The 114,342-nt window shown below is 41.6% G+C and overlaps 1 protein-coding gene across 2 annotated transcripts; it reads left to right on the top strand.

Annotated features, from left to right (window-relative positions):
- The first annotated feature begins 41,960 nt into the window (after window positions 1-41,960).
- On the top strand, window positions 41,961-110,368 carry cblb (Cbl proto-oncogene B, E3 ubiquitin protein ligase). Of its 2 annotated transcripts, XM_034117266.1 has the most exons (19): window positions 41,961-42,148; window positions 42,792-42,969; window positions 43,650-43,900; window positions 59,880-60,026; window positions 73,565-73,721; window positions 76,006-76,127; window positions 78,938-79,075; window positions 91,395-91,482; window positions 91,887-92,018; window positions 93,997-94,197; window positions 94,986-95,177; window positions 95,678-96,022; window positions 96,916-97,007; window positions 106,774-106,887; window positions 106,981-107,045; window positions 107,772-107,885; window positions 108,634-108,819; window positions 108,986-109,102; window positions 109,713-110,368. In XM_034117266.1, the coding sequence occupies exons 2-19, from the start codon at window positions 42,802-42,804 to the stop codon at window positions 109,964-109,966; spliced, it is 2,883 nt and encodes a 960-aa protein (XP_033973157.1). In that variant the 5' UTR covers window positions 41,961-42,148; window positions 42,792-42,801; the 3' UTR covers window positions 109,967-110,368. The 2 variants fall into 2 exon arrangements, with proteins under 2 accessions (XP_033973157.1, XP_033973158.1); XM_034117267.1 differs by lacking the exon at window positions 108,986-109,102.
- Window positions 110,369-114,342: the final 3,974 nt, after the last annotated feature.

Below are 114,342 nucleotides of genomic sequence, written 5' to 3'. Positions count from 1 at the left end.
AAAAACTACATTTTAACAGATTTTGACTTTCACTTTATTGCTACATTTGTATTAATTTGAAGATTTAATTGTTAAATATGAGAATTTCATGTTATAAAAACTGTGTAAAACCATAGAGTTAAAAAAAACTTGACTGTTAGCATGTTGGGTGCGAATTCCTACCAGAGCACAATTCAGATATAAAATGATACTATAACCCACCAGTAACAGCCTGTGGGTTATATAGGAGACATTTGGCTATGCCATGATACATCTATAAACTAGCTCATAGCTGTCAGCATTCACTGCAGGCAAACCTAATGTGACCATTCACTTATGATTTCTAAGTAGAAGAAGAAGAAGATATCATGTATTCATCACTCAGAGGGAAATGTCTTCCCCCACTCTGTTGTGTTTAAACACATTACACACACAGGGAGGATATACTGTACATGCACAAACACACAGAGCATATACATGCACAAACACAACCACATGCGGATAGGAGAGGGGATCGCAGGGAGGCTGCCAGATAGCCGGCGCCAGGGAGCAGTTTTGGTGTTCAGTGCGTTCACAGCCCAAGTAACATTGACCTGCTGATCTCTTTCAACACAAGAAAAAGCTGTGCCAATTTCTGACATCATTTAGCTTTTCAGATGATCAGAGACGCGAAGCTACCGCAAAGTCACTTGTGCAGCTAACGGTGATTGGCAGACAGTATGCAAAAAACATATTGAGTTTCACTGTAAGCGAAAAATGAAAGGATCTAGAAGTTAAATAACATTAGCATCTTCCCCTAGGCCTTATCACACTAGCATAAGCCCATAACATTGAACATGCTAGCAAGCACTTACAGCCAGCCTACTCTGAATATCAAAACCTTGTTAGCAGTTAGTGCTACCACTATGCTAAATTGGTATTAGCATTGCGATTACAGTAAAGCAACTCTACTAACAAACAACCAACTGTTGTGCGTTCACAACCCAAGTAACATTGACCTGCTGATCTGTTTCAACACAAGAAAAAGCTGTGTACATTTCTGACATTATTTAGCTTTTCAGATCATCAGAGACGTGAAGCTACCGCAAAGTGCCTTGTGCAGCTAACACAGAGTGCATTCTCGTAGCGATTGCTACAACTGCACCATGTTTGTTGGGAAAGTAGCTTTTAGAAATGTATCAATGTTCTAAAATGTGTGACTCAATATTTAAAACACAGAGTGATTGGCGCACAGTATGCAAAAAACATATTGAGTTTCACTCTAAGTGAAAAATGAAAGGATCTAGAAGTTAAATAACATTAGCATCTTCCCCTAGGCCTTATCACACTAGCATGTACAATTTAGCCCATAACATTGAACATGCACTAACACAGGGTTGCCAACTTTGGGTACCTGGCTGGAGTGAGATTTTGATATCATGGGTTTAATTCGGTTTAATTACACATATGCGCACAAAATGACTGCTATCGTGTCAGCAGCGGGACCTTAGCATATAGGATATATATACAATATATACAAATACACAATAATGGACACAGACTACAGTATAAAGGGCACACAGTTTCATTCACTAATGAAAGTCAAACATGTTTGTTTCCACTGTTTTATTGTGTGCCTGTCGCGATAAGCAATTAATTGACTTATCGTACGATAAATAAAAATGAACTCGATAACTTTTCTGACCTCGATAAATTGCCATTTACATGAGGATGTGACTAGCAGTTTGAAAGGATGTACTTGAATTATTATTATATATTATCATTATGTCAGTGGTCTAAAATGGTCATACAACGGTGCCGACAATATTATCGTTTATCGCAATAATTTCCGGGAAAATGTATCCAACAAAATTAATTATCGTGAGAGGCCTATACATGAAACACACACACACAAACAAATCTACAGACTTACTCCAAACTGCCAAATATATTAATTAACACACTCTCACTCTCATACACTCTTTGACTCTATTTTGGCCTAGTAGAACAATAAGCAGCAGACTTTTACTTTTTTATCATTTCTACTGGATCTTAGATCTGCGTATGCGCAATACGGGTCGGCAGTTGCGGCTCCAGAGTATTTTTGTTGGGTAATCTATGGTAGGGCTAACCCATACAGTGGTGGGGCTCAAGTCAATATTTGCAATGTAATTACATACACGCTCCCCCCGACAGTGAAACGCCACGCGTGAGGTTTAGATTATTTCCCTGTCTCAATCCAAATTGAACTGTATGAAATAAAAAGGCACATTTGTCTTGTAGTAAATAAAAAGGGCGACCTGGAGCCAATCCTGCAATTTCCCCACAGGTGAAAGAGTTGACGTGCTGAAAACCCAACCCCTGCAGGGGGGTCTGGGAGGATTCTCCCCCAGGAGATTTTTTGAAATACTAACATAAAATACACATTCTGGTACTCTCTTGAGAAGAAAAAGAAATACATTTATTACTACACGACATATTTAAAAAAATTAATGCTATTTTAGTTTTGTGTTACTTTGTTCTGAAAGCTGAACCTGCTGCAGCAGTGCTGCTCCTCACAGAGAGAAGAGGGAAGAGGCTGTGTGAATTACTTTACATTGTGGATAAGGGTGGATAGCCCCCATTGTTCTGTGTGTCAAAATGAAAGACAGCCCACACACCTATCAATCATCAAACCGTGGGGTCTTATTTCATTACGTGTTGATTTCTATCAACACGTAATGTTGTATCGATGTATATAGAGATGTACTACCGCAAAAGTATTCTCCGTCGGGACTTCCTGCAACAACACCACGCCGTTATCGTGATTCTGATTGGCCAGAAGACATGATCAAAGATGTTCTATTGAGAAGACGATCACTACGTGACAAAAGTTTTCAAAACCGTTTCTAGTCTTCGGTATTCTTGTTTTTGGCGTGAGAATAGTTTGGGCAGCGTGAGAGCGTGAGATTGAGAGTGAAAGCGTGTGTCACACGCCAGATGCGTGAGAGTTGGCAACCCTGCACTAACAGCCAGACTCTGAATATCAAAACCGTGTTAGCAGTTAGTGCTACCACTATGCTAAATTGGTATTAGCATTGCAATTACAGTAAAACGAACAATGTTGTCCTTTTAGACGTCTAATAATATCCAACTATTCAATGCATCACATTGAAAGAATAGGCCTTCACCAAAGCATGTTGACAAAGCTAGTAACTACAGCGAAATACATTTACAATCCAAGTCAATTAACTTAAATATGTATTGTGATAATGTCCCACACAGCTAGTTGGTTACAACAATCTACAGTGATGTCACAGGGATTTCAGGCAGCAGGTAGTTGAAGGTTAAGTACCTAAATTCACTTGTTAATCCATTTGCTATGGCTACAACTGCCTCGTGGAACAACAAAGATTTATTTTCTGTTTGTTTAATATAGGAATGCATCTTTGTCTATCACACTTTGCTTCTGTAGATCTCCCATCTGACTTTATTGTGAGCTTGTGTTTTCAAAAAGTAAATTCAGCATATTTTATGAGACTGAACAGTCTCATGGGGTATTGGACTCTCTTAAAACCCAGGTAGGTGCAGAATAGGTTTCTCAAAAATAAAGCAATCAGGAAGGCAGTACTATGCATGATGACTAAAAATGATATGTACACATTGATTAACACCTACTCAACTTGTACTTGGGACAGGACTGCAAAGTACAGATGGGATATTCCTGATCATAATCAAACTTATATAAATGTGCACCAACATTAGTTATCAGTGTTCTCTATTCTCAATTTAAAAGAATAAACTGACAATAAAGAAGTCTTATAACATATTTTGCTTGTGTCTTTGGAAGGCCTTCAGTGTTTGTTTGATTATTTATCAACTAGTTACATTGTCATTTTGTAAATTAAGAAAATAAAATCCAAAGAATTAAACAATTATAATTGCAATGTAAATAGTTTGCACCCCATTTTTTTTACTTTTAAATTAATCTTTATGGTGTGGTGTTACCAATTCTTAAAATAATACAAGGATTGGATGTTCATCAAAGGATTTTCAGGGCAATCGATTTGCAGCCAATTAGAGACGAGACTTCTGCTGCACGCACCCATCATGCACTGAGGCAGACAGAGCGCATGCACAACAGAGACCACTCAGTTAGCACGCAGGAGGTGAAGAGCACTGCACATGGCGCGACCAGAGGAGAGGAATCAGCACTTTCAGAGGTAACGGTAAAAACTATTTATCAACGGATTCAAAACACTCAAGACTTAAAACATTGCAAACGTCAAAGTCCTAGCTATGGTATACATTTTGTTTAACGACCGAAAACAAAGTAATGTTAGCTAACGTTACCATAGCTAGGTAGCAGCTAGCTAGCTATGGTAGCAGCTAGCTACAATGCTTTGAAATTGAGCTGTTCTATGCCGTCATTATGCAGGGTGTTAATTTTAAATTTTTTAATGGTGCTCGAGTGGCTGAGCTGATGTGCAGTGAATGTTTCAGAGTTACTTTTTCGCAATATTATTTAATAAATAGTTTAGCTAGCTAACTAGCATACATTGTCACTAACTCCTAATGTTAGCTCAATCCTTAGTTTTATAATCGATTTTTTTGTGGGCATAATGTTACACACAATGCACAATATCCATATCTTTTAAATCCTATGTTAAGGCTATAATCAGAGGTGGGAGAAGTTCTCTGATCTTGTACTTGAATAAGAGTAGAAGTACTCAGGTTTTATACTTGAAGTGGCAGAGTTCCCGGAATATTTTTTTGCCGGTCAACATGTCCGTTAAAGTTTAAATCTTTCGGACAAAATGAGAAAAGTGCCGGTCAAAGGTCTTCTTATTTATTGAGCTTTTAAACAAATTGATATGATTCGATATTAAACAAACTAATTCTAGTAGATTAACTACATTATTCAAAAGTGTACAGTAACTTATAACACGGGAATAATAAACGGAGCGCTCTCTCTCCCTCTCCTGACAGCCCGTCAGTATCATGCAGCTCGCGGATCCAGTAATGAGTGACCCGACAGTAAAACTAAACATATCTATAACTAGTTTAGGTAGTTTGAGAGGTAATTAAAATAGCTACGTGATATTCTAACCTGAAGTGTGTGTTTTTGTTCCGCTCACCGCTGCAGATGATCATGCAGAGCTGGGTGTCGACTCGTCAGCAGCAGCTGATCTCTTGCTCCGGTCAGATTAGACTTCACTCGCGTTTATGTCCATATCGATCAGATCTAGCTGGTTCTAGCTAATGATATGACTACCTGCTTATTAAAAGACACCTAAACAATAAGCGTCGCTATGCAACCGGGTGAGGCCGCAAAGTATAGCGCAGCATTATGCATTTGTTTACATGCCCACCGGAACACCGAGGCATTACCAACAGGTCAACGCACAATCAACCCATACAGGACACTCTTTCTCCACATTAAATGTTAGACATTAGAATTGACTATTCTTGTCTGTCACATACTATTCTTGTCTGTCACATAAGTGGCGCAACTGATGCGGTATTGCGCTAAAGGGAAATTATTTTGACCGGAGAGATTTAGATTTGCCGGTCTTCAGCATATTTTACCGGTCATAGTCCGGTAATTACCAGCTAACGGGAACTCTGAGTGGTATTACTGTACTTAAAGCTGCTGCTGTGTTATTTAAGTTATTTTTGCTTAAGCATGTGCAAACTTGTGTCTCTTTTTTTCCCTCAGCTGTTACTGTAGCTGCAGTACCAGTAATTGCAACCTACCAAGAATAAACAGCAGCCAGAGATCCTCAAGTAAGATTTCTTGCCATATTACAAGTGTTATCAATTCTCAATGTCCTATATGGTATTGCTATGCAAACAGTGAAAGGATATGGAAATCATCAAGAGGTGGCTAAAATATGTTTTTCTGCTGACCCTGTCCAGAGCAGTACATTGCTTTGCTTCCAGGTGGTTGCTCCTGTCTGCATCTCCAAGCTCGGGGCATACCGGCCATCAGTGGCGGACTGGCCATCGGGACGTTCGGGACGAATCCCGATGGGCCGGTCGGGCCACTCGGCCCACTTCGGTACCGGCAGGGGCGGACTGACCATCTGTAGAATCACTGAACGGCCGGGTCGGTTTGCTTTTTAAACGGCATCATTGAAGTTGCGCTGACAGGCGACAGAGGTCCACCGTTTCCCAGTCCGCCCCTGCCAGCCATCATCTACTCTAGGTAATACACTGACTATGCATAAGTATCTTTATAAAACCCCACTTTAAACACCCAAACTATCCCTTTATGATGTGACACTTTCTACACTGTTAACATTAGGAAACACTTAAGAAAGAAAAGAAAGCTGCAGGAGCTGATCATTCCTAAAATACAATTGGCCATGTGATCACCAGTAAAAAAACAAAACAATCTGCACTAAATATTTTTTGGATTTATAAATGTTTTGTGACTTTTTCCTGTTGTGTACCTTAAAGCTCCCATGTCATGCTTTTCCGGTTATTACCCGTCCCCTTGTGTGTTATGAAGGTTTTTATGCATGTAAACGGTGTGCAGAGTCAAAACCCTCAAAGTACACCCTGTAGCGAGTAAAACTCTAACACAGAAAATACCTCCCCAAAACGCCTCGTTGGAGATACGTCACTGCCCATTTGAGTCTTCCATTTCGTTCCGGGTACGGCCTGATGTCATGCGGTACCCGGAACGAAATGGACCAATCCCGAAGAGCTATGGCCACACCCAGCGGCGCTGGCCGCACCCTCTGCCAGCCTAACATTTACTGTTGGAAGCTCTGGTTCAGTTCACAATCGATCCAGTCATGCCACTGCCAAGGACCTGTTTCCTGAAATGTGAGGAGAAATCTGAGCTGTTTGTCCTACCGACGGAAGAACCACGACGAAGTCAGTGGTTGAAATTTCTTTTTAATACTGTTCCTCCAGAGGTTCGAAGAACCGGCATTTCACAGACGAAAGCTTCCAAAACATTGCCCAGTTTGAAGCCGGATATGCACAGCTTGTTTGGACCGTTTGGAGCAGGGGAAGATTCGGGTACACAACCTGTAAGTTTGCATTGTTATTTGTGTATTTATCAAACAAGGTATCTACCACGACTGTTTAAATGTGTAAACATGTTTCGGACTGCTAAGCCACTGCTAACTGTGCTAACTAAGTTGCTAGCGTTTCCATATATCAACTCCAATATTAGCAGATCGCCTTACATACATGTTCCTCATAGCTGGATAATGTCTGCATTCACACACGAAATAGTCATAGACCGTATACTCCTGGTGATTTACCATTCGGTCAGTCGCGAAACGTAATTACATTATAGCTGGCGTAGCGTGTATGCTCCCGATCTAACCGACGGAGCTAGACCTTAGTTTGGTCGGAAAAACATTTTTGTTATGCTACGTTGCTAGCGTTTAAATATATCAACTACAATGTCAGCAGATGGCCTTACATGTTTGTCATGGCACGAGAATGTCTGCAGTCACACACACGGAATACTCATACAGTATACTCCGGGTGATTTACCGTACATTGTGACAGTACATGTACATACTGCATGTATAGCTAACGAGGCTAGCTGTATGCTAGCGCAAAACAATGTATTCATGCAAGTTACAATGTATGACCAAACGTAGCAGAATACCCGTATAATATTGCAATTATAAACACGTTATTGCTAGCCTAATATGAACCACTAGCTTTTGTTCATAGTAGTTTTATTACACTCCATTATAGTTGCCGTTCCTCCAAGCTAACGTTCATATCGTGTTAGCTACCAAGGTAAACAAAGCTAGGTTAGGTCTCTTTGCCCGCTCACAGACCCCCAACGGACGGCCTAGAGACCTCCAAGAGGTGTCCCTGAAATGGGGACTCTGTTTATTTCACACTTCCAGCAGAGACAACGGGGAAATCCCCTCTCTTTGCCCGCTCACAGACCCCCAAAGGACGGTACATTACAGTTGGCTTTCCTCCGACGCTGATAGCATGTATAGCTAACGAGGCTAGCTATACATGCTAGCGGGAAACATTGTATGACCGAATGTAGCAGACTACCCGTAGAATAATGCAATTATAAACACGTTATTGCTAGCCTAATATGAACCACTAGCTTTTGTTCATAGTAGTTTTATTACACTACATTATAGTTGCCGTTCCTCCAAGCTAACGTTCATATCGTGTTAGCTACCAAGGTAAACAAAGCTAGGTTAGCATATTAGCAGGCAAGCTGTTCATTAGATAGATCCACACTCCTACCACAACTACTACTAACGAATCTAAAACAACTAAGTTTCTCTAATATTTTGTGATTTGCATTTTATTTCGTCCAGCCAGATCCTGCCGGACAATACATGACTGGACGACCACACTGAGGCATCGTCTCAAAAAGCCCCGGCTGCTATAAGCAAGATGCCGACAACGGGGAGTAATTGACGATATACCGTGTATATATGTATATTTACGTTCATTTTGTACATTTCTAAAAATAAAGTTTAATGGAAATACTTAGTAGGCCTATCCTTTCTTCCCTGAATTATTTGCTCCTATAACATATCATTAATATATAGCAAACCATGATTTGATTTCTCATCAAACAGTAGTAGTTAATAACGGGTAAAAATAACTTACTCTTTGTTATGACCGGCTCGTAGGCCACAACGGAAAGACAAGGAGACATACACGAGTTTACAAAACCACGGCACATTTATTGTGGTAAATAAAGAGATAGGTGGTCAGGGGAGAGGATTGCTGAGCTGCTTGGAGGGAGAGAGGGGCTGCCGTTTGACTCCGGGCAGCTGGCTAGCACCTCGGCTCCGGCCAGGTGTCCGTGATCACGCTGATTAGCCTCTTCAGCTCCACCCCATCGTAAGACAAAGGCCCTGGGGCCGTCACACTCTTCTATAACAACAGTTGTAGCTACAGTTCGGTTAGTTGGCGTATAAAATATACGGCTGTACCGACGCCATGATAAGACTGATGTTCGGCAGAGTGGCCGAGCTGACCAATCGGAGCACACTAGGCTCACAGGGAGGGGGGGGCAAGAGCTCCAACGAGTCGTTTAGTGGAGAGAGTGAATACTGCTGAATACACATGCTTGACAGAGATGCTGTATGCGAAACCAATGTGAGTTTGGAAAATTGCACAGTATAAATCTATTTTAGTATACCTCAACAATGTAATTATGATCAGTGGAAATGGCCATGACATGGGCCCTTTAAGGGAGTTCTCCCCTGACAGCTGGACAGTACATGATAGCAGAGGACCAGACCATCGTCAGTGGCAGTGTCCTGAATGTTGTCGACGCCCTGATACTGATGTTTGCAGCATATTACTGCCTCAATATCAGTTATCGCTCAGAACTGGGAGCTACCCTGGAGTTCTTGCAGAGGTAAGACTTGAATTGTAATTATTAAGTAATTCCATCTTAAACCACAGAGTAGAGGATTGTGCACATTTCTGAGACACGATAAGTGCTCCTGACAATACAAGATAATCGAGATAAAAAGATTATTGTGCTGCATTCTGTTTCGCATTATGCTCTCGTTTTGTCTTGGGTTGTAAATTCAGCGTACCCCTTTCCTTTGCAGTGGTGTGCTTTGGCTCCTCCCTAAAAGCCCAAACTCACTCTTAGCCAATCGGTGGTATGTTTACTTCAGCTCAATGAAAATGACGGAAAGAGGGCCCTTTGTCGACAACAAAAGAAAACCTGGTATTATTGCAGTGAACAAACACATTAAAACTTCTTTCGGTTAACTACGATGCTTTTACACCGCTCACTCTGCTGCTGACACGCACCTCATCTGCCCCAGTTACACACAAACCTCTCAAGATGGGACTCGTAGCTACCCACATTCAAATGATCTTCAAGTGACTGCTTGCTCCTGTTTACAGACCTGCTGCGATACTGTCCAGTGTGATAGTGATGCCAAGTGACGACTTTATATGAGAAAAAATATTCAAACCAATGCTTTAAATGTACAGATATGATCATAACAGTTAATGAAAAGTACATTTAAGAGTAGCATTGCCCTTTGACTTCAAGCTGTATAACTGTAAAGACAATTAATGGCTGTATCATCCACAGAATGTGTAATTAAACACTAAATGTAAGTGTACTTCTGTCTTAACAGGTGCCTATTCAAGATCAATCCGGACAATGGGACTAGAGTGGAGAGGAAGGAATACAAACAAAAACAGCACTCGATAAAGATAAAGGTACATTCATTCATTACAAATGTCGCTGACTTTGAATGGAGAGAGTTGAAACACACACAGTCATGTACACACGCACGCACATAACTGGTAGATTTCTTTAGTGTTTATAATTGTTATCTTTTGAACAAAATGTTGGCTATTGTTAAATGTTGAAATGTTTCATTGCCGGTCTATTCTGCTTTATTATTACTTAAAATATATTTTATTTATTGTTTTTATTTTTGTGATGTATATTATTTTCAATAATATATTGTATATATATATTTGTGATTTTTTTTCTACAAAACATCGGACAGTTAATGTAAACTTGGGCTTTTGCGAAGTAAAATGACATGTTTACTTTGTGTTTTACATGTAAATGGTCTTAGATTTCATGAAGTTTGCTGACGACACGACCGTCATCGGCCTGATCACCGACGGCGACGAGACGGCGTACAGAGAGGAGGTCGAAAACCTGACATCTTGGTGCCAGGATAACAACCTCCATCTCAACGTCAGCAAAACAAAGGAGCTGATTGTGGACTACAGGAAGCAGCAGAGAGAGGGACACGCCCCCATCGCCATCAATGGAACTACGGTGGAGAGAGTCAGCAGCTACAGGTTCCTCGGGGTCCACATCACTGAGGACCTGACATGGACTCATCACTGAGGACCTGACATGGACTCATCACTGAGGACCTGACATGGACTCATCTCTGAGGACCTGACATGGACTCATCACTGAGGACCTGACTCATCACTAAGGACCTGACATGGACTCATCACTGAGGACCTGACTCATCACTGAGGACCTGACATGGACTCATCACACTAACACCATCACCAAAACAGCGGCTCTTTAAAAACAAAATTGTATTAGTCAAGTTATTGAACATGTTAGAAACAAAACAAACAATAATATTTATAACAAAGATGGGCAAAATAAAAAAACGTTCAAGGTATAAAAAAAAATGTATTCTCAAAGTTTCTATCATGTTCAAAAGGGGCAAGAAGAAGCTTAAAAACGTTTCTGGTCCTACCCTGGGGAGAGTGAGGCGAGAACGTCTGTCAGTCATCCTAGTAGCACCAGATCGCGTCGGGGCGCCGTGGTACTCAGAGATGACACAGACGAAGGTGGGCCAGCCCTGGGCGGTTCCCCAGTTCTGGGGGGCGATGTCTCAAGAGGCAGGTGCAATCGGGGCATTACCCACTCTGGGCCGTCCTCTTCAGGCTTGGCTCCTGAGAGGGACAGGCTGAGACAGGGTGGATTGTCTGACAGTGTTATTCAGTCTATCCAGGCAGCTAGAGCAGAAACCACCACAGCCTGTTACAGGCCAAAGTGGCTGAGATTCCAGCATTGGTGTGAGGAGCGGAGAATAGAGCCCCTATCTTGTGAGTTGGGCTCTATTTTATCCTACTTACAGTTACTGGTGGAGAGCCATCTCGTCCTGCCATGAGGGATTTGACGGCAGGTCAGCCTTTTCTCAGCCACTGATGTCGCAGTTTTTACAGGGGGTCAGGAGGCTGCGCCCTGTAGTGCACGCCTCCGCCCCACAGTGGGACCTGCCCCTGGTGCTCGAGGCTCTGGTCACAGATCCATTTGAGCCTCTGGAGCTCTCCTCCCTGAAAGCACTATCGTGGAAGACAGCATTGCTACTTGCCTTAACATCAGCCAAGAGAGTGTCCGACCGCTCTGTCGGTGCACCCGAGTTGCTTGTTGATTCGGGGTGACCGGAGCGGGGCGACACTCAGACCGAACCCCTCCTTTGTGCCCAAGAGCCTAAGGAGTGCGTTCAGGTCGAGGGCTAGTTTTGTTTCATAAAGATAAAGCAACACTTTCTCAGCATCAAGCAAAACTGGGCAGGACTTTCAGGGGTGCATCCCCATTGGCTACTCAGTTTTTGAGTGACAGCCCAGTCCTCCAGCGATTGTACAGTGCAGGCAGCTGCGGTGCGGTAGCTGAGCATGGATAGAACACCCCCAGAAGAACCAGCATTTCAATTATTATAATACTACAAGTGAAAATATATGTAAGTATTGATCATTTGTGTTGTTTGTGCTGTACTATACGGTCTGTTTCTTTATTGTGTTAAGTGAGAAGTAAAGAAAAGCTGTGCTATGAAAGTTAGCTTTTGCTACCTTTAGATCCATAACAATGCAAGCTAAGTAGCCTAACAGCAGGGACAGTTAGCTACATAGCTAGCAGTGAGTGAGCGTTCAGACACCGGCGCACACACTAAAACGGACTTGTGTGTCTGACTCTACCAACAGGCTTTCATGATTCTGTTTAGATATGCAAGTATAAGCCATGATAGCTTATTTTATTAACACGCTAATTTGATATGAAAATCAATGGAGGCTGAGTTAACTTTGTAGGAAAACCTACCGTCCCTGATGCCCCTGAGCTGTGTTTTATTTGTTGACTTCATATATTTCATTTCCTAAAACATTTATTTTCCTCTCATATTAACAGTGGATCATTGAGACAGCGTGGTGTCCAGAGGTCTTATCCCGTTTTCCCACTTCCTCTGAGGGGACAGCACGGAGGGGGGGCATGAAGAAAGACCTCCACCAGCTTCATCCACGCTGGGCGTAGCTGTTATCACTGGCTCAGTGTCATTTCATTTGACCAAATGTGTTACATATACATTTTATAGATTTTATTATTATCCACCTTTTTGTTTTATGTCCTTTTATTTAAAACATTCTTTGAGACTTCATCTTCTGGTTCAAATTTCAATAAATGTAATTTGTATAATCACTCTTTAGTCTTTATTCTACATGAAAATGTTAGATTCCATTCAAATCTGTTGATTATGCAGATCTTCCTCAGGCTAGGAATAGTATGTCGAATTTTTAATGCTAAATGTATATCATTTTCTCACAGGATATAGAATGAGACAACACAGTTTTTATCCATTGTGTATGAATGCTTCAGCTCTTCAGAACAACATAGTAAGATGTGAGCATGTTCCTAATTGTGTTGGTATGCAGCCTAGGTCTGGTCTGTTTAATAAAGCAAATCTGCCACTTTTATATTGTAGAATTTGTTAAATTAAAGCAGTCTTTAATTGTTTGTCCTAAACATAGCAATATATGCTTTTGAAATGTAACACATCTATGTATTTTCAAGCTAAAGGTGATACACAATATAAACTGTAAACTGTTATCTTTTCAATCACCTATAGCTTGAAAATACATAGATGTGTTTTTTTTATCTATAAAATAAATGAATAGACAGACAGTCACTTTATCAATCCCAAATTGGGAAACTATTTAACAGCAGCAGTGTGTTCAGGTATTCAAATATTTAAAGTTGGAATAAAGTATAAACTACACAACACAAGTATAATGCACAGCATAAGAGAAGTCCGATATGTTCATGAAAACTCCCCAGGAGGCACCAACACTAACGTGGCCGAGTGGACTCCGGAGTTTGCTGCATGAGTTGCACTGTATGATCTGTGGTGTAGTGGGCTGTCAATGTCCCACTGTCTGGCTACCTGCATAAAGTCAAGTGCTCGGCGCAGTTGTCGGCGAAATGTCATTGAAACAGCTCCTTATATCCGTTAGCGCAGCTAGCTAGCACCAGATGCTAACAACAACAACAACAACAACAACACGTAAGGTGTGCCTCGCTCGCGCGAGTCGCGCCACACATACACACACCCTCCCGGTCCTCCCGATGGCCAGTCCGGGCCTCCCGGTGAGCGTGGAAGTGTGGTCTGCCACAAGCGGGCGGTAGGAGCGGGGCTGACAGCATCAGCTTGTAGATGGTATTTTACACTCGATGCGCTCTGAAACTACGGCGGCCGAGGACAAAAAATACACATGCGTTAATCGCGTTAAAATAATTAGTGGCGTTAATTTTTTTTTGCATTAACGCGTTATTAACGCGTTATTAACGCGTTATTAACGCGTTAACTTGACAGCCCTAATATATATATATATGAATATATATATGCGTGCATATATGCACGCATATATGAATATATATATGCGTGCATATATGCATATATATATGCGTGCATATATGTGTGTGTCTATATATATTTATAAACTATATTATTTTCCATCATTCAATGGACAATTTGTACTTTTTTTATATGTAGGCTACCATCAAACATATGTTCATATATAAAGTGGGTAACTATACAAAACGAAGTGAGATAACTGTTTATGAATATCTGTTCAATTTTATGTAAACTCATGAAAGATAAATGAGTGTTTCAATAAAACTATTACATATAAATGTATAGTGCAGTTTTTGTTTTCATTGCAATATATATTTTTTATATGTATCAATATATAGCCATACATGGTCCATGCATATAATGCAATATATTTAAAAATATAAGGACTACTTTCCCATATATGGAAATGTATGATCCAATATATTGTATTATATTTACCAATATATTACAATATATTTTTGTTTCATAAGGGTATGTCTAAAATGGACAACATTGTTAGGAGATTTAAACTATACAGCGATTCTGCACTGCGGTCAGCTCAGCCGTCTCTCAAGTTTGTTATAATTTGTTCTGCCATTAGTTCTTCGTGAGATCGATCCTGTTGGACTCAGTAGGCTAGTAGTGAAACTACTCCCACAAGTACTATGAAGTACTTACTGTGTACCTTTTGAGTAATCCTCTGTCAATGTCCCCTCCTGAGAACAAGAATGCATGTTTCTCTGCTATTTTGAATCAGCGTTAAAACACCTTTCTTCATGAGACTGAGTTTGTTGGACAGAGTATTTTAAGAGGATATGGTAGACATGATATCAGCAATACTTCCAGTCAGAAGTCCGGCAGCAGCATTTTTACCCCTTGGAAAGTCTTGCCCGCTATTTAAATTGACTTTGATTGAAGTTAATAACAATATTGATATTATATAGATATATAGATATAGCATATTTGATGCAGTCTTTCTGAACACTTTTAAAATAAAATACTGCAAATTAAGAATATTTGTAATGTGTCTGCACAGATAGTGCCTTAACTTGAATTTGAAAACACGTGGCAGCTTTATTAATACAGCAGATGAAAAGATTTGTGGAAGGATACATTCTTCATGGGCTTCAATGGCTCTCTAGATAAAGGGCGTTTTATGGTTGCTTGTATTATCCTCAGATAGTGGTTTGTTTAAATAACTAGTGACATTTTAATAAATATTGCAAAAAAGGGCTCCAAAAAAGGCATATATAGCCAGTGTGTATTTTTTCAAGCACCACAAGATTCATAGTTTATAAAGTACAATTCTGGGCCATTGATTGTGTCATTTCTCCAAACTCATACAGTAAAAATGGCTGTTTTTGAAGCCTTAAAATGGTGCAGGAAAAGGACTTTACATTGTATTATACTTAAAGACAGGACTATTCAGTTAAGAGAAGAGAAAAAAATGAAAGAAAACTGTTATAATGGGTGATGTAACATTACTGACAGACATAATATGAGGTCCTTGGCACACATTTTGTGATCATGGGGCATCACCCTTACAGCATCAGGACAATATCATATGGAGTCAGACACTGGAAGTGTGCTGGAGGCGTTGACTGGGACTGATGGAAGGATGAGGCTGATGAGACTGAAGAATCTGCGAGGAACGAATTAGCGGCTGAGAAATAGTTATATATTAAAAGACAGCAGCATCATAAGAGGGCAACCAGAGTGTGTTACTTTGCTGAAGGATATTACTACTAACAATACATTGAAGTACTTTTACTGTGTACTTTTTGAGAAATCCTCTGTCAAAGTCCCCTGCTGAGAACAAAATTAAGTCACTTCTGCTAAGTTTGATGAGGGAATTATTTTTTGTTGCCATTAGTTCTTCGTGAGATTGATCCTGTTGGACTCAGTACTACTGAAACTACCCCCACAAGTAGCTACTATGAAGTACTTACTGTGTACTTTTCCAGTAATCCTTTGTCAATGTCCCCTCCTGAGAACAAGAATGCATGTTTTTCTTTTAATAAGCGTTAAAAAACATTTCTTCCTGAGACTGATATTGTTCGACAGAGTATTTTAAGAGGATGGTAGACATGATATCAGCAATACTTCCAGTCAGTACTCCGGCAGCAGCATTTTTACACCTTGGAACTTCTTTAGAGACTGGCCTGGATAGGCTACTATGGAGGGGACTCTGACAGAGGATTACTCACAAAGTACACAGTAAAAGTACTTCATTTCATTTCTGGTAGTGTAGCACCCATAAGGTTGAGGTTCTCTACCTGCACATGCATGTTTATACCACAAGGGGGCAGATCACCTGATGGTTCATCATTGTTTTATGCTGGAGATGAACAGAAGAAGTGTGTCTGTGTGTTGTGCTTTGAGATCGTTTGAGATGCTGACATCTTGCACATGTGCCTTGTGGAAGTTAATAAATGAACGTTTTCTACACCTATAATACCCTTGCGGTCTGAGTGGTGTAACAGTAGCAGTCAAATTAGTACAGAGTCCAACAGTGTCAGTTTTATTAAGAACTTGTGGACAAAAATATTTGTATCACTCATTGAATATAGCAGGGAAAAAAATGAAGAGCAGCTGATTTGAAAAATCAAACTCGAGAGACGGCTGAGGTGACCATGGTGCCAGAAAGCCACAAGTGGGACAGAGCTCTGTCCCACTTGTGGCACAAACATACTCTAGAGTTTTTTACCAAAAGTTCTTAATAAAACTGACACTGTTGGACTCGGTACTAGTTTGACTGCTACCAGAAATGAAATGAAGTACTTTTACTGTGTACTTTTTGAGTAATCCTCTGTCAGAGTCCCCTCCATAGTAGCCTACATAATGTATGTTTATCTGCTATCTTTGATGAGTGATAAAAAGACAATTTTACCATTATTTCTTAATGAAATTGATACTGTTTGACTTTGTTAGCCTACTACTACAATACATTGAAGTAATTTGACTCTTTAGTTTTTGAGAAATCCTCTGTCAAAGTCCCCTGCTGAGAACAAAATCAAGCCACTTCTGCTCTAGGGTATGTTTGTGTGGGACAATGTGGCCCGTGGGACATGTAAATGCAATGTCGACGCGTGAACTGTCAACGGGGGGTGGAGAGACACTATGGACGCTCGTGAACTGTCAGCGGGGGGGGGGGGGGGGGGGGTACACTGTGAACCTCTGTCGCTGAACTTACATGATGCCGTTTAAAACCATAGACTGTATATATAAAGTTTAAAACATATAATAATAAAGGGCGGTGCCGGCCGTCAGCGAACCGAGCCGGCCTTTCTCCGCATCTGATTCATGTCTTAGAAAAGCGTTTTAGCCAATCAAAATGAAATATGCGGAACATCATCTCAATTTGCGGGACGCACCAAAAGTCGTGAAAATGCTGTGCAATACCGCACAAAGCGGGACATCTGGTCACCCAGACGGCTGAGTTGACCGCAGTGCAGAATCGCTGTATAGTTGAAATCTCCTAACAATGTTGTCCATTTTAGAAATAGGCCTATTATATTTACAGCCCTTTATAACATTTATTTTCTGGGCTCAAAGTGTGTCTTGGCCGTTTTCATTGTGATCGCTAAATTCCCCTTGTTTATAATAATCACAGTTCCTTCAACAGGATACTGTAGTGATAAAGTGTGATTTTAGCATAGCCTACGAGTGCTTTTGTTTTGAAATCACTTCCGTGAGTTTCGTCTGCGCTCTTATTTTGTAAGGTAACTTCCGGTAGCAGAATATGAAAAAACGGGGTTTTTTTTTGTTTCTGTTTTCTAGTGATTTTATTTTTTGTTTTGAGAAGTAGAAAATGAAAATCATCCCGTTTTTTAAGTTTAGTAAATCCCTTTTTGACCGTGATAAAGAAAAACGCCTTGTATTTCAATTTTGGTTTTTCAATTTGAAAACGAAAATCAAATATCCAGTCGTTTTTTGTTTTTGAATTTCCATTTGTGAAAAGAAAATCCAATGACCAAAACATACACTGACCCTCGAGTCATCACTCTTCGAGTCTGAGTCCAAGTCCGAGTCCAAGTCTGAGTCACCTAGGGAGAGTCGTAGTCGAGTCCGAGTCCAAGTCCGAGTCACCGAAGGAGTGTCCGAGTCGAGTCCGAGTCATCATTACCTGTGTTCAAGTCCGAGTCCAAGTCCGAGTCACCCAAGGAGTGTCCGAGTCGAGTCCGAGTCATCATTACCTGTGTTCGAGTCCGAGTCCAAGTCCGAGTCACCCAAGAAGAGTCCAAGTCAAGTCCGAGTCACAAGTCTTCATGTATTAATCTTCGTGGATATATGTGTTGAAATGTAGCTGCTCCTCTACATTGCTTTTATCCTGTCATGTTATACTAATCTGTCTATTGAACTGCGGTGAAGCCAGTTTGGCTACAATTCTTGTAATAGGTGCTATACAAATATAAAGCTTATTACTAATATTAATATTATTATTATTATTATTATTTGTATTATTCTAAATGACCTTTAATATGTCTAACTATATTTCAAATGAGTTACCTTTTAGAGAAGTGATTATATTTGTATGCCAATTCGTTTTGCACTTTTATTTTGATAGTAATAAGATCTGGACTCTTATTTTGAAGGAACTTTTACCGGAAGTCAATGGTCAACGGAGCAGTGTAAACACACATGTATAATGACGGATAGATGACGAATAAATTAACATATACTAAATAGTTGCATTCGGTTTTTAGCACCTGGCTGATAAGGGCACAAGCTCTTACGTTGCTAATGATTGTATACAAGCAAGGGTGTGCAATAAACAGATACCATCAGTTGGAGTCTGACCATCATTCAGTCGGGGACGCTACAATTATTATAGTGAATGTTTAAATTCTATCACTAAAGATTAAGCCCCAGAAAGCACATGGCTACTTAGCATGCAAAATGACGTCATTCTGCATGTTAAGTAGCCATGTGCTTTCGTGTTATCGGCTGAATCTTTATTTATTGATTAGATCACGTCACTCTGATGTTAGTGTTCAAGACAGCCTATATGTCTGAACTCGATTCTTAGAGTAATGTGTTACGGAGCCTTCTCTTCAATATTGTTTCCACATAACGAGCATTTTGCGCTGCTCTTTTCCAATGTGGAAGCAGAATGTGTGAAAGCATACAGCACCATGCGGGGTGTGTCTCTAGACATCTCTATACTGGAATAGTACGTGAACTCGCCTCGCAGGTGCACACACCAGGATAGAGGACATCAGACTCCAGAGAAAACTTGCTCGAGTCCAAGTCGGAGCGTCAATGTACAAGTCGAGTCCAAGTCATCGTGCTCGAGAATTCACGAGTCCAAGTCCTAGTCGCGTCAATCAGTGCGCGAGTCCGAGTCGAGTCACGAGTCCCGAAAATCGGCACTCGAGTCCGAGTCCAGGACTCGAGTACTCCATCTCTGCCCTACACACACACACATGGTGCTGCCCTCACACACACACACACACACGCTTAAAATCAAGTTGCATAAATACTTGAGCTACGTTTTTATTGTAATTACTGTGAAATGTATTATGTTTTCGTCATTATTACAACAAATACACACTTGCAACTGATAACACTGGCAATGATTTTATATTTATTAGACTATTCAAATAAAATCATGCTTCAAAAAAGTGGGGGCTCCAAATAAGTGGGGGGACGGCGATCCCCCCGCGTCCAACGACCATTACACCACTGCTAACGAGACAAGGAAGTGGACATGCGCCTCGCTTTTTTCATGTCTTGGTAAACAGCCTCAGGGTCTAAGCGTACATTCACTGCATGGACACTCCATCAAATGCTAAACTGAATCTCTTACCATCTATTTAAACAAATAAATACACTGATGATGCACTCTCTAAGTTTCCATGATATCTGTTATAATTTGGTAATCACCATATTTAAAGTAGGCCTAGCTTATTATGTCCATCATCTTGGTAAAATAAAAATCTACAGCATGAATACTTTTTAAAAAGTATTAATTTAGTGGGAATGCTGACACAGCATTCCAACTATCTGTTATGCTACGCACAAAATTCTTTATTATTCCGCCAGGTTATTTTGTGCCACTTCTCCTCCCACATTGAACATCGCAGAAACTCCGTTCAAACATCAAAACGTTCAGCTCGGTCGGGAATCGATGGCTATTACTTTTATCATTCATAACTTTCATAATTCCAGAGATACATCCCATAATACATCACATTTTTAACATGGAAGTCAATGGAGAAACTCTTCAGACTTCAACAATCTTCATGCAACTTCAACTGCTAACTGCTCCTTCTTCAACTGCTAACTGCTCCTTCATACTTTCACTCAGAAACCTCATTCCAACTTTAAAATGTCACACATCTCTCTGACATTATTCGTGTAACACAACTTTTAAATCTGATTCTTACTTTTAGAGATATTAAACATTGTTCAGACCTTGGTAAAGAGGCCTTCTTCAGATTTTAGAGTGCGTGATGTCACAGCTAGAGTGGAGGACAGATTTAATTTCGCCTTCATATTTTCTTTTAAACCTGCCATAATTCCCAAACCCTACATTCCTGAGACATACTTTTTCATGACAAACGTAGGAAAACATCTCGTAGCTTGAAAGATAAAAAACAATTAAGCAAAATAATTAAACAAAATGCCTCTTGAGGGCATGAAGTGACAAAAACTTTCAACATGTCTCCATTAAACCCCATTGTAAGTTCAGCCTCACCTTTCCCCACCACAGCAGCCGCACACCTTTAGTTAATCTGCCAAAAAGCCGAAAGTACACAAAAAGTACACTTCAGATGCTCAAGTTGAAGCTTGATAATGTGGCAGGACAAGTGAATATACAGCTCTGAAAAGCTGTTATGATGTTTTTTCTTTTTCCTTTTTACCTTGACTCATATTTATGCAGTAGATAACAGCCAGAAGGACATTCCAACATTTCACTGGCCATGCACATGTTGTGTTCAAAATTCCAGGAAAGACAAACGACTTCTAAGTTCAACTATTTATTAAAAGACAGCAAAAGATATATATTCACTTGGTCAAGGACTCCGTCACGTCATAGAAATTACAGGCAGCAAAGCTGTAATCGGAGGTGTGTGGTGCAGTGGGTTGTGCGTTGGATCAGGGGGTAACCGGTTCAAACCCCACTGCAGTCAGCATGTCGTTGTGTCCCTGAGACACTTCACCCCAAATTTGCTCCTGTGGGGATTGTCCACAGTATTGAGTATGTAAGTCGCTTTGGATAAAAGCGTCTAACAAGTAACATGTAAGGTAATCTGTAACCACTATTTCCAGAAAGAGCCCCGAACCTCATGCGTGCATACATTTTTATTACACAGGGCGTTGCCCGTACATTTATGATTGGTCAAGACTAGCTGAAGAGATACCGTGGTTTAGACTTGGTTCTCTTTGGTAGGTGCACAGACTTTGAAAAAAGTCTCTTGGCAACACGATCCTCCAATCAGCATTCGGCCAGCCTGTGAAAGTCCCTCCCTACTCTGTCGCCATTTTACGTAATTTGTTTTTGCTGAAGCTTTCTGCAGATATAGTGGAATCTTGGTTATACTGATCCCTGGCTATGTGTGGGAGCGGAGCTCACCCAAAGCTCAAGGTCAGAGTCTGAATAACTCAGTCTTCTTACTGCGTCTACACCTGGCTTTGCTAGATTAGTATTGCAAGCTGAAAACTTTCTTCTGACTATTCCCTTCGTTGGTATCTAACCCATCAGAACCTGGGATTAGTGATTGTGTCTATTTATTTTATAGTCATAGCAATCTCATGAGCACAATAAGCATATAATGTAATAATAAGAATCCCTCTTGTAATGTTATATAAAAATTGACTCCACACACAACAACTAACAGCATCAGACTTGTATAATTGCAGTGCCCAAAATTAAGATGAAAATGTTTGTCTTCTTGAAGAATGCTACAAAAATGCAATATATTCCATAACATAATGCTAAACCATGCCTCGAGATTCGTCCCAGTGTTGGATAGAGCTCAGGACGAGTTTGAAGCTAGTTTGGAAAGTTTAGAAACATATCTGGTGGATTAGAGTAAAATTGTCACGATCTGTCTGTGTTGTGTTTTGTCTTGTCTTGATCTGTCTTTGGTTTCCTGTTTTATTTTGAAAAGTGTTCAGCCCCCCGTCTTGCCTGTTGCTTTCTGTCTCTGTGTTCCCTCCTGCCTGATTACCCGATTGTGTTCACCTTGTGCCCCTGTGTTTTCTCCTCCCTCCTCACCTGTGTCTTGTTTGTGTGATTAGTCTTGTGTGCATTTAAGTTCTGTTTTTTCTGTCTGTCATTGTTAGATCCTTGTTTGTCTTGACTGTGTTCACAGGGAAGAGTTCTGTTTGTTTCGATTTAAACCTTGAAATAAAGGTATTTCCTGTGAAATCTGCATTTGGGTCCTGTCTGCTTCGCTCTACCCTGACAAAAATAAGTGAATTTACCAATACATTAGCTGCAAGTAGCCTAGCTTTGAAGTCTCTGGCAAACCGTCAACAGTCGTGTTGTATTGTGGGTTCTGCTGGCTAATACTATGAAAGCATAGAATAAAGTTGACAATATCTCTTGTTCAACTGCATTTGATAATTTTTTCAAAAGGTTTTTTCAAGCTGAAGTGTTATAGGAGTGCATTGCTAAATCTCTAACGTTTTGTGGTTCAAGCTCTTTTGCTAATTAAGCCTGATGTGGGCCAGCTGTGCAACCTCTGTTTTCTCACATGTTTTTAGTATTTATATGGATACAATTCGAAAATAATTGAAAAGTAAATCATTGTTCACCTGCCCCTTTCCTATTGTGAGATAACTACATGTCTTATGTTGTGTTCAAAATTCCAGGAAAGACAGACGACTTCTAAGTTTAACTATTTATTATGAGAGAGCAAAATATATATATCACTTAGCCAAGGACTCCGTCAAGTCATAGACGGAGACAGGCGTTGCCCGTACATTTATGATTGGTCAAGACCAGCTGAAGAGATACCATGGTTTAGACTTGGTTCTCTTTGGTAGGTTCGCAGACTTAGAAAAAAGTCTCTTGACAACACGATCCTCCAATCAGCATCCCTCCCTACTCTGGCGCCATCAAACGTAATTTGTTTTTTCTGAAGCTTTCTGCAGATATAGTGGAATCTTCATAATGCTGCTTCCTAGCTGTGTGTGGGAGCGAAGCTATCGGCCAATAGATGAACTGCAGTTCATCTATTGGCCGATAGGCGATGACTGCAGAAAGGAGCAATTTCCATAGACCCCCATGTTAAAATGCCCAACTTTACAGCAGAAATAAACATGTTTTGAAGTAAAAAGATATGATTCTACACTGTATTGAAGTAAACATGTATTATTTTGAATTGTATTTTAGTGAACATGTATTGTTTGAACTGTTTTAAGTAATCACAACTGTTTTAGGTAATCACAACGGTTTTGGGTAATCACATATATAGAAATGATATTCTCACTTTCAACTCACTGACCCAGAGATCCTGTTTCACACACACACCGCTCCTTTTCACCCCTACACACAGATGTTCTTTTTAAGGTCGTTAAAGACATCATTATATTTGTGCACAAAGGTTTAATTGTATGAGAAAGAATAATTTATGTGAAAAACTCCCATGGCAAAGTAAGGGAGTGAATACCGGGGCAGAGATAAAGATTGACTTTTAACCTTGTGAAACTTTAGAATCTCACGTTCTGGTCAGAACTCTGATTCGCTGTATTGAACCCGACCAGGAGTGAATCCAACCAGTAAAAACACTTGGGGGATGTGAGCAGCTCATACAGCTCCTCCTCACGGACTCTCTCATTCGCTTTGGAGTAAAAGGGGAAGGGAAAAGTCAACACATCTCCGCCCCAAAATATGATTATGAATACTGTTGTTTTTTAGTGTAAAATGCTTCTGGTTTGTTGAAAGCTGGTGCTAGAAGACGGTAAACCGCATCACAAACCTGGAGTCCATACTTCTCGTTTTCTGAAAGCTGGTCTGTCTACCTGTAAAACCGCATCACAAGCCTGAATTCCGGAGTACTCTGTATAACTTGTATATGTGTTTGGTTTCCTACCAGTAAACTCAGATAATTGTTATAACTTTTGATTCCGGTGTTTTCAATTCCTTTCTTTATTTAATAGAGATTTCAGCCTCATCCAATGAACGGCGCGTAGCAGAGGGGGTGGCTATCAGCAGTGCTTATCTCTAGAAAGGGACACCGACAGCCAGGGGACGGAATCCAGTCCAGGGGGAGGACACAGAGATACTGTTGACAACTACACCAAGGCGCCATATCCAAAAGGTGAGCAGACACCTGTTTTGACTATCAAAAATCTGTGATTGATTATACAAAAAAATGTAGAGTTGTCAGCAGCGTTCTCAGTGTTCTTAGTCACGGTGGGAAATACAATACATATTCTAGTTGGGGATATTGGGGAAGTGCTTAGAGTCGGGTATTCAGTCCTGGACCTAGAGCAAAAATAGTGTTTGAGAGAGGCGGGTAGGTCAGTCCAGGCCCTTCACTCACTAAGTACGAAGACTGCAAGGCTGTAAAAGATGTATAGGTTAAATTCCCCGTAAGTCAAAATAACATTGATTAATACGGTTGCTTTGCAGTGCTTCAATTAAAGGCTGCAAAGGTGTAAAAAACAGATGGGTTAAATTCCCCGCAGATCATGATAAGATTGATTAATGCGGTTACCTTTCGTGGTGCTTTAAATGTATAAAATTGCTGTAATTGTTATATGGTGGGTGATAGAGGAGGAGAGAGACGCGACCTCCAACTAATTATTTGGAACGACCGAATCTCATCACAACTCTTGCTGTGGGGTTAATCAGGCTCATTAAACGTGACGATAAAGAGATTTTGTTGACTGAGTTTCGACTCCTTGCCTGAAGCCGCAATCACCGTGAGGAGGTTGTAGAAGCTTGCTTCAGGAAGTCACGCTATCTGTTGAAATATACATCGCACAATAAAAAGGTGCCTGACTGTATGAGATCAAATGTGTGTGAATATAGTACGAAGTAATAGTCTGGAAGGCTGAATGTGACGATAAAGGATTTTTGTGGTTTGGGATTAAACTCCATGTAAGCGTCGCATCTCTAAAGAGGGGTGTCGAAGCGCGCTTAAAAACCGCAATTATCTGTTGTAATACACATCGTACAAAAAGCCGGACAGACTGTATAAGGGAATAAACTCTGTGTGATTTTTTAAGTCAAATCTGTTTAATAATTGAGAGAAAAATCCAGTAAAAAGAACTGTGGGTAAAGAATTGCAGAAGACATAGTGAGCGGGGACCACTTCATTCATGGTCAGCTGCTGCCCTCTGGTGGCGAACAGGAAGTGTTACAATATTCTAAAAAAACACACAGGACATTCAGATTAAAAACAATAATTGCCCAGTATATTAATAAATACAAACGAACACGTATCAACATAAGTCAGATAATATAAACGAGGTCAATCATGGAAGAAGGCTGACATTTAATGCCTGATATATAAGTAATAATAATATATAATATATAGCTGATATTAAATAACTGATGTATAAGGCTCGATATTTCTGAAAATAAGAACACCGTTAACGGCATTCTATTTCAGAAAAAGGGGGGATAGGATATACATCAGACAATATGTATGTGAGATTATTACGTTTTTAAGAGAAATGTATCAATTTAAAATACTAGCTTTGGCTATTTTTTGTTTTGTTTTGTTTTGTTTGTTGCTTTTAAGAGAAATTGATACATTTAAAATAATCTAGCTTTGTTTATTTTTTTGTTTTGTTTGTTTGTTGTTTTTTTGTTTTATTTTTGTTCTATTTTTTTATTTTTTATTTTATTTTTTGTTTATTGTTTTCTGCATAGTCTCTTGTCCACACTCCAGTCTAGTTGGTGCCGCCAATAAACACTAAAGAAGTAGAAGAGATGAGTTCAAAACCATATTTCCAGCAACTTAAGGGCTTGGTATGAGACTTCTCCACACAGGTTGCTGACGCCAAAGGGAGACCCGAGAATCACGAGGCCAACACAGCAGAGTTCATCTGGTTGAAGGCCATCAGGCCTAAGTGGCTCAACCCCAGGTTTTCCGGCCCCTACAGAGTGACCCAAAGACCTCCCATGCCGTCCGCCTAGATGGAAAGGGAGACAACTGGTACCACTGGAGCCAGTGTGCGGTCGGGAAAAACACCTGCGAGGACCCTAGACGACATCAGGACAGATCTGGCCCTCGTCAAGGCAGTCGACCCAGGAGGCGCCATCAGCGGACCGGAGGAGGAGGATCAGGACATCTCTCCAGCAGTCGACCCGGAAGCCGCCATCAGCGGGCCGGAGGAGGAGGATCGGGACATCTCTCCAGCATCAACCCGGAGGCCGCCATCAGCGGGCCGGGGGAGGACAATCCGGACACATCTCTCTAGAAGGCAGCTCAGAAGCGGCCGTCAGCGGGCTGGGGGGACGAAGACACCAGCAAACCAAGACGGCACAGAGAACTCCATTTCCCGCTGAAACAGGTTGATATAGCCGGTGTGGAACTTTGTCTGAAGAATCCATTTTTTGGAGGAACTTTCAACTTTATTTTTATATCCCATAATTTAAGGGATTTGTATTTTTTATTCTACAGAACTATGTGTTACCAAAAGAGGGAAAAGTTTAATAATGTCTTTTCTAATTTCTGTGGCTACTTTTATTGCCATTTTAGTGACATGTGGTTGTTGTTGTGTGCCTTGTATCCGCTCATTGTGTGTTAGACTCATCAGTTCCACCATTGAGGGAAAAGTGCCCCTTCCCCTTCTTACCAGATGCCCTTGTTGGCCTATGCGTCGGAGGGGGAAGAGTACGATGACTCAGCTGACAAGGACGAACTTTTTTAGACATATTTTATTTCTCCCTCCACTGTCATAAAAAGTTGTTGTTGTGGACTGTTCCTAAAGGTTTAAAGTGCTCTAAATCCCAGCTTCTGATGGATTTATATAAATGTTGGGACAGACACAGTAGAAAAAAAATGACAGTGGTAATGTTTCAAATGCTATATGTTGATCTCGTGAGGTGAGATCAAAAGAGGGATTGAAGTAAAAAGATATGATTCTACACTGTATTGAAGTAAACATGTATTATTTTGAATTGTATTTTAGTGAACATGTATTGTTTGAACTGTTTTAAGTAATCACAACTGTTTTAGGTAATCACAACGGTTTTGGGTAATCACATATATAGAAATGATATTCTTACTTTCAACTCACTGACCCAGAGATCCTGTTTCACACACACACCGCTCCTTTTCACCCCTACACACAGATGTTCTTTTTAAGGTCGTTAAAGACATCATTATATTTGTGCACAAAGGTTTAATTGTATGAGAAAGAATAATTTATGTGAAAAACTCCCATGGCAAAGTAAGGGAGTGAATACCGGGGCAGAGATAAAGATTGACTTTTGACCTTGTGAAACTTTAGAATCTCACGTTCTGGTCAGAACTCTGATTCGCTGTATTGAACCCGACCAGGAGTGAATCCAACCAGTAAAAACACTTGGGGGATGTGAGCAGCTCATACAGCTCCTCCTCACGGACTCTCTCATTCGCTTTGGAGTAAAAGGGGAAGGGAAAAGTCAACACATCTCCGCCCCAAAATATGATTATGAATACTGTTGTTTTTTAGTGTAAAATGCTTCTGGTTTGTTGAAAGCTGGTGCTAGAAGACGGTAAACCGCATCACAAACCTGGAGTCCATACTTCTCGTTTTCTGAAAGCTGGTCTGTCTACCTGTAAAACCGCATCACAAGCCTGAATTCCGGAGTACTCTGTATAACTTGTATATGTGTTTGGTTTCCTACCAGTAAACTCAGATAATTGTTATAACTTTTGATTCCGGTGTTTTCAATTCCTTTCTTTATTTAATAGAGATTTCAGCCTCATCCAACGAACGGCGCGTAGCAGAGGGGGTGGCTATCAGCCACCACAATAGGTGTTCTGCTCCAACAGTTTCTACCCGTGGAAGCAATACAAATTATTCTGGATATAGTTAGATTCCACCTTCATGATTATGGATTGGTGAGTGAATTGTTTTATAACGCGACCCTTTTATTTATATTAGGTCTTAAAGTCTTTGCATAAATTTGTCTCATAAATATTTGTGTGAACATAATAATAATTTGTGTGTAAATATGTGATTTGTAAATGTAAAACACCATCCACAAATGCATTTAAAAGATTTGCAAACTCACAAATAAATTTGCAAATGTAAAACTGCAAATACGCTAAACATTTTCACAAATAAAAAAAAGATCTGTGAATACTATAATTAATTTACAAATAAACAAAAGGAATTTGTGAATATCTCTTTAACATTGACAACTTTCGATCAGGCATTTGTGAATCCATTTTGTATTTGTCAACCAAAAATGCGCTTGTGGATCTCAAATCTCTGCTTGTGGATCATCTTTTTACACACACAGAGTTTTGAGACAAACTGTCCGCCGGTCTCGACCGAAATCTGCTCGTGTCACACGGTTATTTTTGGAAACCACGTGATGGCCTGCTGATGACGACATTTCCGCATTTCAAGGTTTCAAAGTAAGAGCATGATGGCTTCCCTCTGGAATCGATGCTCGCAGCGCCATGTCGAAGTGCGCATATTCTACGTATTTATTCAGATCTTTTCGATTATAAGGACAAATATCATGCAGATAACCACCGAATCGCTGGAACTGTAGCTTTCCAGCGGTAAGGCCGCTCAAAGCAGCTTGACTTTGTGTTACACTGTGTGGGATTTGGTTGTATCGTATGTCGGTCAAGTAAATCTCGGCCGGGGTAGCTGCAGCTATGTTGGTGTGAAATGACAAATGGACACTCAAGAAATCACTAAGGACCTACCGACCAAGAAAAATACATAAACCACGTGTCTCCCATCAGTTAACGTATGTGAGGAAACAAGAGAAAGACTGAGAAAATGGCAAAAAAAAAACACAACAGTTACGGACGCGCTAGAGATTATCTTCGCTAGCACTCGTGAAAATGGAGCATCAGAACCAGAAGGCTTCGAATCTTCTTCTGAAGAAGAAGAATACAGGGACAACAAGGATCCATTTGGACATGGGTAAGTGTAAATATTACAGTAATAGTGTACTTTCACTTTGTGTGGAATACCGCTAAATGAACAATAGGTTTATTGAACTTTTTCTTGGGACAAAATAGACTCTCAAATAGTTAACTTTTACTCTGTGTAAACGTTTTTTATGTGTAAAAGTTGTTTTGATGTGTAAAAGTGAGGTTACATGTGTAGATGAAAAAATAATCGTTTATTCGTCCCACAACGGAGACATTTACAGTGGCTATAGACATGTATTTTACTGTTTTGTACAGAGGGGACTTTGTTATAGATCTATTTATATGTGTGTCTGTGATTTTATACTGAATGTATAGTAACTGGAAATACCTGTGTGTGTGTGTGTGTGTGCGAGAGAGAGAGACTCCTGCCCCACCTCCCAAACTTTATTTTTAGTTGTGCTTTGTTATTTGTGCTTAAGCAACATGCCACTTGAACTTTATTTCAATGAACTTAGTAGTAATTATTGTCCTACATTTTAATTTGTTTTACAGAGAGGTTTCACATCTGCCTGGCGGCAGACACAGGCGGCCCACAGGCGGCGTATATCCAGGAGCCAGAACCTCCAGCTGTGCCTGCCACCAGGTCAAGATACACCTCGGCACAAAGGCCTCCACCACAGCCACCACCATCAACCCAGCCAGCAAGGAGGTCTCGTAGAGCACACATAACTCCCACACAGCCACCAGCATCAACCCGGGACAATCAAACGTACCTCCCTCCAACACAGCCACCAGCAGCCCTGCACCATCACCATCACCTGCACAGCAGCCATCCCCACTGTCTTGGAAGACGGACAAAGACCCTGCCACTGCTCCCCCTGTCTTTACATTTATAATGAGTAGTTGGTAGAAAAAGTTCTGATATTGTAAATAGTAAGATTTTCCAGTTTCTTATATTTTTATAAATAGTTGGTTGAAAAAAAATATTCATAATAAATTGTTGGTTGAAAAAGAGTTCTAATGCTGAATTTGTATTTGTACACATCACACAACCTTGGTATGTCCCAGCTGTGGGGAAAGTAGATAAACAACTATTTTACTCAAAATTCGAATTTAAACATTTTCATTTTAGACATGAATTTCAAATGTATATACAGTGTTAGTCATATATTACACTACTTTTGTGAACCTAAGACTTTGGTAAACCAAATCTAAAACACCAGAAAAATTGATGACATGAGTAAGTCTGTGTTTTCACAAGAGTTTTGAAGATTTCAAAAAAATCGGATGTCAAATGTTCAGCTTTAGAGCTAATTATCTCATCACACAGTGCTCTAAGGTGAGTGACTTTATACCAAGAACAGACTGTCCTGAACATTTTGATATGTAACACATGTATAATAAGTACATTTAAAAGGTGATTTAAGGACACATCTTTGTAACTTTGACCCGCTTGAATGAATACATACAAAGTATGAAGAAAGAGTTATCTCTGGGGCTGCTTCGCGCCAGATGTAGCCCCCCGGGACCCGAAAGTGGCGTAGCCTAAGTAGCCTACTTCAACAACATCAATGCATACGAATGTGCTCGAAATAGGCTGTATTGAACAAATAAACACAAACTATCACTATAACATGATGGTGATAAAGAATGCACCTAACGTATAGTAATACAAAAACGGCACATTAAACAAACCATCATGCTCTTACTTTGAAACCTTGAAATCCGGAAATGTCATCATCAGCAGGCCATCACGTGGTTTCCGAAAATAACCGAGTGACACGAGCAGATTTCGGTCGAGACCGGCAGGAAAGTTTGTCTCAAAACTCTGTGTGTGTAAAAAGACGATCCACAAGCAGAGATTTGAGATCCACAAGCAGAGATTTGAGATCCACAAGCGCATTTTTGGTTGACAAATACAAAATGGATTCACAAATGCCTGCTCGAAAGTTGTCAATGTTAAAGAGATATTCACAAATTCCTTTTGTTTATTTGTAAATTAATTATAGTATTCACAGATCTTTTTTTAATTTGTGAAAATATTTAGCGTATTTGCAGATCCGTTTTACATTTGCAAATTTATTTGTGAGTTTGCAAATCTTTTAAATGCATTTGTGGATGGTGTTTTACATTTACAAATCACATATTTACACACAAATAATTTTTATGTTCACACAAAAATTTACGAGACAAATCTATGCCCATAGGGCATCACTTTGATGGACAGGTACGTGGCTCACTGTCAGCTAACAGCAACTTGTCCACTCTGCTAGGCTACAACGTTAGCTAGTTGTAGTTACTGTACTTGACCCTTTAGCCGTGTTCGTGGTGATTGTGCCTTTTAGGGAATGTTGTTACAAATACCAGACAATTAAAATGTCGTGCTGTGCGGTTGAATGTACTAACAGAGCTTCCAAGAAGTCTACTCTCAGCTTTTTTCGGTGAGTAAAATGATAATATTATACATGTTAACCCCGTTAGCAGGTGTTTGTGTGCTTGTTAGCTTAGCTTGTTATATAGCTTATTAGCCAGCTAAGGAAGTAACCCTTTATACATATATATATATACAGTTTAGTTTATGATTCAGCCTTGGGTAAGACTTTTATAGTCTATGGCTATGACGCCCATAATGCTAAACGGGAGTGTTGGGGATAGGGTGGCCATCCGTCCGGTTTTAGGTCGGACAGTCCGGTTTTCAATGTTTGTGCCCGTCTGCAGGCGCAGCCTTGAGCCGGACGCTCATTTGTCCTCCTTTTGAGGTCATCCCTATTTTATACTTTTAGGGTATAAAAAATAGACAATTATACAAAGAAATACAAAAAATAAGTTATGTGTAAGTATATATCCCCGTAAGACTTGTGGTCTTACAAATTATTGGCTGAATGCGATGTCAAATAAATATCTTGTATTTCATTGGTTAATAAACGTAAACAATTAGCCATGTGCTTCTTGAGGTCACGTTCACGGCAGGGCACTGTGACACAGAGTGACGTTAGCGCTAGCTGACTAGCTCATGAGCCAACTCCACCTAGTTAGCGGTAGGGTTAAACCGCAGAAATGCCGAAACGAAAGACTTCATTTAAAGGAGACATGTCATGCTTTTCCGGTTATTACCCGTCCCCTTGTGTGTTATGAAGGTTTTTATGCATGTAAACGGTGTGCAGAGTCACAAACCCTCAAAGTAGACCCTGTAGCGAGTAAAACTCTAACACAGAAAATACCTCCCCAAAACGCCTCGTTGGAGATATGTCATTGTCCATTTGATTCTTCCGGGTACAGCATAATGTCAACCCGTACCCGGAACGAAATGGACCAATCCGTGGAGCCGTTACATTACGTCCGCGGAGCCGTTACGTTAAGCCCCCGCTGATTGGTCCAAATTGACCAATCCACGGACTTCCTCACACACACACACAGTGCAGGCAGCTCTGCTGATTTCTCCTCCCTGCAGGCTGATAACAGACAGTTGGGATCGCGGCGAAATTCTCTCTGCAGACCCATTCTCACAGCGTTTATCAACCTTTTTCTTACTCAATATCAAGCCACACTTATTGTTTTTACTTCGGCTGTGAGTTTGTGTGCTCAGGATGAGTTTCGCTGTGTTTCGCTGTGTATCGCTAAACAAGGAAACAACACCTCCACGGAGCTCAGCGCGATTCACAACGTCCCGACCAATCAGAGCACACTGTGCTCACAGGGAGGGTGGGGGCTGGAGCTATTGGAGCTACAATGAGCCGTTAAAGGCAGAGTGAAATTCAGTGAATACACGTAGTTTACAGAGATGCTGTATGAGAAACCAATGTGAGTTTGGAAAATTGCACAATATAAATCTATTCTAGTAGACCTCAACAATGGAATTATGATCAGTGGAAATGGCCATGACATGTCTCCTTTAATCCTGAATGGTCGAAAGAGCATGGATTCCTCACAAAAAGCCGAAAGGACGACTTCCATGCTTTTTGCACGTTGTGTCGTTGCGATGTGGACGTAAGCAGCAAAGGAAAAGGTGCTGTCGACAGACATGCTAACACAGATAAGCACAAAAGCAACGATCAAAGCGCAGGTGCCTCTTCACTTTTATCGTTTTTCCGTGAAGTTTCAAGATGACAAAATCTCCGCTGCAGAACTTTGTAAAGTTTATCATGCCATCAAGCATCACCAGTCATCAGAGGTGGGGACTCGAGTCACATGACTTGACTCGAGTCAGACTCGAGTCGCATATTTTTTTACTTGAGACTTGCTTGACTAACATTGATAAAAGACTTGACTTGACTTTGACTTGGTATTCATGACTTGAGACTTGACTTAAGCTTGAGACAGATGACTTGAAAGGACTTGACTGTTTAAAATTAAATATTTGCGTTTGTTTTTGTAGTGAGATATTACGTTTAGTTTTTTCGAAAAACGTGATTGGGTGATTATAGCGCCATGCGCGCAAACCTGGCAACCCACTAGACGGCAGGAGTGTCAGTTAACATGGCAGCGGCTAGCGTTACTCCAAAAATAGTGAAGTTTGGATTCAAGGATTATGTTGTCGATGACGCTAATAAGAAGAGAACAGCGGTATGCAGGGTCTGCAGCATAAAGATCAGTGACACGACCACCACAACATCCAACTTCATTCATGTAGTTTGGTCACTACAAACTGTCATGTCACTACAAAAAACCCCACAGAGAAAGGTGCTTGAATGTGTTGTGTTAGCTAGAAAGCTAACGTTAAGTTTAAGCTACGTTGGACTTGGTTTCAAATCGATTAAGCATTGCAAAGAGAAGACAAAACGGTAAATGAACACTAGAACCGCCAAGGGATTCATTTTGACTAACCCTGATACTGACGGGCTGTCAGGAGAGAGAGAGAGAGAGAGGAAAAGAGATGCCTCGTTTATTTCCCCTGTGTTATTATCAGAAGTTACTGTAAACTTTTGAATAATGTAGTTCATCTACTTTTAGTAGTTTGTTTAAATGTTTTAATTATGTTGTTTTTGTTTGTAGAAGTGCATCATTCCTTGATATATTGTAAAATGAATCTGAACTTTTTGATCTGTTATGATGATAAACTGAAGCAATTTCAAAATTAACCCAATTAAGTGAGTTTTAAATCGTCCTACTTAGTTTATAAGGAAATTATGAAGAGGAACAAACTAAATGATTTGAAAATTATATCTATGTAGGTGCTGACGCTGTTGGCGGTTCTAGTGTTAACATACATTTAAATTAAATATGTGTAATGGCAAATATATGATTTTCTTACCTGGAATTCTGCCTTTTTGAACAGACTTTTTCATTGAGTCCTAGCTTTATTGTCTGCAGTTCTAGGGTTAATATGAATCTAATATGATTGCCATCGGTCTAAATTAGATTTCAAATGATTAACTGTGTATGTAATGAAGATCATAGTGTGGGTTAAATCCATTTTCATAACCACTGTCTTTTAACTGATTTAAATGCGGAAACTGGGCTTATTCATCAGAATTTCGTATGACTTGACTTGACTTGCTTGACCTGAGCAATGACTTGACTTGCTTGACTCTCACCACAGTGACTTGGGACTTGCTTGATACTTGTAGGTCAAGACTTGAGACTTGCTCATGACTTGCACATGTAGGACTTACTCCCACCTCTGCCAGTCATACAGGAGTGTAGACTGTGGAATAAAAGTTGATCGCACAATCTACAACGACTCATCAATAGCAAAAGAGATGACCTGTGGAAAAACAAAAGCCAAAGCTTTGTGCGAAAATGTCCTAGCACCCTACTCTGTCCAGATGCATGTGGATTATATAAACGAAAATGAACTGCATTATTCAGTGGCAAGTGATGCATCAAACAAAGGTACGATCAAGTGTTTCCCCATTGTACTGAGATATTTTCACTTTGAGGAGGGCGTGCAACATGCACTGTTGGATTTTTACAGTGATAGCAACGAAAGGTGAGAAGCTATAACAAATCAGCTGCTATCTAAACTGGAGATGTCTGGACTAGATGTGAAAAAAATTTCAGCATATGCAGCAGACAACGCCAGTGTTAACTATGGAAAACACAACAGTGTTTATCAGAAACTGAAACTGGCTCAAAAAGACGTGCTCGCTGCAAACTGTTTAGCCCATATTCTGCACAATGCAACAAGATATGCAGCAAGCAACTTGGATATTGACATTGAAAATGTTGTGCTTAAGGTGTATAGCCATTTTAGCATCTCAGCTAGCAGAACGGCGCAGTTGAAGGAATTCTGCGAGTTTGTGGAAGTGGAGGAATGCAATCTGCTGCGGCATGTTGTCACGAGATGGTTGTCTCTGCTGCCATCTATTGACAGAATCCTGAAGTGTTGGAGACCCCTGACCAGCTACTTTCAGAGTCTAGGTGAGGAGGAATGCTCCAAGATTTTGTGGAAATGCTTTGGAGAGGAGGGCAACGAAGTATCTGAGATGTATTTTCTCTTCCTCAGTCACATTCTGAAAGTGTTTTCAGACTGCATTGAAGCACTTGAGGCCAAATCATTCAGCATAACCTCTGTGTTTAAGGTAATGACTGAACTGAAAGGGAAACTTGAGAGAAGGTTAAAGGACACATTTTTTGGCTTTGCTGTGAACAACAAACTCAAGCAGCTAACCCCTGATCTGGCAAAGAAATGTGAGGCTGATTTTGTTGTTTTCTATGAAAGAGCCAAGAAATACGGGAGTGAAAGGTATGACTTCTCTGAGAACAGCTTTCATAGTAAAGTGTCAAAGCTTGGCCTCACAACTGCTGTGTCCTATGGAGAATACATGTATTGAATGTGTGAGTGTATAAAGCGGCGCCGTTTCCGACAGGCAAGGCAGGCAAGTCCTTGGACCAGAAGGGGGCCCCCAAAGAAGGTAGATTAAGAAGGTCCACAGCAACGACAACATGGTACACCCTTTCATTTACTGCAACGACATGTCGGGAAACCCCCTCAAGGGGGCCCCATGCATAGCGCGCCATAAGAAATTGCTTCTTAATTTCAGTTTCGTTTCAGGGGGGGGGGGGGGGGGGTGACTTTACTGGCATTGATCCGGACCAGTGACCTTGTATAAAGTTCACAAGTGGACCTTTAATAAAATAGTTTGAGTACCCCTGGTCTAAGTTATCTCAGTGGGTCTCAGGCTGCTTTTACACGGGAACGTTTGCGTTTATGCACAGTATGCGCTTTCAAAAAAGTATTCCGTTCACATGCATTCGTTTCATTTAACGTGGCTGTTCAAACGAGACTACTGGAAACGCTGTAGTACATATGCCGGGACTGTAAGTGGCGCTGTAACTTCCGCCACAAAATACACCAAAAGCAGCGAAGAAGACCCCGGAGCAGCCCCGCAGCAATGTTGCCATGGCTACCCTTCTGTTTATGCCCCGCGGTGGATTTAGCAACATGTAGTAGTTCATGTAATTCTCCATGTCCACTTGTTGCTGATGGTTGTGGTAGAGGAGCTGTAGATTTTGCACTAACATCTGTAGTATGGTCGAGCTGTAGATGTTGTACTAACATCTGTAGCATGGTCAGTAGCAGTAGCACTAGCAGTAGCTACTGACAGTAGCTACTGGCCATGCTACAGCAGTGAGCAGCAGAGGCGGGGAGAGGCGGGGCTATCGTTATTTTTTCAGGAAATATTCGTATAGAGGCGATTACACGGACTCGTTTGACCCCCCAGAGCGTTTCGTTTGCAAATCTATCCACCTTGGGACCCGTTATCGTTTGTGGGGTCCGTTTGTTACGGCCTCGTGTAAATAATAGGGCTATACGCAAGAGAAACTATGCAGATACAAGCCGTTTCGTTCTCGTGTAAATGTGGCCTCAAACGGTTTGGTCACAAATGATTCAAAAGATTATTTCCGCGGCACACGTTTATATGATCATTATAGTTATAAAAAAAATAAAGAGAATAAAGGAAAAACAGTTATGAAATACTATATGGCAGTAAAACAAGAATAGAATTTAAAAGGGGAGTGATTTGTAAAATATCCTTAAAGAAAAAGTCAATCTGTTTACAGTTCTGTTTCAAATGGGTGTTGAGAGATGTATCCATAGATCTCTTAATGTTGCTCTCAAAGTGCACCAGATTGATGCTTTTAACTTCAATATTTAAAAACAAATCTTCCCGGGGGAGCATCCCCCCGGACCCCCCTAGAAGAGGTTAGGTCCCCCCCCCCCACTCATAAAAAATAGCACTTTACCCCTGCCTATATGCCGTGAGCTGATTATCGAGCCTTCATTGTAACAGTCGCGGGTATACTGTGTGTGTGTGTGTGGGGAGTGTTGTAGTAGAATATTCCCATACATGCCAACATTTCCAAATCCAAAAGAGGTAGGTTTGCGCGCGGCAAATGTGCACGCCCAAATTAGGTAATCAAAAGAAATGGAACCCCAGTAATTACATGTATAAACCATGTATTTAACATATATTGCCATTTAACATCATTTTATGCATTTTTCAGAAAAAGTGGTAGTTTGGTAAACAGTGACATCAACGACATGTTTGGTCTGTAAAATGCCCGAAAAGTAAAAGAATGGGAGATAAATATCCCAAAGTCTCCACATTTTATTATATTTTTAATGTGTTTCTGGTCCTCTTTCAGTTGCATTGTTGGAGAAGCCTGTGACATAAGATTTTCAACAACATAATTACTCTGTAGCTATGTTAGTTTGACAATAAAGAACCTTGAACCTTGACAGTGTAGATCAGGGGTGCCCAACCTTTTTTGAACCGAGAGCTACTTTTAAAGTTGCCAGTCTGCCGAGATCTACCAGTCCAAATAGAGAGGCGTAGCCATTACTGACAGCCTACTACCAGGTAAATACACACTTCTACTTGTATAAAACTGACCTTTGTACGATTAATACTTCATAAAATACTGCAGATCCTTTATCTTACCTCTTTCTAATCTACACACATACAAGTATTTAACTGAAGTTACACAACAGTGTTGTTGATACAGAGTTGGAGTTTATTCACACGTCACAAACTACAGTAATGTTTTCAAGAAACATTGAACAGTGCTGCCACATATGACACAGGAAAAAAAGAAAAGACTGAACCCTTTCTTTGCCATTATATAAAAATAGTGTTGCTACAAAAGTATAAATTAGGCTTACTAATAAGACAACTCAGATCTGAAGCTACACAGGAATCTGCTGCCAGAGTGCAATAAAAAAGACAACATTTATAGAATCAAACCCTTTTTTGTTGCATTTTAGTAGAGTATAAAAAGAAATGCCTTTAAAATAGGATGCAAGCAACACTAGTTTCTTAACCTGAATTGATAATAGACTATAATCAATTTAAACAGAACAGATCTTAAAGTTTGCATTCTTATACCATTTTGTACAATAATTATAATGAATAAGTTCAAACAAACTAAAACTTACAGCTGATTAATAACGGTATCTAACTTGAGTTTTTATTATATCAAAAACCTGTTGAAATGCTACTGTTATTTGTACTGTCCCCAAAAAGCGCCTCGGCAGCCTCCAGGAATGCTTCTTTCACAACTTCGCCGTCTTTGAAAGACTTCATGTGTTTCGCAAGAACGTGACTGACACGATAAGATGCTATGGTAGCAGCCTTGCTCTTGTTGTTGGGCCTGGTGAAAATGGACTGCTGTGCATTTAGCTGTCCTTTCAGGTCCCTCACCTTTTGGGAGCGTAGGGCAGAATTAGGAGGGAATTCCGTCTCGTAGCGTTTGTGCACTGTTTTGAAATGCCGCTCCTAAATTACCCTTCTTCGATAAAGCCACGCTCGCATTGCAGATGAGAGACAGATGGACTTTGAATTGGAATAGATACAAAAATAATCATCCTCCCACTCGGAGTGAAAATTATATATTTGGGGCTCTTTTGCTTCTGCCATAATTGTGGTCTTGTGTGTGCGGACTGCACAGCAAACTAGTGCCCACTGACTACCAGCCACGCCCCGATACATGGGGTCACGCCAATCACAAAGCTTTGATGCGTTCAAGTGCATTATTCTGGCACAGGAAGATTATGTTATAGGACATTAACGATAAAACAGAATATTGTTGTTCTATTTTTAGACACATCTCGCGATCGACTGAAACACAGAGGACTGTTTGTATGATGGGATCACAGACACGCTGCAAACGGTGTCCGCCAAAAGTCGAGTCCAGTGTCTATGTAGTGTCATTTTTATTTGTTATAGTTTGGGAAGATTGAAAATCGGTAGGGAGAGTCAGCTAAGTCGGTAGGCGGTAGAAACATGTCAAAAGCGGTAGACTACCGCCCAAATCGGTAGGGTTGGCAGGTATGCATTCCACTGTAGCGCCGCCGCCACTGTGGGCTAAGCCCCGAATGTTTTCAGGTCCAGGCGACGCCCCTGGTGAGCCCATACTGGGCACAGCTGTCACAAACAAATGATGGTCCTGTTTGCCAACACACTATTCGGTGTGCAGATCACTTTGTACTACAAAGATAATCAGATTATGAATGAACATTCTGCGGTTAATCAACATTAAAATATATGTTATTATTAAAATAATATTCAACTGTTACCAGAACTTAGTGCAACTGTAGTGTCATGCTGTTCGGTTGTCTCCAGAGGTGGGACCAAGTCATTGTTTTGCAAGTCCGAGTCAAGTCTCAAGTCTTTGCGCTCAAGTCCGAGTCAAGTCTCAAGTCTTTGCGCTCAAGTCCAAGTCAAGTCTCAAGTCAGGATGGGCAAGTTCAAGTCAAGTCCAAGTCCTAAACTTTGACAAAACGAGTCTTAAACAAGTCCTTATGTGTTTTTCAACAAATGTAATGACATCGATCAACAGAATAATACTTAATAATCAAACTGCTCTTTATTAGTCACATTAATAATTTAATAATAAATGTTCTCTCTGCTGGTAAAGTAACGTGTTTTTCTTCTATTGTAAGAGGGATCAGTAAGGTTAGGCTACCGTGACGGTTTGATTCAGAAGGAGTTTAATGTATAAGATCCCTGATGTTGAGGTGACCAGAATGTTTATTTCCACTGTGTACAGCATGTTATAAGGGACCCACAACCTATCTTTATGCAAGGGATAATGTGCAGCGAGGCGTCTCTATGGGGAAAAGAACACCTGAATCTAGATCCCTCTGCAGGTGGTACTTTAACTGTATTTTGATGCTAATACTTTTGTACTTTTACTTGTAACATTTTGAATGCAGGATCTTTTATTGTAACCGAGTATTCCTACACTCTGGTACTGTTACTCAAGTACAAGATCTGAACTTCTCCCACCTCTGGCAATAAATCCTGAGTGGTTACCAAAAAAAAAACCCTGCTCTGAAGGTTATTTTCATTTTACAAATCCTGCACTCAGCTTTGCTTTCTCCAATATCATTGAAATGCAGCCAGATGCTGCTTCTTTTTTTGGTTTTCGCAAATTTCTTGACTTTTTCCGACGCGCTTGCATTTAAATCCGGCTCCCCGTCGCTCTGTGTAGCTGGCCTGTACCACTACACCTGCTGTCTTTGGAGCGTCTGCCCCCCACCCTTCTTTCACATAATGGTATGATCCTAGTGTGTCCTCGCATATGATTGGCCGCATGGTGGCTCAGCAAAATAAAGTCCCGCCCCTGCCTGCATGGATTCTCAGCAAGAGTTGCAGCGGCTGAAGATTCTGCTCTCCCCGACGGGAGTCTGCTCTTCTAACGGCAGCTCGCGATCGGCGTGTTGGAGAACCCTGAATTAAATTATCAAGTCACCTCAAGTCAGAAGGCTCAAGTCCAAGTCAAGTCCCGAGTCATTGGTGTTCAAGTCCAAGTCGAGTCGCAAGTGTTTTGTGATTTTGTCAAGTCGAGTCCAAAGTCATCAAATTGGTGACTCGAGTCTGACTCGAGTCCAAGTCATGTGACTCGAGTCCACACCTCTGGTTGTCTCACTGCAAGAACCACTTTTACCACGTTTTTACAGACAATATGTAAAGACAAATGGTAGTAATTTTCACAAAGTAAAATAATAATTGCCTTAAATACATTGACATGTGAAAGCTGACAAAAAAATCATGTTGCTTGTTGCTTGGTCAAATCTAAATGTAACTTTTTGCAAGGAAGGAACAGTCAACTTCCCTGATGTCAGTATTTAGTCATGTTTAATGGAATGTATATCAGTGTATTATAGTTGTTACTTTATCTATTTAAACCAGAACGTTTCTCGATTCTTTGTACAGTATCAGCCAACACGATTTTACAATTTCTCTATTATTTTATTTGTTATTTTATATATGTGGGCCTTTATTATCTTTGTATAACCCAATGGATGTGCATTCACGTGCACGTGTGCAAATTCATGTGCTCATGTATACAGCTGGTGTCAAAATATTCGATTGTAGTCAATAAACTATAGCAAACAGCTAAATACAAACGAACAAAGATTTATTTTAAAATCATTAAAACGCTCAAGAGGGAAACATTCAGGAACACGTTGTTTATTATTATGACGTCAGCCGTCAACTTTGTCCGTGGTGCTGATCCAGAGACTGAATATAATGTAAAGCTGTTCTCCCGTGTCAGAGCTGCCTAAGTGTGGGGTGCCATTCCATTGCGTTGATCGGTTCCTGGAAAATAATGCTTCATCCTGCCACTGACCCGCCTCCCGCCAACAGCACTGACACAGAACCGGAAACCCCCGCCATGCCTTCACATTAAAGGAATAACATGTATCATTGTTGAGCGGAAGGGTCTTTAATGGGGAGATTACAACACTACTAACCTGAAACACTTAATTGAACAACACAATTTAATAACATGTGACTATGTAGAACCAAAATGCAAATCCAATGTAGCCTATGTTTGGTTGGTAGCTGTGTGGAAGCTTTATTTTGAAATGTGCAGCTGGATGTGTATCTATGATAGCTAGCTTCACACTGAGGGGCTGTAGGAAGCACCCTGTAGAGAGCGACCAGCTCAACTGCTTTAAAGACGTCTAAAACATGGAGGGTTGTTCTAAGTAAGGGATTACACGCTGGATACTTTCTGCCTCTCTCCACCTCCGGACACTCCTTCAGTGTGTGCGCTGCATGTGGACCGAGAGGACCGGGATCCCAGCAGACATCCCCTGGTGGTTTAGTAAGTTAGGACTTGTGTTTTTCCACGCTATTGATCCGTTCTGTTAGTTCCTGTTTAAAACACTTACTGTAGGACCGTGAGTTGGATCGTTAACGTTGGCTCGGTCACAGGACGGGGGGTTATACTACCTTAATAACACTCTTTTACACCAGATCAACACAACAAGACCAGCAGACCAATCTGGTTACAGTTCAAAATTGAATGAAACATATTGGTTTGATAATTACATGATCGTCAGTGGACAAAAACGTTTTCACATTTAAAAAAAGTTTTGGTTCCGTATAGCTTTACACGCCGCTGGACTGTAGGTGAAAGAGAGTATCCGTCTGAACAGTCCTACCAGCACATTCTATAACCAGGAACATCTGTAGAGAAACAGAAAGACCCCCCCCCCCCAGTGAGGGCGCCGGGGCGGGGTCTCAGCACTGATGTTAACGGTGCCTGGGGGTTACTTTTGTTAACGCACTAACAAATATAAAGCTCTTTTTCCTTTCATGTAAAAGTTGAAAAATTCTGTCTAAAAAACTATTGACAATAATGCTCACACAGAAAAAAACAGTCAGAGTGACTGGATAGGAACAACTGTATCTGATGTATAAGTTGAAAAAAGGGAACTGTCTCTTATCATTATTGTTTGGCTCAGTGTTTAGGACATGGCAACTGCTCTCAGTGGACGAAACCCTGGGGGGAGAGGACCTAACCGAAGCAAGGGCCGGATTTTAGGAATCATTGATGCTATCCAGGATGCAGTGGGGCCACCGAAGCAAGCAGCTGCTGACCGGAGGACTGTGGAGAAGACCTGGAAACTCATGGATAAAGTTGTAAGTTTGGAGTGATGAAGCTTGTCTGCTGCATGCTGGGAGGCACTTTGTTATAGATGCACATGGAAGGTAGAGCAAATGCTAATGTGTAATTACAGTATGTGTTCTCTGATCATGTTTTGATGGTGTATTCAATACATGCAAATATATGTTTCATATCCTCTAATGTTCTAAATCAAGGAGAGTCGTTAATTGTCTCTGACACTATGATAACTAATTGTTGATGTGAAAAAGAACAGCAGAACACTGATTTGTTGAACCGCATTCCACCGGATACTAAATAGAGAGAAGTGTGTCTTTGCAATAAAGATAATAAAGTAATACGATACATTATGGTATACTTTATTGTCCTTGTAAGGAAATCTGTTCCGGACCCTGTCTTGCAGTTCTACACACATTAAAAAAATCATACATACTACATGGTACACAATAAAATAATTTGACATCATAACACATGTCTTACAGATTAGTAAATCATTTCCATAATAGCTTACTCTTTACATATTTTACCATAGTTACATTTTAGAGTTTCCCTTTGAGCAGAGTAAGAGTTTGTTCAGTTAATAAGATTCAATCAATAAACATGTGATGCACCTTGGTGGCAGAGCCCTCTCAAATGTGTAAACAAAACATGTAAGGACATAAAACAAGCAGTAATTCATGTTTATTTTTTACCACAGGTCCGCCTCTGCCAAAATCCCAGACTCCAGCTGAAAAACAGTCCACCGTACATCCTGGATATCTTACCTGATGCCTACCAGCACCTGCGGCTCACTCTGGGAAAATATGAAGAGAACCAGAGACTCACACAGCTCAGTGAGAATGAGTTCTTCAAAGTCTACATTGATAGCCTTATGAGGAAATCTAAACGGGCCATCCGGCTTTTTAAAGAGGGAAAGGAGAGGATGTATGAGGATCAATCACAGGACAGGTAAGAGAACGTTTTTTATCTCGGTTAGTTTTTATTCTTCCCTTTTTCACTTTCTGACAATATTCATGCTATGTGGGTCACTGACTTGACCTACTTTGACCTCACAATGGAAAACCACTTTCAAATATTACAGATGAATTTATTACACAAGTTCTTAATTTCATTCAACGGACCAAGGTGCAGTCTGAACAGACCTGATGGAGCCGAAAGCAAACAGACTTGACTTTATAGAGCGGGAGCCCCTCGTAGTAAAGGGCACAAGAGTTAAAAGGGAGTTAAATAGACGGTCTGAAAGTAGTTTGAAATATTAGGCTGTAGATCTGTTTATTCTGATGCTGATGGTGATGATGATAGAATCTGAGGGATGAAACCCTCTTTAATGGTCACACATGCAGAGCACACAGCACACGCAGTGACATTTGGCCTCTACATTTGACCCATCCTAGTAGTAGGAGCAGTGGGCAGCTATTGTACAGCGGCCGGGGAGAATTGGGACTAGGGGGGAAGGGGGATGTTGATGATGATGATCCTATGGGAGTGGTTTCACCAGGGTTACAGGAAGGAAACCACAGTCATTTGCACGCTGCAACATAATACACAGATTTGGGTTTGTGGCATGTGTTCTTTTGTTCCATCCTCCCACTATGATGGAGATGTGTTAGACATGACCCTGAGTGACTCAGATTAAATAGAGAGTGGGAGGTGGAGATGGAAAAGAAGAAGAGAGGAGAGTCAGAGGGAGAATAGAGAGCAGGGGCATATTTAGCAGAAAGTAAATGTTACATTCAATTTTGGTTATCTGTGTAAAGCAGCCTCAGCTGCAGCACTTGCTTTTATTTTATGCTTTATTATAGCATTTAAAAAATGGCATGTTACTGTATCACTGGGATAGTCAATTATCTGACAACTTTAAGTCAAAATATAACTTCCCTTTCCCCAATCACTTTTTTACGATTATCACAACATTTTCTTTGTGTCACTGCTTGCATCATTTTCTCTTTAACAATGTTCTGAATGCATAATGAACTTTTTTGTGAACACATGGAGCAGTGAGTTGTATGAGAGATGTTGAAGTGCTGTATAGTAATGAGAAAGTATATGTGAATCCTGTTCTTTAAAGCTTTCATTCATTAAAGTTGGGGTAAAGCAGTGGTTCTCAAACTTTTTCTGTCAGGCCCCACCCTTTGGAGGAAAAAAAAAAGTCGGGCCCCCCCCAACACAAATAGTCACATAATGGGCCAAGTTAACATTTATTAAAATACATCAATATGAAAGTCAGCATTCCTTTAACCTGTTAAGCCCTGAGCCTGTTTTGCCTGTGGAGGTGTTCCAAATTCCAACATTTCTGCAGCAAGCTGCTCCCTGAAAGTCTTCTGTGTGTGTGGCTTTGTCCTGCTGGGGTCACTCGTCATCTTGTGCAGCTCCTTGTGGAGAATGAAGCTGTTCACCACGGCAATGTCCACAAAATGGTAAAAAAAAGTCTTGTACCATTTCATCGTTTTGTGGAGAACGCTGCGTTTTACACATTTATCTGATGCTTTTCCTTTTCCTGGCTGAGGAGCGGGAGCCCCACCTCGGCCACGCTTCCTTTGGTTTACAGATGCATCTGACGCTGCAGAAAGCTGGTAGAAACCAGACGATGGTAGCTTTGGAAGTGAGTGCTTTTTGGATGCAGGCTGAGTGGCCAATACTGGTGCAGATCTCTTTCTAGAAGTTGAGGAATGTGAGGGTGAGGCAGGTGTGGCAGGTGTGGGCTGGGTGAAAGTAGGCAATGGTGAAGCCATTTCATCCTCATCTCCATCACTATGAAAACAAATGTGGAAAAACAAAGAGATTAGATTAATTCCTGTAATTCCTGTTTCCTTGGCAGTAAACATGCCATTTTGAGTGTGTGAATGCAATACATTTAGTGACTATAGATCAGGGGTCGGCAACCCCCTGGCACGCGGCACCGTAACCAGTGGCACACTAGGAATAAGTGGAATAAGTGTGCAAAATATTTAAATTGTATTTTCGGATCCTGAACGAGACCGCCGCCAGAGCGCGTCTCCCCGTTACCTGCAGAAGGAAGCCATGCACGCAGCGCAGCCACGCTCTCTTTAACTCCAGGTGACTTTCTGCCGCTTTCCTCCGTAATGCAGTGCTGATAGTTTCATCACAGAGGAAAGCACTTCACAAATTGCAGTACCCATAATGAGCTTTACAAATGCCGCAGTTTTTGCGTGGCTGTGTCTTTAGTTGAAAGCCCAGTGGCGATCTGCTCATCTCTCATTGAAATGATATGCTACAAAGGGGCGGACTGGCCATCTGTGTGTTGAACTTTCCTGTCGGCTCCCAGACCGTAGTCGAGGAGGGCAGAAGCAACAAGCTTCAGGTTCAATAACCCACTTTAGCTTAAATGACTGGAGAGAGGCGAGCTCTTCTTGGGAGGCCATTGCATTTATTTAGCTGTTCTTCTGTTTCACAAAATACAACACAGACTTCTGTTTTTCTGCTGCCTCGTTTCACTTCCAGAAACATACACACGCTCGCTCACTCTCGCTCTACCATCCACACACACACACACACACACACACACACACACACACACACACACACACACACACACACACACACACACACACACACACACATGCACACGCCACCACACCCCTCTCTCTCTCTTAAAGGGACAGCGATCTCATCTCACTCTGCATGACCCTAATATCATAACATGTGTGTTCTGGAGAATCACAGAACGGACGATCATCCTTATTATTATGCCGTTTAAACCAATTATTTAAATGTGTTTGTTAAATTCGGTATCATGTAAGTTGCGCTGACAGGTCCACACACTGCTTCCCCGCAGCGAGGCCCCCCCGCCCTCCTGTTGATAGTTCACGAGCGTCAAGCTCCTCAACCCCCCACCCCCCCCCCGTTGATAATTCTCGATCGTTGGCACACTGATAACAACTTTTCTTTTAATGGCACTTCATATCAAAATGGTTGCCGACCCCTGCTATAGATGAACACTGGCCTATACTTTTAGTAAATGTAACAGACAAGAAACACTATTTGGTATTTTTGTAAATAATCCCTCTAACTCCTGCCAAACATGCCATTTTGAGTTTGTGAATGCAATACATTTAGTGACTATAGATGAACACTGGCCTATACTTTTAGTAAATGTAACAGACAAGAAACACTATTTTTGTAAATAATCCCTCTAATTCCTGCCAAACATGCCATTTTGAGCGTACATTACATTACATTACATTACATTTAGCAGACGCTTTTATTTACTATATGAATAATCGTACACCAAATAAATAAGTAATAGATAAAAACAGAGATTACATACCTTTCCCGTGGTGGAATTTCATCATCAGAGTCACAACGCTCCGGGTTCTGTTCTGGCTGCAGGAGATCCTCGTCGTCTGACTCAGAATCAACGGGTAACATATCTGCATCGCTGTCAACATTAGTCACCATTTCCATTGCCTGTAAAGTAGTAAGCATCTCTTTCCTGCAAGCCATTATTTGACAAAAGTCAAAGTATAGAAAAAGTCCTAAACGCCAATCTTGTAATCTGCTCCGTTATCTGCTGTCCGCTCTGTGCGCTCTGGGTCCTGCTGCAATTCCTGTTGTTTACGTAGTAAACACGGCGTAGAGTCTGCTGTGTAATGGGTCTGCCGCTGGCTGTCATACGTTATACTTTACGCAAGACCATATCTATGGAACCCATTGGTCGATTTGAGTGATTTACACCTTTTTCTTAACCATTAGATCCAATAGAATCCGATGGGCAGTTCCCAAATCCACGTAAACATTTCCATTGCGGAGGTAATAGAGAAGCAAACGAAGCATATCTGAAAGTACAAGCCTTGACTGCAAAACTTTATACCCAGTTTATTGCCATAAATATGATGATGGATTATCAGTAAAAAATTCTACGTGACACAGACACATTGGATTAACCTTGAGCGGCGTTTTTATTCCGTTGAACACAACTTTTGATCACATATCAAAAAAGGTAAGATGTAATTATTGTAATATTTTTGAAACCGGATGTTGTTTACTTTCTCTTTTCTGGCTGAAAGCTCCGCAAATTCGGGGTCGTACAGTGATGAGACTACATGTATGGAATCTGTGGAGTCTCAGTTTTAATCGGATATCTTGTTTGTGCAGTTACGATAAGTAATAAGGGCATTTTGAGAGTGAGTGCTGTGCAAAACTCCGTTAGCATTAGTTAGCATTTTTTCGCAAAAAGCTAATTCAAAGGCTTGGTATTACTCTTGTGTTTCTTTTAGCTAAAAATGGTTCATATCTTCAGTTAGCTGAGCTTCTTACCGTTAATCTGGTGCTACACATTAATAGTTTCATAAATGTTAAGAAGCCCTGAGACATTGTCTCAAAAAAAAAAAAGTGGGAGGGGTCCAATGGATCGCCGTGCTTAAGAGGTTAAAAAAGAATAATTCAAAAATCACTTTGCTAGAACAGTGATAATAAAACAATGCTCCATAAGTCTGTGTGCTCAAAAATAATAATAAATAATACAATTGTGCAATCCCTTTGCTAGAATAATAACTTATAATACTTTGCCACTTTGCAATCTGCAAAAAAAGGAAAAAGAAAGAAAATGCTGATATTTGGCAAAAAAGTGTGTCTTATCACAGCATTAGTGGCTGCAATGAGCCAGTTTTGCACTGCACATTTCTTCAAAACGGGGTTGCAGGCTTGACCTTCCATCCTCATCATGTACATTACACACCTGTGTCCTACAGCGCCCTCATAGGTTTCTAAGTGTAACTACATGACACAACAGTTTAGTGTTCCGCCGGTCATGCCGACGTCATCATTTTTTTCTTTATTTTTTTTTTCATAACAATTTTTCCTCCTGGTCTCTCGCGCCCCCCCTGATATGCCTCTGCGCCCCCCAGACGGGGCGCGCCCCCCACTTTGAGAAACACTGGGGTAAAGTAAGGTAAGTAAATGTTGTGCAGAGCTCAATCCCCTTGCACATTACATCCTGTCCATATATTTGTTCTCTGGTTGAAATAGTGGCCCAGCTGATTGTTTGATCTATCTTTGTGTTCATGGTGTTTACAGTAAACACTACATATTGGTGCTGTACTTACAGTGAAAAGGGTAAAACTTTAAAAGGGTTGCGAATTTAAGGTTTTCTAAACTTAAAGGGGACCTATCATGCAAAATGCACTTTTGTACGTCTTTTATACATGAATATGTGTCCCCGGTGTGTCAGGGAACTCACCAAGTCTCAGAAAACACAACCCTCTCTCTTTTCCTCCATACCAAATCTCTAAAAACGGGGCTGCAACGGAGCTGATACAGATTTGAATTTCTCTCCGCCTATATGGGCAACTCTCCACCTATCAGGGGGATGAGAGGTCTGTTGGGCCACGGCCATTGCCCAACCTCTCATTCGCATATAGGCTGTCGGAAAGCTAAATCTCCCCCAGTCACATCTGTGTTTTTGCCTGCTCTTGCCAGGATGTCTAAGGGAGTTAAATGTTGTGCTGTTGTTGGCTGCAAGAATCGGGACAACGGACTACATGCAATGCCATCCCTGGAAAAAGACAAGAATCTGTGGCTAGACTTCATTTTCAAGGGACATGTGCCAGAAGACTCCGGCAGATTTCTGCTTGTGTGTTCTAAACATTTTACCACGGACATGTTTATGAACTAGATTTTTTTTCGCTGGTCAACATGTCCGTTAAAGTTTAAATGTTCCGGACAAAATTAGAAAAGTGCCGGTCAAAGGCCTTCTTTGTTATTTATTGAGCTTTAAAACAAATGAATAACGACTCTATATAATAATAATAATAATATAAGAATAATACACGGAGGACGGAGCCTCTCTTTTCCTCCCCCTCTTCTGAGAGCCCAGCAGCTGATGTCTCTCTCCTGCAGGGGCGCGTGGTCAGCTGCAGCTCATTTGCATTAAAGCTACGTCACAGAATCAGCCCTTGCAAAAACAGGGCTGGAAAAGAGCAAATAGAGCGAAATGAGGCATGGCTAAAATGCATGATCTGTTTGGTATTTTGAAAAAAAAAACTTCAGACATGTTTTATATAGGTATGGCCCTACAATATATGTTTCAAATATAGCATGATAGGTCCACTTTAATGTCAAAGTTGAATCACTTCAGTTACATATATGTTGTAATTTAGCACTTTTAGGTAGTCGCACGATATTTCGAGATTCAAAATCTACTCAAAACAACCCTTCTGCCTCTTACAGTTTTTTTCAATTGCTAAAACACATTTTTTAACAACAGGGCTCATTTTCTCAAAACACTTAAAGGTGGGGTAGGTAAGTTTGAGAAACCGGCTCGAGATACACTTTTTGTTATATTCCATGGAATGCTCTTAACATCCCGATAGCAATGAATATCTTAAGTGCTTTGACAAAAAATCCATAAAAAAATATCATCTGTGGAAGCCGTAATACTGTAAAAAGCACGACCAATCATTTTAGCCGGCCCGGCTAAAATAACTGGATGGCCTACCTGCCTGTCAGCCTTCCATCTGTGCACAAACTTATCTCGTGCCCTCATTGGTCATGTGCACGTTCGTGTGTGTTGGAGGAGGGGCTCTGTAAGGAAGTGGCAGATTTGTTCCGGCTGTGTATTTTCAAATTCTAGCGCACTCAAGCTGGTTTCTCCAAAATTACCTACCCCACCTTTAACACAATTCTCAAAACCACACACCCAAAGTGCAAAACACCTCATTTTTCTTGCAAAATGAAGTGCTGCACCCAAAACTACATAAACACTTACCAAAACCTAACTTTTGCACCAAATGGCACCCACTTCATTTATAGTACAATACACTTTGTCCAACCAACTAAACACTGTGGTGCTCTATCTAAAGCACACTTACTTTTATGGGCTTTTTTCTGTATGTAGGAAATTATGCACTTCAGAAAAATGTGCAGAAACACCAATATTCTGTTGAAACAAAACATTTGTATTTCTCTCCAGAACAAAATGCACAGCAAACACAGTTGCAGTTTTGTGAACCAAAAGTATGCTCTCTATCTGATACAGTAAATGGAAAAGACAGCTTTAAATCAAATCAAATCTGATTTATATAGCACATTTTTAAAACGATTTTTGGTCGAGCCAAAGTGCTGTACATATAATAATTACCTTACAGTAAGGACACTTTACAGCAAATACAACAGCACAGTTTGTGCAGAATATCAGTATGAGAAAAATAACACCCTCTGTCCTTTAGACCCTCACATCGTACAAGGAAAAACTTCCGGAGAAAAAACCCACAGTTTAAGGGGAAAAATGGGAGAAACCTCAGGGAGAGCAACAGAGGAGGGATCCCTCTCCCAGGACGGACAGACGTGCAATAGATGCCGTGTGTAACGGACCGTCTCCACAGCAGCGTTAAAAAAATCTTGGAGGTGGGCGTATCTGAGGCTTGGGGATTTTTTTGCGATCAACCAATCACATGAATCTCCCGCCCGCGACATACGAAGCCAAAAAGCCCGAAGTAAACTGGATATAAATTCCCCAAAACAGGCGAAAACATACCACTGTCTCTGCCACCTCCCTCCATGCCTGGCTCCTCCGGTTTATATCCCGGTAGGTCTGGTCATAAAGCACCGGGTGATTGATTCGCTACCGCTAATTTCTCCTCCATTTTTTGGAATATGAGGAAATGACCTGCGGTATGTGTCTCCCAGCATACACGCCGTTTGATTGGCTAGAGCTTGAACTGCCAGATTTGCGTACACGGGATTTGATTGGCTGCCGCTTCCACCTCAGCTTCAAAAGTTGAACATTGTTCAACTTTGAATCTTGAAAATCCTGAGAATCTCCGCTCGCCTGCCCACAATGCATTTCGGCGAAAAGTGAGGGAAAGTGACGTCACCCCATTCAAAGTGAATGGGCAGAAGCGTTTCAAGATTTTTTAACGCTGCTGTGGAGACGGCCCGTAAGAGACAGAGATGGAGTACTCGAGTCCTAGACTCGGACTCGTGACTCGACTCGGACTCGCGCACTGATTGACACGACTCGGACTTGGACTCGTGAATTCTCGCGCACGATGACTTGGACTCGGACTCGTGAATTTTTCCCCCCACGATGACTCGGACTCGACTTGTACATTGACGCTCCGACTTGGACTCGGACTCGAGCAAGTTTTCTCTGGAGTCTGATGTCCTCTATCCTGGCGTGTGCACCTGCGAGGCGAGTTCACGTACTGGGCCCCGCTATTCCAGTCTAAAGATGTCTAGAGACACACCCTGCATCGTGCTGTATGCTTTCACACATTCTGCTTCCACATTGGAAAAGAGCAGCGCAAAATGCTCGTTATGTGGAAACAATATTGAAGAGAAGGCTCCGTAACACATTACCCTAAGAATCGAGTTCAGACATATAGGCTGTCTTGAACACTAACATCAGAGTAACGTGATCTAATCAATAAATAAAGATTCAGCCGATAACACGAAAGCACATGGCTACTTAACATGCAGAATGACGTCATTTTGCATGTTAAGTAGCCATGTGCTTTCTGGGGCTAAATCTTTATCAGTAAACCGATTTAACCGGTAAAAGTTCCTTCAAAATAAGAGTCCCGATCTTATTACTATCAAAATAAAAGTGCAAAACGAAAACTTTACCATAGGAAAATATTGGCATACAAATGTAATCACTTCTCTAAAAGGTAACTCATTTTAAAGTGGACCTATCATGCTATATTTAAATGATATATTGTAGGGCCATACCTATATAAGGTATATTTATACGTTTCTGTTTTCAAAATACCAAACAGATCATGATTTTAAGCCATGCCTCATTTCGCTCTATGTGCTGTTCTCCAGCACTGTTTTTGCAGGGGGCTGATTCTGTGAGCTGCAGTGCGCTCTGAACAGCTGCTGGGCTCTCAGAAGAGGGGGAGAAAAATAGATCTCCGTCCTCCGTGTTTTATTATATTATTATAGGCCTATAGAGTCGTTATTCATTTGTTTTAAAGCTCAATAAATAACAAAGAAGACCTTTGACCGGCACTTTTCAAATTTTGTCCGGAAGATTTAAACTTTAACGGACATCTTGACCGGCGAAAGAAAACCTAACTGAAACTCTGCCGCACGGTCCCCTCGTTCCTTGGAAGAGGCGGAGAGGTGGGTGTTTGTCATCTGCTAGTGGACTAACCGGAGAGAATTACAGTGCTTGCCTCGACGGGGAGGGATTGCATTGAATTAAAGCAGCAGAAGCAAACGCTTGCCTCGGGGAGGGAGAAAAAAAGCCACAGCGGAGAATAAACAGAAGGGTAACCATGGTAACTATGCGCGGGAAGTCTTCTTCACTGCTTTTGTGGCAGACTACAGCGCCACTTACAGGCCTGGCATATGTACTACAGCGTCTCCAGCGCTTTCGAGCGGCAATGGCCGGCCGTGGCCCAACCCCACATTCCCCTGATAGGTGGAGAGTTGGCCCAATAGCCGTAGCGCCACTGTCCTGACGTCAGGACAGTGTTCAAATCTGGATCAGTTTTTATCAGATCCGTTGCAACCCCTTTTTTAGAGATTTGGGTATGGAGGAAAATAGAGAGGGTTGTGTTTTCTGACACTTGGTGAGTTCCCTGGAACACCGGGGACACATATTCATGTATAAAAGACGTACAAAAGTGCATTTTGCATGATAGGTCCCCTTTAAATATAGTTAGACATATTAAAGGTCATTTACAATAATAATAATAATAATAATATTAATATTAGTAATAAGCTTTACATTTGTATAGCACCTATTACAAGAATTGTAGCCAACTTGCTTCACAGCAGTTCAATAGACACATTAGTATAACATGACAGGATAAAACCAATGTAGAGGAGCAGTTACATTTCAACACATATATCCACGAAGATTAATACATGAAGACTTGTGACTCGGACTTGACTTGGACTCTTCTTGGGTGACTCGGACTTGGACTCGGACTCGAACACAGGTAATGATGACTCGGACTCGACGCGGACACTCCTTAGGTGACTCAGACTTGGACTCGGACTCGAACACAGGTAATGATGACTCGGACTCGACTCGGACACTCCTTGGGTGACTCGGACTTGGACTCGGACTCGAACACAGGTAATGATGACTCGGGCTCGACTCGGACACTCCTTGGGTGACTCGGACTTGGACTCGGACTCGACTACGACTCTCCCTTGGTGACTCGGACTTGGACTCGGACTCGAAGAGTGGTGACTCGAGAGTGACTTGGACTCGTGAATTGGTGACTTGACTACAACACTGGTAAGACCTGAAGGATGTCTACTTCCACATAACCATAATCCCGAAACACAGGAAATTCCTGCGTTTTTCATTCCAGGGAATATCGTACCAGTTCAATCGACTGCCGTTCGGATATTCCCTGGCTCCTCGCACTTTTTCAAAGTGTGTGGAGACGGCTCTGGAGCCGCTACACAAAGGAGGGATGAGGGTGTTATTTTATCTGGACGACCTGCTGTTGCTGGCTCGCTCCAAGGAGGAGGCTGCTTTACAGACGGTACAGCTCGTATCTCATCTGTCAAGCCGGGGTTTCATTGTCAACTGGAAGAAGAGCTGTCCTCTTCCCTCACAGGTTATCGTTTATCTGGGAGTGGAATTGAACTCAGCCCGCATGAGAGCGCGACTCTCACAGCAGAGAGTGGAGAAAGTGACAGCTCTCCTCCGGCGCGTTACACCTCGCAGGGTGGTGACAGCCCTCTCCGTGATGCAGCTGTTAGGCATGATGTCAGCTGGTCACGTGGTGATCCCTCTGGGACTCCTTCACATGAGGAGACTCCAGAGGTGGTTTATTCGCCTGCACATCGACCCCGTGCGGTAGAAGAGACGCATGGTGTACATTCCCCCTTCCGTGGGTTCGGATTTAGCCTATTGGAAAAATCTCCACGTCCTGTCAGTGGGGGTTCCCCTGGGCAGAGTGACGTCACACACATCGGTGTTCACAGACGCATCTCTCGCAGGCTGGGGAGGAACGTGCATGTCCCAGGCAGTGGGGGGACAGTGGCCGGCTCACATGTCTCTCCACATAAACGTGCTGGAGTTAATCTCCGTATGGAGAGTAATCCAGCACTTTGCCCCGTTGCTGTTCAATCAACATGTGTTGATTCGGACAGACAACAAAGCAGCGGCGGCGGCATACATAAATTGCCAGGGAGGCGTACGATCAGCGCAGCTGGGCGCAAACACACGTACTCTCTATCAGAGCGGTGTATATTCCCGGCGTGTTGAACAGAGGGGCGGACCTCATGTCCAGAGGAGGTCCTCGCCAAGGGGACTGGAGCCTCCACCCCGAACTGGTCTCCCAGGTATGAAGCAGGTTCGGGAGAGCGGAGGTGGATCTGTTCGCTGCACGCGAGAACGCGCAGTGTGCCCTCTGGGCGTGGACGCGTTCGCACACAGGCCGTGGCCCAAGGTGTTGTTATACGCTTTCCCACCAGTCCCTCTGATCCCTCGGTTCCTGGACCGAGTGCAGGAGGAGAGACTGACAGCGATCTTAATAGCACCGGAATGCACGGGAGCGTCCTGGTTTCCATGCCTACAGCGGATGCTGTCAGGGAGACCGTGGGAAATTCCGTGGCGCAGGGACGCTCTCTCCAGGTGGAGGGAGCGATCAGCGGTCACCCAGTATTGGGCCAACGTTTGTGGGCATGGCCCCTGAACGGGAACATTTAGAGGGGCTGGGCCTCTCTAAAAATGTTATCAGTACCATTCAGGGTTCAAGGGTGGCGTCCACCAGAGCATCCTACACAGCCAAATGGGCAGCGTTCCAGCGCTGGTGTGTAGGGAAAAGCCTGGACCCCGTTACGTGCCCCCTGCCTCACGTGCTGTCGTTCCTCCAGACGTTACTAGACAGGAATTTGGCTTATAGCACGGTCAAAACGTACGCTGCTGCCATTTCATCTTGCCACGTAGGGTTTGGTGTCAGTACGGTGTTTAGTCACCCTCTGACAACACGTTTTCTACGGGGAGTACAGAGACTCAGACCGGTGTCACGCGCTTTGGCGCCTCAATGGGATTTGGCGTTGGTGTTACGCGCACTGAGTAAAGCTCCATTCGAACCTTTAGATCAGGTCCCCCTGAAGTTCTTGTCAGCCAAAGTAGCTCTGCTCTTGGCTCTAACATCAGCTAAAAGGGTGAGTGATTTGTCTGCTCTCTCTGTGGCTCCGTCATGTCTCCAGATCCAAGGAGATGGCAGCTCAGCTGTTTTGCGCCCTAACTCGGCTTTTATGCCAAAGGTTATCACAAGCTCTTTTAGATAACTTTAGTGATAACTTTGGATGGTTTCTTCCCTCCTCCTCACACATCGGAGGAAGAAGCCACATCTCATCTCCTCTGTCCCGTACGTGCGCTGTCATGCTATATTGCACGCACAGCCACGTTGCGTAGGTCCCAGCGCCTGTTTGTGCATCACAGAGAGCACTCAATAGGGCAGCCTCTGTCTGCACAGCGCCTGTCACACTGGTTGTGTGAGGCTGTGTCACAGGCGTATGTCTCCTCTGGGGTGGATCCCCCGGAGAACATCAAAGCGCACAGCATCAGAGGAATTTCAACCTCTACGGCTTTGCACGGAGGAATGACAGTGGAAGACATTTGCACTGCGGCATCTTGGTCTTGCCCCTGTTCTTTTATTTGTTTTTATTTGAGGGATGTCTCCCATTCCTCTCTTACTCATTCAGTACTGAGTGTCCTGTCAGATTGAGTAATGTCGGAGACTAAACGGTGTGCCCTCTCTCCTGCCTGTCGGCACTGAGAGAGCTGCCCCTTTTCCCCTCTTTTATTGTTTTAACAAGTGGGATTTTTTTATCTCTACTTTTTTTAAACGACGGGTATTTCACATTCATTCCCTCAAAGAGAATATTCATTTTTTTTAAATGCTATATTTCCAGGGACTGTGATGCTCCTTTACGCATGGGTTATTAATTGAGTAGATGTGTTTTTGTACTTCTGGTAACGGACGGACCAGTGGGGCGTGGACTACATCCTGCTTCGCCCTTAACCCAATAGCGATAGCCTTAGGCCTAGGCTCCACGAGGACGAAAACGGGTTGAATCCGCATATTTCTCATGCGTATAGCCCTTTAAGCTCGACGACGCCGTAACAGAAACGTAGAAACAGACCCCGCAAACGACAACGGGTCCAAAGGTGGATAGATCTGGGAACGGAGCGCTCTGGGGGGTCCAACGGGGCCGTGGGGTCGCCTATACGGTCACCCGTTTCATAGCCCCGCCTCTCCCCGCCTCTCCCCACCTCTGCTGCTCACCCCCGCAAAAGTACACTGCACACTGAATTCAGATTATTTATCTTTATCTCGATATGAACATAAACGCGAGTGAAGTCTAATCTGACAGGACGGAGACACGCAGCTCCTCCGGCTGTGAAGCAGCGGGAGCAAAACACACACTTCAAGTCAAATCACCACCCTTAGCTATTTTAATTACCTCTCAAACTACCTAAACTAGTTATAAATATGTTTATTTTTACTGTCGGGTTTACTTACTGGATCAGCTGCTGCATGAGGAAGCATGAAGATTTAAACTTTAACACACATTGACCGGCGAAAAACTCTGCGCGGTTCCCTCCGCCCCCACCGCGGAGAATAAACAGAAGTGCAGCCATGACAACCATTCTTCTTCGCTGCTTTTGTGGAGGAAGTTGCTGCTTTTGTGGAGGAAGTTACAGCGCCACGTACAGGTTCGGCATATGTACTGCAGCTTTTCCAGCGGTTGGATGTAAACGGAGCCGTCTCGTGGAGCTTGACACAATCCGGTGTATATTGCGTGTGGGCGGAAGGTTTTTTGCGGTTGCATTTGCGTTACTCCGATGCGTTTTGCCGTATGGGTTCCCGTGGAGCTGGGGCCTTAGAGGGCGAAGCCTTATACGAAATAGAACTGGGGTTACGTACTGTAACCCAGCTTCTATGAGTATAGGCGCAGCCCTCTAAGGTTCGGGCCCCACTGGCTCCGCGAATAGCTGAAGAAAAGCTGTTTGTGTGGGAGCAGATTGACGGGCCTACTTCCTATTTATACGGAAGTGAGGCCGTAGGTGGGGCCCACGTCATAGGTGGGCGTGGATTAAGTCTGTCAGTGCTGCGCATCAGAGTTCCCGTTAGCCGGTAATTACCGGACAATGACCGGTAAAATATGCTGAAGTCCGGCAAATCTAAATCTCTCCGGTCAAAATGTCCGGTCAAAATAATTTTCCCTTAGCGCAATACCGCATCAGTTGCGCCACTTATGTGACAGACAAGAATAGTATGTGACAGACAAAAGAGTATGTGACAGACAAAAATTGTCAATTCTAATGTCTAACACTTAATGTGGAGAAAGAGATGTCCTGTATGGGTTGATTGTGCGTTGATCTGTTGGTAATGCCTCGGGGTTCCGGTGGGCATGTAAACAAATGCATAATGCTGCGCTATACTTTGTGGCCTCATCCGGTTGCATAGCGACGCTTATTGTTTAGGTGTCTTTTAACAAGCAGGTAGTCATATCATTAGCTAGAACTAGCTAGATCTGATCGATATGGACATAAATGCGAGTAAAGTCTAATCTGACAGGAGAGAGAGATCGGCTGCTGCTGACGAGTCGACACGCAGCTCTGCATGATCCCCTGCAGCGGCGAGCAGAGCAAAACACACTTCAGGTTAGAAAATCACACGTAGCTATTTTAATTACCTCTCAAACTACCTAAACTAGTTATAGATATGTTTAGTTTTACTGTCGGGTCACTCATTACTGGATCCGCGAGCTGCATGATACTGACGGGCTGTCAGGAGAAGGAGAGAGCGCTCCGTTTATTATTCCCGCGTTTTTGTAAATTACTGTACACTTTTGAATAATGTAGTTAATCTACTATAATTAGTTTGTTTAATGTCGAATCATATCAATTTGTTTTAAAGCTCAATAAATAACAAAGAAGACCTTTAACCGGCACTTATCTAATTTTGTCCGGAAGATTTCAACTTTAACGGACATGTTGACCGGCAAAAAAATATTCTAACGGGAACTCTGCTGCGCATGCACAGTGGGATTACCCAATAGCGATAGCCTTAGAGGGCTGCGCCTATACTCATAGAAGCTGGGTTACAGTACGTAACCCCAGTTTTTGGGTTTGTATGTGTTTTGGGGTTTTTATGTGTTTTTGACTTTGCATATCGTTTTTGTATTTGCAGCGTTTTTCTGTTGCGTTTGTTTTCGGAGTTTGTGTGTTGTATTTAGTTTGCATCATTTCTGTAAATGCAGCGTTTTTTTGTTGTATTTGTTTTCAGGATTTGTTTGTTTTTCATTTCATTATTTGCAGCTGTTTCCTGCTTATGTATGCGTTTTTGGCCGTTGTTCCGCATTTACACCTGCCGGCCACCGTACATTCAGCAGGTTCAACTCACCAGCCATTGTTTTAACTTATTAAATATCATAACATTACAAACACAACACTCTTTATTGTTGCTAATACTTGAATGTAAAAACATAACCTTAACTGGAGAATAAAGTATCAACTGTGTGGCGCCAGGAGATGCTTAATATTATATAAAATCTCCCCTGGAATATAAGAACTCTGGAGGAATTCCACACATTGCAGCAGCAGATATAAACCAAGAGACATAAAGAACATTTAGAGTAGTAATAATGTTATGAGATCATGTGTCATTTACTACACATTTTAGGGATATAACAGTCACCACAAGACAGTTTTCCATGTGGTCATGTTGCATGTATCATGTGACTGATGTCACAACACCTTACAAAGGCCTTTTTTGTTACTTATTTTCCAGGCTTTGAGACATGTTGTAATATTGATACAGTTTATTTATATTTGCTTATGTAAATCATCTCTCTAAGTTGATGTATTGTATATTGGGATAGTGTCAGAGAATGTACCATTTTCGGTAAATCTGCACTTAACAAAATGTGCAATGTGTTAGATATAACCATTTCTCTCTTGTGGCCTGCTCCTCTGCAGGAGGAACCTGACCAAGCTGTCTCTGATCTTCAGCCACATGCTGGCTGAAATAAAAGCCATCTTCCCTGGAGGACAGTTCCAGGGGGACACGTTCCGGATCACCAAAGCTGATGCTGCGGACTTCTGGAGGAATTTCTTTGGAGAAAGGTAAGCTTCAACTCATCCAGGCGTCTCCTTTGCAGCCTTTATTGGTAAATCAATATTTCATTTAGAAAGACAAGGAGAAGCTGTGAGTGGAGACGTTTCTCTTTTTTTATTTCCAGGATATTACCACTTCCATACCACTGGGACTTCAAACACAAGCTGTTTCTTAAGATAATGACACACACGCACACACAAACATAAGTACATAAGTGTGCATTGAAATGCCTTATTGTGCTTACAATAACTGAGTTATCTGTATTAGCTGCTATATAGTGCCCCTGACTGCTATCTGGGGTGTAGGGGTGTACTGTAGGTGAATGCACTATCCTATGTGATATAGAGCTTTCTTTATGGCCCTAGAGTTACAGTTCTAGTCCTAACCGACAGACCGTGGAGGCTTTTAAAAAAGGCCTCAAAAACCATTTGTTCAATAGAGCCTTTCCCTAGACCTTTTATCTTGTATTTATTTTGTATTGTTTGTTTTTTACTGCTTTTTATTCATTCTACCATGTTGTGTACTGTTTTTTATTATGTTCCATGCTAAATGCCTGTAGCACTTCAGGATCTGAACTCAGATATGAAGTGCGTTATAAATTAAACCCATTATTATTATTATTATTATTATTATTATTATTATTATTATAACCATTGCCTCTCCTCTCCTCCCCTGTCTCCTGTTGGCAAACAGACTTATAGCTTTAACATTCTTTCCTCACAGCCGTGTTTTGGTATGACCATGATAGTTGATTTGGTTTGCCCATAACATCAAAACAATATCTCCTTCAGATAATAACAGGACCAAGCAGACACACAGTGTCAGAGAGCAGTAAGGACATCCAGAGTCCATCTTATCAGGTGGAGAGCTCCCTGCAAATCCCTTCCTGCTAGGAGCAGAGCTGCTTTGACTGGTTATAGAATGTTGATTATTCTCTTAGGAATAGTTAAATATTGAGGAGTGAGCAAGAGAAACTCAGAGTAGGTTGGGCAGGAGCTTTATCACTTTGTTGCTGCAGCAAATGTCTTAGTCAATTATCTGGCTGTAACTTCCACTAATCTTCAGTGTGTGCCTGCCATCAGTTGGAGCTCTCCAGAGTTCTACAGATGTAGCAGCTCATTTAGGACTCCAGCTTACAGCTTCCTGCCTGCTACCTGCCTGCTACCTGCCTAAGACCAGCATCTGGGAATGTTAAGCCCTCCCACTATTTTCCAAGAGGGCGTTGCCAGATTTTCAATTTCAGGATTTAACCAGGAGATGGCGCTTCATTCACAAATACAGAAAGACAACTTTTCATGGACTTTCAGTTTTGTTTAGAAGAGCATTTGAACACATCAATATTTTAGATCAAATAAAGTATATCTAATCTTGTAATTCAATAATATATAGTCTTTATATATTAAATAATCATAATAATAATGTAAATGTTTACATTACACTTCTTTATTTGTCATGCGGTCTACCTACGCTGTAAAAGGTATTATCTCTTCGATTTACACACGGCATCTATTGCACTTCTGTCCATCCTGGGAGAGGGATCCCTCCTCTGTTGCTCTCCCCGAGGTTCATACTGTATGATTTATTATTATTATTAATATGAAGATATTATTAAGATAAGATAAGATAAGATGTTACTTTATTGATTGAACATTTTAGTTTAGAATGTGCTATCCCACGGTAATTCAGAAGGCTCACAGGTCACATTCCGACCATTATTTAAAACAATAGGTGCTTTCATAATAATGATGAGAAACTATGAAATAAGAAATGAATCAAATTAAAATGTAATTATCATATCATATATTATATAGTGTATTGTATTATTAAGTAATATCATACATTAACCCCATTATAGCACAATTGACAGACAGTGTTATTTGTACGTCAATAGTCATATATCATATATTGTCATAACCTTTTTGTGTGAAATAATTAATATTATTATTATTTCTGCCCACTGTTTGGCGAGCTGCATGAGAAACTGACGGGCTGTCAGGAGAGAGAGAGAGGGAGAGAGGAAAAGAGAGGATCCGTTTCTCCCGTGTTATTATCCAAAGTTAATGTAAACTTTTGAATAATGTACTTATTAGTGCGAATGCTGTGCCACAGCATTCCACTATAGTACTTCAAATCTTTATTCTTTCCGCTTATTATTACAGCCAATACTTTGGCTCTCCATAACTTCAGCTTATTTTCAGCTACAGAAACCATTCAAATATTAAACTATTCAGCCTGTTCAGGAATCGATGTGAAACCTTCACATTTTTAAAAATATTTTATACTTCTTGAAATATTCAGCTTTTTAAACTCTTTTTTAAACATGGAAGTCAATGGGAGATGCCTTCAAATCCTCTTTTCCTACACTTTGCGCCAAATGCTACTCCTTCCACATACTTTCAGCTAGACACTTCATTACAACTTTCAAATGATCACAAGACCTTCAGCTATTCAAACTTGATTTTTATTTTTGATATCTTTTACACTTTTTGAGATATTTAACTTAGTTTGGAGCTTGGTAGAGAGGCCTTTTTCAGATTTTAACATTAGTGTGGATGGAGCAGCTCGTTAAGTCTAGAGTGCTTTGATCTCAAAACAGAGTGGAAGAGTGCTTGAAAGTCTCCCAAAAAAACGTTTTAAACCTGCCATAATTCCCAAACCCCACACTCCTCAGACATCATTTTTCATGAAAAACGTAGGAAAACCTCTCCTAGGTTGGAAAATAAAAACAAATTAAGAAAAAATATTAAACAAAATGCCTCTTGAGGGCATGAAGTGACAAAAACGTTCAACATGCCTCCATTAAACCCCATTGTAATTTCAGTCTGATATTTCCTCACAGCAGCAGCCGCACACCTTTAGTTAAACTGCCAAAAAGGCCACATTATTATCCCGAAAGTACACAAAAATTACACTTCAGATACTCAACATCCTTGACATGCTTCACGTTTTGAAATTTCACAGATATCTGTTACGGTTCTTCGACAAAACGTTCACAAGTAAGAGGTTTATCTCTCATTCAGAACAATGGAAACCTTTGATCTCTAGGCAGCTCGTTAGCTCAACTATAAACACCTGTGTAATGGAACACGATGATGTCATCACTCCAACTGACATGCTCAGTCAGTTCTAACTGTGCATTAGTGCGAATGCTGTTTACACACAGTCTGTCTCTCTCTCTCTCTCTCTCTCACTCTCGTTTTTGAACAGGTGGCAAAATTGTCAGATATACTCCTCAATGCATTCTTATGGGACTCAGTGCTGCAGTTGGTTGTCTTTGATCTCTGGACACACACACAGGTGTTATGATTGGGTGTTATGAGTAGGTGCTCAGGAACAGAAACAACACTGACAGACTGGACTTTAACAGACTGTCTCAGCCTATTATTTTCTGTCTGATGGAGACTTCATACTACTTACAGCTGATATTTAACTCCTTCAGCCTAATTTCAGCTGCAGAAACAACTATTAACTTATTCAGCTATTTCAGGACATTGAGGCTATCAATGTTGTTGTTTATACCTTTTTTAACCTGTTACGCACGGCCCCCCCCGGTACCGGGCGGATAAACGCGTCATTTGCAGGAAACAACGTCTCAGGAATCTTAATATTTAATAAAACTATGAATGTTTTATATCCATGTAACGGGAAGAAACTCAGCTAACTGATCTTTTTAATTTTTTTTCTCCAAAAAAACCCCACAATGCTAGCACTCAGCCTCTGAATTAGCCACGAGCGAAAAAATGTAACCTAAAACGGCACTTAAACTCACTCTAACTCCCTTATTACTTATCCTAGATGCACAGCCAACCACTCGTTTTTGGTGTCCTGGAGACACTGAATCGTTTGGTGCCCTCCTCAACACTCAGTGATAAACATTTGCGACGCTATAAACGAAAGCGTACATCATAACATGTGGAGCTAAGTAGCTAGAAACGCTAACATGGCTTACCTTGGTCAAAACTGGTCTTCAATGGCATTAAAACGATAAAAAAACGATGCTGCAGTTAATCCATAGGTTCATCCAATGTATCTGTGCCCTCTTTGAAATTATTTCTGATAATCCATAAGCAATAAAACTGCTTTTTAGTTTCCAAATCCCAGAGGAAGAGATCGTCCACTCTGCCCTGCATTTCACATGCGCGCAGCCCCCACCTTTTCTCTTTACAATGAGTGTGTATGTGGGCCTCCCCCTTCCATTCTATTGGCTCTAACGGTCAGAAAGAGGTGTTAACCATCAAAATCGAGCAAGGGGGGCCAGAGATATGAAAAAAAAAACATTTTCACCCAAATCACCTCAGAGGTGGGGTGGTTTTGGCTAAACCTCTCTAAAAAGGTCAAATGTCACTTGTTTTGCATCAATCTTGATACAGGGTACTTATTATATGTTGTACTTTGGATTCCTAAAGCTTTTAGTCTACTAACCCATCATGCAAGGGTAGTTTTCACTATCTGTAAAAAATAATTTTTGGACGGACACTATAATTTACAGTTTTTTACTATGTAAAATCTGAATTTTCTTTAAAATAAAAAACATTTATATTGATTCTGACACTTCTACATCCATCTCACAGATGTAACCTTGCTTTGATAAAATAAATTATTCATATAACCCTTTTAGAAGTTAGGTTGTAGTCATTTGTTTTGGGCATGTCATTTTCAAGCCTGAAACATGAAAAACAGGCTTGGTGCTTAACAGGTTAAACCTTTTCTTTTAAATATTAAGCTTCTTCACTATTTTTCCTACTCTGCAATGCATTTGAGCTGTAACAATTTTGATTCAAATCATTTCACTTTTCTGCATTTCTCCGCTAAGTTCAGCAACACACATACTTGGTTTTTGTAGCTACAAGCAGCATCTAATCAGATCAGACAGTAGGGCTGTGCAATTAATCGTATTTTAATCGCAATTACGATTTTGGCCTGCCACAATTACGAAAACAACATAATCGAAAAAAAACGATTATTTTGCTTTGCTAGGTTGTGACAGTGCACTGCAACATATTTGATCACATTTATTTGTATTTATCATATTTATATATGTTTAGTAGCTTGTTGAAGTGCGCTCCAAAATATTTGTTGATCTTGTTTATTGGTATTTATTATTTTGATATTATTTATTTAAATGTAGATATAAATGTATCATTTATTTTATTTATTTTTGTATTGGTTTTTCAGTTGAATTATACGTTCAGGGAAATCAACAGTTAAAAAGATACTGTTCAAATTATTATTTGTATTTAAAAGTTCAATAAATGGATGTTTTCAAAGTCAATGAATAATCGTATTTAATAATCGTGATATCAATTATTGACCAAAATAATCGTGATTATGATTTTTGCCATAATCGCACAGCCCTAGCAGACAGACAGAGACACAGACAGACAGACAGACTTGCATGTAATATCTTTATTTAACTCCTTCAGCCTAATTCCAGCTGCAGGAACCATTCAAATATCAAACTATTCAGCCTTTTCAACACATGATGGGAAACTTTCAACTTTTTCAAAATATGTTATACTTTTTAAAATATTCAGCTTTTTAAAGTCTTTTTTTAACATGGAAGTCATTGCAATACATTTGAGCTGTAACAATTTGATTCAAATCATTTCACTTTTCTGCATTTCTCTGCTAAGTTCAGCAACACACTGACTTGGTCTCTGTAGTTAAAAGCAGCTACCATTCAGCTAATAACATTCAGCTTTTTCTGCATTTTCAGCTAAATTCAGCCACAAATGTTCACAGTTTACAGCATTCGCACGCATTTTCTGCAGGAAATGCATTTTCTAGTTATTATTATTTCAACCATACTTTGGCTCTCCATAACTTCAGCTTACTTTCAGCTACAGAAACCATTCAAATATCAAACTATTCAGCCTGTTCAGGAATCGATGGGAAACCTCCAACTTTTTAAAAATAATTTATACTTTTTGAAATATTCAGCTTTTTAAACTCTTTTTTTAACATGGAAGTCAATGGGAGATGCCTTCAAATCCTCTTTTCCTACACCTTGCGCCAAATGCTTCTCCTTCCACATACTTTCAGCTACAGACTTCATTCCAACTTTAAAATGATCACAAGACCTTCAGCTATTCAAATCTTATTCAGATGTTTGATATCTTTTACGGTTTTTGACTTATCAACGTTTAAGTTTCGGTAAATGTACAGGCTGTTTTAGATTTTAGAGTGCGTGACATCATCACTTGGAGCAGTGATTCTCAAATGGGGGTACGCGGATCCCTAGAGGTACGTTGGGGTACTGCAGGGGGTACGTGAGATAAAATAAATAAATAGGTTGATTAAAAAAATACCATGCATGATTACAAAAATAGTTTGAGAAGCACTGACTTAGAGTGTAGAGGGTCTTAAAAATATTCGGAAAAAATATTTTAAAACCGCTCTCAGAGCCAAAATATACAATCTATTCAAATAATTTCAAAAGATTTCAGGAGCATTTTTAGTCTGGCCTACTCAATTGCCTTCATCATATCAAACGGACACACCGTTCTGGCCCAATAGTGATCAGAGTGACAAAAAGTCCACCTAGCTCCCAATAGACTCCCATGTTAAATTTGACCGGAACTTTCTTCAGAACAGAGAGAAGTCAACTTTAGACAAACTGCTCCCATCTTCACATTTGACACACAAAACCCCAAAAACAACCATATATCAGTTCATTGGGGTTCCCTGATGCTCAAGGTCTGGTATTTTTTTTATAGGAGCCATAGTTTTTGAACAGGTGGCAAAATTGTTAGATCTACTTCTCAATGCATTCTTATGGGATTCAGTGCTGCAGTTGGTTGTCATGGTGTTGCTGGGCAGATTGGAGCCACACACGCACCTGAGTGACATCATCTAATCAGAACAGACACCATGGAAACCTTTGATCTCTAGACACACACACAGGTGTTATGATTGGGTGTTATGAGTAGGTGCTCAGGAACAGAAACAAACACTGACAGACTGGACTTTAACAGACTGTCTCAGCCTATTCTTTTCTGTCTGATGGAGATTTCATACTGACTTCAACAGGTTCCACATATTTTATACATTATTGGTGACGTATGGTTTTAGTCGAAAAGTTTGCAGTCAACATATTCTGCTGCTTTCCCAAGCATTTTTACTTTCTTTTCTCTTCTTAATACAAATTCATTCACTACTACTTACATCTGATATTTAACTCCTTCAGCCTATTTTCAGCTGCAGAAACCATTCAACTATTACATTATTCAGCTATTTCAGGACATCAAGGCTATACATGTTGTTGTTTATACCTTTTTTTAAACCTTTTCTTTTAAATATTAAGCTTTTTCTGCATTTTTGTAGCTAAAAGCAGCTACCATTCAGCTAATAACATATTCAGCTTTTTCTGCATTTTCAGCTAAATTCAGCCACAAATGTTCACAGTTTACAGCATTCGCACGCATTTTCTGCAGGAAATGCATTTTCTAGTTATTATAGTGATGAACATTAAAAACAAAGCACGTTGGCTGATTTTGGACCCCCTCACTATTTTTTTTCACTACTTTAAATAAATGTTTGATAAGTGCATGCAGATCACAGTACAGTATGCTCGTTCAGTAAAACACGTACACAGATAAATTATTTTGTATTCCAAAAATCATGGTTTGTGACAAGATGTGAAGTCAACAGATAGTCACTCAGAGGGGGGTACTATTTATTTTCAAATGCATATAGGCAATGCCATTCATTTACATGTAGGCAACACTGCCCTTCCAGTCAAAAATTTGAATTTGAATGGGATGGGGAGCCGTGTGTGATTAAAAATGAGTGGCCAAACTAAGACTTAGTTTTTCAAAAGAGAAAATGCAGATATTACACTCAGAAAAGAAATGGTAGACATATCAGTACTCTTTGTGCCAAGTTGTCTCAGACAAGAGAGAAAGAGAATTCACTGCTCTAAACAAAGTCAAAAATCAACATACAGTAGGGGGGTGGGGGATGGTGAACGGTATGGTCAATGTTTGTAAACACAATCCCCAGGATGTGTCCTAATCAAACCAAAAGAGAAAATGCAGATATTACACTCAGAAAAGAAATGGTAGACATATCAGTACTCTTATGGCGCGTTTCCACTACAGCCCGCAGCCCGGTTTAAGAGGGCTGTGACGTCAGCGGCCCGTTTGTGGTTGCGTTTCCACTTGGCCTAGTACCGGCCGGCGGGTCCTAATTCACAGTTTTTCTGGCCTCATAAAATCGTGGGGCCAGGGCCAAAGACAACCGGGATGAGTTTGTGACGTCAACGCTCTCGGCTGCTGATTGGTCGGAGAGAATCGTCACAATCTGCGCGCGAGAGAATCCATTTTTACAAACAGCATTTTTGTTAACAGAGGAGCTACAACAATGGCAAATAAAAGCACACCATGGTCGGTCGAGGAAGTGACGACGTCCATTATATTGCAGATGATAAGGTCCAGCGGGTGCTCGACGGGACAACTCGCAATATCAAAGTCTTTCAGGAGGTCTCTACACAGACACTGGACTCTCCAACGGCGTTACTGGAGTCTGCATGGTACGTTTTTGCTAACGCTCTGTTATTTGCTTGAAAGCTTTGTGTCCCTGCTTTGTGTCCCTATCTGTTCTAAAGCTCACTTCTAACAAATAAGTCTATTTTATCCTTACATTTATGTTCGACAACCCATGCTCTTATGGAGCCCCGAAGGCTAGCTAGGCAGATAGCATTAGCGAGAGCTATTGTTTGCTAACACCATATGTGCCATTGTTTACGTTCAGTTTGTCTTTTCTATAGTTGTTGTTGCTATTTATAGTATTGTGCTGCAGTAGTTTGTGGAATTTACAAGTCATGTTTCTGTTCTAGATGATTACATTGGGACTAGCGAGGAGGAACAGTTCCGAACAACGTCCTCTGCATCAACAGCACAAACCGAGGAGGAGGATCTGGCCCTGCAGGAACGGCAACTGGCCCAGCAGAATCAATGCCATGTCTTATCTTATTGCTTGTTGATAAATAATTGCACCCACCAGCGATCACACAGAAAGATGGCATCATCTAGGCGTCCCTCTGCAGTCAGAAATATCATAAACACCATCGTCCACAAAGCACTGTACAGGGGTTTATGGATTTAAGAGAATACTTATCACAGTGAAACCTTTATCATCTGTTGCAATTAAAGCAAATAAGAGAATAAATACTTGGTTAAATAATACATTTTAACTCTTTAGCAGGACAACTCTGCATACTGTTTGAAATTGAGTTTGCTAGCTTGAGGTCCTCCTCTAAAACATAACATTACATAATGGTATTAAGAATACATGATAAATACATGTAGTAAAAATTACTCAATTGTAATACCCTCGTTGTGCTAGACTCAAACACATTGCTTATATATTTCAAAGAGAAGAGAACAAAAGAAAACACCTATACAAAGAGAGCGGTGCACAGCGCTTAATATTTACTTGCACTATATTTCTGTTGATCTGGGTTATTGTGTTGCACTGTTGGAGGAGCCTGTGACCTAAGATGTTCATTGTCATAACTACACTAGCTATGTTCGTATGACAAAATAAAAAACCTTGAACCTTGAGGCTGTGTCTTTCAGACAAACCATCATAATCATATTATTTTATGCTGTGGATACTTTAGCCTCCATCCATGTTAACAATTTTTTACACTTGCATTTATGAATATAGTTCTGTTGTGTTTTACACTTTTGTATTTATGTTTATAGTTTGCTTTGATATTTGCTTAATTTATTAGATTATTATTATTATGGGGGCAGTACTGGTGCTTGAAATTCAAATATTTACTAAATAGTCAATTCTGATAACATTTTTTTGGTTTAAATAATTTGACAAACACATGTATGTGAAAAAGAAAAGATGTATTTATGTTCAATACAATACAATGAATATTTAGGTATTACATTATACATTCTAGGTATTCAGGTAGCGCATCAGACCCTCTCGTATGTCCCTGCCCTCCTCTGCTACCCCTGGTAGACGTAGGTTTTCCTCAGGCATCCTGAAGTTCTCCACCCACTGAGTGTGTGAAAGATGGAACAATCACATTCCACCACTCGGTAGCTCGGTCGGTAACTTCTGAAATACACAAAAAAAGCATACATATTTTAATACGTAAAAGTGGTAGCTACAATTAATTAAATACTTGAAATACTTTGGTCGTATAGGGAGCGTGAGCCTAAACACATTGCTAGTTAGCGAACGTTAGCTTACCAAGTAGCATTGTAGTTAGTAATGATTCGAGTCGTCCTGTAGTCTCTGCGGCGTAGGTGGACTGCCCGAACTCTCGCGCCAGCTTCTTCTATACCTCGTCTTGCTATACGTCGCCTCTTTCGAAACAACTCTTGTCTATTTCTTGTGATAATAAACCACACAGCAAAAAACAAGCAAACGATCGCTTTCACATCTTCACATCCTCCATTGTTGTGTCGCATTGAAGATGACGTCACGGCAGTTTTAAGCAGCGTCGCTCCGCCTACACTGCGTTACTATAGATACTACCCCAGTTCCTAAACTGTAATGGAAATGCGCCATAAAGTGAGCTGGTCCTAACGAGGCCAATCGCGGCCCAGCCATACCGAGCGGGGCCGAGCGAGGCCGTGTAGTGGAAACGCGCCATTAGTGCCAAATTGTCTCAGACAATCTGCATTTCCTAATGTGGGACAGTTCTGTGCAAAATGTGGGACACTGAAAAGTCTATGTTAAAAAGCCTCAGTCACCTTAATTCATGTAATAAAAACATCTCAGGTCAGTAACACTGAAAGCTAAATGTGCAATACCATGTTCAGCTATGTTACTATTTATAATGTTATTGGTGTTACAACAGAATATGTTTTTCTTTATATTGAAGTTAAATGCATCAATCTGTGACACTTTTATTTTGTAAGATAGCAAGGGGGGGCATATTGTGATAACCAGGCCTGTCATAAAATGCACCCCACCCAAAAAGATGTTTGTATTAATCCCACCCTCAAGCATTTTTCAGGACTAGTACCAATGAATGGAGCAAGTTTCATGAATGTGACACTTTTATTTTGTAAGATAGCAAGGGGTGCATAACGTGGCAAAATTATGCTGACAAAGACTATGTAACATTTGTAAACATATATTTTGATTATTATATGACAAATATGTAGAATTAAACAATACATTTTAAAGCACGCGGAGGCTATACAGACAGGACGTAACAATAATAACAACAAAAAAAAGATTACAAAAAAAAAAAAACTGAAAAGGAAGTGACGAATGAATTTCGACACCACTACCATCAAATACGGAGCGAAAAGTTTAACCACAAGAATCAAGACTATATGAGCTACCACTAAACAACTCACAGTCTGAAAATTACCATTAATAAAAACCCTGAACGTTTACTTTTCGTTTTAAACATCGTTTTAAGGTGTAAACGTGTCATTTAGGAACTGCGACAGCATAAATATGCGAACACAAACCTACAGACTGCTGGAGAAGAGATATCACAGGGGGGGGTTGGGACACACACATTCCGATGGCCAATTAGTTTTAAACAAAGAGTATACTCAACATAGGCCTACAGTAGGCAGGGGGGTGGGGGCTGGTGAACGGTATGGTCAATGTTTGTAAACACTGTGACATTTTGACTTTATTTGATCATTTCAGTTAAAAACTAACGTTCATATTTCTCTTTTTGAGAAGAGCAATATGAATATGTTAGTGGCTGACCCAGCCCCATGGTCTGTCACAGTAGTGCGGGAAAGAGAAGTGCACTGTTTTGCCTGGCTGGACCTGTAATTTACAGGAAAGGAGTGCGCGCTACTAAAGAGACGCGCTACCATGGAAACCAAACAATGGTGTCGCTGTATTGAAGTCCGAGTGGAAACAGTAGCATTTGGAGCGTTATGTTTGAATGAAACAGCCAGGTCGTGACTCACAAAAAAAAATGTTACTTCACTAACTGTAAGCTTGTCACTCAGAGTAACCTACAGTTAACTTAACTGCTGGAGAATAAAGATCGGGGGGGGGGGGGGGTCAGCTGTGGCTGATGGGCCATTAGGTGTGTAAACACACAGCTGAGAGCTGCCGTTTCAGACTGTTTAAAAAACGGTAACAACGGACAATTTTTCTTAGCGGAAGCATGTCAATTTAAATCAATACATACAACTATTTTTTAAATCAATAAAAACATTTTCTAAATCCTTAAAAGCATTTCAATTCATATTGGGAGTCATGTCGTTACTTTGTTGAGAATGTGGCCATGTAATAAGCGGGATAATTTGCAGCGACTTGGTCATTGTGGGGAAAAATAACACCCAGGGATCAAGATCCCTCCGCTACGCGTCGGGATCCTGATCTGCCTGACAAGGCTCCATTAAAATATAAATATTTTTAGTGAATTACTGAGTTTAGGCACGTTAATAACGTTTTAATGAAGTTGAATACAGAATATTCATATTTGTCAGTGATTTCATGTCAATTCGGCGAACATAAACATAAATGATCGTGGTGAAGATGATGATTAAATTAGGATTAAAAATCGAGAGCCGGCTGCATTTCCTCTCGTTCGTTTTTTTCGACTAAACAACATTATTTTGTTAAATAACAACATGGTGATGTTTTGTAAATGACATGTCTTATTTAGCACAGACTATGATCCTATCTGTGACATATGGATCTTAACAAAGATCCGCTATACAGTAGTACCAGACATACTGTACATCCAGCTTACTGTATCGAAGTTGATTTCACATGAGCTCCAGTGTGGAACCCCACTGCACCCCCTGGTGGATCAATGATCCATTGCAGCTGGCTTCACAATAATTACATTTATTTATCACGGGGGCGGTCTCAAGTCAGACTGGAGGCTGTCTCTTATCGCGGGCAGATCACGGGCCGATCACGGGCCGACCACGGCCCTCGCGTTTCAAACTGTCCTAAATTAGCTGCTACATCTGTACTTGTGTTCCGAGTCTTTGCTCCAAAAGTTTCATTACACTATGTACTGTTGATTTCCATGAATTGCAAACGACCTGCAGTCAACATGTGGATGTGTCCTTGGGCAAGATACTGAACCCGGAGTTGCCCCCGATGGCCAACGGTGTGTGAGTGTGTGTGAGTGTTAGCTTCCCTAGAGCATTTGGCACTTGTCTGCATGATGAGGTGTGAAAGGATGAATGATTAAAGTGTGTTAAAGTGCGTTAATGGTTCGTAAAGACCTGATAAAGCCCTATATAAGTAGAGTCCATTTAAGTCCACCCTGTTATGCTTATTCTTAATGGAAACTGATCATTTTTGGTAAAATATTGTTCATCTTTAATATTATTAATATTTAATGTATCAAATATATTTTTCTGTTTTACTTCCCCAAGTGCTAGCTTGATTATCGTCACACAAGTAGCAATACCAAAGTTTAGCATAACACGTCCAGCCTGTTACTATTTTTCCCAGTAACAGTAATACTACATTTTGACCATAATGTCATAAGCTGGACCAAAATATTGACTTTAACAAGGTATAGATTGACTTTAACAAGGTATAGATTTATGATGATGATTTGATACTTTTTTTGTAGGACAATAGTGCCTTGGAAGGTCTTCCGTCAGTGCCTCCATGAAGTACATCCCATCAGCTCGGGTCTGGAGGCCATGGCCCTCAAATCCACCATCGACCTCACCTGCAACGACTACATCTCTGTCTTTGAGTTTGACATTTTCACACGCCTCTTCCAGGTTGGTCATACTAAACTAAGGATCCTACATTGATATGTTATTGTTTCACACACATAACATATCTCTGTACTAGTGATTTATACTGTTTTCAGATCATAAAAGGTTTGGGCATTTGCATGCGGTTCCTCTAGTTTGTTGTTTTGTTTTGCACACTTCTAACAAGCCAGACATATGCTGTCAAATTACCGATAGAAATGTGGCTCTTAATTGTAATGTTTGACTTTGCAATTTGTTTTTAATGTTTTATGATAATAGGAGGAACAGAAAAAACCTGGAAACACAATGCTTAAAAATGTTGGTGTCTTCATTACATGTGTTCCAATCCACTCGCAATTTTAACATAAGAAAAAGATGCAAAGCCTATCAGATCATATAATGAAATTATAATGATGTACCTTTATGTGTGTGTATCTAAGTTTCAATTATTTTGCCAACCCGAGAAAGTGAAGTTTTTTTGTACCACTGATTCTGTAGAAAACTGTAAAATCTCAGTCCCCCCAGCCAGACTCTGGTTAGCGTCTGGTGAAAGCTAGGGCAAACATATTTAATGTGGCTTTGACTTCTTTAAGACCTTAACATTTTCTCGGGAACATTTGCACTCATGGTGCATGGACTGTAGCGCGGCGACCGTGCTACTGCAAATCTGCTTGGACTAGATATATTGTGAAAATATCTGACTGTGCACTTAAGCGCAAACTTTGTAGGATCTACTCCAAATACTGCTTGAGTTTGAAGACAGCAGAAGTATCTGACAGTGGATAGTTTTGGTTAGTTTAGTCAGGTGTAGTCTTTTATCCAATTGGAATCCAGATGTCAGCCTTATGCTGCTGAGGAGTCCTGATGGGAGGCAGGTCTGGGATCAGAGGGCCAGCATTCATTTCATTTCAAACCTTTATTTATCCAGGTTGTATCCCATTGAGATCATTGACCTCTTTTTCAAGGGAGACCTGCTCAAGTAGGTTCCACATGAAACATTAAAAACATAAACAGAACAACAAAAGGACATCATACATTAGCATTACAGGGATTACAATTTACATAACTATCCACATGCACAGGTACCAACAGCTTCCGATTGAGTAGCATCCAACCGAGCTTTAAAAACATTGAGTGGCACCAGATTGCTCAGTTTCCATTTTAATTGCAGACTATTCCAGGACAGTGGAGCTGCGCATCTAAATGCTATCTTCCCTAAGACAGTCCTAAGCATGAAAGTGAGAATGACTGGGTGAAGAAAGTAGGAAACTTTCTGACAATTCATCATGATTATGTACTGCAATCCTCTCAGGAGACATCTTCGCCGTTGGGAAAGGTCTTGTATTGTAAAACTACAGCTGTTGCTGTGCTTTTTCAGTGGTGTGTGCATAATGTGTTTACTAGCTGTAGGTCATTAAATTGCTGCTGCTTTCATGCACATGTGATCTCCTTCCTCTTTGGGCCATTATCCAGTTTACAGCTCAAATCAACAACAGAGTGGTCAGGCCCGGAGACAGTTCCAGTACCCATTAGGTTTTATTTCCTCTGCCAAACCAGCTACTAAGTGAGGGAAAGCCGATCCTTGTCCCTGGGGAGTTTCAGCTAACAGGCAGGATGGTGGAGAAAGTGTCGGCTACCTTTGAGTCAATTGGCCCACTTTCCCTGAAGTCCTCCCAACACAATGACCCACAGCTTTATGCTCTTAAGTAAGGCATCTGATGTGAACAGCTTATCTGTCAATGGCAATATTCTTTTTTTTAATATCTACATATTAATGCAGAATATTTGGATTCAGACAATTTAGGATTGGATTCTGTCATTCAGAAAAAAAACATTCGAGCTGGCAGGTGAGGAAATGCAGAGGCTTGGCTGTGCAGATTGTAGTCAGATGTCGAGTTCTCTTAGAGTTCTATTTAGTCTTTCCTGCTAAGCAGTCAAGTAAACATCCTTTAATGTTATCTAGTTCTCTTTTTGACCTCTGTTTAATTTGTTCTGCAGAAAACCTAAACTAGTTAAATTGATCCAAACACTACTGGCTATAGTGCCCAAGCTGCTCCCGAAATGCTTATCTTGCTAGACATAATGAACCTCAGACTCTGAATCCTCTCTTATTCAGTTAATATTTGTAATCATTTGACGGCAGCCAAATAATTCAGTTTCAGTGTCAACATACTATAAAATTAATATGTATCTCTTATACAGGCCCATTTCCACGACTGGTAATGACTTGTGCTTTAAGCATGGATAATAAATGTACAGTTGATATTATTATTTTTAGGTAAATCAACATTTGGATTGTGTTTTTCAGCCATGGGGATCAATTCTGAGGAACTGGAACTTCCTGGCAGTGACGCACCCCGGCTACATGGCTTTCCTTACCTATGATGAAGTTAAAGCCAGACTGCACAAGTACATCAACAAGCCTGGCAGGTATGGTGACTGTGTGTGTACAGTATTTTAAATGTTTTTTTTATTTTTCTGGCAGAAAAGCGCAAGCAGTTCGCTTCATCAAAAAATCCATCTCTGTAAAGTTCCGAGATATTCAGCTTGAAGCCTTCCGAGTGGCTGCATGCTGAGCGGTCTAATTATGGCGCATTTCCACTACAGCGTGGTTTAAGCGTGCCGTGCCGTGCCCGGCCCGTTTTGGGTTGTGTTTCCACTAGGCGTACTAGTTCCGGCTAGCGGGTACTTTTTCACAGTTTTCTGGCTCTCCAAAATCGAGGTTCTTTCCGGGCCAACAACCGGGCTGAGTATGCTAAACTAGTGAGAGAATCGCTGGCAACTACAACAAAATGAACATATTTTACTGTGATTTAATTGTAATACACGTTTCAAAATGATACCGAAGTAAGAATACTGATACCGGTTAGTAAAAACCATGAATTAATGCTTTGACAAGTCTGCAGACAGACGGCAGGGGAAAAACCTTTTAAAATGTGTGTTTTCTGAATGGAGATTGGCTAAGCTAACGTTGTATATGCTCCGACCGTCCAAACTCACAACAACGGCCTATACAGACATAAATAAAGCAGCGACTGTATTCACCATGACACAGACAGTCTGTGGTTTGTTTAAAAGAAATTAAAAGAAAACGCTGGCGCTCTGAAAAGACGATATGCAAACTCAGCCAAAGTCATTATTTGAATGATGGTATAATAACTTGATTTAGAATAGGGTTTTTTCATAACTATATGTTGGTATGCAGGTGATGTAAAACAATGGAAACTCTATGCTTTACCCTGATTGAGTATTAATATACCTGATGTGTTAGGCCGTCTTAGTCCTGAAGTCACTGGAACTTTGGTTTGCTGACACATTAGCCATTGAGTCTTTTTTTATTTCACTGGCGAATGAATATAAGATGGACCTAATGGACAGACAACCCATTTTTACACATGCAATGTAACCCTTAATTACCTTGACATGATCCAAAGGGGATTTATGTGAGAACGCAAATGTCCATTCACACTGAACTTCAAATATACCCCTTTTCAACTAAAATGAGCTCTGTTTAAGGTCATTGCTGAGGCTCGTGTTGAATCAGAGTTGGTTTAACTTGTTCGGCCCTCTAAGAACCCGTTTGCTTTTCCACTGACTAGAGCCCAGGAGGAGCCTGGCATGATGTCACTGTGTACAATGCTGTTTTTCTCAGGCCTCACAGATATCCCTCATAACAACTATGGCTGACTGTGTCAGAGTTGTGCCCATGTCGTTCTAATTACTTAGACAGCCAGATCAAATTGCGAGCACAATTTTTACTCTCCCAGAACCACTCTCTAGTTATCATTGTACTTATCATTAACTGCAGTTCTTTGTCTAAATCCCGCCCCAGCCTCTGATGTAAGCCACCAACATATCCACCGGCAATTGAACCAATTTTCATGTCTGAGGGTCCATGCCTCTGCAATAGAAATATGTTACAGGGGACATCATTAATTTGAAACTTCCCTTCCTTTTCTTACCCACTATCACTTACAAAAGATAACATCCATCCATCCATCCATCTTCTCCCGCTTATCCGTGGTCGGGTCGCGGAGGTAACAGTTCCAAAAAACTATCTAAATAGACTATATTTGCTTCAAAATTGTGAAAACAGACAATAGGATTTATTTTTTTGTAGAAAAAAAAACAGTGAATTGGTTGTGCCCATATTTTTTTTAATAAGTTTGTTTTTTGGTGTGGTTTGATGAGATTTGATTTGCTTTTGATTGATTGAACCTGGTGTCTTGAATCAACATATTCTGATTTGGTTTTTGAATTAAATTCTGAAAATGTGTGACATAAACTGTTTCCTATTTCCTATTTCATGATAGAAATATTGAATTTACACAAAAAGAACTCTCTTGGGCAAATAATAAAATGCTTTGTCCATAAGTTGGCTGATTTAGAAAATGTTTTTTCAAAGCCTTTGACTAAAATCACCTTCTGCGAGGATCTAAGAAGTCTGGCTTTGTTTCTCTTGATTTACCTAAGCCCCTGCAGCTTTCCTGTGGTACTGAGCACAGTTCTACTGCTCAGCCAGGTCAGGACCTTCAGGATCACATTTTCATTGATATACTATAACCATTGATATTCTCTGTTTGCACATGTGCTCATGACACTTTTACAGCATTGGTTGCTGATGCAAATAGCCATAAAGCTCAGACTCAAAGGCAGCAGAAATCAGCCAGAAATAAATACTGTTTATGAATTTGCCCAATTTGCACATGGGATTATACTAGTCATAAACGGGTCCTGCTTGGCTGTCACACCTCTGAGCCTTCATCTCACAAACTTTCCCAAAGCTACTTATTACTACTTTATCATTTCAAAAACACTTCATCACCTTGTGTTTGGTGTTGTCAATAGCTTGATAATAGCTTGAGAATAGCTTGAGAGATATATATTTTTATAAAACAGTTCTTAATAATACTTTGCCTTGTCTTTGTCTGATTCTATATCCTGGAGCTGAGCTCTGCATGCCTTGTGTTTAGTGTGGCAACATGTAGAGCTGAGCAAGTAATGACAGGACAAGTAATGTGTGGAGGAGGGCTGACACACACACACACACACTAACAATTAGTTAATTTAGGACTAGTCAACGTTTGATAAGGATGTTATAGTGTTTACATTTCTTTAAAAACATAGATTGTTTTTATTATAAGCTGATTTCACTGGGAACTCGGTATTCTGAGATATGTTGGGTTTTGTTGTTTTGGTTTCCAGCTTGTGTCTGACCAACCTTGGGTCCTCTCTAACAGTTACATCTTCAGACTGAGCTGCACTCGGCTGGGTCAGTGGGCCATCGGCTACGTGACCAATGATGGCAACATACTGCAGACCATCCCCCACAACAAGCCGCTGTTCCAGGCTCTCATCGATGGCTACAGGGAGTGCTTGTATGCCACCTATCACACACACTCTCTCCCTCTTTAGCTCTCCGCTGTGTATGAGCAACGATCACCTGCGTCTCCATCAGTCTCATCTGATTTCCTAAATGTTTCACTCTCATAGTGCCTCTTGAAGGTTCTTAACCTGTTAAGCCCGAGAGGACCCTAATCCGGGTGCGGCGGGTAGTTCTTTTCACGAAACTGTGTCTCAGGGCTTCTTAATATTTAAAAACCTATTAATGTGTCATACCACATTAACGAGAAGAAACTAAGCTAACTGACGATACGAACCATTTTTACCAAAACAAAACACAAGTCTCATAAGAAGCGTGACCCCTGAGCGAAAAAATGCTAACGCACTTGGCACAGAAATCAAGGTAAAGATACCCTTATTACTTATCGTAACTGCACATACAAGATATCCGATTAAAGCTGAGATTCCACAGATTATATAGGTATAGTATCATCACTGAGCGATCAGAACTCGCGACAGGGGAAGCAAACACAGACATCACAACACGTAGCATTACGGAGCAAACACGGGAGATCGTCTCACCTTAGCTGTTATTCTGATCAAAAGTCATGTTCAACAGCATTAAAACGATAAAAACGCTGCTGAGGGTTAAGCCATAGGTTAATTCAATGTGTCTGTCACTTTGAAAAAATTATTGATAATCCATAATTCCATTTTTATGTAAAAATCGGAGAATAAATATTAGCTGCTAATGGTAGCCACCAGAGTGTATGCAGCTTCCGGTTTTGGCTACGCGTCACTCTCACTCCTTATTTGGTAACGTGTGTGTGTATGTGGAACTCCCTCTCGATTCTATTGGCTCTAGCGGTTAAAAAGAGATGTCAATCATCAAAATCGACCAAGGGGGGCCAGAGATAGGTCAAATCCACCCAAATGACCCCAGAAGTGTTTTTTTTGTTGCTAAATCTCTCTAAAATCTATCAATCTTGATACAGGGTACTTATTATATGTTATAGTTTGGATTCCTAAAGCTTTTAGTCTACCATCCGTTCAAGGGTGGTTTTCACTATAAGTAATTTTGTTTTTTGGACGGACACTATAATTTACATTTTTTTACTGTGTTCAATCTGAATTTACTTTAAAATAAAAACATCTATATTGATTCTGACACTTCTACATCCAACTCACAGATGTAACCTTGCTTTGAGAAAAAAGATGATTAATTTACCCCTTTTATAAGTGAAGATACGGTCATTTGTTCTGGGAATGTCATTTTCGAGCCTGAGACCTGAAAAACAGGCTCAGGGCTTAACATAGGGTGACCAGACGTCCCCGTTTTCCGGGGACAGTCCCCGTTTGTATTGGCCTGTCCCCGGTTGAAACTGTCCCAGGAAATGTCCCCGTTTTTTAATATAAGTTAAAAACACATAGCAAGGTGAAATTGTTTGTTTGTAGCCTTTATTTAACCAGGTGAAAATCCCATTGAGATCAACGATCTCTTTTTCAAGGGAGACCTGCAGCACATTGGTTACACATAAAACAACAGAAAACAAAAAGGACATCATACAACATAATTACAGGGGTATGAATTAGCAACCTATTCACAATGACAGATATCTAATAACATTTCATCCAGCCGCGCTTTAAAATGATGCAAGGGAACCAAAATGCTCAGTTTCAATTTTTTTTGTATAGTGTTCCAAGCTAGAGGAGCAGCGCACATAAAAGCTTTAGTACCTAAAACAGTCCTAGCACTTGGCACATGTAATAAAAACACATCCTGGGATCTCAGGCAATAGCTACTTGCCACTCTCTGTGAAATCAGAGAGCAGATATAAGTTGGTAGTTTAACCAACATGGCTTTATAGGTTAACATGTACCAACTAGAGAATGCAATTCCTGAAGAAATTGCTAGTGGGAATGCTTTATGCTGAAAAGCTGACGCTAAACTGCTATGCTGAAATGTAATGTGTAAGAAGAAAGTGAAGAATTTAGATTGAAATGATACATGGACACTGGAGGCTTGAATGTGTGATGAGTGAAGAAAATAAAGTAAAAAGTCTTGGAAAAGCAGCAGAATATTTGAACTGCAAACTTTTGAACTAACTTGAATGGTGAATTATCGTGTCGCCATGGCAACTCATGGTGTTGATATATAGAGAGAGAGAGAGAGAGAGGAGAGAGAGAGAGAGAGAGAGAGAGAGAGAGAGAGAGAGAGGAAGAGCATCATACGCGATCTCTCTATAGAGAGAGCTAGATGCGCTATGACTCTCTCTCGCTCTATCTCTCGATATCTCTCTCCATCATGCTCCTAGCCTCCTCTCTCACTATCTCTCTCTCTCTCTCTCCTCTCTCTCTCATCTCTCTCTCTCTCTCTCATCTCCTCTCTCTCTCTCTCTCATCTCTCTCTCCTCTCTGCTCTCTACTCTTCTCTCTCTCTCTCTCGTCTGCTCTCTCCCTGAATGCCTGTCAGTTGGAGTGATGACATCATCGTGTTTCCATTACCAAGGTTTCGTTTCTAGATTGAGCTAACGACGCTCTGCTAGAGATCAAAGGTTTGCATTGTTCTGAATGAGAGATAAACCTCTTACATGTGAACGTTTTGTGGAAGAACCATAACAGATATCTGTGAAATTTCAAAACGTGAAGCATGTCAAGGAAGTTGAGTATCTGAAGTGTATTTTTGTGTACTTTCGGGTTAATAATGTGGCCTTTTTGGCAGTTTAACTAAAGGTGTGCGGCTGCTGCTGTGAGGAAATATCAGCCTGAAATTACAATGGGTTTTAATGGAGACATGTTGAAAGTTTTTGTCACTTCATGCCCTCAAGAGGCATTTTGTTTAATTATTTTGCTTAATTATTTGTCCTTTTTCAAGCTACGAGATGTTTTCCTACGTTTGTCATGAAACATTATGTCTCAGGAATGTAGGGTTTGGGAATTATGGCAGTTTTAAAAAAATATATGAAGGCAAATTTCAAGATTTGCTCCACTCTAGCTGTGACATCACTCACTCTAGTTAATGTTAAAATCTGAAGAAAACCTCTTTAACAAGGTCTGAACAATGTTTAATATCTCTAAAAGTAAGAATCAGATTTAAAAGTTGTGTTACACAAATAATATCAGAAAGATGTGTAACATTTTAAAGTTGGAATGAGGTTTCTGAGTGAAAGTATGAATGAACAGTTAGCAGTTGAAGTCGCATGAAGATTGTTCAAGTCTGAAGATTTTCTCCATTGACTTCAATGGTTAAAAATGTGATGAATTATGGGATGTATCTCTGGAATTATGAAAGTTATGAAAAATCCAAATGATAGCCATCGATTCCCGACCGAGCTGAACGTTTTGATGTTTGAACGGAGTTTCTGCGATGTTGAATGCAGGAGGAGAAGAGGTGCAAAATTCCGGCGGAATAATAATAATTTTGTCCGTAGAATAACATATAGTTGGAATGCTGTATCAGCATTCCCACTAAATGAGTGAGCCTCCGTACAGTAAGTGAAGGCAGACCTGCCTTGGCATACAGGGTACAGTGATGAGTAAGTGCTTTACAGTTAGTAACAAATCTCAGAGCACTGTGATAGGCGGCATCTAACTTTTCCAGGCAATGGGCAGGTGCATTCATATATATCAAATCACCATAGTCCAGCACAGGTCAAAAGGTCACAGAGCCTTTTCCTGGCCTCAAGCGAGAAACAGGACTTGTTTCTGAAAAATAAACCTAGTCTAACCCTCAGCTTTTTAAGCAGATTAATTACCTGCAGTTTAAAAGTAAGACAATCATCAAGCCAGATACCAAGGTATTTATAACAGGTAACCACTTTGAGTACTTGTCCTTGCGCAGTAACAATATCCAAAGCAGTCTCTGGAGTCTTTTTAGCTTTAGAAAAGAGCATTACCTTGGTTTTCTCAACATTTAAAAGAAGCTTAAGCTCAGCGAGCTGAGCCTGAATAATGTTAATAACAGCCTGTAATTTAACACCAGCCTCCTTAATGGAGGGACCTGCACAGTACATCACGGTATCATCCGCATAAAAATGTAAAGTAGCTTCATCCACATTTTCACCTAAACTGTTGATATATATGGAGAATAAAAGTGGACCTAAAACAGAACCTTGAGGAACACCATTAGTAATGTTTAACCACTCAGAAGACAGCCCATCAAAGTGAACACATTGGGACCTTTCAGAGAGGTAGTTCACAAACCACCCTACTGCATGGCTGGATATGCCAATACTGAGTAGCCTCTGCTTTAAGATGCGATGATCGACGGTATCAAACGCTTTGGAAAGGTCAATAAACAGAGCTGCACAACTCTGCTTATTATCTAAAATACTCGTAATGTCATTCACCACTTTCATTGTCGCAGTGATGGTGCTATGTTGCTTTCTGAAGCCTGACTGATGTTTAGACAGGATATCATTTTTACATAAAAACTCCTTTACTTGTTCACTCACTAGGCGTTCGAGCACCTTCACCAGAACTGACAATTTAGAGATTGGCCTATAGTTATTTAAAATAGTTGCCTCCCCTCCTTTTAGCAAAGGCAAGACATAAGCTGACTTCCATACTTTTGGAATTGTGTTTGTGCTGAGGGAGAGGTTAAAAAGAGAAGTGAGAGGTGGAGCAATAAAATCTGCAGCTATCTTTAAAAAGAAAGGTTCTACGTTGTCCGGGCCAGCCGGTTTCTTAGGATCTAACTTAGATAATGCTTCATGAACAACATTAACAGTAAAAGGAGTAAAACTGAAAGGGTTTTCCAGACCACATTGTTCAGAGTCACAGACTGTGGTGTTCACAGAAGCAGAGTTAGTCACCGAATCAAACATAGAACCGCAGGACACAAAATGCTTATTAAAGCAATTTAACATAGTAGCCCTGTCCGATATAGTGCCAGATGCTGTGGTAAGGCACGGAGGTAGCTCATTACGGATCTCACCGGTGGATATCGATTTTATGGCTTTCCAAAATTTCCTAGGATTATTTAGGTTTTCTGTGGTAACTGACAGATAGTACTTAGACTTAGCACTTTTGACATGTGAAGTGAAGCTATTTCTTAGCTGCCTAAAACGCAGCCATTCTACCTCTGAGCCTGATTTCCTAGCCTTTGCCCAAGCCTTGTTTCTCTCATGCAGGAGACTGGACAGTTCAGCAGAAAACCAAGGATTGTCTCGTCCCTTTACTCTAAATTTACGCAGGGGTGCATGTCTATCAATGATCTCCATAAAAACCAAGATAAAAATAAGACCATGCAGTTTCTACATCAGCACACAGATCGATTTTTCCCCAATCAAACCCAAACAGATCATGAACAAAACCCTGCTCCACAAAATGTTTTATGTGTCTCTTAATGACAATACGAGGTTTAACCTTTTGGACTTTTGTGTCCCTAATTGTGGCTACAGTAAATTACATTACATTGCATTTAGCTGATGCTTTTATCCAAAGCGACTTACAATAAGTGCATTCGACCAGGAAGATACAAACTTGAAGAAAACAGAATCATATAAGTACATCAGGTTTCATAGAGCCAAAACATTTCAAGTGCTACTCAACTAGCTTTAGATAAGCCAGTCCTTTATTAGTATATAAGTGCTCTGTTAGCAGTTCTTTGTTAGTAATTCTATTGCTCGAAGTGGAGTCGAAAGAGATGAGTTTTCAGTCTGCGCCAGAAGATGTGCAAGCTATCTGCTGTCCTGATTGGGGAGCTCATTCCACCATTTTGGAGCCAGGATAGCAAACCGACGTGTTTTTGCTGATGGGAACTTGGGTCCCCCTCGCAGTGCTGGTGCAGCGAGCCGTTTGGCTGATGCAGAGCGGAGTGCACGTGCTGGGGTGTATGGTTTAACCATGTCCTGGATGTAGGAAGGGCCAGATCCATTCACAGCATGGTACGCAAGTACCATTGTTTTGAAGTGGATTCTAGCAGTTACCGGAAGCCAGTGAAGTGAGCGGAGGAGCGGCGTGGTGTGGGAACATTTTGGAAGGTTGAAGACCAGACGAGCCACTGCATTCTGGATGAGCTGGAGAGGTCGGATGGCACATGCAGGTAGACCAGCCAGGAGGGAGTTGCAGTAGTCTAGGCGTGAGATGACGAGAGCCTGGGCCAGAACCTGCGTCGCTTCCTGGGTCAGGTGCGGACGTATCCTCCTGATGTTGTAAAGGGTGTATCTGCAGCAGCGGGTTGTAGCAGCGATGTTTGCAGTGAAGGACAGGTTGTTATCTAGGGTCACACCCAGATTCCTTGCAGTCTGAGTCGGGGAAACAATAGAGGTGCCGATGTTGATTGTTAGGTCAAGAGTGGGACAATCTTTTCCCGGAAGGAAAAGCAGTTCAGTCTTGTCAAGGTTGAGCTTGAGGTGGTGAGCAGACATCCACTGAGAGATGTCAGCTAGACAAGCAGAGATGCGTGCGACGAACTGGGTCTCTGAGCGGGGAAAGGACAGAATTAATTGGGTGTCGTCAGCGTAGCAGTGGTATGAAAAACCATGCGGGCTAATGACTGATCCGAGCGAGTTTGTGTACAGGGAGAAGAGGAGGGGACCAAGAACAGAGCCCTGAGGGACCCCTGTAGTTAATTGACAAGGGTCGGACTTGGACCCTCTCCAAGTTACCCTGTAGGTACGGTCTTTGAGGTATGAGGTGAGGAGGGAAAGTGCAGAGCCTGAAACTCCAAGTTCTTGGAGAGTGTGAAGGAGGATCTGATGGTTCACCGTGTCGAATGCAGCAGACAGGTCCAAAAGGATGATGACAGAGGAGAGGGAGGCTGCTTTAGCCGTGTGCAGTTCCTCAGAGACAGCAAGGAGAGCAGTTTCTGTGGAGTGACCTGCCTTGAAACCAGACTGGTGCGGATCCAGAAGGTTGTTCTGATGGAGATAACAGGAGAGTTGTTTAAAGACAGCGCGTTCAAGTGTTTTAGACAGGAACGGGAGGAGAGAGACAGGCCTGTAGTTTATAACATCAGACGGGTTAAGAGTGGGTTTCTTTAGGAGAGGGTTTACTCTTGCCTCCTTGAGACTGTTTGGAAAGTGACCAGAAGTTAGAGAAGTGTTGATGAAATGGGTGAGAAACGGTAGAATATCAGGAGCGATAGTCTGAAGGAGGTTTGAGGGGATAGGGTCCAGAGGACAGGTGGTAGGACGGGCAGAGGTAATGAGGGTAAGAACCTCACTTGGAGAGAGAGGGGTAAAGGAGGTTAGTGTGTGGGTGAAAGGTGGGTCTGGTGACCCAGTGGTGAGCAAAGGTGAGTCAGAAAAAGAAGAGCGAATATCATCAACCTTTTTTTCAAAGTAGTTAACAAAGTCGCTTGACAGAAGGGAGGAGGGGGTCACTCACATCATTCGCAAATACTCCCACAGATGAGTATTTATAGGGAACATTAGTTAGAATGAGATCAATTAGGGAGGATTTATTAGGGGACTTAATGTTAGGGCGAGAAGGACTGTCAACAATCTGAGTAACATTCAGAGAGATACAAAGGTTTTTTAAATCCTCTGACACAGAAGTTAACCAGTCCCAGTTAAAATCTCCAAGTAGCACTATTTCCTTATAGTCTAGTTGAGATAAAAGTTTTGCTAGCGAAGACAAGGAGTCCTTGCCAGCTGAGCGGGGTCTGTAACAGCCCACCACCATGACCTGTTGCCCCTTTGCCACTTCTATATTTAAGGCTAAAAATTTGAATTGCTTACTGATAGATTTGGAAACTAATGTGGTTACACTGAACTTATTCTTAACATAAATGGCAACGCCACCACCTTTATTAGGCCGGTCGGAACGATACACATTATAACCATTTAAGGCAATGTCAGAGGCCAAAATAGATTTATTTAGCCATGTTTCTGATAAAACAATGACGTCAGCGTCAGTCGAGCTTGCCCAAATGCGGACAAAATCTAGTTTACCTAATAGACTGCGCACATTCAAGTGGATGAAACCCAACCCAGACCTAGCTTTAAAATCAGCAGGACTAGCGATCTGACTACTACTACTGGGCGGACCAGGGTTAGGTTGAACATTTCCTGACAGTAATAACAACAAAAAAAACAGGCATCTTTTCCTCTTAAACGACACACATACATTGTCATCTACTTTAGAATCACCGGAAAAGTCTGCGAGAGTTTGATTAGAGTTTAAGAAGCAGTCCTGAAGAACCATCATCGCAGGAAAACAAAAAAGACAAACATATTTTGTCGAGCAGATTGTCTGTGACAAGGCAACCGGTAACTGTTTGTGTAACACATCCGAACCTTTGCAGGGGATGCCCAGTGCGGGTGGCAGACTAGAACTGAATCCAGTAGACTTCTCAGAATGACTAGAGATCTTCTCATAGTCCAGAACAGTTAACAGGCACAGCAGAATCACGATATGGGCCATTTTCCCAGACCAGCACACAGTATCCGCGATGTTCCTGGAGCAAATCAGCACAGCAGCAAAGGACAGGCGAAAGCAGCAGCGTGGAAGCGCTCCGGTCTCTCCGTGGTATCCCCGGGGTAAAAGGTCTCCTCAGCAAAGCAGCACACCACACCGCAGCACACAACAGGTGGGAGCAGGCCTCCGCAACAGCAGAACCAGGACAGGTGGAAAGCAGGCCCCAGCCGCGGTAAATCCTCCTCCTCACAGCAGCACACGCCCGGTGGAAGCAGGCCCCAGCCCGAAGCGTGGAGCCACTCCGTCTCTCCGCGATGTCTCCGGGGTAAAAACCTCCTCAGCACAGCCGTACTCTACAGGTGGGAGCAGGCCTCCGCAGATCGCAGACACCAGACACCAGACAGGTGGAAAGCAGGCAGCAGCAGGTGGAGCCGCTCCGTCTCTTCGCGACGTCTCCGGGAGAAAACCACTTCAGCACAGGCAGTTACTGGCAGTATGAACAGGAGGGAGTGCGTGCGGACCTCACCTCAGCTCTGACCTCGTAATGATGTGATGACTTTCAACGAGTAAAGCAAGCGAAATAAAACGTTTCATGTCAGGAAACACTGGGTAAACAGAAAACACAGTCAAGCCAGCCCGCACGTTGTATTGCGGTGCGCGAATATCCTATGCATTACGGTAGAGGCCTGTAAAAACTGCCTTCAAAATAAAAGTGTTTACTCGGTCAATAACAAATATACCTAAAAAAACACACCAAACATATTCATATATACTGGAGCTTAAATTAAGAAATATGTACTATATAATGTGATCAATAATAATTTAAAACAAACTACGTATAACTACTACATTATAACATTATATATGAGTGAATGTAAAATGTAAGTATACAGTTATGAAGACATATCTGACATTTCCACTGGGTGACTAATTTCAATTGATGTTGACACCATCTCACAACACTCCTAAAATAACATTACTTTCTGAAGCACAATTTAAAATGTATGCTGTTTAAAATCTCAAATTGTCCATCTATATTTTGACTATTATTTAATGGAAACTGTCCATAACCTCAGAGTAATTCGGAGTCAATCAAATACTTATTTCACCTCAGGGTGATAGCAGGAGACCCCATCTAGTCAATCAGAGAAAATCAGGGCTATCTGATGTAGAGTTTCAAAATAAAATACTTTTGAAATCTCATATATGGGCTATCGTCCTTCTGTTTTTATACAAGAATAAATAAAAAAACTGTCAAATTATCAAAGACTTATTTCACTCCAGGGTGATAGCAGGACACCCCATCTAGTCACTCAGAGAGAATCAGGACAATCTGATGTAGAGTATCAAAATAAAAGACCTTTGAAGTCTCATATATGAGCTATCATCCCTCTGTTTTTAGATAAGAATAAAACAAAAACTATCCAGTATGCAGGGGCGGATCTACCGGGGTGGCATGGGGTGGCAACTGCCACCCTAAAAAATAGCCTTGCCACCCCAGTTGGCATCTTTGTTCTGAAAGAAAAGTTGTGGCTCATCGGACATTTATGAGAGAAAATCCTCCTTGTAACCCCTCCCCCGTCCCTGGCGCGAGCTTGGAAATATGATTGGCGGCGATTTCATTTGAACGGGGGGACGGCGCAAAAGGAGAAGCATTCGGACCCAAGTAGACGGAAGAAATTAGGTATTTGCGGTCTACAATGACAGAGAAGAGACTGTCAAGTTTGGCTGTACTCAGCATTGAATCAAAACGCACTAAAGCTGTTGATCTTAATAAGTTTGTGAGGCGTTTTGCTGAACAACATGGTAATCGCCGCATTCAGCTGTAATAGGCATGTCAACTTGATGCTCTGCTCACGGATGACTCGATGAGCATACAAAACTGTTAAGATGATGACCTTGTATGTGTGTATATATTTTTTTCTTTGTGGGGGTCTGCCCCCAAAAACAGTTTTAAGTCCTGAGAAAGTCAAATAAGACGGTGTGTAAAACTACACTGCCCAGCCAAACAAAAGTAACCACTTTGATTTAACTAGGCCAGTAGGTAAGGACTTTCCACTGGATAATAACTTACTGCAGCGATGTATATGTTTGAGCTGAATACACGTTTTTTAACCCCTAACTGATGCAGTTAGTCACTTCTTTAATGTTTGTTCTTTCTGATGTAAAGTCCAGGTTGTAACTGTTTGCAATGAAGTTGTGGGGCGCTGAACTGTTGAACTGTTGAATTTTGATATATGATATAATTACTTGTCTTTCAAATTTGAAGGAGGGTGAGCAAGCATCTTGAGGAACATTCATCATGAACTCCTCCAAAAAATATAGTTTATTCAATAATAAATGAATATGTGAATCATAACAGTGATTGACAGCTGATAGGAATAATATGATTGTTAATAGTATCATATTCATTCAGACAAACATCGATGAGACAGTTAATTCATGTACTTATTGCAGCAGTCTGGATAGATTTGGTACCCCTGCTAGTCTAAGAGTGAGACAAACTCATTCAGTTATTGTTCAGTTCAAATTCATTAAATTATGTCTGCCACCTTATATATTTATATGTAAGGCTTTACTGATGTGCCACAATAATGTCACCTAATGTTATTGAGTTAAAATATTAATATTGTGGCTTTCCAAGTTAACATTGATTGATATGACTGCGATTAAATCAGCATATACTTCTGCCAGGGAATGCCACCCCTCAAAATCTCCTGCCACCCTCTTGCCACCCCATGAATATTTGTCTGGATCCGCCCCTGTCAGTATCAAAGACTTATTTCACTTCAGGGTGATTGCAGGACACCCCATCTAATCACTCAGAGAGAATCAGGACAATCTGATGTACAGTTTCAAAATAAAAGACCTTTGAAGTCTCATATATGAGCTATCGTCCTTCTATTTGTATCCAACAGTTCAAATGTTCGAATTACATTGAACCAGAATTGTCCCCCTTTTTTCTTTAACAGTGAAGAAAATTGGATATGTTAATGATATATTGACCACAAAACTCAAAATGTCCCCGGTTTTAATTTTGAAAATCTGGTCACCTTAGCTTAACAGGTTAACTGAAATCAAGTTCCTCGATGAAATGGCTGTTCCTGTCACACCTGGTAATCTGACAGGCTTCCCTCCCTTTAGTGTGAGCATTTGGATCACCGTAGTAGCAGCTGGTTGAGGCTGTTTAAGCAGTCCTCTGTAACCGGGGAGTGGGGGGAGGATGGAGAAAGAGTGAAGGGGGGGCTATTTTAATGACATCTGTTTTTGATCAACCACGGAGACCCAGTGAAACTCTGGGGGAAGTTCACTTCCCGTCAGTGCCTCTGTTACATTTCAATCATTGTGGGTTGAATTAGAAAAGAGTTACTGCTCAGCTCTGTAATGATTGCTTTTGGCTATATTGTATTTTAATGTATGTATACATATATATATATATATATTCTGTAACACATTTCAAGTAAAACAATGAAAGCAAGTGCTCCTATTTCTGCTTGTAGTTCTCCTATCACTAATTTGAAGTATTCTTTCTTCATCATTTACAAGAATGGAATTTGCACAGGGTTGCATTAGAAATGCTGGTGTAGTTAGTCCATTCATGCTAGACATGAAAGCACAAGAGAAAACCAAACAAACACAGTGTTGCATTCCTGTTCTTTGCACAAGAAGAAATGTAAACAAACTAAACATTGGTGAAATGTCAGGGCAGATCATCTGGCCAACATCACATGTCACAGAAATGTGACATCAGTGAAAAACTTTCCAACAGGTTTGATCAGGTTTGATATGAGGATAGAGCCTTTTCTATTTAAAAATGTGGGCACATTTATCCCAGATGTTGTCACACTTTGGGCTACAGTTTAATTAAACCTAGTGTTAGCTACCTTACTTTCTGTAATTTCCCAAAACATGTCTTTGATCCAAATGTTTAGAGCCAATATCTGTTTGTTTGTAACCTTAGCTTGTTTGAACGTTTCTTCTCCTTCACAGCTACTTGTTCCCTGATGGTCGCAGTTACAATCCTGACCTTACTGGTTTATGTGAGCCAACGCCTCATGATCACATCAAAGTGACACAAGTGGGTTTAGTGTGTTTGTGTTTGTTTGTTTGTGTGCGTGCGTGTGCGTGCGTGTGTGTGCGTGTGAAAACATGTTTCCTCTAGATAAGCGGAGTAATGTTCATGGTTCCTACTAGTCATGGAATTTCTTATCCATAGAAAGCTAGCATACATCATGAAGGTGCAGACTACCTGATGACATCTAAGTGTGGAAAATGTTCAATGATAACTGACTGAACTTGACCAAATATTTCGTAATGTAAAAGAAAATCGGGGTTCTGTTCCGGAAAGCATCTATAATACAATATGAACATACGGTTTATGGACGCATGTAGTGACTGTATACTACATTTGTGTCTGTACTCTTCTTTGGTTTGATAAATGAATCATTGAATGAATAACCGGAGTTTGCTCTGTCCAAACAGGAGCAGTATGAGCTGTACTGTGAAATGGGCTCCACCTTCCAGTTGTGTAAGATCTGCGCTGAGAACGACAAAGACATCAAGATCGAACCCTGCGGTCACCTCATGTGTACTTCCTGTCTTACAGCTTGGCAGGTATCGTGATCAACCTTATTGCATAAACTCTTTTCAAAATCAAATCTCTGAACATGGGGCACAAGTGTCGTTGGTCGAGTGCTGCTGCCATCTCACATCCAAGGGCCATTGTGGGTTAATGCCAGAATCTGCACATCATCAGCTCTGTCTCGGTGTCATGTCTACACTGAGCACACTGCTGTGGATGGGTGTTGTGCATCAGAAGTTTGCCTGTTTGTAATGACCTAATAAGACATTACTGCTATGTCCATAGACGTTTTTTGGGCTAGTTCCCCCAGATAATTTTTTGTCCACAGTTATCACAACAAATAATTAATACATTTTTACGGAGATAAAAGTGTTTGTTACATTGGGATCTATGGTCCACTCAATTTAAGTTCAATTGTCCCTGACATAAACAACTGGACCCTGATGTAAGTGTTTGAGCAGCTTTTGGAGCGTAGCCAGTGGTGATCTGACCACGTCTCTGAAATATTCCTGCTGCAGTGTTGGACAGCTTTGGGTGTCTTTACTTTGCACACAGCTGTAAGTTTAAAGCGCGGTGTTTCCAGAGCGCGTCCTGGGCTATGTGGAGCGTGGGCCTGGCAGCACCCAAAATAACAGTGTGTGTTTGTCATACTTCCTGTTATGACAACTCAACATGACCCTGCCTTCTTCCACAATCTCAGCCAGTGACTGAGTGACGTATACCAGTGTGTGTGCTTCAGCAGTGAAGTATTTTCCTCCACATTAGTGAAACTGTGAGTCAGAGAGAGAGGGAACCCGGTAAGGTCTTGTCTCGGTTTTGGTTCCATATCTTTCCTCTCTCTGTATGAGTCAGCTGGGCTCAGACGCTGACTCCTCAGTCCCAGCTGGCTCGTGCTCCATGTAATTCCACATCCTGTTAGTTTTTGATCTCTCAGAGTATGAGGTACATAAGAGTGTGTCCTAGTTTTAGATCTTAGTTTTACCCTGACTCAATGGAGCTAGGACTCGCTGGGTGATTCTCAGTCTGTCTTATATTTACAAGACTGTATATTTCATGAGATGATAAGCTTTGTGTAGCTTACTAATGATTGTGTCAAGACTAAGTGCCTTAGAAAGTAACAGTAAGGCCACAGGGTGATGTGGACGATGTTAAAAGCTGCTCCAATCAGTACCTTTATTTAACAATGGATAGGATGACAGCTGGCAGGTGCACAATCTTCAGTATATTGTTCTGCCACAGTAACACTGTTAACAGTAGTTGTAAATGATCATCAGCATATGTTCATTAGCAGGTTTCTGGAGCTTTGAGCAGCGATGGTAGAGAGCAATCCAGAGCTAAAAAATAACATTTGAATTTATTCAATTTTTTTTAATGTGGCTCACACTCTGTCTACTGGATGTGTTAATGTAGCGAACACTTCAAAATATCAATGTATTGTATTGTTTCTTATCTCACCCTTTTTCCTCATCATGGTTCCCCTCCTTTTCACATCCCACTCCTTCCCCTCTCCTCCTACCCATTATGATTCCGTTTCAAACATGCCTTTGGTGCTGCCCCCACCAAGTCCCGACCATATGGCCACCACACACTCAGCCTTCTTCTGTAATAAACTGTCTGCCTTTGACTGTAGACCCTTTTAACCTCTTATTTATGAACCCTTTATGACAGAGGCTGCCATGTGGAATATGTACATGTAGCCAATGAATGTTGTAAAGTCACAGAACAGTTTTCCCTGACGAATATATGCACAAACATGTGTCCTGTCAACCAACCCGAGTCCTTTCATGAGTCGGGGACATAGAGTAAGACATAGGGCAATAGTGCAGCACATAGCCTTCCCATGTGTGTCCCAGCTGTGTGTTGGAACAGCCTTCCTGTTGACGGCCTAAGTGATTCTTCATGTTCTCAAACCCAACAGAAAGATGAGCCACGCTCATCAGATCATTAGAGGAAAATTAAATTGCATAAAATATTCGGTTCAATACAAACTCTTTCCCTTATCTGTTCCAGGAATCAGATGGTCAGGGCTGTCCGTTCTGTCGTTGTGAGATCAAAGGCACTGAGCCCATCATTGTTGATCCCTTTGACCCCCGAAATGAGGGCACCAAGTGCTTCTTCCTGGACCAGCTCAGCTGCCCCCTGCTGGAGCTGGATGAGGACGAGGACCGAGAGGACTGCCTGGTCATGAATGGACTGGCCAACATCCGAAAGGTAAAGACTAGTGATCTCAGCGGCTAGTGGCTCTGTTGATGGTCCGGCTGAGCGATATTTATCAAACTCTGAGAACGAATGCTCTCCTGAGCAGTGTCAGGGTAACCTTTAAAAGGGAACCCTCAAGCAATCACGTGATTAACAACACACACACTAAAAGAGCCATATATAGGAAGAAAAACCATGCTTTTTTCTTTTATTCTAACCTTTTACACTTTCATATGTTATTCTGGATAAATGTGATTGTAATTAATAGCAATGAAATGTGAGCTAAACACTCATCCCATATATAAATCATATATAATACAATTGATTAAATAAAGGTTAATTCCTAAAATTCAAATGTAAAAGAAAAAACATAATAAAGAGAATTCCAGTGACAAGTACATGATATCAAACTAAATCAGTGCCATCTTTTGATTTGTTTTTTGCAATGCTGATACATGCAACATCCTTTACAAATCAAATGCAATAGTCAGCCAAAACTACATTTCACCTACATATTGCTTCAGCGAATATGTCAATCATATTTTGTACAGTCAGTCCAGAACATGTTTTAAAATGTTGCTATTCTTAATCTTTATCAGAAAATTCAACTGAAATTATTATTTTTACTACCACTTGCTTTCACACATCCGAAGATCTCTTGAATTTAGGGGCCTTTTAAAGTATTTGATCCATAGTGCATTATGGTCAGTCTCTGTCTCTCTGTCCCTGATCAAAGTGTATAAAGGGAAAGCTCTTTGATGGCCTGAAGCATTTGAAGAGGTTATTTTCTCTCCTGTCAGCACTGTGCAGAGCGGCAGAACTCCCCCATGGTGTCTCCCAGCTCTTCCCCTCTCAGCCAACACAGAAAGGTCCACGGGGGAGACCCCCACTGCGTGCAGCATCTCGGCCTCCCCCCCGTCCCGCCACGACTCGACCTCATCCAGAAGGGCGCCATCCGCTCTCCATCGGCCAGCCCCAACGGCTCCCCCAAGGTCACTGATTTTATTCCCCAACTCAAAAATATTAAGAAAAATAGGTCTGCTGTATTTTCCTGCACTTAGTGTATATGATAGTAATTTTATATAAAAGCAAAGGTTATTTTAAGGTATGGCTTAAGAAAACACTAAATAAGGTGTAAACACAGGAATCAGTTAGTTAGAGAAAGTACAAGGATACAGTAGATACATGAGACCTTTTGAAAGGCAGGGTTAGCAGCAGGCTGAGGCCACAGATCACTTTTGATTTGACAGCTCTAAAATGCCATGAAGATTTGAGACCACACTGAATGGGAACACTGGGCTATCTTTGCATAGATGTGTTTTATATATGTGCTTTACGTGTAGCTTCCACAGTGTGCTCACTAGCCTTCCTGCAATACACACAGTACAAACAATGGAACACAAAGAGAGGTGTGTGATGTACAAATGAGGCTCTGTCTTGGATTGTCTTCTGTCATTAAATTAAAACACAGCACATCTCCTCACCTCTCCAGTCTTCACCAGGCATGTCCAGGAAGCAGGACAAGCCCCTCCCAGCACCACCTCCTCCCCAGAGGGAACCACCTCCACCCCCTCCCCCTGAGCGTCCACCTCCCAATCCCCCAGAGTCGCGCCATTCCTGGGTTCCAAGTTCTTCTCCCTCGTCATCTTCCACCGGCATGTTGTCAGACTCACAGCCCCCCCCTGAGACACGGGGTCCCATAGGATCAAAGCCCCTGCCCCAGCTCCGGCACAATGGCCCCTCTCACCCGAACGGAAGACCACTCAGTTGTCCCTCTGCTGGATTTGGGAGGTTCCATCAGCGAATGGAGGGGGCTGGCCCCTCAGAGGGCTCCAAGGTAGGGCGTAAAGACCACTTAGATCCTTAAAGGGTAGTTTGGGTGTTTTGAAGTGGGGATGTACGAGGTACTTATCCATAGTTGGTGCATTACCTGCGACCAAAGGTGTGGACTCGAGTCACATGACTTGGACTCGAGTCAGACTCGAGTCACAAATTTGATGACTTTGGACTCGACTTGACAAAATCACAAAACACTTGTAACTCGACTTGGACTTCAACACCAATGACTCGGGACTTGATTTGGACTTGAGGAGCATTCTGACTTGAGGTGACTTGATACTTTAATGTATTCAAAATAAGTTTGCTGCAATATTTGTACCGAATCAACAAACCTAAACTGTATTAACCTTGGCAAGTTGACATGAAGCATCTAATACCCAAGATCAGCCATGATTTAGCTATAAACGGTTGCAGGACAGGGTCGTGACGCTGTGTGACCCAGCAGCCCAGCACTAGCTAAAACAATGATCCCTAAGGTAATCACAGGGATGTGTAACTCTTCTTTTCAGCAGCATTGCTTTTACGTGACATAGTATATAAACTAGTTGTTTATTTAGTATATTTAATAGTTTTGTTGTCTTTTATGTGGATGATAACAGAAAAATATAGACTGCTGATTGGAAAAACTAAAACAACAACCAGTGTTTTGCACGTAAATACATATTTTGCATCCCTAAACCCACACTTCCTCTTGAGTGGGCAGCTTGAATGGTTCAGGAAGTGTTTAGAGTTTTACTGCAGAGCTGCGGAATCATATTCACTACCTTCCTCCTACTCCAGAATCACAGAGGAACATAAGATGTCTGTAGCAAAATATATATATATATTTGTAATTCACAAGACATTCAGTGGACATTCAGTTTTGTAAATGTCCCCCTCCTCTGTGTGCAGCCCTTCTCTAATGGTGTGCAGCTCAATGATGAGTATGACATCCTGCCCTCACAGCAATCACCAACTCAGACCATGCTAGCCAGTAGCCACAAGTGAGTATCACACACACACACACACACACACACACACACACACACACACACACACACACACACACACACACACACACACACACACACACACACACACACAGATCCTACACTATGCAAGCATTTAGCATGCGCTACATTATGAGGGAGACAAAATCCCTCCCCCTTTGTAAACTGGCCTCTGCTGTTTAGGGGCGGCAGTGGTTTGATTGATTGATTGAAAAGTTTATTAACAGCTTGTATATTGGGTACAGTACAGTACAGCTCAAAACATACAATTGTTAAGGGGATGCAGACCAGAGAAAGACTTTCGTCTTGTTTACATCAGGGTCCCCCATTTCCAATTCATCATATCATTTAAGACATATAAGACATATTTGACATACAGATGGCTTATTTACAATTTACATACAGGTGGTTTTTTACATACAGATGGCTTATTTACAATTTTCATTTTAGATTTCGTTCTAATACATCCTAACCGGACATTTAAGACATACCAAGTCTACAGATATACAGTTAGTAACAGAGTCTAAAATGCGAGTATATACATAGATGGGGGGGGGAAGCTGTCCATTGTACGACAGGTTGAGATTTGTACCATTACCGGGGCCAGTTTTGCAATGCTTTCCCCCGAAGGTGCTCTTTAAGAGAGGTTTTGAAGGTAAGTATAGTTTTACTTTCCTTTACAGTTGTGGGAAGAGCGTTCCACCTTGATGTGGCATAATTGCGAAACGTGTATTCCCCTTTTTTTGTGCCAAATCTGGGTTTTACATGATTTGTGGAGCTCCCTCTGGTGTTATGATCATGGTATTCCTTGACCTTTGGGAAGAATTTTGACATGTACATGGGTACCATAGAGGTGTAGTGGATCTTGTAGACCAGGCCCATTGCAAGTAGCTGTACTCTGTCGTCTACTCTAAGCCATCCTAGGTTGTCAAAGTGGGCAGAGGTGAGGTGGGTTCTAGATGAAAGGTCAAGCAGTAGTCTGACCAGTTTATTTTGCGATGTTTGAAGTTTTATTTTTAGCGCCTTGGAGGTGCTATGGTACCATGACGTGCAAGCATAGTCATAGTACCCTTGAATGAGTGCTCCTGCCAGAGTTTTCAGGGTGTTTTTGTTTACCAGAGAGGAGATCCGGTATAGGAATCTAGTTCTTTGATTGACTTTTTTTATTACATTGGATGCCATTTTGTCACAGGAGAGGTTTGCCTCAAGAATAGATCCTAGGTATGTAATTTCCTTCTTACTTGTGACAATAATGTCACCCACTGCAACTGAGAAGTCGTCGGATTTGCTGAGATTATGTTTCGAACCGAAGAGAATGGACTCTGTTTTACCCAGGTGTAATGATAATTTATTATCGGCGAGCCAGGTGCAGATTCTGCCGAGCTCGGAGCTGAGGGTTTTTTCAACCTGCAATCTGCTCCTGTCAGAGACCAGCAGGGCTGAGTCGTCCGCGAACAGGAACAAGTTGCAGTCACATGCTGATGACATGTCATTTGCATAAATTAGGAACAGTAACGGACCTAATATGCTTCCTTGTGGAACACCACAGCTCACTGGGAGGGGGGGGGACAGAGTACCGTTTACCTCCACCATCTGTTCTCTCCCCTCCAGGTAGGATTGCATCCAGCTCACCGATAGTTTATCAAAACCAATTGCTTTTAGCTTGTCAATCAGAATGGGGTGATTGACAGTGTCGAAAGCCTTTTGTAGGTCCAGCATCACCATGCCGCAGTATTTACCCTCGTCCACCTCTTGTTTGATGTGGTCGTTCAAATAAAGAAGGCATGTGTCAGTGGTTCAGTCTGGAGGGACTTGGACTTTGTCTTGTCTTAAACAAGGCTTTTATACAAAGGTGTGTAGAAGACGAGAGGGCTATCACCATTAGCTGTGTCAGCTGTCAATCAACAGAGAAATGTATTAACTTATGGGCAGGGCCACCCCTCCCTACACGCAGAACAGAGCAGAGCCTCTAATAGCCTTTAAACTGCAGCCAGAATTAGATTAGCTATTTCTCTGTATCGGGCTAAAGTGGAGGCAAGGGATGGAGCTGTCTCCTCTGATGAAGCTTCAGCTGAAAGGGGATGCTCTGGTTCTGCTAAAAACGATGTAGTGTTGTTAAATATTGTGAGGTTGGTGTGTGACACATGTCCCGTATACAAATGACATAGTATGCATTTTACAAGCACAAGTTATATTGATAGGATCACTCTAACACTTTGTATTACTATATATCAGTGGCGAACCGTGCCTATCACTACTGGACCTTCTGTAGACACAAACGCCACACCCCCCCCCCCCACACACACACCCCCACCCACGCACGCCGCAGCAGCCGCCGCAGCCGCACTAGTCAGATTTAAATGCACAACAACGCTTACTACACTCAAGACAGACATTAACGAACCATTCAACAAGTGTGAGGAAACAAAATGCAACCAGCTCAACGAGATGCATAACCAGCAAAGCAAAATGAGTCTCACTCACCAATGGTCATCACTTAAAGACGAAATCCATCCTCCTGTCCTTTTGGATGAATTTTTCGATTACCTGGTCATAAAGCTGATCACTGCTGAACTGTTGAGGGTCCAGAAGAAAAAGGAATGACAGTTTTTCGTGATCTTTAAACTGATTTTGCACCTGATTTAAAATGTTCTCAAGAATGCCATTGTGCAGCTTCTTGTAGTGTGAGCGAGAATCTCCGTGGGCTCTCCGTCCAGTTGGCAGGCCGGTGTCCTGCACAGTCTCATCATATATTTGATCAAAACGATCCCTCTGCCCTTCAATGCAAATGCAAAACTCTTCCACCCTTGTCAGACAAAACTGCATGTCAAATGACTTGTTCTGTAAGATGTCGAAGAGCACATCTGCATGCGCAAATATCTCGTTAAAAGTTGAAAGGAAAAAGCCAAATTCAAAGTTGCCCAGGTTTGATAGGTAGACATCAGCACTGAGAATGGCAGCATCATCAAATGCGTTGTGGTGTTCAACTATGTATTCAAACAGATCCTTAAGAGCATCCTTCTTTTCAAATACAGTGTACACCAATCTTGATGCAAAATTCCACCTGGTTGGTGCCACTCGTGGCAGTCGCTTCTGGCATATTTCATCAAGCAGCTGCATTCGTTTTGGCGATCTAGAAAAGAACGCAGCCAGGCCAGAAAGGTGTGAGAAGAAAATTCTGCATTCTACATAACTACATCTTGAGATAAAACCAAATGAAGGGCATGTGCATAACAGTGTATGCAAAGTGCCTGTGGGATCTTTTCCTTGACCTTGGCTTGGACCCCGTTCAGCCCCGATGCCATAACGGCAGCACCGTCATAGCACTGGGCTACAAGTTTGTCCATGCATCCATGTTCCTCCAAGAAACCAAGGGCCATGGCTGCTACATCCTCTGCCCGTTTCTTCCCTGTCACATCCTCAAATCTGACGAACCTCTCTTTTACGCCACTGTCTGTTACAAACCGAAGAACAAACGATAACTGTGCAGCATTGCTGACATCTGATGTTTCATCCAGCATTAAAGCTACAAAGGGTGCTTTACTTATTTCTTCTTTGATGGTCTCACCCATCACTTCGGCCACAGCACTTATCAAGTCGTTCTGTATCTGACTCGAGGTTCCAATGAACACCTTAGAAGTGGACAAATGGTAGTGCAAGTCTGGATCATATTCTGCTATGAATGTAAGCAGCTCCAGGTAATTACCTCGATTGGCTGATTCTCTGCTCTCATCATGGCCCCTGAAAGGTAACTCCTGTTTCCCAAGGAAAATCACACAGTGGATCAGACGTTTCAAAATCTCCTGATTTTTGTTCACCTTTTCGTTGTGCATGATCGTTTCTCTACGTCTCTGTTCGTCCAGCTGTAGATCAATCCTTGAGTCTCCAAAAGTCTTCATGGTGACCGTTGCCTTAAGATGCCCTGCTGTGTTTTGGTGTTTTTGTGCAGCCTTGGTTAAACAGCTCAGATTATCGTAACCTTTCCAATTGTAGCCTGCCCCTTTGACACCAACACGGTTCCAGGGCCGGTTTACATCAAAACTATGAAAGAACACATGGAATTCAGAATATGATTTATATTTAGCTGGCTACTGCAGAATGCTGTGGTAGCCATGCTGGTTAAGTGAGCCTTGAATTCTGAATAAATCACCAACAAAAGCAAAAGCCCCCCCCCCCCATCACACTTCCTCCTCCATGCTTCACGGTGGGAACCACACATGCAGAAACCATCCGCTCACCTTCTCTGCGTCTCACAAAGACACAGAGGTTTGAACCAAAAATCTCAAATTTGGACTAATCAGACCAAAGTACAGATTTCCACTGTCTAATGTCCAATCCTTGTGTTTCTCGGCCCAAACAATTCTCTTCTTCTTGTTGTTCATCCTCAGTAGTGGATCTTTGCAGCGATTGGACCATGAAGTCCTGATTCACGCAGTCTCCTCTGAACAGTGGATGTTGAGATTGTCTGCTACTTGAGCTCTGATCATTTATGTGGGCTCTAATCTGAGGTGCTTTCATTTGTGGTTTCTGAGGCTGGTAACTGATGTATTTATCCTCTGCAGCAGAGGTGTCTCTTGGTCTTCCTTTCCCGGGGGGGGGGGGGTCCTCATGAGAGCCAGTTTCATCATAGCGTTCAATGGTTTTTGCGACTGCACTTCAGGATACATTCAAAGTTACCAAAAAGTATTTCTACCTTGAATTGCACAATTTCACTTTCAAACACTCATACTTCCAGAACTATAATCCTTGACATCCAAGGTTTGATGTGATTTTGGAATATGGAAAAGAATAAGTTCGATTTTGCTTTTGTGAAAGTGAACTCATCAAGACGTGGGCATGTGATTTTGAAGCTGTGTGTGTGCATTTCCTCATGTGGTCATGTGCTGAGAGGTAACTACCCTGAGTGCCGGGCAGTGGTGCCTGATAGTGCTTATCAGGCTAGAGCCTGATAAGCACCGGTGACATCATGACGCAGCAGCAGCAATCGGTTGCGTAAAGCAGTAAAGCAGACGTAAAGCAGTAAAGCAGACGTAAAGCAGTAGAAACACTTTCGCAAGCAAAGAAGAAGAGGAAAAACTGCAGCCCTTAAAGTCAAAAGTGTATAATATCTACCTGTAAATAATAATAAAAAGCCTTGATTTATAACTTAAAGAGCAACTTGCAGGTTTTTTTTTTTACTAGATTTATGCTTAACCTTGCCTGAAAATTACAATTAAAAAAGTTAATGCAGGATTTGATATGTTTTATAAGGGCAAGAATTCAGAGGGAAAGGAGCCGTTTTGAGCTCTGCTACTAAAAACTGCTTTTTTTTTAACGTCATACGTCAAACGCGTCATATTACGTCACATGGGGGAGCAACTTTCTCGGACTCCTTCTCTGCCCAATCCGCGGTAGTAGTTTGTAGTTGGTTTGAGCGGTTGTGATTTAGTGAGCTGGTATTTTTTCGGTAATTTTACATTACATTTCACCATTTTAATCATGGTGAGCTATTGTGTTTGTGCAGGTTGCACGAACTCCAGCCTGTCAGGACATCGAGTCCACAGTTTCCCTAACAGGAAAAGGACCGGAGCTAGCTTTCCTTCCTGGGTGCGTTGTGCGAGGTGCATCCACCTCCCTGCAGCACATACTCTCCACAGCTGAGGCCTATCAAACAAAACGTTTATCAGGAAACCGTATTACATCTCTCTCCCCCCCTTCGCTCCTCTCTCTCTCCCCCCTTCGCTGCTCTCTCTCCCCCCTTCGCTGCTCTCTCTCTCCCCCCCTTCGCTCCTCTCTCTCTCCCCTCCGGTACACAGCACCGTAAGACGTAGTATGGAGTTGCATTAGGTAACGCGAGATACGGCTGATACTTGCCCATTAGTTTCTGTAATGGATCAGTATCAGCAGTCCTGCCAGTAACGTTACTATATTATCAATACTACTTTAGTTATAGCCTGATATATGATAGCTAACTTTACAATGTTGTGATGTGACCGACGTTAGCTAACATTAACTGTAGCTAACGCCGGTCACTCACCAAGACAGCTGCCCTGTTCTCCACTGGTTCTCCTCACACCACAGCTCCATTTCTCTCCGATGGCCGTTATTTATTCTAATCCTTGGCTGCTCCTGGTCTCTTGGAGGCCTAGCAGGCTCATAATTATAAGGTTGTGGTCCATCATATGCATACGAATATATATTTTCAACCTCTTCTGTGTCAAAACTAGCATTGTGAACCATGTTTATTAATACGTTAGACCGGCCGCTCTCCCCCATGTGACGTCACACGTGGGAGGTCACATGGGGAGGCTTTTTGTATGCGGAAGTAAAAATGTCTTACAAAAACGACGCCAGATGTCACTGTAGTGTATATTTATGTATATGTTTTGGAAAATCTAGTGTATACATCATTTTCCTACACATTTATTCACTGGGGTCTCTAACCTGCAAGTTGCTCTTTAACATCTCTGTCTCCTCTTGATCTGAGTATATTATAAAGAATAGCCAGTTAATTGAAGCATTATACAGTTCTGTATCCATAAATCTCTTAATGTTGCTCTCAAAGTGCACCAGATTGATGCATTTAACTTCAATTTAAAGAAAAAAATCTTCCCGGGGGACCATGCCCCCGGACCCCCCTAGAGGAGGTGAGGTCCCCCCACAAATAAACAGGTTCATATGGATAGGATACTAGATAAGTTTGCAGACTCATTATATATAATGATAATATGCAGAAACCATCCGCTCACCTTCTCTGCGTCTCACAAAGACACACAGGTTTGAACCAAAAATCTCAAATTTGGACTAATCAGACCAAAGTACAGATTTCCACTGTCTAATGTCCAATCCTTGTGTTTCTCGGCCCAAACAATTCTCTTCTTCTTGTTGTTCATCCTCAGTAGTGGATCTTTGCAGCGATTGGACCATGAAGTCCTGATTCACGCAGTCTCCTCTGAACAGTGGATGTTGAGATTGTCTGCTACTTGAGCTCTGATCATTTATGTGGGCTCTAATCTGAGGTGCTTTCATTTGTGGTTTCTGAGGCTGGTAACTGATGTATTTATCCTCTGCAGCAGAGGTGTCTCTTGGTCTTCCTTTCCCTCATGAGAGCCAGTTTCATCATAGCGTTCAATGGTTTTTGCGACTGCACTTCAGGATACATTCAAAGTTCTTGACATTTTCCGGATCGACTGGCCTTCATTTCTTAAAGTGATGATGGACGGTCGTTTCTCTTCACTGAGTTGGTTCTTGCCATAATATGGATTACAACAGTATTCAAATAGGGCTTTCCACTGTGCACTAACTCTACCTCTGCACAACACAACTGATGGCCTCAAACACATGAAGAAGGCAAGACATTCCACAAATTGACTCTTGACAAGGCACACGTGTTATTTGAAAACCATTCCAGGTGACGACCTCATGAAGCTGAATGAGAGAAGTGTGGAAAGCTGTCATCAAGGCAAAAGGGGGCTACTAAGAAGAATCTCAAATAAAAATTATATTCTCATACACTTTTTTGTTAACTAGATCATTCCATATGTGTTCTTTCATAGTTTTGATGTCTTCAGTATTAATTTACAAAGTAGAACAACATTAAAATAAACAAAAACCATTGAATGAGAAGGTGTGTCCAAACTTTTGACTGGTACTGTATATATATATATATATATACTGCTTTTATCCCCAAAAGCCCTCACCTGAAGCTCAAGCTGATGGTTTGGTAATAACTAGGGATGCTCCGATCGATCGGTCACCGATCGAGATCGGCCGATACTCACTCTCTACCGATCGATCGGTGCTCTCTAAACATGCCGATCGCGAGAGCCGATCGCATGACGTAAAATACATGACACTTTTCTCTGTACGCGGCAAAACAAGCTCGCCAAAATGGCTTCACCGGTCTGGCATTATTTTAAGGTGTCCGAAAAAGACAGTAAAATAGCGGTATGCAACGTGTGTGTGAAGCAGAAATCCTGCAGCTCCGCCCGCTGTGACGGACCGGTGAGCGGAGCGAAACACACAAGAGTTAGACCTAACACACTTAGCTATTTTATCTACCTCTGGAACAAGCTAAACTAGTTATAAATATATTTATTCTTCACTGTCGGGTCACTCATTACTGGATCAGTGAGCTGCAGGAGATACTGACAGGCTGTCAGGAGAGGGGGGGGGGAGGGAGAGAGGAAAAGAGAGCGCTTGCTAATTTCTCCCGTGGTATTATCCAAAGTGAATATAAACTTGAATAATGTACATCATTTGAATGTAATAATTAAGTTGATTGTTGTTTGTGGAAGCTCCAGTGAATGAGCCCCATGAACTGAGTTTTAAACATCACTTTAAATGGAAGATTTAAAGTGATGTTTAAATCTTCCATTTAGGCCCCGCCCACTCGATCGGTATCGGCCGATACTGATTCCGGCGATCGGCCCCAAAATTGGCGATCGGAGCATCCCTAGTTATAACCTTATCCTCTGCACAGCTTGGTTCATTGGCTCATGTTTATAATGTATCAGAGGTTATGGAGGGACATCAGGTCAAATAAGTTCCTGCATCGTTCCTGAGAGCTCCTTCACTGTTGTTCAATCATTACCGACAGGAGACACAACAGTTAGTGCACTTTGTACCTCTCCAGCACAGTAACATGAGGTGAACACTAATACGTGGTGCTGCAGGTTTCACACCACCCTGAATTCCACTGAAGCCCTGATCAGTGTTGGGACATTTGATCCATTCTTAAAGAACCTGATTATTATCCGTCATGATTACTCCACACAACCACTTCATGGCTTTATTTACCCGAGCAGTCAGAGAGGTTAGCTGCTTTTCACTCTCTCATGTCCCCAGTGACTTTAAGGAGATTATAACATAAACCTTTTAGCCACATGCCTGCTTTTCCAATATTTAGATGAGTGGTTGTCAAATTGTATAACCAGCTCACACAACTACACACACAATACAACACCCATTCATGTCCACCATAATGGCCTGTCAAAATCATGTCAGTGAACTGTTAGTCCCTCAGGATAAATTGAGGTCATCAGTTGCTGTGTACATTCATATTTAATTTAAATGAAAAATGAACCCAATTTGCAGATTAAACTGGTTTAATCTATTTATCTATTTTACTCTCATTGTAAAATAGTGTACAAATGGAAAACAAAAACCCCAAAAGGGTTTTAACAATACAATTTACAATGCAAGTAATGTCAATTTTACTTATGTTAATTTACTATTTTTTTAACCTTTATTTAACCACATAAGTGAAGTGAGAAACAATTCTCATTTACCATGACAACTTGGCCAAGAGGCAGCAAGAGAAGGCATAAGACATTAAAACAAAGGTACAACTATTGCAATAAAACAACACTACACAGAATTGATCACAATATATACAGTTGATACAATAATAAAGATACAGAGAACACATTAAAGGGCAGCTGCAGTAATCAGAAAGTGTTTCCTGCTGGTCACTAGCCGCGGCACACTGGCAGGAGTGACGGCTGAAGGACTTTAAGATTGAACAATTAAACAAAACTGATGAATTAAATTGCAGTTACTAACACCACATCTGATGCCAGTGGATCTGTCTGGATGACTACAGAATACATGTTACACTAATGTGTTGGACAGGGCACCGGTCACCTTGTGTCTATGTTATGTGAAATCCCCCATCCTACTACTCCTGTGGGATGACATTAGTGATTGCCATTTGAATGTAATAACTAAAAGAGGGACACTATTGAAAAGGCTGTGTGATAAATCTGAGTCATCTCTACAGACCCTCCAATGCGTTCAGCAGCCCTGTGGTGGAGAAAATGGAAGACAACTATCAGATCCCTTCATCCAACCTCTGTCTGAGCCAGGCCCCCATCTGCATCTCTGTACCCAGCAGGTACCCCCCTATGTTTCTGTATCAACGTTTCTATGGTGATAAGGTAATAATGGTTGTATTGAGGTGAACTAGGATGCTGTCCCCTCTCTTCAGGCCCTTTGAGAGCAGCTCTTTAGAGCCCAGTATGGAGGAGAAAAAGCTCCAGCCCCCTGATCCTGGTGAGTCCTGCATACACTGTTTAACAACTAATACATCTATTCTCTGAAGCCCTAAAGCGCGGTGCAGGATGAGTCCTGAAACCTGGAAGTGCACATTTTAGCAATTCCGGTCCTCTTATCTGGAAGTCAACCATTTTTGTAACTTGTTTGTGGTTAGATGCCTGAAATATAATATGTGGTTAACACACGCTGAAGAGATTTCTACCCACTGGGGAATGTCTTCATCTTCAATGTGTTTTAGCAACAGTGGTTGGACTAAAAGAGACTTGTTTATATCATAGCAGTGGAGGCGTGCTGTCATGAGACCGTGATGTCGTTTGTTTATAGCCTTGTTAGCTCTTTACATCTGGCGATTGCATTTACACGTCAACAACCTTAAAGCGGTGTTAATATGTGGAGGTTATTTTGCTAAACAGAATTGATGAGTATCATAAACGTGTGTTTGACACAGAGATTCTTTTCTCTTGCAATATTCCAAAATCACTTTGAAAAATACCATTGCTTATAGTCGAGGGAGCCCTTGTGGTGCTAACTTCTGAGCCGGCCTCCAAAAAGACATCATCACTGCACCGCTCAGTTACTCTGGGGTCATTGGCATCTTCAAGAGGCTTTGCAATAGGCAGGACGAAAACAATGCTTAGAGTTCATCTGTCCAAAGTGTATGTATGTGCCAGTGCATAACCACCATGTGAAACTTAAAGCATGTTCTCTGCTTCTCTTCCTCAGGTGGACCCTCTGAGTTGGTCAGGCAGGGGGTCTCACGGGTTGCCCATCGTGCCCTCTGTCCCTTAAACACCAATAAGACACCCTCCGACTATGACATCCTGCTGCCCCCACAAGGTAGCCAACCCCAACTGCCCTCCCCCAGCCAAAGTGCCCTTTCTCAGTCCTGTCTGAGCACCCTGTGTTTTGTTACACCTGTCCAACTGGAAAATGTCACTCTTGTTACGTAACAATCCCCAGTGTCACATGACCTATTGAGCTCCTCCAATGATTCTGCGTGGTGAACGTCATATCTCAGGAATGCCTTGAAGGAATTACTTCCCATATGGCAGTAAGGTCCACTTGGACACAAAGATGAACTGATTAGATTTTGGGGTCAAAAGTAACTGTGACCTCAAAGAACATGTTTTTGGACACAACACAAAAATGTACTTGCTTATCATGCGATTTTACACAAATGTCTAATAAGAGAAAATGATGAAGTGATGGCATTTTTGACCGATATTGAGGTTCACTGGTAGTCAACTCCTAGGCCGTGCACATTTCATTTCATTTAATTTTCCATGGAATGATGGAATCTACTTTTCCATCTGTTCCGCTGCCAGATCATCACTTCAGCTGCAACCTCGCCCTGTTGGAGTTGGAATGGATATACAGTACATTCTTACTGTAATGCTGTAAACAAACCCAAACATTTAGTTTATAAAACAGTTGCCTGTTTACTCATTATTGGCATATAATTGTATGTTTGATGTCAGCATCACCTCTGGGTGTTGTTCACCCACAGCACTCTCTTGTCTCTGTGAACCTGAAGCACATCCTCTCTGAGAGACTTTATTCCTCTCTGTGTTTGCTTGTGTTTCAGCATTAGAAGACCCCTTCAACAGCCGCCCTCCATCCCAGCCCCCCCCTCCTCCACCAGCCCGACATAGCTTCACCGACCTCCCATCCTCGACATCCTCATTCTACAACTTCTCCACCTCCGCCCCCTCTGCTGTAGCACAACCCCCCCGGCCCTACTCTGGACATGATCACCTGCTACTAACCCCCGGTGAGCTGGAAAACTCGTGACGGTTCATTCTGATTTAAGATGTGTAAAATAACAATCTGGCGCATGTCCGTGTGTGTTATGCTAATCCTACATTTTTCACACAGCATAACTTCCAGTTATAAACAGGTGTGTTTACCTGAGTGTCTCTGTGTGGTGTGTGTTGTAGACACAGTGTTGGACATGTTGAGCAGTGCTGCTCCTCTGCCCCCCCTCAGACGACACACAGATCATGTGACAGGCTCCAGAGGCTTCCTGGAGTACGACCATCTGCCCGGCACTCAGGGTAGTTACCTCTCAGCACATGACCACATGAGGAAATGCACACACACAGCTTCAAAATCACATGCCCACGTCTTGATGAGTTCACTTTCACAAAAGCAAAATCGAACTTATTCTTTTCCATATTCCAAAATCACATCAAACCTTGGATGTCAAGGATTAAAGTTCTGGAAGTATGAGTGTTTGAAAGTGAAATTGTGCAATTCAAGGTAGAAATACTTTTTGGTAGCAAAGTAAGCTCTCTTAAAGTCTCATCGATACATGAAGGAAGTCTGATTTGTTGAGACATGCAAAGTTTGTCCTAACTTTTACTTCAAAATCCGTTCATTGTGTTTCAGTACTTTTATTTTCCAAAATGTCCCCTGTTTTTCCCATGTCCCGGCACTGTGAGGAACACAGTGCCGGGACATGGGTGCAGTGAAAAGCTCAATATCTGCTTTCTAGCCATGCAGCACATTGATGACTTCATATTAAAGGTCTGTACTCAGAAGGTTCTGGAGATGTCCTCTCCTCTACTACCCAACTATAAACTTGTCCTTTACCACTTACAACACTCTCAGGTTTCTGCCTGTGTTTCCGATGACATGATTTCTCTCTCTCTCTCTCTCTCCAAGTACTGCTGGACTGTTTGCAGGCCCCTGCCAGGCCCCCCAAGCCCCTGCCCAGGAACATCCATCCATGCATTCAGCCAGGCAAACCCCCCAGCTTGGAGTCAGAGAACGTCGATGCCAAAATTGCCAAGCTGATGGGAGAGGGTTACTCCTTTGAGGATGTGAAGCGGGCGCTGACGATTGCTCAGTACAAAGTGGACGTGGCCCGAAACATTCTGCGAGAGTTCGCCTTGGTGCCCCCAAGACTGAACCTCTAGCCCCAAACAGGGGACGGACTGACAGGAGTGGGCTTTTTTATTCTGCGCAGAAACAGACTGAGGAGAGACATGCCTTTTGTTGCCAAACAGAGAGATCCCTCGAAACAAAGTGGCCTAAACCAAATCACAGTAGAACACAGAGAATGAAAAAGGGAGATTAGACCGTTTGTGAATGCTTTACCTGTGAAAGAAAAGGAAGCAGGCTGATGAGCCAGCGACATGTGGATCTGGTTCAGAGGCTCCTGTTAGTCTCCAGGCTGGACTCTGGTTCAGAGGCTCCTGTTAGTCTCCAGGCTGGACTCTGGTTCAGAGGCTCCTGTTATACCCCTTTCACACCAACGCAACTCCGGTTCAAGCTCCGTGCTAGAGCTTTTCAGGTTCAGAACCGGTACTTCGGTTTAGCTCCGGCTCTTTTCACACCGCTCAGAGCCCGACTGGTGCTGCCGCTGCTGCGTCATGACGTCACAGTTTACGTCGCTGATTTTCTCCCCAACGGAGCTCACAACAACAACAACGGGGGACTGCGTTGGGTCGATGATCGTGTTGCTTTTAATCATACGAAGCCAGATTAAATTAAATAACGACTTCTCCAACCTTATACTTTTCTCCAGAGTGTCGTGGTTCATTGTTTATTAATGTGTTTCAGCGGCATTTACCGACCGCTGCAGTGCTGGCTGCTCTTCCACGGGAGTTTATTCTCCCGTTAGCTCCGGGTTAGCTCACACGGCTCTAAAGTATTCACTGTCTGACTGTCACACAAGCAGCTGATACATATCCCCAGTTCCCCTTAAGTGAATGTGTGTCAGTCTGAATTGACGCTGTTTGGCATCACAATGCTGTTATGAAAGTTTCTCTGGTATAAAATGGGTGATGTTGGCATAGCAACCGAAGCTAAACTGACTACTTGCTAAGCCGTTTTCTCCAGGCACTTTTTACCGGCGTATTTTTCATTATGATTCTACTTGTGATAGTCGGACATGACAACCTGTGCAGCCCATGTATTGATTCCATCCGATAGCTGCTATAATAACAAACAAAACGTCTGCCTGCTCTCCACAATGATCAATAACAGAGAACGGATGGTCAAAGTAAGGTACAAATAAACAGAATCACACGAAGCCTGGTTAGTGTTGCCTGACTTTATAAAGTGTGTTTTTTTTTAACAAGTGTGTGGTTGCGTTCTAGTCACTTTGCTCAGCACTACTGCTTGTTACAACTTTTATTTGCCGTACTCGCCTTTAACTGTTAGCTCAGGTTAATCTCGCCCCCCTCCGACGTAAGCGTGACGTATGCGGTTCTTGCTTCTAGACGGACAACTTTTTGGTGCTCGAAACGAACCGGATTCCGGAGCTTAGAGGCTGCTCCGCTGCGGTGTGAACAGGAAAACCCGGTGCTTTTCAAGCACCAGCACCGAACCGGCCCTGAAACACCGTTGGTGTGAATGGGGTATTAGTCTCCAGGCTGGACTCTGGTTCAGAGGCTCCTGTTAGTCTCCAGGCTGGACTCTGGTTCAGAGGCTCCTGTTAGTCTCCAGGCTGGACTCTGGTTCAGAGGCTCCTGTTAGTCTCCAGGCTGGACTCTGGTTCAGAGGCTCCTGTTAGTCTCCAGGCTGGACTCTGGTTCAGAGGCTCCTGTTAGTCTCCAGGCTGGACTCTGTGCCTGGTTTAAGCCCTGGTCCTGCTGCTGCTCTTCCTATGACACCTTCCACCCTCTACATTTAGTTTGTGGGGCCTTTCAAAAGGACACCCCCGCTCTGTTAAGCTTACAGCACGTGCAGTACATGCACAGACAATTTAATGTATAACCAGTAGGGGGAGCCAGAGTCCACCATTTCTCTCTCTCTCTTGTTCTCTCCTCTCTTCATGTCTTGTGTTTCCCCTGGGTCTGGCTGACTTGTAGTCCTTAAACCAGCTGGCGAGTCAGGAGCAGTTCTGTGGAGCTAGAGGTGGCCTTACTGATTCCCTGGATCCACCTAGATCTGGATCAAACTGTACAACAACTAATAGAGCACTCGTGTTAGTTATTTGGACCAGAAGCCGGGGAAGAAGAAGGTTGCTCAGTTATGCTTTTATTCTGTTCCTAGACCAGGGGATTTCACTACTTCAGTGAGCCTATGAATGCATTGTTCTGTAAGTGAGCTCCTCTCAGGCCCATTGCCAAGTGATTAGAGGGTGGGAAATGTCTAATGCTTGCTTTTCTTTAAATTGCTCTGGGACAAAAGCTAAGACTACTGTGCCTAGATTGTAGCTGAAGCATTTACATGAGAGGATCAGCTCAAAGAGTCAGTCACACATCAGCCTGAACAGGGCAAAGGTTCCCTGCATGCTCAGGCGTCTGATGTAGTTCAAGTCACTTGATATCTTCTGATGTGGTGTTGAAGTGTGAACACAGTATAGAGGAAGAGAATACTGCAGCGCCCTCAAACGGTATGCACCTTCACCGTGTAGTCAGTCCAATGCCCTCTTGTCTCCCTAATGACTACAATATGCCTCACGAATATCCAAAATGTCTTCAAATGCAAAAAACATATTATTGTTGCTTCCTGTTGAGAATAGGATGTGAGATGTTGGTAGATATTGTCCATAAAGCGGCTCTGTTTACCCAGCTGTTCATTTCAGACCAAGAAAAGATAACTCCCGTTTATCATTTGGAACTTTATGTTATTGTTTTGACCTTTGGTTGTGCTAACATTGTATTCACCAAATGAAATGTTGAGTTCTGGAATGCGCAACACATTGATATTGTTACATGTATGTACATGAGGACAATGTAGTGTTTTCTCTCATGTCATACAAATGGTCCTGTTTCTCTTTAGTCTGATGTTTTTGAAGCAGGGTTGATGGGTTTCCAGATCTCAGCACTTTGCAGGGTATGATGTTAAAATTGCTACATGCAGATTTTGAAATATGTTGACTGATGACTCTTGGTAGTATTTGCTTACACAGTATAACAGTGCTGACTCCCTCACTGAACAGCTAGATTACAGCAAAGCTACTTTAACAACCTGATGTCCTGTCAGGGAAACATGGGGCCAACAGACATACTCACCAGAGGGTGGATACATTCTGAGTCAGTAGGACACGGTTCTAACGGAGACATCCTCACCAATGTGGATCAGAATGTAGTAACTCTACCACTGACAGGCATGATGCATCAGGCTGGGCTGTGTGTTTCTGAACAAACAAGAGCCCGTCCCCTTACTGCGAGTTACCCAGGGAGGAGGCCCAATAAACACAGCGATGATTAGTATTTATTCATTTCCACCCCTCATTTTTCTTCAGCTGTGTTGGCTGTCAAATGAACTTGAGATGATGTTTTGTAGTTTCTCTAAAATGATAACTGAACTCAGTCTCCTGGGAGAGGCGCAGTGTTTCTGCTCCTGCCCACATTGGCCCAGTTCCAGTGGTACTGCTCACTGACTGCTTTACATCACATCTGTCCTGATGTGAGAATGTGAAACCAAACCTGAGTCCACAATCTTCACAGGTGTCTCATGATCTTAACCCAGATTTTAAACGTTATGTGAGTTGATAAGTGTGTTACCTTAACCACCAGATTAACAAAGAGTACAGTGTGAATATAATCACAGTGAGTATGGCTGTCTGTGCTCATCACTGTGAATATAAATATGCAAATTGAAATAAAAGACCCGTCAGTGAATGTGCTATTAAAGTAAGCAATTGAAAAGGCGGGAAACCTGTATTTATTTTTTTCATTTATTATAATAGCCATCTTGTCAATGTAAGAGAACACAGACATCCACCGTCCCCGTCTTTCCATAGGGAGGATGTTTCTGTCCCAATGCCATCTGTACTCATCCTTTTTGATCCGCACCATAAAGGGGAACACCACTACACATTCAAATATCCACAGGATATGATATGGGCCTAAAACAGTGCATAGAGAATGACTGGTGAGCATTTGTATGCAATGAGGACGTTTAAGAATGAAGTCCCACAATGAGGACGTTTAAGAATGAAGTCCCACAATGAGGACGTTTAAGAATGAAGTCCCACAATGAGGACGTTTAAGAATGAAGTCCCACAATGAGGACGTTTAAGAATGAAGTCCCACAATGAGGACGTTTAAGAATGAAGTCCCACAATGAGGACGTTTAAGAATGAAGTCCCACAATGAACAGTGCTGCTTGCACTGAAGCAGAAACATTGTTAATGCTGCAGGTTGGACTGAGGGTGTCCCCAACACACATTCACATACATATTCAGTGGCATTCCCCTTTCCCTCCAGGGTTCATTCTTGCACTGTGTTTATTACTTTGTTTTAATAGATCACTTTTTTACTTTGTTTTAATAAAGCAGATTGTAGTAAGGATTCAGACTTTATTTTTTTTATTTTAGAGTTTGATGGATATTTGT

The sequence above is a fragment of the Trematomus bernacchii genome, unplaced genomic scaffold (assembly GCF_902827165.1).
Source record: "Trematomus bernacchii unplaced genomic scaffold, fTreBer1.1, whole genome shotgun sequence".
Lineage (NCBI taxonomy): Eukaryota > Metazoa > Chordata > Actinopteri > Perciformes > Nototheniidae > Trematomus > Trematomus bernacchii.
Note: the sequence above shows the minus strand (reverse complement) of the source record. Positions and strands in the feature narration are given on the sequence as shown.

Excerpts from the sequence above, each read along its gene's own strand:
- cblb (XM_034117266.1), top strand. The coding sequence starts at position 42,802 with ATGGCAACTGCTCTCAGTGGACGAAACCCTGGGGGGAGAGGACCTAAC. Across the intron at positions 43,901-59,879 it reads GAGGATCAATCACAGGACAG|GAGGAACCTGACCAAGCTGT; the intron begins GTAAGAGAACGT and ends GCTCCTCTGCAG. Across the intron at positions 91,483-91,886 it reads ATCACATCAAAGTGACACAA|GAGCAGTATGAGCTGTACTG; the intron begins GTGGGTTTAGTG and ends CTGTCCAAACAG.